General features: G+C 45.2%; 2 protein-coding genes across 3 annotated transcripts; one reads left to right on the top strand and one right to left on the bottom strand.

Moving 5' to 3' along the window:
- The first annotated feature begins 4257 nt into the window (after positions 1 to 4257).
- RELB (RELB proto-oncogene, NF-kB subunit) lies at positions 4258 to 59299 on the top strand. Of its 2 annotated transcripts, XM_077285478.1 has the most exons (12): positions 4312 to 4441; positions 17481 to 17630; positions 17901 to 17936; positions 44067 to 44341; positions 45727 to 45887; positions 46647 to 46738; positions 53533 to 53664; positions 53918 to 54022; positions 54171 to 54386; positions 55216 to 55281; positions 55361 to 55435; positions 58530 to 59298. In XM_077285478.1, the coding sequence occupies exons 4-12, from the start codon at positions 44075 to 44077 to the stop codon at positions 58823 to 58825; spliced, it is 1410 nt and encodes a 469-aa protein (XP_077141593.1). In that variant the 5' UTR covers positions 4312 to 4441; positions 17481 to 17630; positions 17901 to 17936; positions 44067 to 44074; the 3' UTR covers positions 58826 to 59298. The 2 variants fall into 2 exon arrangements, with proteins under 2 accessions (XP_077141592.1, XP_077141593.1); XM_077285477.1 differs by lacking the exon at positions 17481 to 17630 and having other exon boundaries at positions 4258 to 4441; positions 58530 to 59299.
- Positions 59256 to 65625, bottom strand: LOC143805803 (proton-coupled zinc antiporter SLC30A1-like). Its single transcript, XM_077285479.1, has 3 exons — positions 65450 to 65625; positions 62675 to 63058; positions 59256 to 61047 (listed from the first exon to the last, which is right to left on the bottom strand). The coding sequence occupies exons 1-3, from the start codon at positions 65505 to 65507 to the stop codon at positions 60476 to 60478; spliced, it is 1014 nt and encodes a 337-aa protein (XP_077141594.1). The 5' UTR covers positions 65508 to 65625; the 3' UTR covers positions 59256 to 60475.
- Between the last annotated feature and the right edge of the window lie 36366 nt (positions 65626 to 101991).

The following is a 101991-nucleotide window of genomic DNA, read 5'->3' as shown; positions in this document are numbered from 1 at the left end:
ATGTGGGAGACCTTCTGCATTGCCGCCCTGCTGCGGGTACCCCCCTGATGGTTTATGTACGCCACTGCTGTGACGTTGTCCGACTGAATTCGGATTGGGTGACCCGCGAGCAAAATCTGTGAAAGCGTCTCAGGGCAAATCTAATAGCTCGGATCTCCAGAATGTTTATGGGAAGTTTCGACTCCCGAATCGTCCAACGCCCCTAGGCAGTGTGGTGGCGAAACACAGCTCCACAACCGAGGAGACTGGAGTCGGTGGTCACCACCAGCCAATGAATCGGGAGAAAAGACCTTCCCTGATTGAGAGATGATTCCAAAGTCCACCATTTGAGCGCTTGCCTGATCCATGGGGGCAGAGGACATGGCCAATCAAGGGTTAAGGGACTCCTGTCCCAATTGTCCAGTAAAGCTTGTTGTAAAGGACGGAGATGCAGTTGGGCGAAGGGAACCGCTTCCATTGCGGCCACCATCTTCCCCAGGATCTTCATGGCAAACCGAATGGACTGCGGACAAGGGCGAAAGAGCGTCCGGGCTCCCTGCTGAAGCGCTTGGGCTTTGGCCCGAGGAAGTGAAACAAGCCCCTTGGACGTGTCCAGGATCAGGAAAGAAATCCGTCGAGCTGGAACAGGGGAGGACTTGTCCAAGTTGATTAACCAGCCCAGGCACGAAAGGGAATCCAACATAATGCGGATGCTTGCTTCGCAGGCGTGATAAGACGGGCCTTTGATCAGAAGGTCGTCTAAGTATGGCAACACGACCACTCCCCGGGAGTGTAGAATGGCCATGACAGCCGCCATGACCTTTGTGAATACCCTGGGCGCCGTGGCAAGACCGAAGGGTAAGGCCGTGAATTGAAAATGGTCCTCTAGGATGGCGAAGCGAAGGAACCTTTGATGTGGGGGAAAGATTGGGATATGAAGATAAGCATCTTTGATGTCTATTGATGCTAGGAACTCGCCTCTCTCCATCGAGGACATGACCGACCGGAGGGATTCCATCCTGAAGTGCCGGACTTTTACGCACTTGTTTAGGAGCTTCAGGTCCAAAATGGGGCGCACCGTCCTGTCCTTTTTTGGCATGACGAAGAGGTTTGAGTAAAAACCTCTGAATCTCTCGCGTTCCGGAACCGGAACGATGACCCCGTTTTGGCGGAGGGATTCGATGGCGCAGTGAAGAGCGCAAGACTGAGCTCCTGAACTTGGGAGACAAGAGGGAAAAAACGTGCTGGAGGGGAGGCGGAGAATTCTATTTTGTAACCAGAAGACACCAGGTCTCTCACCCATTCGTCGTGGATGACGGAAAGCCAGACGTGTCGAAAAAGAAGCAGGCGTCCGCCTACCTCGGTGGTGTCGACTGGAATTCTCCCCGAGTCATTGTGAAGGAAATCTGGAAGGCCTAGAACCTTTGGTTCTGGGTTGTCTAGGTTTTCCTCGCCAGGACTGATTCGGTCTGTAAGAAGGCCGAGAGTCTCTGTCTGTGCGTGTAGATCGTTCTGATCTGGATGATGCTGTGGAGTTGGACCAGAAAGGGCTACTGCGAAAGGGGCGAAAACGAAAATGCTGTTGGCGCTGAAAAGCAGCTTTTGGTCTGTGTTGAGGGAGGAACTTGCTTTTCTCTCCTGTAGCATCGGAAATAAGTTGGTCCAATTTTTCTCCAAACAGGCGTCCGCTCTGAAAGGGAAGGGAAATCAGAGACTTTTTTGAGGAGGAATCCGCACGCCACTCTCTGAGCCAAATAGTTCTCCTGATGGTGATGGCGTTTGAAGCGGCGGTTGCCGCACAGTCGGCTGCGTCTAATGACGCGTACATCACATAATCTGCAGCCATAGCAATTTGTTTGGCGAGGTCCGCCGCCTCAGACGGAAGAGCCTGGTCCTGAATGGATTTTGCAAGGGCATCTGCCCAGAAAACCATTGCTTTGGCGACCCATGCCGCAGCGAAGGAGGGAGATAGGGAGGAACCTGAGGCTTCATACACTGAGCGCGCCAGAGAATCTAACTGGCGTTCTGTGGGATTTTTGATTGAAGCCCCGTCAGGTACTGATAAAAGCGTTTTGGTAGCCAAACGCGATACTGGAGGATCTACCAGCGGTGGTTCCGTCCAATCTTTGACCAGATCTGCGGAAAAGGGATACTTTGATTCCAGGGCCTTTTTACCTGTAAAGCGTTTATCTGGTCGCTCCCTGTGCCGTTGAACTATCTCTAGGAAATCTGGATGGGAGGCGAACACCTTATGGGGTCGCTTGGTTCTCGTAAAGGAAACTGCATGATCCGGAGCTGAATTAGGGTCATCATTAACCTTTAACACATGATTGACAGCCTCAAAGTGGGAGTCAACAGTTGATCGGAACTCCGGAGAATCCGGGTCCAGGGACGCCTCAGACTCATACTCAGAGTCATGATCGCTTCAAACCCCTGGAGAGGGTGAGCGAGAAGTGGAGCTACCCGAGACTCAATGGCGTGGTGAATGCTCAGGAGAGGTAGTGCAGATCCGTTTTTTGGATGTCCGAACCTCCTTCAGGTGAGAGTGGCCCCTTCTGGCCGATGATTCCCATTATAGAGGGGTCTCTTAACCCAGGAAAACGAACGCCCCGCTCCCCAGAGGGGTCATGAAGGGATTCAATCGCTTTGGCTAGCGAAGCCATGGATTGTGACAGTGACGCAGCCCACTCAGGGGGGCTAGATACACTGGGGTCGGTAGCGGCGGAGGGCTTCTGGGCACATTGGGCATCACAGGCTGCGCAGAGCGGGGAGCTTTGAGGCCGGTGGAGAGAAGCTTGGCAGGTGGTACACGCAGAGAAAAAGGTGGTATGTACCTTAGTGGTCTTTTTAACCCTTGACTGCGACATGTTGTACCCCAATGTAATAAAAAGAGGCTGCTAGTGGAAGCTGAGGGGTAACGCTGCAGGGAAGCACTTAGTGCCGTCTCCTTACCCGGTCCTGTGCCCCGCAATCGGATAGGTGGCGCTGAGTGGGAAAAACCTCCGTGGAGAAAGGAAGCAGGCCGGTGCTGCTTGCTGCAGAAGGAAGATGGCTGCCGAGAGTCTGTGGGTAGTCTCGCAGGGAGCGAGAAGCGCCAGAAGCGTGGGCGGAACCGCAGGAATGATGCGTGAGGTGGGCAGAGCCTTCCGGAGTGCAGCCTACACTAGGCCGAAGCCGGGGACTAAATTTCTGGCTTCGGCCGGCGCGCACCCGCGGACTGCAGGGAAAAGAATCGTGGCTCTCAGGGGAGAATCCTGCTGCTATGGAGCCCTCCAAATACATGTGACTGCCGGAAAAAAAACGACCCCAAAATGAAGGTGCCCGGGGTAGGACGGTGCAGGGTTGGGGGAGCCTCCATCCACCATCCCCATAAAAAGGGGGGTGGAGAGGAACCGTCTGCCTCCTTCCATCATCCGCTCGTTTTCAGTGGTGATGCAGTGGGGGCTGCACGGACGCCACAGTGGAAGAGTGCCTCTGAACAGCCGAGGGTGAGACCTGGTGGGCAGGGCAGATGGCCGGCAATAAGGCCTGGCTACAGAAGAGGATACTGGAGGTGACACTCAAGTGCTCGTCTGTAAGGGCCCGTCGCCCAAAACGGTCAGCTCAGGCAGTGGCATCCCACGTCACAGGAGAGGATACGGAGAGGTAGAACTCCCGTGCTCGCCTGTTGTTGTTTCGGGGAGATCGGAGCCTTGAAAGGTTCCGTCGCTCCCTTCGTCCAGAAAAGAAGTTTTAAAATCCAGCGTGCCTCCTACGGACACTGAGCTTGACCTGGGTCTCTGGAAGCCAGCATGAGGGTGTATACTGCAGGGGAGGAGCTAACTCTTATTGTATCATCTTAGTGTCAGCCTCCTAGTGACAGCAGCATAACACCCATGGTCCTGTGTCCCCCAATGTGGCGAAGGAGAAAAAGTTATTTTTCCCTTCAAAGTGGACGCTGTAAAATCCAAACCTTAAACAACCCCCAAAATTGTGCAATATCCCTTTTCGCCATTGCTTTTTTTTTTTTTAATTTTTCGTATATTAAACTGTGAAAGAATAAAAACCTTTAGCAAGAAACCCAGAGAAAAATAAAAGACGAGTGTGAGGAGTCCGGCCGCCTGTATGAGGCTCAGCCTCCGCCCTCAGTGTACCAGCGCTGCACTCGCTGTCTCTCTATCCCACGTGGTCACAAATACGGGAAGTCACGTGGTCTCCTCACTCAGAGGGGGGAATTCCTGGCTCCGCCTCCTCCTGCCCTTTTCATGACGTCACCGGGAGCCTCCACCAATCAGCGCGTCGGCCACGGCACCGGGGAATTCCAGACTTCGGAGAGGAAGAAATCCGGAGAAGTTTTTTTTTTCCGGTGGAGTTGTCACTTCAGCACTGGGGGCGCCGCGCCCACTGCCCGCAAGTCCCCGCTCTGCAGTGTGCCCACCTGTCACCTGTGCAGCCAGCAGCATGAGGCATCCGGACAGGACAGGTAGGAGTGCGCGCACCACATCGCAGCTTACTGTGTGCTGTGCAGTCAGAGCATGGGTAGCTGTAGAACTACACGTCCCAGCCTGCCCTGACAGCTGCATGATACATGTCACTAATAATGATGGGGGTCACAGTCAGGATTTGGAGGGGTTTTCACCTTTCAGCCAATTAATGTCATTCTTTGTAGAGTGTAAAGTCGTACAATGTCCCCATATACTCTGTGCACCGATTCTTTATGGTTTCCCAGATCTCTGCCCCCCAGGACCCCTCATCGTTGATGTCCTGGTCATGTGATGCCCCCTGGTGCGCACGGCTGACACCTGTCGGAGTCCTGCACCTGCCTGTGATCACATGACCAGGGCTCACCGTCACCTCCTCACCGTAATCAGTCCTATAGGATGGCGGCGAGCAGCGAAGACCACCGGGGACGGATCCAGAAAGTATGGCGTTAAGTCATAGGACTGTTCAGTATATAAAGGATGATGTTCAGCGGCGGAAAAAGAATATCACCGATTCCCTCACATTTTGCCACTTAAAGGGATCTTGGGGCGAGTGCTTCTCAGTGGTGGTTGACTTAAATCATAGGCATCAGCCTCCTGCAAGATATATAGTGGGCTCATTGACGTCCGGAGACTTTTGGGGACGGTTGTGGGTCAAGGAGCCGCTCCACAATACGGAATCTTGGGCACAGACTTTTTCCCGCGCTATGAGACTTTATACTTTGTTCTGGAGGGGTTCGGTTCCCATTAATACAGACGATGGCCATGACGTCAGAACCATTTAATATAGACAATGGCCATGACCGCAGATCCCTTTAATATAGACAATGGTCATGACCGCAGTTTCCATTAATACAGACTATGGCCATGACAGCAGATCCCTTTAATATAGACAATGGCCATGACAGCAGATCCCTTTAATATAGACAATGGCCATGACAGCAGATCTCTTTAATATAGACCATGGCCATGACCGCAGATCCCTTTAATATAGACAATGGTCATGACCGCAGTTTCCATTAATACAGACTATGGCCATGACAGCAGATCCCTTTAACACAGATGATGGCTATGACAGCCGATCCCTTTAATATAGACAATGGTCATGACAGCAGATCCCTTTAATATAGACAATGGCCATGACAGCAGATCCCTTTAATATAGACAATGGCCATGACAGCAGATCCCTTTAATACAGACAATGGTCATGACAGCAGATCCCTTTAGTACAGACAATGGCCATGACAGCAGATCCCTTTAATACAGATGATGGCCCTGACAGCAGCAGAGCCTCCATTGGGCTCCTGTCTTCTCTGTGTGGCCCCAGGCTTGTAGACACACTAGTGACCGGACTGTGGATGCTGTAGGGGTGTACGTACGCTATACCAGGAGCCCAGAGTGCAATCATACCCCGGATATTAGGGCCCGTTGGCCCAAAAGACTTTTATTATTAAAGGCCTGTGACAATTGGGGGCGCTCTTGAACATTTTGCATTAGGGCTTACGAGATTCACGTTACGCCACTGATCACGTATCTGCCAGCACAGACAATGATGTCAGACTGGGGCGCCTAGGACCGTCGGATTAATTCTAGGGGCCCACCATCTCCTGGTTCACATTCCCTTTAAATTTTCTGACATTGTGCATCCAGTAAGGTATAACATACCTCATTCTCCATTCTACAGCAGACATGTGACTCACGGTGAACAACAAAACCTATGAATTTATACTTCCAAATATATAAAAAACTCCCAAAAACATCAATCGATGAATTCACATTTTACCTATCGCCACATAGTCCTAGATTTGCCACAATATAATAATATTGCTTAGTGCATCCCGGGCTATATAGATTGAAGAGGAGACCAAATAATAGTCTGTGCATATATAACGAAATATAGCAAATTTTATTATATATATCAAAATAATACGTAAAATCACATGGACAAGTCAAATACTGTGAGCAAGTACAAAGAAGGCAATCCAAGACAAAACAACAACATCCACCATAGTGGGACTAGTCGGGGGTGCCAATAAGCCAATGGTACTAGAGATGGAACACATGAAAAACCCATAAATATACCTATGGTAAAGTATATAGATAGCTGAGACCAGGGATATCAAATTATATCTACACAAGTGGAGAAACTATACCAACATATCATCATTAATATAGCATAAGTCCCTAACACAATACACAGTGGAACTTGTATAAGCCTATACCTAAGTATAGTCACCAACTTGTGAAAGAGTCACAACTGGTCATAGCATAAACAAATATTCATGTAGTACCTGTGGCCATAGCTAAAGCTGGTGTATCTCCCCTGCTGTCACGCTGGTGGGCACCTCAACGCGCGTTTCGCCACTAAGGCTTCGTCAGGAGGCGTGCTCCTCGGTGACTCTCGGTGGCAGACAGGCGGTAGCATGCGGACCTTAATAGAAACAGGTAGCACACGTGAGAAAAATGGATGCACAAAGGAGGTCTAAGGGGAACTACAACTGCCAGCAGGTCTTGAAAGTCTGCAGATGTCATGGCAATGCTGGGAATTGTAGTTTACCGCCACATCGTGGGGGACAGAGGATTTTCGGTAGGAAAAATCCTGCCGGAAAGTCATCTGCGTTTGCTAGACGAGATAAACGAATATTCAGCATGGTGGTCCCACGGGAACGTGCGGTCCGGCTCCTTTTTTCGGACTTCATTCTAAGGTCTTGTTTGAACCTTGTCCATGTGAAAATAATTTTTGCGTCCTCCGTTCTCTTCCATATAACGGATGAGACTAATATGGGGTCCATCTTGTTTCCGTTTTTGGAACAGATGTAAAACTTTTGCATTCAGTTTTTGTCCCGCTATAAAAAAATGGATATCAATTGGACCCCATAATAATCAATGGGGGGGGGCCCACTGCTTCCGTTTGGGTCACTTATTCCGCCTGTCTGTTCCTAGAATGGACTGTCAGCACAGACACGTAACCTGAGTCTCCTGACAAATGTCTGTCAGCTCCTTCATGTCAGGACGGGTGAACTTGTGTTTTGTGGTTATAACTTCAGTTTGCGTGTGAGAATCGGCAGCTGTTTCTCATTTGTGAGAGAGACGCGTAGCACAGATGTAATGTTACAAGCGGGTGAGAAATATTTGCCCGCGCAGCCATTGTGACACGTGCAGAGACTTGAATGTCCTGTTAGGTATTAGTGATGCTGAAATTGTGGAAAGTTCGTCCTTCGTCTGCTTTGTAGACATATTTAACATTTAAAGGGAACCTGACAGCTGATACATGGTGCCCGATCTACGGCAGCTTGTGTCACACACCGGTTGCCCTTTTCCAGCCAGGTATACACAGGGATAGACCGGTCACTCACTGACACATGGCTGGAATCATGCCGCCAGTATCTGATACATGTTGTCCGTAGGTCAGCTGTCAGGTTCCCTTTAAGGTTATCACCCATCCAAAGGATAAGTGTTAACATGCGGATCAGAGGGATCCGACCACTGGGACCCCCACGAATGCCAAGAACAGGACTTTAAAATACCCCCATCATGACATTCACCCCACCGCTCTCTGTGGAACTGCTGGAGATAGATGACGAGTGCTGAACCTTTTAAAGGGAACCTGTCACCTGAATTTGGCGGGACCAGTTTTGGGTCATATGGGCGGGGTTTTGGGGTGTTTGATTCACCCTTTCCTTACCCGCTGGCTGCACACTGGTCGCAATATTGGATTGAAGTTCATTCTCTGTCCTCCGGAGTACACGCCAGCGCAAGGCAATATTGCCTTGCGCAGGCGTGTACTCCGGAGGACAGAGAATGAACTTCAATCCAATATTGCGGCCAGCATGCAGCCAGCGGGTAAGGAAAGGGTGAATCAAACGCCCCAAAACCCCGCCCATATGACCCAAAACTGGTCCCGCCAAATTCAGGTGACAGGTTCCCTTTAAAGGGGTTGTATTGTTTTTATTCACATGGACCTGGGGTCTATCTGAACCCTAGACCATGCGATCTACCACATAGCACACGGACCCCGTGTTTGGCTATCCATTCCCCACCCGGACGGCACACCGCCTGCACATGCGTTCATGTGAATGTTCTCAGAGTCCCTGTGATGTGTCAGCAAAATTAAAGTTTTACAATAGTGTCCATTAAGGAATAACCGGTGGCTGCTGAGAAGCCCCCAATACAGCGCCTCAAAGCGGGAGGCTGCATCATATGTTTCCATACCAGGTGAATTAGTCAGCCGTACAGAGCAGAGAGGAGACAGACGTGGGGGCTCCTCCATATTGTGTCTCCTGGTCCATCTGGTGAACAGACACCAATAATTCTATAGTCAAGCAAATAAGGCAGCACACTGCAGCGCTGAAACATGCAAACATGAAACATGAAAACTGAACTGCATTACTGCACTAGAAATATGAAAAATGAGAGCGTTTAGTGCATAAAAATGGCCAATTTTATGTGTACCTGGTAGCCACTTTAGGGCATCTCTCTTATACCAGGTCCTACGCTTTCCTTTCCTCGCTGAGAATAAACGTCTCCATGTGAATGGGTACCTGTGAAAACCTCTTCTTAGACTAACATTCTCTCTCTCTCTCTGGAGGGGTACTGGACCTGCTGCAATTAAGACACCTGTGGCTAAGAGGCGGAGTGCTCGGTCAGAAAGCTAAATAATACTTTTCAAAAAACTGACCGTCACTTCCAAACATAGACTAAAGGTACCTTCACACTAAGCGACGCTGCAGCGATACAGACAACGATGCCGATCGCTGCAGCGTCGCTGTTTAGTCGCTGTGTGGTCGCTGGAGAGCTGTCACACAGACGGCTCTCCAGCGACCAACGATGCCGAAGTCCCCTGGTAACCAGGGTAAACATCGAGTTACTAAGCGCAGGGCCGCGCTTAGTAACCCGATGTTTACCCTGGTTACCATTGTAAAAGTAAAAAAAAAAACACATACTCACATTCCGGTGCCCGGCGTCCGCTTCCCTGCACTCCTCCTGCATCCTGTGTCAGCGCCGAACATCTCCGGCATCTCCCACAGAGCAGAGCGGTGACGTCACCGCTCTGCTTTACGGCCGGCACTTACACAGGATGCAGGAGGAGTGCAGGGAAGCGGACGCCGGGCACCGGAATGTGAGTATGTGTTTTTTTTTTTTAACTTTTACAATGGTAACCAGGGTAAACATCGGGTTACTAAGCGCGGCCCTGCGCTTAGTAACCCGATGTTTACCCTGGTTACCAGTGAAGACATCGCTGTATCGGTGTCATACACACCGATTCAGCGATGTCAGCGGGAGATCCAGCGACAAAATAAAGTTCTGGACTTTCAGCAACGACCAGCGATCTCACAGCGGGATCCTGATCGCTGCTGCGTGTCAAACACAACGATATCGCTATCCAGGACGCTGCAACGTCACGGATCGCTATCGTTATCGTTGTAAAGTCGCTTAGTGTGAAGGTACCTTAAGTGTGAACAGGTGCTGAACCTAGAGTCACCAACTCTTACACAGTCAAGCAAATAAGGCAGCAGCACACTGCAGCGCTGAAACATGCAAACATGAAACATAAAAACTGAACTGCATTACTGCACTAGAAATATGAAAAATGAGAGCGTTTAGCGCATAAAAATGGCCAATTTTATGTGTACCTGGTAGCCACTTTAGGGCATCTCTCGTATACCAGGTCCTACGCTTTCCTTTTCTCGCTGAGAATAAACGTCTCCATCTGAATGGGTACCTCCTGTGAAACCTCTTCTTAGACTAACATTCTCTCTCTCTGTGGAGGGGTAATGGACCTGTTGCGATTAAAACACCTGTGGCTAAGAGGCGGCGTGCTCAGTCAGAAGGCTAAAGAATACATTGTAGATGCGTAAAATCCCCACTCACAAGGGCTACGTATGGCTGGGCCCGTGTCTGACACTGTATGGATGGTGACGTAGGTGTTATGGGTGGTCATGTACCAACATGTCCGGTTTATGAAGCCTCTCAATATTTCGGATACACCCACAGTATGAATCTGTGAGGGAGCGTACGTAGTATTTGGCATATTCCTGGCTATTGTTTTTTACCCTCATGTTCCTCGTGAAATTATCCGTGTGACACCATCAGACTCCCTCACTGTCTCACCTCCTTGTTCCATGGATGCAATCAACACCAACCTCGGCTCAACACACTTTTTGTATCGTAGTTATCTGTTGATATCAAATTTGACCCGTGGGGTTTTTTCTCCTCCTTCCAGGTCACTTTCTACATCATAGTGGCCTAGTGATGTCCTAGTATTTTTTCTCCTCCTTCCAGCTCACTTTCTGCATCATAGCGGCTGCCTTATTTGCTTGACTGTATACGAGTTGGTGACTCTAGGTTCAGCACCTGTTCACACTTAGTCTATGTTTGGATGTGACGGTCAGTTTTTTGAAATGTATTCTTTAGCCTTCTGACCGAGCACTCCGCCTCTTAGCCACAGGTGTCTTAATTGCAGCAGGTCCATTACCCCTCCACAGAGAGAGAGAATGTTAGTCTAAGAAGAGGTTTTCACAGGTACCCATTCACATGGAGACGTTTATTTTCAGCGAGGAAAGGAAAGCGTAGGACCTGGTATAAGAGAAATGCCTTAAAGTGGCTACCAGGTACACATAAAATTGGCCATTTTTATGCGCTAAATGCTCTCATTTTTCATATTTCTAGTGCAGTAATGCAGTTTATGTTTCATGTTTGCATATTTCAGCGCTGCAGTGTGCTGCCTTATTTGCTTGACTGTATACGAGTTGGTGACTCTAGGTTCAGCACCTGTTCACACTTAGTCTACACTCACCGGCCACTTTATTAGGTACACCATGCTAGTAACGGGTTGGACCCCTTTTGCCTTCAGAACTGCCTCAATTCTTCGTGGCATAGATTCAACAAGGTGCTGGAAGCATTCCTCAGAGATTTTGGTCCATATTGACATGATGGCATCACACAGTTGCCGCAGATTTGTCGGCTGCACATCCCAAAGATGCTCCATACAAGGCAGGATGGATCCATGCTTTCATGTTGTTTACGCCAAATTCTGACCCTACCATCCGAATGTCGCAGCAGAAATCGAGACTCATCAGACCAAGCAACGTTTTTCCAATCTTCTACTGTCCAATTTCGATGAGCTTGTACAAATTGTAGCCTCAGTTTCCTGTTCTTAGCTGAAAGGAGTGGTACCCGGTGTGGTCTTCTGCTGCTGTAGCCCATCTGCCTCAAAGTTCGACGCACTGTGCGTTCAGAGATGCTCTTAGGCCTACCTTGGTTGTAACGGGTGGCGATTTGAGTCACTGTTGCCTTTCTATCAGCTCGAACCAGTCTGCCCATTCTCCTCTGACCTCTGGCATCAACAAGGCATTTCCGCCCACAGAACTGCCGCTCACTGGATTTTTTTTCTTTTTCGGGCCATTCTCTGTAAACCCTAGAGATGGTTGTGCGTGAAAATCCCAGTAGATCAGCAGTTTCTGAAATACTCAGACCAGCCCTTCTGGCACCAACAACCATGCCACGTTCAAAGGCACTCAAATCACCTTTCTTCCCCATACTGATGCTCGGTTTGAACTGCAGGAGATTGTCTTGACCATGTCTACATGCCTAAATGCACTGAGTTGCCGCCATGTGATTGGCTGATTAGAAATTAAGTGTTAACAAGAAGTTGGACAGGTGTACCTAATAAAGTGGCCAGTGAGTGTATGTTTATGTTTGGATGTGACGGTCAGTTTTTTGAAACCAATAATTCTATAGACGTCTGTTCTCACCATGTCCAGTCTCATGAATGTGGAGGAGCAGTCCTAGGCCACATTCACATGTTCAGTATTTGGTCAGTATTTTACCTCAGTTATTTGTAAGCCAAAATCAGGAGAGGAACAATCAGAGGAAAAGTATAATAGAAACACGTCACCACTTCTGTATTTAACACCATCTCCTGGTTTTGGCTGACAGATACAGAGGTAAAATACTGACCAAATACTCAGCGTGTGAATGTGGCCCTGTACACAGTTCTGGATCTTCCGGGAAGGTGGGGACTGCAAAATGCAGGTCATCGTGAAACAGCCTCAAGCTTCCTTCAGTTTTCATTTTTTTTGCAGTCTTTTCGGGTTGTGAAATACACAGCAAATTTCAGGTTTTTTTTCTTCTTTGCATTCATTTATTTTCTTTTGGTGCTGTTTTTTTTATTCATACCTTTTTTCAATTGGATTTTTTTTTTTTTCAAGCATTGTTCCCCTCGTACAGAGTATGGGAAATGCACTAAAAATGCAAATCCTAGACCAGAAAGTTGAGTAAAAAAAAACATGGAACACTTTGTAAGGCCTCATTCAGACATTGGGGATTTTTTTTCATATGAGAACGAAACATACATTTTTTCATCAGTGTGCTGCATTTGATTTTCTCCCTTTTTTGGTCCATTAATACAATCGACAATCGGTGTTGGCTCCACTTCCTGTAACTATAAAAAAAATTCCAAGCTTCTCCTACTCATTAAATAATAGAAAACTTCCAGCACTTTGGATGACACAGTGCTGTTATCCTTATACTGTCTTTTTTTTATTTTCTGCAGACCCCTTCATTTGAATAGGCGAGCTTGATTCATGACTCGAATCAAAATCAGATGTTTCTCCATTTTTTTTTCAGACGCTTGGCCTACAAAAAAATACGGACATGTTAACAGCCCCACAGACTATAATGTGTATGTTTAATGGATGTCTGAAAGAGTCCTAACACTTTAAAAAAAAAAAATGCTGTTGACTTACAGCTAACATCTGGCTTCAGTATTTTTTGCCAATAAATGCTTAAAATAAAACGAGAAAAAAAATACCGCCTCCCCCCGAAAAAAAAAAAAAGGGAAGCAGTGTTGTGGTCATGGACCAAAATAGAAAACCCTACAATCTTCATACTAAAGGTACCTTCACACTGAACACCTTAACAACGATAACGATAGCGATCCGTGACGTTGCAGCGTCCTGGATAGCGATAGCGTTGTGTTTGACACGCAGCAGCGATCAGGATCCTGCTGTGACATCGTTGGTCGGAGCTAGAAGGCCAGCACCTTATTTCGTCGCTGGATCACCCGCTGACATCGCTGCATCGGCGTGTGTGACGCGGATTCAGCGATGTCTTCACTGGTAACCAGGGTAAACATCAGGTTACTAAGCGCAGGGCCGCGCTTAGTAACCCGATATTTACCCTGGTTACCATTGTAAATGTAAAAAAAAAAAAACACTACATACTTACATTCCGGTGTCTGTCGCGTCCCCCGGAGTCCGCTTCCCTGCACTGTGTCAGCGTCAGCGCCGGCCGGCCGTAAAGCAGAGCACAGCGGTGACGTCACCGCTCTGCTTTAGGGCCGGCGCTGACACAGTGCAGGGAAGCGGACGCCGGGGGACGCGACAGACACCGGAATGTAAATATGTAGTGTTTGTTTTTTTTTACATTTACACTGGTAACCAGGGTAAACATCGGGTTACTAAGCGCGGCCCTGCGCTTAGTAACCCGATGTTTACCCTGGCTACCCGGGGACTTCGGCATCGTTGGTCGCTGGAGAGCTGTCTGTGTGACAGCTCTCCAGCGACCACACAACGACGAAACAGCGACGCTGCAGCGATCGGCAACGTTGTCTATATCGCTGCAGCGTCGCTTAATGTGACGGTACCTTAAGGCTAGAGGCAAATGAGCTTATTTTTTGTCATCCGAGAAAATCGGATCAATTATGCTAATTACACTCTGATCAGTGTATGATCGGAATATGATCAGTGTGTGATCGGAGTGTGATCGGAATATGATCAGTGTGTGATCGGAATATGATCAGTGTGTGGTCGGAATATGATCAGTGTGTGGTCGGAGTGTGATCGGAATATGATCAGTGTGTGGTCGGAGTGTGATCGGAATATGATCAGTGTGTGGTCGGAGTGTGATCGGAATATGATCAGTGTGTGATCGGAATATGATCATGTGTGGTAGGAGTGTGATCAGAATATGATCAGTGTGGTTGGAGTGTGATCGGAATATGATCGGTGTGTGATCAGAGTGTGATCGGAATATGATCGGAGTGTGATCAGAATATGATCAGTGTGGTTGGAGTGTGATCGGAATATGATCGGAGTGTGATCAGAATATGATCAGTGTGTGATCGGAGTGTGATCGGAATATGATCGGAGTGTGATCAGAATATGATCAGTGTGTGGTCGGAGTGTGATCGGAGTGTGATCAGAATATGATCAGTGTGTGGTCGGAGTGTGATCGGAATATGATCGGAGTGTGATCAGAATATGATCAGTGTGTGGTCGGAGTGTGATCGGAATATGATCGGAGTGTGATCAGAATATGTTTAGTGTGTGATAGGAGTGTGATCGGAATATTATCAGAATATGATCAGTGTGTGATCGGAGTGTGATCGGAATATGATCGGAGTGTGATCAGAATATGATCGGAGTGTGATCGGAATATGATCGGAGTGTGATCAGAATATGATCAGTGTGTGGTCGGAGTGTGATCGGAATATGATCGGAGTGTGATTGGATTTTCTTGGATGTGGAGAAGATACAGACATTTTTTTCTCCATCTTCTCCAGTCAGTCTGTTGAAATCAGACTGCACTCAGATCTCCTCTTCCGCTAGTGTCCTTCCCCTTAAGGGTATGTGTACACGCTGCGGATTTTGCTGCGGAACTGCAGCGTTACCGCAGCTGCGGGTCCGCAGCGGTTTCCCATGAGTTTACTGTACAACGTAAACCTATGGGAAACGAAATCCGCAGTGCACATGCTGCGGAAAAAAACGCGGGGAAACGCAGCGGTTTATATTCCGCAGCATGTCAATTCTTTGTGCGGATTCCGCTGCGGGTTTACACCTGATCCAATAGAAAACTGTAGGTGTAAACCCGCAGCGGAAACCGCAATAGAAACCGTGATAAATCCGCAGTAAAAACCACAGCGGTTTTGCTCTGCGGATTTATCAAAACCGCTGCGGAAAATTCCGTAATGGAATCCGCAGCGTGTGCACAAGGCCTTAACCACTGATTGATGATGGTATCTGTAACTATATATGATATTATATTGCTGCTTCCCAGTTAATAAATAATATTGATCAGTTCTTCTAATTCCTCCTTCTTCTTTCTTTTCCAGAATCCAATCAGCCATCTCGAGATTTGTGTGGGGGGGAGGTAGACCCCAGATCGGCCTGGGTACTTTATATAGGCACAAATGCTCAGGGGGCGCGGGTCTTCTGAATTTCAAATGGTATCACAGAGCAGCGCTATTGACACGCATGCTAGACTGGCAGTTCCACAGTTCGGACAAACAATGGGTGGGAATAGAACAAATTAGCTCTACAATTCCACTCCATAACCTCCCCTGGATCAGCCCTAAAAGTAGAGGTCAATTCAGTTCTGAAGCTGACCTCCTTAAAGATACACTAAGGCTATGTGCACACGTTGCAGATTAGGCTTAGGAATTTCTTGTGCGGATTCTGCCTCTCCTGGCAGAAAACGCACCTGCGTTTTTTTGTACGGTTCCGCAGCGTTTTTTGTGTGCGTTTTTGCTGCGGTTTTCTTGCGGATTTGCTGCGGTTTTTAATAATGGAGTGGGTACAAAAACGCTGCAGATTCACAAAAAAGAATTGACATGCTATTTCTTTAAAACCGCAGCGTTTCCGCAGCGGATTTTCCGCAAAGTGTGCACAGCATTTTTTTTTTCATTGATTTACATTGTACTGTAAATCAATTGCGGATCTGCAGCGTTTCTGCACCTCAAAAAACGCTGCGGATCCGCAGCAAATCCGCAGCAAATCCGCAACGTGTGCACATACCCTTAGAGGATGGGATCTGGAGGCCTGCAGAGGCTCTCTGTCCTTAGGCAGTGGACCGCTTACGCCTCTCCTGTTGGGGTCGCTGCCTGCACATGCTGTCTCGTTAACATATGCTCTTTTGAACCCAAATACCAAAGACGAGTTCCCCAAGTATGTGGAGAGGTGGCGGGGTGAGTTGGGAGTTGCTATATCGGAGGCGGTGTGTAGGAAAGCGTTCGTATATTCACATAAATTCTCTATTGCCAGGAAAAGAATTACAAAATTCTCACCAGGTGGTATCGCTGTCCTGATGTCTTACACGCCGCTTTTCCCTCCGTCTCCGATAGGTGCTGGCGTTGTGGAGTAGAGAGAGGTACCATGCTACACATTTGGTGGGGATCTAAGCATATTAAGCCATTTTGGGATTCTGTCTTTTCCGCTTATCAAGCCATTAGCGGTCATTTGGTGACCAACTCCCCCCCAGGTGGCTTTATTATCTAGCCTCCCGGGCTCATTTCGCTTCCAGAAAAAGGGGCTCCTAAGATTCTGCTTAACTGCTGCGCGCACTGTGATCCCGAGACATTGGAAATCCTCCCAATCTCCTAATGTGTCTGAATGGGTCAAGGAGATGACCAGCCTTCAAAGTATGGAGGAACTGTCCGCTGAGGTTAACGGTTCAATGGAGAAATATCTGCAGGTCTGGAGTCCTTGGATTTTGTATATGGACTCTCAGGATTTTCAATCCCTCTTTTCTAAGCCATAAGGAAGATAGATTGAACAATACGGGTTAGACGGACGTCATTATAGGGGTGCAAGTTGCCCCCTTCTATATCAGACTCCATGGTTCCTCCCCCTCCCCTCCCTATTCCTCTTCTTAGTCTCATTCTTTCCTTTCGTGTTTATACCATTATTACTTGGAGTGACCTAGCTCCTCTTGTTTGGGTCGCTCTCTTTCAGCGGATACCTCATATGTATCACCAAAGGTCCTACAGTCTCCCTGGATAGGGGATACCCACAACCGCCATGGATTTTTTTTTTCCTTTTCAGATTTTGTCAGACTTGATTGAAAATGACTTTTGACCTGAAAGTTAGACTATTTCGGGATTTGTTGGTTACAGGTCTTGATATACAGTTGTAAATGAGATTTCTTTTTGTACTCCATACTTTTTATGTTGCTGAATCCTTTGTTACTTGTTTGTTTTGAAGTTCTTTTCAATAAAAACCAGATTAAACATAAATAATATTGATGAGTAAATTGACTCTTAAGGTACCGCCTATCTGACCAGAGGATCCATCAATTTGACATTAGAGATAAGTGGTTGTCAGACACGTCTGGAATCAGCATTACCTAACCTGGATGGAATTTTGCTGCATCGGCGACGATCCTCTACCAGGTCTCTTGGTCGTTAGATTACAGGTATTCTTGTCGGGATTGGTGAGATCTATCAGAAATGTAATATCTGTGACCCTCGGAGCAGCCTCTTCTTACGCATGATCATATCATAACTTCCTGACTCTCGGACGTCATTTTGTAATACCCCATTGCGGTTCATGTGTTTCCACCTAGATGTATCCGTCAGGCCTCTAATTCCAGTTTCTGGAACCGGGACATAGATGTAGGGATTTATTTTCTGCACATTATTGGTTCCAGTCAATATTAATTGCTAATATTCTCCTTACATTTCAGGTTCTAATGGTCTTTCCCAACAAACCCCAACACTAGGTAAGTGCCCGATGGCTTATATAATCCTGTATGTAGAGTGGTTTGCAAAAGTATTCCCCCCCTTGGCTTTTCACCTATTTTGTTAAATTACCACCTGTGTTTAAATATTTTTGCAATTCGATTTGTGTGTGATGCATCAGCACTAAGGCAATGGGCACACGTTGCGGATTAGGCTTAGGAATTTTTGGTGCGGATTCTGCATCTCTTGGCAGAAAACGCGGGTGCGGATTTGACGCGTTTTTTGTGCGGATTTACTGCAGATTTTTTTGCAGATTTACTGCGTTTTTTACCCTTGCCGATTTCTATTATGGAATGGGTACAAAAACGCTGCAGATCCGCAAAAAAGAAGTGACATGCTACTTCTATTAACACCTTAATCCCATATGACGTACTATTCCGTCGAGGTGGGGTGGGCCTTAATTCCCACCGACAGGATAGTACATCATAGCGATCGGCCGCGCTCACGGGGGGGAGCGCGGCCGATCGCGGCCGGGTGTCAGCTGACTATCGCAGCTGACATCCGGCACTATGTGCCAGGAGCGGTCACAGACCGCCCCCGGCACATTAACCCCCGGCACACTGCGATCAAACATGATCGCAGTGTTCCAGCGGTATAGGGAAGCATCGTGCAGGGAGGGGGCTCCCTGCGGGCTTCCCTGAGACCCCCGGAGCAACGCGATGTGATCGCGTTGCTCCGAGCGTCTCTTACCTCCTATCCCTGCAGGCCCTGGATCCAAAATGGCTGTGGGGCTGCATCCGGGTCCTGCAGGGATTACTTCCGGGTCCAGAGCAGGCGCTGGTAAGCCTGCAGCGCTCTAAGTCAGATCGCTGATCTGACAGAGTGCTGTGCAAACTCCCCTGGGACAAAGTAAAAAAGTAAAAAAAAAAATTCCACGTGTAAAAAAAAAAAATCCTAAATAAAGAGAAAAATATTTTTTCCCATTAATACATTTCTTTATCTAAATAAAAAAAAACAATAAAAGTACACATATTTAGTATCGCCGCATCCGTAAACGACCCAACCTATAAAACTGTCCCACTCGTTAACCCCTTCAGTGAACACCGTAAGAAAAAAAAAAACGAGCCAAAAAACAACGCTTTATTATCATACCGCTGAACAAAAAGTGGAATAACACGCGATCAAAAAGACGGATATAAATAACCATGGTACCGCTGAAAACGTCATCTTGTCCCGCAAAAAAACGAGCTGCCATACAGCATCATAAGCAAAAAAATAAAAAAGTTATAGTCCTCAGAATAAAGCGATGCCAAAATAATTATTTTTTCTATAAAATAGCTTTTATCGTATAAAAGCGCCAAAACATAAAAAAATGATATAAATGAGATATCGCTGTAATCGTACTGACCCGACGAATAAAACTGCTTTATCAATTTTACCAAACGTGGAACGGTATAAACGCCTCCCCCAAAAGAAATTCATGAATAGCTGTTTTTTGGTCATTCTGCCTCACAAAAATTGGAATAAAAAGCGATCAAAAAATGTCATGTGCCCGAAAATGTTACCAATAAAAACGTCAACTCGTCCCGCAAAAAACGAGACCTCACATGACTCTGTGGACCAAAATACGGAAAAATTATAGGTCTCAAAATGTGGAGACGCAAAAACTTTTTTGCTATAAAAAGCGTCTTTTAGTATGTGACAGCTGCCAATCATAAAAATCCGATATAAAAAACGCTATAAAAGTAAATCAAACCCCCCTTCATCACCCCCTTAGTTAGGGGAAAAATAATAAAATAAAAAAAATGTATTTATTTCCATTTTCCCGTTAGGATTAGGGCTAGGGTTAGGGCTAGGGTTAGGGCTAGGGTTAGGGTTAGGGTTGGGGCTAGGGTTGGAGCTAAAGTTAGGGTTAGGGTTGGGGCTAAAGTTAGGGTTAGGGTTGGGGCTAAAGTTAGGGTTAGGTTTGGGGCTAAAATGAGGGTTAGGGTTGGGGCTAAAGTTAGGGTTAGGGTTGGGGCTAAAGTTAGGGTTAGGGTTTGGATTACATTTACGGTTGGGATTAGGGTTGGGATTAGAGTTAGGGGTGTGTCAGGGTTAGGGGTGTGGTTAGGGTTACCGTTGGGATTAGGGTTAGGGGTGTGTTTGGATTAGGGTTTCAGGTAGAATTGGGGAGCTTCCACTGTTCAGGCACATCAGGGGCTCTCCAAACGCGACATGGCGTCCCATCTCAATTCCAGCCAATTCTGCGTTGAAAAAGTAAAACAGTGCTCATTCCCTTCCGAGCTCTCCCGTGCGCCCAAACAGGGGTTTACCCCAACATATGGGGTATTAGCGTACTCGGGACAAATTGGACAACAACTTTTGGGGTCCAAGTTCTCTTGTTATCCTTGGGAAAATAAAAATTTGGGGGGCTAAAAATAATTTTTGTGGGAAAAAAAAGATTTTTTTTATTTTCACGGCTCTGTGTTGTAAACTGTAGTGAAACACTTGGGGGTTCAAAGTTCTCACAACACATCTAGATAAGTTCCTTGGGAGGTCTAGTTTCCAATATGGGGTCACGTGTGGGTTTTTACTGCTTGGGTACATCAGGGGCTCTACAAATGCAACGTGACCCCTGCAGACCAATCCATCTAAGTCTGCATTCCAAATGGTGCTCCTTCCCTTCCGAGCTCTGCCATGCGCCCAAACAGTGGTTCCCCCCCACATATGGGGTATCAGCATACTCAGAACAAATTGGACAACAACTTTTGGGGTCCAATTTCTCCTGTTACCCTTGGGAAAATACAAAACTGGGGGCTAATAAATAATTTTTGTGAAAAAAAAAAAATAATAATTTTTATTTTCATGGCTCTGCGTTATAAACTGTAGTGAAACACTTGGGGGTTCGAAGCTCTCAAAACACATCTAGATAAGTTCCTTAGGGGGTCTAATTTCCAAAATGGTGTCACTTGTGGGGGGTTTTAATGTTTAGGCACATCAGGGGCTCTCCAAACGCAACATGGTGTCCCATCTCAATTCCAGTCAATTTTGCATTGAAAAGTCAAACGGCGCTCCTTCCCTTCCAAGCTCTGCCATGCGCCTAAACAGACATTTACCCCCACATATGGGGTATCGTCGTACTCAGGACAAATTACACAACAACTTTTGTAGTCTAATTTCTTCTCTTACCCTTGGGAAAATAAAAAATTGGGGGCGAAAAGATCATTTTTGTGAAAAAATATGATTTTTTTATTTTTACGGCTCTGCATTATAAACTTCTGTGAAGCACTTGTTGGGTCAAAGTGCTCACCACACATCTAGATTAGTTCCTTAATGGGTCTACTTTCCAAAATGGTGTCACTTGTGGGGGGTTTCAATGTTTAGGCACATCAGGGGCTCTCGAAACGCAACATGGCGTCCCATCTCAATTCCAGTCAATTTTGCATTGAAAAGTCAAATGGCGCTCCTCCCCTTCCAAGCTCTGCCATGCGCCCAAACAATGGTTTACCCCCACATATGGGGTATCAGCGTACTCAGGACAAATTGTACAACAACTTTTGGGGTCCAGTTTCTCCTGTTACCCTTGGTAAAATAAAACAAATTGGACTGAAATAAATTGTGTGAAAAAAAGTTAAATGTTCATTTTTATTTAAACATTCCAAAAATTCCTGTGAAACACCTGAAGGGTTAATAAACTTCTTGAATGTGGTTTTGAGCACCTTGAGGGGTGCAGTTTTTAGAATGGTGTCACACTTGGTTATTTTCTATCATATAGACCCCTCAAAATGACTTCAAATGAGATGTGGTCCCTAAAAAAAAATGGTGTTGTAAAAATGAGAAATTGCTGGTCAACTTTTAACCCTTATAACTCCCTAACAAAAAAAATTTTGGTTCCAAAATTGTGCTGATGTAAAGTAGACATGTGGGAAATGTTACTTATTAAGTATTTTGCGTGACATATCTCTGTGATTTAAGGGCATAAAAATTCAAAGTTGGAAAATTGCGAAATTTTCAAAATTTTCGCCAAATTTCCATTTTTTTCAAAAATAAACGCAAGTTATATCGAATAAATTTTACCACTATCATGAAGTACAATATGTCACGAGAAAACGATGTCAGAATCGCCAAGATCCATTGAAGCGTTCCAGAGTTATAACCTCATAAAGGGACAGTAGTCAGAATTGTAAAAATTGGCCCGGTCATTAACGTGCAAACCACCCTTGGGGCTTAAGGGGTTAACCCGCAGCGTTTCAGCACGGAATTTACCACACCATGTGCACAGCGTTTTTTTTTTTCTGATTGATTTACATTGTACTGTAAATCACTTGCGGTTCTGCAGCATTTCTGCACCGCAAAAAATGCTGCAGATCCGCAGGAAGTCCACAACGTGTGCACCAAATGGAAAGAGCACAGTACCACAACAAACCTGCCAAGAGTGGGCCGCCCAGCAAAAGACTCAGTCCGGGCAAGGAGGGCATTAATCAGAGAGGGAACACAGAGACCAAAGCTAACCCTGAAGGAGCTGCAGAGTTCCCAAGCAGAGACTGGAGTGTCTGTCCATACAACCACAATAAGCCATACACTCCATAGAGGTGGCCTTTATGGAAGAGTGGGCAGAAGAAAGCCTTTACTTACAATTGTAAGGTTCGTTTTAAGTTTGTTAAAAAAAACGTTGGAAACTCCTCAGATGTGTAGAGGGAGACGCTGTGGTCAGATGAGACCAAAACTGAACTTTTTTGCCACCAAGGTAAATGCTATGTGTGACACCAACCCAATACAGCTCATCACCCAAAGACCACGATCCCCACAGCGAAACATGGTGGTGGCAACATCATACAGTGGAGATGTTTTTCAGCAGCAGGGACAGGGAAAATGGTCCAAGCCAAGGGGAAGATGGATGGTGCTAAATACAGGGATGTTCTTGAGCAAAACCTGTTTCAGTCTGTCAGTGATTTGAGACTGGGACAGAGGTTCACCTTCCAACAAGACAATGACCCAAAGCATACTGCTAAAGCAACACTAGTGGTTTAAGGGGAAACGTGTAAATGTTTTGGAGTGGCCAAGTAACAGGCCAGACCTTAGTCCAATTGAGATTCTGTGGTCAGACTTGAAGATTTCTGTTCACCAGAGGAAACATCTAACTTGAAAGAGCTGGACCAGTTTTTGCCTTGAGGAATGGAGAAAAATCTCAGTGGAAAGATGTGGAAAGCTCAGAGACTCATCAAAAGCGACTTGCAGCTGTAATTGCCTCAAAAAGAGGCTCTAAAAATACTGACTTTAGGTGGTGAATAACTATGCACACTGAGGTTTTCAGTTATTTTGTCCTATTTGTTGTTTACTTCACAAAAAAAGAAAACCAAACATTCACATTTGTAGGTGTGATCAATACATGAACTCACGCTAACCCTCAGAAAAAAATAGTTGTGAGGTAGCAACATGCCAAGAGGGTGTGCATATTTTGGAAAGCCACTGTACCTATGTACCGTAAACATCTCTCCTGACATGGTTTGGAAGACATTGTCTTTGGTTTGTGCCACAGGTGCCCAATCTGTAGTACAGGTTAGCTGGAAGGTGTCTCTGGTGGGTACTTAGGACATTTCGAGTCTGTTCACATCATTTTCATACATTTGTGAGGATCTACTTTTTTGTGTGTGTGCTTTTTTTCAACAGGAAAGACAAATTGAGACCGTGTTAATTTGGTGTCCTATTGAACAGCAGTATCCTGTGCAATGAAATTTTATGATAGCATTAATCTATCAGATTAGTGGAGGGTCCTACTTTTGGAATCCCCAAGATCAACTGAGATAAGGCTTGATTTCTTTGGAAGGGGCCCAGCTCAATACTTTCTGTAGTGGCCATAATTGGTACTGCGGCTCTCTCACCTGTACATGCATAGAACAGTGGCAGACATGTTGGGAAATTAGGGAAAAGGTGGTTTCTGCATCTATAGGGCTGTTAGAATACTGAAAAGCAAACATAAGATTCCCCTATAAAAATGATAAATTTATTAGATATTGTGAATAATATGGGGGAATTTAGTGGAAGCTTACAATACTCCTTCAGCATTTGTAGCTGTAACAGGACACCGGGCACAGCAGGTGGTCCAGGACCACCAGCTAGTATCCAGGCTCATACAGGTTGACCACCTGTGGAGTTCACTCTGTGTGACTGCTTCATTCAAACTTCTTCCAGTCAGGTAGGATTTTCCCTTCCCCCATGACAGCACACCTGAGAGAGGGATCCGCCCAGACAGGATAGGAAACCTACTGAAATTAAAGGGTGGTACCTTTCCCTCGCTTCAGTTGGGTTTCCTGTCCTGATGGGAGCCCTGGTGCTGAATCACGGCATTTTTTTTGCTGGAAGATTTCCACTGACCCACTCCTGTCCTAGCACTGAAAGAGCAGGCAGGGCGCTTGTATGCTGGCCTTCAGGATGGTGGAAGCGCCGTTCGTAGATCCTGTGGGCTCTTGCGCACGTCTGGGCGTCGGTCCAGCACAGTCCGGGGTCCTGAGGCACTTCTGTGGTATGCCATGCTGCTCTCTCCCCCTCTGCCGGCTGCCCTTCCGGTGACTTCTGGGTGCGCGGCTGGCGTTGCGCGCAAGGCACGCTGGGAATGGGCGTGCCTGCGCGACGTCAGAGCTGCGTGCCAGATCCAAGATGGCGGCGCCCATGGCTCGAACGCCGGCTGCAATACAGGAGTTCCTGGCGGGGGGGGGGGGGGAGGTGCATACCGGATACCGGAAAAGAGGCGGTGAGCATTACGGATCACTCTTTAAAGGGTGAAGTATCCACAGAGATATCGCTCACTTCTATAGAGCTCTCCAATATGGAGGATTGTATGCAGCAGCAGCAGCCATTACAGCAGCAGCAAGAGCCCTTATCAGGTGTTGTACCTGCTCACCAGCATACGAAGAGGAGTAGCCGCTCGATTGGAAGGAGCAGCAGTCTCCCTGACCGGAAGTCACAGGACTCCTCAGCTTCTAGGAGGGACGTTGTCCGTGCTCCTATTCAGCCTCAGAATCCGGTACCCTTCATGGTCAGCGGGTGGTGAGTGATCTACGTGAATGTCACCCTGGTGGTAATGGGGTACATTTTCTGTTTACTTGGCAGGCGCCGAGGAAGGCTAGTACCAAGTCAAAGAACAAGGAATGTGCCCTCTGTAGAACTCCGTTAGCAGTCCAGTGGCAGAAAAATCTCTGCGTGGATTGTATCCAAAAGACTATCCAGGAAGAAACCCCTGACTTTGCCTCTAGCCTTAGGGCCATAATTAGAGCACAGGTAGAAGGCTCTTTAAAATCAGTCCTTAAAAAGAAGGGTAGTAAGGTTTGGGTTCTATTTCAGATTCCGACGTCTCTCATTCTGGCGAGGAATATCAGGAAGAACCCTTATCTCCCTTCCCCTCCTCTTCCATATCCTCTGGCTCCTCTTCAGATAGCAATGTTGGGGGCCGTCCATGCTTTCTAACTGAGAACACGGATAAATTAATAAAGGCCGTCAGATCCTCAATGGGCCTAAAAGATGAGAAAGCGACTAAATCCTTAGAGGACTTTATGTTTGGAGGTTTGGAGGAGAAAAGGAAGCGTACATTCCCAGTTAACGCTAAAGTAAAAGCCCTTATAGAAAAGGAGTGGAAGACGCCTGAGAAATCGGGTAGTCTCCCCTCAGCTTCTAAAAGACGTTACCCGTTCAAGAAGAAAGATTCGGTGATGTGGGATAAGGTTCCTAAAATTGATGGTGCGGTAGCTAGGTCATCTAAAAAGTCATCCCTTCCCTTAGAGGACTCTGGCATATTAAGGGACCCCTTGGACAAAAAGGCGGATGGGTTCTTAAGACACACCTGGGAGGTAACCACAGGGGGTTTAAAACTGGCAATAGCTGGAACTTGTGTTGCCCGCTCCCTTATAGTCTGGCTACAACAGATAGAGGATCAACTGAAATCTAAAGCGCCAAGGGAAGAGATCCTAGCTAATATGACAATGGTTAAAGGAGCGGCAGCCTTTAAGGTACCTTCACACTGAACGATATCGCTAGCGATCCGTGACGTTGCAGCGTCCTGGCTAGTGATATCGTTGAGTTTGACAGGCAGCAGCGATCAGGATCCTGCTGTGCCATCGTTGGTCGGAGCAGAAAGGCCAGAACTTTATTTCGTCGCTGGATCTCCCGTAGACATCGCTGAATCGGCGTGTGTGACGCTGATTCAGCGATGTCTTCACTGGTAACCAGGGTAAACATCGGGTTACTAAGCGCAGGGCCGCGCTTAGTAACCCGATGTTTACCCTGGTTACCAGCGTAAACGTAAAAAAAGCCAAACACTACATACTTACATTCCGGTGTCTGTCCCCCGGCGCTGTGCTTCTCTGCACTGTGTAAGCGCCGGCCGGCCGGAAAGCAGAGCACAGCGGTGACGTCACCGCTGTGCTTTCCGGCTGGCGCTTACACAGTGCAGAGAAGCACAGCGCCGGGGGACGCGACAGACACCGGAATGTAAGTATGTAGTGTTTCGGTTTTTTTACGTTTACGCTGGTAACCAGGGTAAACATCGGGTTACTAAGCGTGGCCCTGCGCTTAGTAACCCGATGTTTACCCTGGTTACCAGGGGACTTCGCATAGTTGGTCGCTGGAGAGCTGTCTGTGTGACAGCTCTCCAGCGACCACACAGCGACGCTGCAGCGATCGGGATCGTTGTCTAGATCGCTGCAGCGTCGCTAAATGTGATGGTACCTTTATAGCAGATTCCTCAGCAGACTCCGTAAGGCTAGCGGCTAGGGCAGCAAGCTTATCCAATGCAGCTAGACGCGCTCTATGGTTGAAGGGGTGCCCGGGCGACATGCCTTCAAAGAATAGACTTTGTTCCATACCGTGTGACGGCCATTTCCTCTTTGGTCAGAAGCTGGAGGACATTTTAGAAAAAGCAGGGGATATAAAAAAGGGTTTTCCTCGCTTTCCGGTGGATATTAGAAGACCTTATTTTCGGAGAGGAAAATTTAGTAGAGGTCGCCCCCCGGGAGATAGAAGGAATTGGGACTCCAGAGACAGAAAAGGATCTGGATACATGTTTAAGGGTCCCTCTACATCAGCAAAAAAGCCCTCCCAATGACGCCAGGTCAGAGGTAGGGGGAAGACTCTCATACTTTTTCCCCGCGGGTAAATATCTCCCCCAGTCGTTGGGCACTGAATGTCATCAAAGACGGCCTAAAAATAGACTTTATTTATCCTCCGCGACAGACTTTTGTTTTGACATCCCAAAGAAAATCCCCGGAAGAACAGCTAGCCTTGGAAGCGGAGGTATTGGAACTAGTGTTAAAACAGGTTCTGGTAGAAGTCCCTGGAGAAGAGGAAGGAAAAGGTTTTTATTCCCCTCTTTTTTTAATACGAATACCAGACGGATCACTAAGGACTATTGTCAACTTAAGAAAACTCAATCAGTCAGTAGTAAATTGCTCCTTCAAAATGGAGTCGGTAAATACAGCGATAAATCTTTTGTTCCCAAACTGCTTCATGGCGGCTATAGATTTAAAGGATGCTTACTACCACGTCCCAATCCATCGGGACTACCAAAAATTTCTAAGAGTAGCAGTTTATGTCCAAGGACGACTCAGGCACTACCAGTACGGTGCCCTCCCATTCGGCCTGTCTATAGCGCCAAGAATATTCACCAAATTAATGTCAGAAGTCATGTCCTTCCTCCGTTCTCGAGACTTAAGGTACCTTCACACTAAGTGACGCTGCAGCGATACAGACAACGATGCCGATCGCTGCAGCGTCGCTGTTTAGTCGTTGTGTGGTCGCTGGAGAACTGTCACACAGATGGCTCTCCAGTGACGAACTATGCCGAAGTCCCCTGGTAGGGGGCCGCGCTTAGTAACCCGATGTTTACCCTGGTTACCATTGTAAAAGTAAAAAAAAAAACACATACTCACATTCCGGTGCCCGGCGTCCGCTTCCCTGCACTCCTCCTGCAACATCTTCGGCATCTCCCACAGAGCAGAGCGGTGATGTCACCAGAGCGGTGACCAGAGCTTTACGGACGGCACTTACACAGGATGCAGGAGGAGTGCAGGGAAGCGGACGCCGGGCACCGGAATGTGAGTATGTGTTTTGTTTTTTTACTTTTACAATGGTAACCAGGGTAAACATCGGGTTACTAAGCGCGGCCCTGCGCTTAGTAACCCGATGTTTACCCTGGTTACCAGTGAAGACATCGCTGGATCGGTGTCACACACACCGATTCAGCGATGTCAGCGGGAGATCCAGCGACGAAATAAAGTTCTGGACTTTCAGCAACGACCAGCGATCTCAGAGCGGGATCCTGATCGCTGCTGCATGTCAAACACAACGATATCGCTATCCAGGACGCTGCAACGTCACGGATCGCTATCGTTATAAAGTCGCTTAGTGTGAAGGTACCTTCAGTTATAGTCCCATACCTAGACGACTTCCTTATAATAGGGAATTCGGCAGTACACTGTCTAGCACAAATAGAAGAGGTGACAGCAACACTAGAGGTGTTGGATTGGAAAATAAATTTCACCAAATCAAGGTTGACGCCAGAGGTGGTTCAGTCCTTTCTGGGCTTAGTTCTGGACTCCAGGCGTCAGCTTTGTCTCCTACCAGAAAACAAACTGGTCAAAATACAAAGTCTCGTGGAGTTAGCAATACAACACCCTGTAATGACACTAAGGAAGGCGATGTCCCTGTTAGGTTCACTGACATCCTGTATACCCGCTGTTAAATGGGTGCAATTTCACCTAAGACAATTACAGTGGGAGGTCCTGTCAACACAAAAGTTGTTAAAAGGGCGTTTAGAGGGGAAACTACACCTTTCAGTGAGTGTAAGGGATTCCCTAAAATGGTGGGCAGTAAGAAATCATTTGGCGTCGCGGGTCCAGTGGATAACTCCGATAGAGTATGTGATCACGACAGATGCAAGCAGTACAGGATGGGGTGCTCATTTAGGAACCCTCTCGATACAGGGATCCTGGTCCCGACTGGAATCACATCAGACGTCCAATGTAAGAGAATTATGGGCTGTAGAGAGAGCTGTAAAACATTTCCTCCCTGTCCTTCAGGGTCACCATACCAGAATCATGTCGGACAATTATGCATTGGTAGCTTATATCAACCACCAAGGTGGAACGAGATTCCTTTCCCTTATGAAGTCAGCGTCTGTCCTCCTACAGTTAGCAGAGCATCACCTACTATCCCTCTCTGCTCTTCACATAAAGGGGGTCGAAAATACGAAGGCGGACTACCTAAGTCGCAAAATGCTACAATAGGGAGAATGGTCATTGAATCCCCGGGTGTTTCAACAGATAGTGCAGGCCCGGGGCATACCTGTAATAGACTTATTTTCCACTCTTCACAACAGAAAAGTGGAGAGTTTCTGCTCGTTAGACCCGAGAGAGAAACCATTTGCGGTAGATGCCCTTCAAATTCCATGGAAATTCAGTCTCGCTTATGTATTTCCACCGATAGCAATGATTCCAGTAGTAGTAAGAAAGATCAGAATGGAGCAGGCGAGAGTAATTCTGATTGCTCCATTTTGTCCGAAAAGACCTTGGTTTTCCCTCCTGAGACAGATGTCAGTAACCGATCCATGGATTCTACCAGAGATGCCGGATCTACTTACCGAGGGACCAATATGCCACTCTCAGGTGAAGGGCTTCCTTGCAGCCTGGAATTTGAGAGGGCATTACTGAGTCGGCAGGGGTTTTCACCAGGGCTAGTCTCCACCTTGTTGAAAAGTAGAAAACCGATCACGTCAAGAATTTATGGTAGAACATGGAAGAGGTTTCTAGATTTTTTGGGACAACCTTTGGGGGATGAGGCTCCTGTGGGTGCTATTTTAGAGTTTCTACAAGAGGGTTTACAACTAGGGTTGGCAACCAATACACTCAAAGTGCAAGTGTCGGCGTTAGGGGCCTTATATAATTGTAATCTAGCCTCCAATAGGTGGGTGTCCTGCTTTTTAAAATCATGTAGTAGACAAGAATCATCAGTAAAACTCCTCACTCTTAAAACAGTGCTTCTGGTAGCTTTGACATCAGCCCTTAGGGTGAGTGACTCACAAGCCTTATCTATTTCCCCTCCTTAGACACAAATATTTGAGGACAGGGTGGTTCTGAGACCAGATACGGCGTATCTACCTAAGGTAGTGCTTAAATTCCATAGGAGTCAGGAAATTGTATTACCCTCTTTTTGTGATAATCCTAGGAACCCAGGGGAAGAAAAGTTTCATACACTGGATGTAAGAAGGTCCATGTTACAATACCTATCCTTGACCAGTCAGTGGAGAAAGGATCAGTCCCTATTTGTAGCTTTCCAGGGTAGCAGGAAGGGATATGGGGTATCCAAAAGTACTATTGCTAGATGGATTAGGGAGGCTATTACCTTATCCTATGCTGCATGTGGCGGCCCAATCCCTGAAGGCATCAAGGCTCACTCTACCAGAGCTGTGGCTACTTCCTGGGCAGAAAAAGCAGAGGTATCGATTGATCAGATTTGTAAGGCCGCTACCTGGTCCTCACCGTCTACCTTCTTTAAACACTACCGACTGGATCTATACTCCTCGACTGACCTTACCTTTGGTAGAAGGGTGCTTCAAGCGGTGATCTCTCCCTAAGGTGTTTCTTTCTCCAAAAAATCTCTCAGGTGTGCTGTCATGGGGGAAGGGAAAACACCAAGGTTACTTACCGGTAGCCGGTTTTTCTGGAGCCCATGACGGCACCTGTATATTCCCCCCCTTTTTTCACCCTTTGGTGCACACGTTTAGCTGGGTGTTTTTTGTTATTAATATAATGTGGTGGTAGTTTGCCATGTGAACTAACCAGGGGGCCTCTCATGCTCTGAAAACCAACTGAAGCGAGGGAGAGGTACCGCCCTTTTATTTCAGTAGGTTTCCTGTCCTGACTGGGCGGATCCCTCTCTCAGGTGTGCTGTCATGGTCTCCGGAAAACACGGCTACCGGTAAGTAACCTTGGTGTTTCATAAGGAGAATATGGAGTCTTCGTAGTCCTAGGCACACACATTTTAGAAATCTCTGGAATGGGCTGAAAGCATTCTAGGGTCTTGATCCGTTCAAGCACCCCAGGGTGGGCCAAAAATAACCTCTATTCATATATTCAATTAGGCCATGTATAGGAAGATTGGTACTTATCAGAGAATGTATTGAGTGGGTGCCTCAATGTGTTTCCCCATCTGGTGATTTGATATAGATAACACATGTCAGTTCATAATATTCAGTTTAGTGTGTCAGACACATGCTGGGAGATGAGGGAAAGGGTAGTTCCTGCACCTATAGTGCTGGTAGAATACTGAAGTATAAGAATTGGTCACTTAAAAAGAGTAGATGGAAAGTTACAAAGCATAGGAATCAGGGCAGTTCTTGAACATATTAGACTCGTATGTGCACTTAAAGCAGTTTTAACTTGTTGGGGTTGATGAAGATTATGTTTTACTACAGGTTTTGTGTGGAGGGTGAAGTACCCTCTAAATCTGATGGCTGCATCTGGAATCAGTCCATCGTTTGTTAAGACAGACCCTAACTCCAGGCCAAGCTTCTATAATCCATTGTTCTGTACTGCACATCATTCATGAACGACTAGTGTAAAGATTACCTTTCCCAGAATGCAATTCACCACATCCCTCAAGTCCTTCATGCAAAAAATGCGGTGGCATACTATGGGTGGCAATCCACCAATTTAATCCTATAGTCTTCTGCGTTGGGGGACAATATGCCATAAGATCTTCATGTCCATGACCAGCTTTGGTTGGCATCTTATGTTATTGAACAGGGTGCCCCACCTATGCCACTGCAAAAACAACCCCCTGGCTAATTTTGTAGGTCTGAAATAGCTGGAGCGGAGAGCCCGGCCATAAGAGACTAGAACCATAGAATGTTAGAGTTGGAAGGGACCTACAGGGTCACCGTGTCCAACCCCCTCCTCAATGCAGGATTCACTGGACCATCTCAGACAGATGTCTGTCCAGCCTCTGTTTGAAGACTTGCATTGAAGGAGAACTCACCACCTCTCGTGGCAGCCTGTTCCACTCATTCCAAACTGTCAAAAAGACCTGCTGATGACGGGCAGATGACTTGTAATGGACGGCCATGGCGGAAAGGTTTAGCTGTGTGATAATGGAGGAATCAAAACATAACAACCTGTTGGGAAAGCAATAGTGTATATTTCCTAAATTAGCCGGGGAGTTACCCTCCGAGGACAGGAAAGTCTGAGCCAAAAATGATTGCACCACAAAAAGAAATGAAATCCTCATTCTGTAGCCGGCAGAGACATTCAGAGCAGAAGTATTCGCTAGATTGTGGTGTTAGAAGGGTTCAATACTAATGGCCATTCAGTATCAGATCAGTGGAGTTCCCAGTCTTGGCAACGGCACAATCATCTGATTGCTCCGGCTTTGGTACATCAGATTTGGCACAGCTCCATACATTGGTACTGCAGATATGGCACAGCTCCATACATTGGTACTGCAGATATGGCACAGCTCCTTACATTGGTACTGCAGATATGGCATAGCCTCATACACTGGTACTGCAGATATGGCACAGCCTCATACATAGTTATATCGGATATGGCACAGCCTCATACATTGGTACTGCAGATATGGCACAGCTCCATACATTTCTTATTGCAGATATGGCACAGCCTCATACATTGGTACTGCAGATATGGCACAGCTCCACACATTGGTACTGCAGATATGGCACAGCTCCATGCATTGGTACTGCAGATATGGCACAGCTCCATACATTTCTTATTGCAGATATGGCACAGCCTCATACATTGGTACTGCAGATATGGCACAGCTCCACACATTGGTACTGCAGATATGGCACAGCTCCTTACATTGGTACTGCAGATATGGCATAGCCTCATACACTGGTACTGCAGATATGGCACAGCCTCATACATAGTTATATCGGATATGGCACAGCCTCATACATTGGTACTGCAGATATGGCACAGCTCCATACATTTCTTATTGCAGATATGGCACAGCCTCATACATTGGTACTGCAGATATGGCACAGCTCCACACATTGGTACTGCAGATATGGCACAGCTCCACACATTGGTACTGCAGATATGGCACAGCTCCATACATTGGTACTGCAGATATGGCACAGCTCCATACATTGTTATATCGGATATGGCAAAGCCTCATACATTGGTACTGCAGATATGGCACAGCTCCAAACACTGTTATGTTGGATATGACACAGCTCCATACATTGTTATATCAAATATGGCACAGCTCCATACATTGGTACTGCAGATATGGCACAGCTGCATACATTGTTATATTGGATATGGCACAGCTCCATACATTGTTATATTGGATATGGCACAGCTCCATACATTGTTATATCGGATATGGCACAGCTCCATACATTGGTACTGCAGATATGGCACAGTCTCATACATTGATATTGCAGATATGGCACAGCCTCATACATTGGTACTGCAGATATGGCACAGCCTCATACATTGGTACGGCAGATATGGCACAGCTCCATACATTGGTACTGCAGATATGGCACAGCCTCATACATTGGTACTGCAGATATGGCGCAGCTCCATACATTGGTACTGCAGATATGGCACAGCTCCATACGTTGTTATATCGGATGTGGCACAGCTCCATACATTGGTACTGCAGATATGGCACAGCCTCATACATAGTTATACCGGATATGGCACAGCTTCCATACATTGGTACTGCAGATATGGCACAGCTTCATACATTGTTATATCGGATATGGCACAGCCTCATACATTGGTACTGCAGATATGGCACAGCTCCATACATTGGTACTGCAGATATGGCACAGCTCCATACATTGGTACTGCAGATATGGCACAGCCCCATACATTGGTACTGCAGATATGGCACAGCTCCATACATTGGCACTGCAGTTATGGCACAGCTCCATACATTGTTATATCGGATATGGCACAGCCTCATACATTGGTACTGCAGATATGGCACAGCTCCATACATTGGTACTGCAGATATGGCACAGCTCCATACATTGGTACTGCAGATATGGCACAGCCTCATACATTGGTACTGCAGATATGGCACAGCTCCATACATTGGTACTGCAGATATGGCACAGCTCCATACATTGGTACTGCAGATATGGCACAGCCCCATACATTGGTACTGCAGATATGGCACAGCCTCATACATTGGTACTGCAGATATGGCACAGCTCCATACATTGTTATATCGGATATGGCACAGCCTCATACATAGTTATATCGGATATGGCACGGCCTCATACATTGGTACTGCAGATATGGCACAGCTCCATACATTGGTACTGCAGATATGGCACAGCTCCATACATTGGTACTGCAGATATGGCACAGCCCCATACATTGGTACTGCAGATATGGCACAGCCTCATACATTGGTACTGCAGATATGGCACAGCTCCATACATTGTTATATCGGATATGGCACAGCTCCATACATTGGTACTGCAGATATGGCACAGCTCCATACATTGGTACTGCAGATATGGCACAGCTCCATACATTGTTATATCGGATATGGCACAGCCTCATACATTGGTACTGCAGATATGGCACAGCTCCATACATTGTTATATCGGATATGGCACAGCCTCATACATTGGTACTGCAGATATGGCACAGCTCCATACATTGTTATATCGGATATGGCACAGCTCCATACATTGTTATATCAGATATGGCACAGCCCTTATACATTGGTACTGCAGATATGGCACAGCCTCATACATTGGTACTTCAGATATGGCACAGCTCCATACATTGGTACTGCAGATATGGCACAGCCTCATACATTGGTACTGCAGATATGGCACAGCTCCATACATTGTTATATCAGATATGGCACAGCTCCATACATTGGTACTGCAGATATGGCACAGCCTCATACATTGGTATTGCAGATATGGCACAGCCTCATACATTGGTACTGCAGATATGGCACAGCTCCATACATTGTTATATCGGATATGGCACAGCCTCATACATAGTTATATCGGATATGGCACGGCCTCATACATTGGTACTGCAGATATGGCACAGCTCCATACATTGTTATATCAGATATGGCACAGCTCCATACATTGGTACTGCAGATATGGCACAGCCTCATACATTGGTATTGCAGATATGGCACAGCCTCATACATTGGTACTGCAGATATGGCACAGCTCCATACATTGTTATATCGGATATGGCACAGCCTCATACATAGTTATATCGGATATGGCACGGCCTCATACATTGGTACTGCAGATATGGCACAGCTCCATACATTGGTACTGCAGATATGGCACAGCTCCATACATTGGTACTGCAGATATGGCACAGCTCCATACATTGGTACTGCAGATATGGCACAGCTCCATACATTGTTATATCGGATATGGCACAGCTCCATACATTGTTATATCAGATATGGCACAGCCCTTATACATTGGTACTGCAGATATGGCACAGCCTCATACATTGGTACTTCAGATATGGCACAGCTCCATACATTGGTACTGCAGATATGGCACAGCCTCATACATTGGTACTGCAGATATGGCACAGCTCCATACATTGTTATATCAGATATGGCACAGCTCCATACATTGGTACTGCAGATATGGCACAGCTCCATACATTGGTACTGCAGATATGGCACAGCCTCATACATTGGTATTGCAGATATGGCACAGCCTCATACATTGGTACTGCAGATATGGCACAGCTCCATACATTGGTACTGCAGATATGGCACAGCCTCATACATTGGTACTGCAGATATGGCACAGCTCCATACATTGTTATATCAGCTATGGCACAGCTCCATACATTGGTACTGCAGATATGGCACAGCCTCATACATTGGTATTGCAGATATGGCACAGCCTCATACATTGGTACTGCAGATATGGCACAGCTCCATACATTGGTACTGCAGATATGGCAAAGCCTCATACATTGGTATTGCAGATATGGCACAGCCTCATACATTGGTACTGCAGATATGGCACAGCTCCATACATTGGTACTGCAGATATGGCACAGCCTCATACATTGGTACTGCAGATATGGCACAGCTCCATACATTGGTACTGCAGATATGGCACAGCCTCATACATTGGTACTGCAGATATGGCACAGCTCCTTACATTGTTATATCAGATATGGCACAGCTCCATACATTGGTACTGCAGATATGGCACAGCCTCATACATTGGTACTGCAGATATGGCACAGCTCCATACATTGTTATATCGGATATGGCACAGCTCCATACATTGGTACTGCAGATATGGCACAGCCTCATACATTGGTACTGCAGATATGGCACAGCTCCATACATTGGTACTGCAGATATGGCACAGCTCCATACATTGGTACTGCAGATATGGCACAGCCCCATACATTGGTACTGCAGATATGGCACAGCCTCATACATTGGTACTGCAGATATGGCACAGCTCCATACATTGTTATATCGGATATGGCACAGCCTCATACATAGTTATATCGGATATGGCACGGCCTCATACATTGGTACTGCAGATATGGCACAGCTCCATACATTGGTACTGCAGATATGGCACAGCTCCATACATTGGTATTGCAGATATGGCACAGCTCCATACATTGGTACTGCAGATATGGCACAGCTTCATACATTGTTATATCGGATATGGCACAGCCTCATACATTGGTACTGCAGATATGGCACAGCTCCATACATTGTTATATCGGATATGGCACAGCTCCATACATTGTTATATCAGATATGGCACAGCCCTTATACATTGGTACTGCAGATATGGCACAGCCTCATACATTGGTACTTCAGATATGGCACAGCTCCATACATTGGTACTGCAGATATGGCACAGCCTCATACATTGGTACTGCAGATATGGCACAGCTCCATACATTGTTATATCAGATATGGCACAGCTCCATACATTGGTACTGCAGATATGGCACAGCCTCATACATTGGTATTGCAGATATGGCACAGCCTCATACATTGGTACTGCAGATATGGCACAGCTCCATACATTGTTATATCGGATATGGCACAGCCTCATACATAGTTATATCGGATATGGCACGGCCTCATACATTGGTACTGCAGATATGGCACAGCTCCATACATTGGTACTGCAGATATGGCACAGCTCCATACATTGGTACTGCAGATATGGCACAGCTCCATACATTGGTACTGCAGATATGGCACAGCTCCATACATTGTTATATCAGATATGGCACAGCTCCATACATTGGTACTGCAGATATGGCACAGCTCCATACATTGGTACTGCAGATATGGCACAGCTCCATACATTGGTACTGCAGATATGGCACAGCTCCATACATTGTTATATCGGATATGGCACAGCTCCATACATTGTTATGTTGGATATGGCACAGCTCCATACATTGTTATATCAGATATGGCACAGCCCTTATACATTGGTACTGCAGATATGGCACAGCCTCATACATTGGTACTTCAGATATGGCACAGCTCCATACATTGGTACTGCAGATATGGCACAGCCTCATACATTGGTACTGCAGATATGGCACAGCTCCATACATTGTTATATCAGATATGGCACAGCTCCATACATTGGTACTGCAGATATGGCACAGCTCCATACATTGGTACTGCAGATATGGCACAGCCTCATACATTGGTACTGCAGATATGGCACAGCTCCATACATTGTTATATCAGCTATGGCACAGCTCCATACATTGGTACTGCAGATATGGCACAGCCTCATACATTGGTACTGCAGATATGGCACAGCTCCATACATTGTTATATCAGATATGGCACAGCTCCATACATTGGTACTGCAGATATGGCACAGCCTCATACATTGGTATTGCAGATATGGCACAGCCTCATACATTGGTACTGCAGATATGGCACAGCTCCATACATTGGTACTGCAGATATGGCACAGCCTCATACATTGGTACTGCAGATATGGCACAGCTCCATACATTGGTACTGCAGATATGGCACAGCCTCATACATTGGTACTGCAGATATGGCACAGCTCCTTACATTGTTATATCAGATATGGCACAGCTCCATACATTGGTACTGCAGATATGGCACAGCCTCATACATTGGTACTGCAGATATGGCACAGCTCCATACATTGTTATATCGGATATGGCACAGCTCCATACATTGGTACTGCAGATATGGCACAGCCTCATACATTGGTACTGCAGATATGGCACAGCTCCATACATTGTTATATCGGATATGGCACAGCTCCATACATTGGTACTGCAGATATGGCACAGCCTCATACATTGGTACTGCAGATATGGCACAGCTCCATACATTGTTATATCGGATATGGCACAGCTCCATACATTGGTACTGCAGATATGGCACAGCCTCATACATTGGTACTGCAGATATGGCATACCGTTGAATGGACACCACTGTTGTGGCACTTGGGGACATTGAGCCTTTGCTCTCCTTAGAACTGATTTCTGGGGGTCCCAGGAAGGCGAAAACCTTTATTTTTACAATCCTTAACATTTTTTTGTGTGACTTTTTTTGTCTTTTTGATTTTTGTGACGTTCTTGTCTCAGAACCTTGTAGGTGATGTAGCAGCGGCGTACCCTGATCTTTAGCAGCATGACTTGTCATGGCACAAGTCGTTACGTAGGTCCAACCTTGGGGTATGTGCACACTGAGTCTTTTTGCTGAAATTTTGGAGAAGAAACTGAGCAAAAACTCCCAAGTTTTTGCGGACGATTTGCAGCTCAACTTATGCTCCAAAAACTCCTCAAAGAACTCCATGTAAACAGGCCATTCAGGGTTTGTGGATGCGACAGCTCTTCAACGTCGGCATACGCTCATTGTTTTTGGAGCCGAAGACGTTTTAGGAAAACACTGGTAAATGTTTTTCCCGAAACGTCTTTTATGAACTCTTTTTGAACGTCTTTTTTTTTTTTTTTTTCTACAGTCTAAACAAAAAATGGTGTCGGTTTCCGCCTGGGGCGGACTGTTTACTTCTAGTAGCCACTTCACGGCTTTCAAATTTAATGGAAATGACAAAAGACGGAACGTGTGCACGGCGAGTTGTTTTGACATTGCTGTCCATGTGTTAACTCTTTTTGTAGTGATTTTTTTAGCGCTTTTATACAGATGGGTTCCAGATGAAAACTGCTTGAAAAAGGCGCCATGTACACATACCCTTACCATGGCGGCCGCCAAGAGCGACCTACAGTCAGTGCCATTATAAACCATCTGCTTCCAGGTGTCTTTGTTTTGGCCATCACTTTTGAGTTTAGAGTTGGAAAGGAACTTTTCCCACTATTCCAATTCTACCTGATATATGTTTCAAAAATGGGAAAAAATTTAATAAAAATTAGGCATCTCTTCTGCGCTCAGTCACTCGTTTCAGTTCTGCTCTCTGGAGCCTTTCTCCAGCCTTATGTCATATACGATAAGTGAAGATCCACGTCGCTGTGGGCACCTGAACTTCAGGGGTACTTTCCTACTTTCCAGAGAGTTACTCCGTGTCACAAGCTCCTGTTACATAATTAAGGGGATTTCTGCACTTACCGTCTCAGCATCATAGATCTTCTTCGTATGCTCTTGACTTGTAGCATAGTTAGGTAAGGCCAGAAAGGGGATTTTCTGTACATGGGAACTGGCAAAGGTCCTGGAAATTTGGAAGATGAACCCACCGACATATTGATTGTGCGACAGCAAATGTTTCATTATTGGTTTTCGGTGTGATGCGTCTCGTGGTTTCCCCGGAGAACTCCTCTATCTCCTATCTGCAGGACAAGTGATAACTTATGGGGTCCGGCCGCTGAAACCTACACCGATTTGCATACCAGGGCACTTTTATCCCCATTAGAATACAATGCATAGTGGTAAAAAGTTCCCCATCAGGGATAAAAAATTTCCGTTCTGCCAATCGGTGCAGATCTAACTGATCATTAAATTTTTCAGCAATTCTTGAGATAATGAAACTTTTCTTGTTTGTCTTTGGAAACCGACCACCGCTACTAGACAGTAGTACCTGTGCAGTGCGTACAAGTTGTTTTCTATTGAGCTTGTAAGCATTGTTTTGATGCTGGCCAGGATCGCTGAAGTGCACCAATATCTCCTAATCGATGCTGGCCATGATCGCTGGAGCGCACCATTACCTCCTAATCAATGCTGGCCAGGATTGCTGGAGTGCACCATTACCTCCTAATTGATGCTGGCCATGATCGCTGGAGTGCACCAATACCTCCTAATCGATGCTGGCCAGGATTGCTGGAGTGCACCATTACCTCCTAATGGATGCTGGCCAGGATTGCTGGAGTGCACAATTACCTCCTAATCGATGCTGGCCAGAATCGCTGGAATGCATCAATACCTCCTAATCGATGCTGGCCAGGATCGCTGGAGTGCACCAATACCTCCTAATCGATGCTGGCCATGATTGCTGGAGTGCACCAATACCTCCTAATCGATGTTGGCCAGAATCGCTGGAGTGCACCATTACCTCCTACTGGATGCTGATCAGAATCGCTGGAGTCCACTGTTAACTCCTACTCGATGCTGGTCAGGATCGCTGGAGTGCACACTTACCTCCTACTCGATGATGACCAGGGTCGCTGGACTGCACCAATACCTCCTAATCGATGCTCATGACTACTTGCTCATGTATACTTGCTCATGACTAATAGTTAACACTAGAGATGACAAAGAAAGGATTCGGAAGGATCTAGATAAGCTTGAACAATGGGCAGCGACTAATAGAATGGTATTTAACAGGGAGAAATGTAAGATTCTACATCTGGGCAAGAAAAATAAAAATTACATCTATAGAATGGGAGGAATAGAACTAAGCAACAGCACTTGTGAGAAAGACTTAGGTCTACTAATAGATCACAGACTGCACATGAGTCAACAGTGTGATGCAGCAGCAAAAAAGGCAACACATTTTATAGGATGTATTAAGAGAAGCATAGAGTCTAGATCACATGATGTCATTATCCCTCTCTACTCCTCCTTGGTCAGGCCTCATCTGGAATACTGTGTCCAGTTTTGGACACCACATTTTAAAAACGACATTGAAAAACTGGAGCAAGTTGCTACCAGGATTTGGAGCAGACTGCAAAGTATGTCCTATGAGGAACGGTTAAAGGATCTGAGAATGTTTGGCTTGAAAAAAGGAAGGCTATGAGGAGATTAATAGCCATCTACAAATATTTAAAGGGCTGTCACAGTGTAGAGGGATCATCATTATTCTCATTTGTACATGGAAACACGAGAAACAATGGAATGAAACTGAAAGGTAGAAGATACAGATTAGATATTAGAAAAAACTTTTTCACAGTGAGGGTGATCAATGAGTGGAACAGGCGGCCACGAGAGGTGGTGAGTTCTCCTTCAATGGAAGTCTTCAAACAGAGGCTGGACAGACATCTGTCTGAGATGGGTTAGTGAATCCTGCATTGAGCAGGGGGTTGGCCACGATGACCCTGGAGGTCCCTTCCAACTCTAACATTCTAGGATTCTATGATTCATTGATATAGCTCCGGAGCCACTGATCTCATATGTCATTGATTTAATTTATGATGAGCTGAGAGGGCTGGAGATTCAGCAGAAACACTCACTCCTGTGATAAATCGGGCAGGGAAATGTGTTAACTCAGAAAGTAGCAGATGCGATCCCCACTGTCATCTGTATACTTTCTTATCATAAGTAACTTAATGTTTCCTTCCCTGGCCAGACACTGTGGCATTTGCTGACCATGAACTGGAGCAGCTCTACATGGTCAGGCACAGCTATCCCACAGCACATAGAAGAGGCATATTTATAAGATTTTCTCGGCACAGGAACATTTTTTAAACGCATCAAATTATGGAACTTATTTTTATTCCAAGAACTATTGATTAAAATGTACTTTGTTCGTGGGACAACCCCTTTACAGTTAAAGGGGTTGTACATATTAGGCTGATTTATTATCTATTTTATCGGAAACTTCACCGCACCTGACCACAGTTTGTATGTGGTATTGCAGTTCAGCTCCACTTAAGTGACTGAAGCTTTGCTGCAATACCACAGACAACCTGAGAACAGGTGTGGCACTGTAGTATAACATTGTAGAAAAATACATATGGCAGCATATCAAGTTGATAGTCCCTTGTATATAATTGATGGTGGCTATATCAAGTTAATGGACGGGCTGCATTCCTTATGTGTTAGTGAAACCTCCATTTTCAGAATTGGCACCCTTCTAGTGACACACATCATCTCAATTACTAGGTTACGACGAGGTAAAAGCCATATGAGTCCTGGAAATATCACAGTCCCTAGAAAGGCGATCCTGACTCAGTGGAAAAAGTAAAACAGTCATCACTTTTCCAGAGATGACAGATGCAGTCAGACGTGTGCGGTTCTGGAATAGAGTCAGAATAAAGGGGAATTCTCATCTTTTCGGAGGAGGATACCAGTTAATGAGTTTTTTTTTTTTTATCAAGAAATCCTTGCAAATTATGTATCACTCTCAGTTCTCACTTTTACAAAAAGGGAATAGAAAGTAAAGAAAAGGGGTATTCCCAATCCAAAATGTCATGCCATATCAACAAGATATGCCATAAACGCCACCTCGGGGACCTTGACCTCCACTGAAGCCGTGGCCGCTTGCATTGTTCATTCCATAATTCCCATAGACTTCAGTGGAGAAGGCCTCACTCATTTATGGCCGCCTTTCCATCGAATTATATCCATACACACCAAAAAGTTGAGTAACTTTTTCAATCCAATGCATTACTTGTACTGTTCCTGATTTATGCTGTAATTTACCCAGAGCTGCATGCATAGAGCTGCATCGCTATTGAAAACTGTTGAAAAAATAAGATCCCCTTATACCTAGATGAACCCCTGTTACTTGATAGGTGGTGCTATAAAGAGTTGGATATAGAGAATGCAAAGGACTCTGGTGTGAGCTAGCATGCTGTGCTGGGAGATTTCATCTGTAGAGTGAGCAGAAGTATGAATGCAGCTCTGTAGTACAATACAGGATAGATCTATCATCATGTTAGGCTGGGTCTAAAGCTCAGGTTCTAAGTCCAAATATTGCTGCATGCTGCAAAGTGCAATTGATTGGTGGTCACAAAAAATCCCAACTGTTTCTGACTTTCTGCCACTTACTTTTTGCTGTCCCAGTACTTTGCAGATTCCCCATTCACTTGCATACTATGCTCACTGTATAATGAGGGGTGACTGTTACCGCTCCCAGGACCGCCCCGATGACTGAAAGCAAGCGGCTGCAGGGAGAACATAAGTCCATTTTCTTCCTGCAGCCGCTGCTCTAGTAAAGCAGGGATGATTTTAACACTATTAACCTGCAGAATAATCCTCTATCTACAGGTAAAGAGCGTTTCCCGACATGACACGATTCCCTTAAAAGGGGTTTCCAGGACAGTAGCTGGTCAGTGAAGGTGTAACAGCAGGCACCCCACCCACCGATCAGCTGTTATCAGCTTTGGCAACAGCTGAATGGACGCAATGTGTGGAGCTAGGACACCATGGCTCTGTACATTCTGTAGTGGCGGTTCCCAGGTACTGTAGCTGAGCCCCCATTGCTGTGAGTGTTGATCTGCAGTACCCAGTATTGAGCCCTACACAGCTCCATTCACTGCTCACTTCTGCCCGCTGTTAACAACTATAACAACCTTATGAATGAAATAATGAATGAAATAATCTGTGATTACATGACATCGGGATGCTGATGGTCGATGCACCGCCGTGCACTACCTGTCGGTGCACCGCCGTGCACTACCTGTCGGTGCATCGCCGTGCACTACCTGTCGGTGCACCGCCGTGCACTACCTGTCGGTGCACCGCCGTGCACTACCTGTCGGTGCACCGCCGTGCACTACCTGTCGCTGCCTTGTCTGATTGTGCTGGCGAGGGTGAAGCTGTGTGTGACCTGGGCTTTGTGAGTCATAAGTTGTTACACGCAGGCAAGAAATGTTTTTGAGCTGTGAAAAGTGAGAGAAAATGGGATTCCCCAAGCAACGCACCAAGTAGTGTGATCACACCTCTGAGCCTGTCGTGTGTTATGGCATCACATGCATTTCTTTTTTGTCCATTTTTTATAGAAGAAGTAATGGATTTCATCGATAGTGAATCCAGACCCAGGTGGTCGTTTGAATCCATCCTCCGCACAGTCACTGTCTCCTCCTCGACACCCCCAGTGGAACCTGTCACCCCAAATTGGGTCCAATGCCCGAATACTCCTGAACCAAAATTAATTATTGAGGAGCAGCCGAAACAGCGAGGAATGCGGTTCCGGTACCAGTGCGAGGGGAGGTCGGCGGGCAGTATCCTCGGAGAAAACAGCACCGAAAACACCAAGACACTCCCTGCTATTACCGTAAGGACAGTCTTGCTGTATTTTTAGACATATTTTCCATTGCTGACTAAAAATGCTCTAGTGAAAAATTATTATTACTAATAATAATTATATATTTTTTTATTGCATTTTACTGAAATTAAACGCTGCGTTTTTTTGTTGTTGTTGTTTTCTGGCTTTTTTTTTTTCTTTTTACAGTACCAACAAAAGGTAAAAATCTCATGCAGGCGCTTGTTTTTTGTTTTTTTTTCCTGTCTGGATTGGAAAATGCTGTGGTTTTGAAATCTGCAGCCTGTCCAGTCTTTCAGCGTTTGCAATGAGAAAGTGCAAAAAAAAAATGCTGCAGAAACTCGCATCCGTGTGTTTGTGCAGCATTTTTGGTGAATAAAACTAGCTTTATTAAACATGTAACGTAGACAAAGGTTACCTGTTAACTACACTAGCAACTGTAATGGCTACTGTCATTCAGCAACTTCCTGCCCCCAGTTATTGAAGGAAGAGCAGCTCTGCAGCACAAACTTCTGCTTTTAACAAGTGAAAATGTATGCAGAATCAGGTGAGGATAATTATTTCTGAAACCTATTAAGTTTCTAATTCTAAGGGGTTGTCCCATTATTTTCAGCAGGACTGCTCCTCTCCTCAGCTACCTGGGGGGAGTCAGTTTGTTCTGCATAATTGACGGTTTGGACCCCAAACTGTTTTCCCACCCCTAACTGTGCTATATGTGGCAGCTTAGCATCGGAGGAGCGGAGAAGAACTGAAGCTTTCGGGATTAGGAGCTAACGATGAACACTAGCGGCGTCAAAACAGAGTAGTGCAGCGCTTACAAGCTCCATAGAAAAGACCTTGTAAGTGCTGCACATGTGAGCCATAAGCAATAAATTAAAATAAACAAACTCAGTTTTTAAGAACCGAGATGAATTTTAACAACAAGTGAATTGAAAATGTGCTCATATTTATAAGCAATTTTACCAAAATTACAACCCTTTAAATAAGGGGTACAGTGTGACACGACATCATGTCTGCCTTAGCGCATGTGCATGAGCCGATGATGATGTCATTATGTGACATCATCAAAAAGCAACCTCAGTAGTCATGTCTGGATAAGGGTGAGGGGGAAGAGGAATGGATGGAGCGTCACAGTGTGGAGACTTCTGAGGACAGATTTAGTCCTCTGTGTAATTACCCCAGCGGTGGTTGGCGGTCGTTTACAGCTGGCACAGTCCTTCGTCTCCCGCACGTTGTATTGTTGAGGTGGTTGCCATGTGCAGGTTTGGTTTCTATTTCTTGGGTACACGGTTACGCTGTTTATCGTGCTGTAATTATATTTACTGCTGGCACTCCTGTGGAAAGCACCTGAGATTCCTTCACCTTCCCGTCACCTTTCTGGTATTGTTACCTCTTAGCTTTTAAACTGCGAAGGAATTCATGGCGTTGAAGTCAAGGTCTGCCTTGTTTGGAAAGACCCCCCTTATCGGATCCACCCGCACGGACTGGTGGGCAAGGACTGCCGTGACGGTATATGTGAGATTACGCTGCATCCTGACGAAGGACAAAATAAGCATAGGTGAGTGAAGACCAGGAGGGGGCCACATAATAATGATATGACCGTCTGAGCAACGTACCCATACTTTATACTGTACAGGTAACTGAGAAGAAGACTATGGTTCAGCTCAATGAAAGGGATTCTGCTGCCATTATTAAAACTTAAAATCTGGGTATTATTGGCTTAAAAATTACATACTGAGTCATACTTACCTGATTTTACCCTTTGAGGACCCAGCACAGGCTGCTCTGGACCAGCAGTCATAATGTTGCTGTTCTTCTGTCACAAGCCTGTGATTGGCTGCAGCACTCATGTGACGACATGCTCTGCTAGCCACATGACTGCTGCAGCCAATCATAGGCCTCATCAGTCTTGTTACAGAAGAACGGTGATGTCATGGCTTCCCGTTTGGTCACAGAGCACTGGACTGGCCTCAGCTGGATCCCCGGGAGTGAGTATATGGTACCTCAATTTGTTATTTTTAAGCCCATATTAAAGTTTTTTTTATTAAGACCAGACTATTTTTTTAACTGCTTTATAGAATTTTAAATCATGAATGGACAATCCCTTTAAGTGACAAAAAAAACATCCCAACTGCCACCAATAACCCCCAAATACAAATTTCTTCTCCATTTCCTCTGTAGCAGGAGATACCAAGTAATCGGGGATGTGAGTGCTTGGGATAGTGTTACCTATAAAGCCCTCGATACATTGATATTTATTATTTGCACGATATGGTTGAATCCCAACGACAGTTTGTTTTTTTATTTTATCTTCCAGCTTTAGTAATCTGGGTATCCAGTGTGTCCGCAAGAAGGAAATTGAGACGTCCGTCAAGAGAAGACTGAATTTGGGCATAGATCCATACAATGGTGAGTACTGACTGCCGAGTCTGGACTGAATGCAGAGTGTGTCTGTATGTATATATATATATATATATATATATATATATATATATATATATATATATACACTCACCAGCCACTTTATTAGGTACACCTGTCCAACTTCTTGTTAACACTTAATTTCTAATCAGCCAATCACATGGCGGCAACTCAGTGCATTTAGGCATGTAGACATGGTCAAGACAATCTCCTGCAGTTCAAACCGAGCATCAGTATGGGGAAGAAAGGTGATTTGAGTGCCTTTGAACATGGCATGGTTGTTGGTGCCAGAAGGGCTGGTCTGAGTATTTCAGAAACTGCTGATCTACTGGGATTTTCACGCACAACCATCTCTAGGGTTTACAGAGAATGGTCCGAAAAAGAAAAAAAATCCAGTGAGCGGCAGTTCTGTGGGCGGAAATGCCTTGTTGATGCCAGAGGTCAGAGGAGAATGGGCAGACTGGTTCGAGCTGATAGAAAGGCAACAGTGACTCAAATCGCCACCCGTTACAACCAAGGTAGGCCTAAGAGCATCTCTGAACGCACAGTGCGTCGAACTTTGAGGCAGATGGGCTACAGCAGCAGAAGACCACACCGGGTACCACTCCTTTCAGCTAAGAACAGGAAACTGAGGCTACAATTTGTACAAGCTCATCGAAATTGGACAGTAGAAGATTGGAAAAACGTTGCTTGGTCTGATGAGTCTCGATTTCTGCTGCGACATTCGGATGGTAGGGTCAGAATTTGGCGTAAACAACATGAAAGCATGGATCCATCCTGCCTTGTATGGAGCATCTTTGGGATGTGCAGCCGACAAATCTGCGGCAACTGTGTGATGCCATCATGTCAATATGGACCAAAATCTCTGAGGAATGCTTCCAGCACCTTGTTGAATCTATGCCACGAAGAATTGAGGCAGTTCTGAAGGCAAAAGGGGGTCCAACCCGTTACTAGCATGGTGTACCTAATAAAGTGGCCGGTGAGTGTATATATATATATATATATATATATATATATATATGTATGTGTATATATATATATATATATATATATATATATATATATATATATATATATACTAGATGGTGGCCCGATTCTAACGCATCGGGTATTCTAGAATATGTATAGTAGTATACAGCACAGCCCATGCAGTATGTAACACAGCCCACGTAGTATATAACACAGCCCACGTAGTATATAACACAACCCAAGTAGTATATAACACAGTCCACGTAGTATATAACACAGCCACGTAGTATATAGCACAGCCCACGTAGTATATAGCACAGCTACGTAGTATACTGCACAGCCACGTAGTATATTGCACAGCCCCGTAGTATATAGCACATCCCACGTAGTATATAGCACAGCTACGTAGTTTATTGCACAGCCACGTAGTATATTGCACAGCCACTTAGTATATAGGACAGCTACATAGTATTTTGCCCAGCCACGTAGTATATTGCCCAGCCACGTAGTATATTGCCCAACCACGTAGTATATTGCCCAACCACGTAGTATATTGCCCAGCCACGTAGTATATTGCCCAGCCCACGCACTGTATAACACAGGCCACACAGTATATAACACAGCCCACACAGTATGTAACACAGCCCACGTAGTATATAGCAATGTGGGCACCATATCCCTGTTAAAAAAATAATTAAAATAAAAAATAGTTATATACTCACCTGCCGTCAGCCACTGGATCCAGCCCAGGCATAGGCAGCATCAATAGTAAAAAGTTGGTCACAAAGGGTTAATAGCAGCGTTAACAGACTGTGTTATGCCGCGGTGTAGCGTAGTCCATTTAACGGACTGCTAAACTGCTATGGGGGCACTGACTGGAGGGGAGTAGGGAATGGCGAATTTGCTGCTGGAATGTGCCTGTCGCTGATTGGTCGCGGTCGGCAGCGACCAATCAGCGACGCGGGATTTCCATTACAGACAAACAGATGGAAGTACTCCTTAGACGATTAGATAGATAGATAGATAGATAGATAGATAGATAGATAGATAGATAGATAGATAGATAGATAGATAGATAGGTAGATATATATAAAGTATGTAGATATATATATACAGTACAGACCAAAATTTTGGACACACCTTTTCATTTAAAGATTTTTCTGTATTTTCATGACTATGAAAATTGTAAATTCACACTGAAGGCATCAAAACTATGAATTAACACATGTGGAATTATATACTTAACAAAAAAGTGTGAAAAAACTGAAAATATGTTTTATATTCTAGGTTCTTCAAAGTAGCCACCTTTTGCTTTGATCACTGCTTTGCACACTCTTGGCATTCACTTGATGAGCTTCAAGAGGTAGTCACCGGGAATGGTTTTCACTTCACAGGTGTGCCCTGTCAGGTTTAATAAGTGGGATTTCTTGCCTTATAAATGGGGTTGGGACCATCAGTTGTGTTGTGCAGAAGTCTGGTGGATACACAGCTGATAGTCCAACTGAATAGACTGTTAGAATTTGTATTATGGCAAGAAAAAAGCAGCTAAGTAAAGAAAAATGAGTGGCCATCATTACTTTAAGAGATGAAGGTCAGTCGGTCCGAAAAATTGGTCAAATTTTGAAAGTGTCCCCAAGTGCAGTGGCAAAAACCATCAAGAGCTACAAAGAAACTGGCTCACATGAGGACCACCGCAGGAGAGGAAGACCAAGAGTCACCTCTGCTTCTGAGGATAAGTTTACCCGAGTCACCAGCCTCAGAAATCGCAGGTTAACAGCAGCTCAGATTAGAGACCAGGTCAATGCCACACAGAGTTCTAGCAGCAGACACAACTCTACAACAACTGTTAAGAGGAGTGTTGTGAATTCTGCTCTTGGGCTCCCTCCGGTGGTTGTTGGTGGTAGTGCAGTTGTCTTGGGGTTGTAATCCGGGCAGGTGTTTCTGCTGATTGCAGCTCTATTAGGTATTTAGGTGTGCAGGATCCATGAGTCCATGCCAGTTGTCCATTGTACTTGGAGGGATTGCATCTCTCTCTGGCCCCTCATGCCCTGCTGCCAATTCAGCTAAGATAAGTGTCTGGTTTTTTGTCTCTGTGCACACATGCAGTGTGCTTTGCAATTCAGTACAATTCATTGTGTTTTTGTCGTCCAGCTTAGACTTTGTTTGGATTTTTCAGTCATGCTGGATTCTCAGGAGATGCAGATATACTTTCTATGTCTTTAGTTAGATGTAGAATATTTGTATTATCTGCTGTGGATATTTTTAGGATTTTAATACTGACCGCTTAGAATTCTGTCCTATCCTTTTCTATTTAGCTAGAAGTGCCTCTTTTGCTAAATCCTGTTTTTCTGCCTGCGTGTGTTTTTCCTCTTATACTCACAGTCAATATTTGTGGGGGGATGCCTATCCTTTGGGGTTCTGCTCTGAGGCAAGATAGAATTCCCATTTCCATCTATAGGGGTATTTAGTCCTCCGGCTGTGTCGAGGTGTCTAGGACTTGTTAGATACATCCCACGGCTACTTCTAGTTGCGGTGTTAGTTTAGGGTTTGCGGTCAGTACAGGTACCACCTACTCCTGAGAAAGTCTCTCATGCGGCTCCAAGGTCACCGGATCATAACAGAGGAGACTTTGTGCAGCATGCCTTCATGGTAAAATAGCTGCTAGGAAACCACTGCTGGAAATCTGTGCTTTGGTCTGATGAGTCCAAATTTGAGATCTTTGGTTCCAGCCACCGTGTCTATGTGCGCGGATGGACTCTACATGCTTGGTTCCCACTGTGAAGCATGGAGGAGGAGGTGTGATGGTGTAGGGGTGCTTTGTTGGTGTTTTTATTCACTGTTGGGGATTTATTAAAAACTGAAGGCATACTGAACCAGCATGGCTACCACAGCATCTTGCAGCGGCATGCTATTTCATCCGCTTTGCATTTAGTTGGACCATCATTTATTTTTCAACAGGACAATGACCCCAAACACCTCCAAGCTGTGTAAGGGCTATTTGACCAAGAAGGAGAGTGATGGGGTGCTACGCCAGATGACCTGGCCTCCACAGTCACCAGACCTGAACCCAATCAAGATGGTTTGGGGTGAGCTGGACCGCAGAGTGAAGACAAAAGAGCCCTTCCTTACAGCGGAGGTTGGCACCCTAGCTTAAACGCAAATTGGCGCCCCTGCTCACCGACGGCTTACCCTAAATGCATCCTGCTGTTCCCTATAAAGGTGCAAAGTGCAGACGGTAAAAAATCTTTAATTGACAAAACATTTGTGCCGCGGTGATTGGAAGGACTAGGGAGAAAAAAAAGGGGGGAGGTGAACCCGATGAAGTGATCAACACTAGATAACAACCTGCTTAACATCAGGAGCCCTACAAAGACGGTAACACTCAAATCACAACAAAAAAATCAAAACGATAAAAACCGGATAAATCTGAACATGATTCAGTGATGGGGGGTGGCACGATAAAGCCTAATATAGTCCTCCCTCTACTCACCCTAATCAAACCGTCCCTACCTGACTGCGGAGGTTGGCACCCTAAATAAATATTTACAATGTGGCGCCCCCGCTCTCGTCGACTTGCCCTCACTTTCCCTTAGAATTATCCCTCTCTACTCTCAAGCAAGAAAAAAGGATAGAAGAGCAAGAAGGAAAAACCAAAAAGTGAGGGAAATAAATTTAGTGGGTGATAGGGACGGATCAGGATCCCACAAACAAATGATGGTGCATTCAGGGATTATATCCCTAATAATATCTATTGTATATCATACCAGCAAGGCAGAAGATATAGTATGCTCAAATGATCAACCGAAGAGACCAGTGTCATACTCATGGACGATTCACTGTCCTTTGTTCACCTCCCCCCTTTTTTCTCCCTACTCCTTCCAATCACCACTGCACAATTGTTTTGTCAATTAAAGATTTTTTCCGTCTGCACTCTGCACCTTTATAGGGAACAGCAGGGTGCATTTAGGGTAAAGGCCCCGTCTCACATAGCGAGATCGCTGCTGAGTCACAAGTTTTGTGACGCAACAGCGACCTCAGTAGCGATCTCGCTATGTGTGACACGTACCAGCGATCAGGCCCCTGCTGCGAGATCGCTGGTCCTGTCGGAATGGCCTGGACCTTTTTTTGGTCGTTGAGGTCCCGCTGACATCGCTGAATCGGTGTGTGTGACACCGATCCAGCGATGTCTTCACTGGTAACCAGGGTAAACATCGGGTTACTAAGCGCAGGGCCGCGCTTAGTAACCCGATGTTTACCCTGGTTACCAGCGTAAATGTAAAAAAAAACAAACAGTACATACTCACCATCTGATGTCCGTCAGGTCCCTTGCCGTCTGCTTCCTGCTCTGACTGAGATCCGGCCGTACAGTGAGAGCGCAGCACAGCAGTGACGTCACCGCTGCGCTCTGCTCTCACTGTACGGCGGCTCAGTCAGAGCGGGAAGCAGACGGCAAGGGACCTGACGGACATCAGATGGTGAGTATGTACTGTTTGTTTTTTTTGGTAACCAGGGTAAACATCGGGTTACTAAGCGCGGCCCTGCGCTTAGTAACCCGATGTTTACCCTGGTTACCCGGGTGCTGCAGGGGGACTTCGGCATCGTTGAAGACAGTTTCAACGATGCCGAAGTCGTTCCCCTGATCGCTGGTCGCTGGAGAGAGCTGTCTGTGTGACAGCTCCCCAGCGACCACACAGCGACTTACCAACGATCACGGCCAGGTCGTATCGCTGGTCGTGATCATTGGTAAATCGCTATGTGAGACGGGGCCTTAAGCCGTCGGTGAGCAGGGGTGCCAATTTGTGTTCAAGCTAGGGTGCCAACCTCCACTGTAAGAAAGGGTGTATTAGGGTCCGTTAGGGCCTTATAGGGATTTGCATATGTAGGAGCACCAAATCATAAGTTTGTGCAGGCCCGATGCCTTTAAGTGTTGTTTGTCGTTTTGTATTTAATAAAGATAATACATTTTAGGTATTAGTTTATGTGAGCTTGATTTGAATTCTATACCTGTGTGTCCAGTTTATGGTTTATGAAGACAAAAGGGCCAACAAGTGCTAAGCATCTCTGGGAACTCCTTCAAGATTGTTGGAAGACCATTTCCGGTGACTACCTCTTGAAGCTCATCAAGAGAATGCCAAGAGTGTGCAAAGCAGTCATCAAAGCAAAAGGTGGCTACTTTAAAGAACCTAGATTATAAGACATAATTTCAGATGTTTCACACCTTTTTGTTAAGTATATAATTGCACATGTGTTAATTCATAGTTTTGATGCCTTCAGTGTGAATTTACAATTTTCATATTCATGAAAATACAGAAAAATCTTTAAATTAGAAGGTGTGTCCAAACTTTTGGTCTGTACTGTGTATATATATATATATGTATATATATATATATATATATATATATATATATATATATATATATATATATATATATATATATACTCTATAGTTAGTGACAAGTATCATGACTTCTGCTTGCTTTTTCTCCCCTATAGCGTCTATATATTCTCTAGTGAGTGACAAGTATCAAGGCTACTGCTTGCTGTTTCTCCCCTATAGCGTTTATATACTCTATAGTGAGTGACAAGTATCATGGCTTCTGCTTGCTGTTTCTCCCCTATTACGTTTATATACTCTATAGTGAGTGACAAGTATCAAGGCTTCTGCTTGCTGTTTCTCCCCTATAGCGTTTATATACTCTATAGTGAGTGACAAGTATCATGGCTTCTGCTTGCTGTTTCTCCCCTATAGCGTTTATATATTCTCTAGTGAGTGACAAGTATCATGGCTTCTGCTTGCTTTTTTCCCCCCATAGCTGGAATGTGGCGGCACCATGAGGAGGTGGATCTGAATGTTGTCAGGTTATGCTTCCAGGCTTGGTATACTACTCCATCTGGACAGCGAATGTCTATTGGCCCAGTGCTGTCAGAGTCGGTGTATGATAAAAGTAAGTATCCTGATAATTAAAGGGTTATTTCCCATCTTCATATATGGGTACTTTGGGATAGAGCCTGTAAACACAAGACATTCTGCAAACACAAGAAATTCTGCAATTTACCGCTTATTAAAATTTTCCGCAGGTGTGGTCACATGGAGACTCGAGGTCCATTGTTCTTGTGATTGGTAGAGGGGGGTCCTTGCATTTGGACCCTCCTGCATTGTCTTGTGTCGGAGCTAATATCTTCTGTCCATTTTCACAGAATCCACTAACACTTCGGAGCTGAAGATCTGCCGGATGAATAAAGATCACGGCCGTTGTGACGGCGGAGAGGAGCTGTATATCCTGTGTGACAAAGTGCAGAAAGGTGAGAGATCTGCACGTGTGATCCCAGGAGATCCATAGCTTGTCAGTGTCTTCATGACATATGCAGTATAATACCCTGATCAGATCAGTAAATGTTGAGCAGACTATCCTGCTTGTATGTTACCTTGACATTTGGTGCCTTCTTCCAGAGGATATAAAGGTTATGTTCTCGGAAGGGGAATGGCAAGCTTGTGCCGATTTCTCGCAAGCCGATGTCCACAGGCAGATCGCCATCGTCCTGAAGACGCCTCCATATCATGATCTGCACATCAAGAACCCGACTCCTGTGCAAGTATGTCTACAGAGGATCGGAGACGGGATCCGCAGCGAGGCAGTGATCTTCACCTACATGCCGCGACCAATCAGTGAGTAATTACAATTCCATTCTTTCATAACAGGATATTCTTGAGGATCACATGTAGCGCAAAATGCTATAGATTTTTCTTCCCGAATTTGCAAGCGGAAAGTCTGCGTCGGCAGCAAATCGGATTAAATAAATAATATTGGCCTGTAGATTGACATGACATGGACACTGACGGATTATAAATCTGCAGCTTGTCAATTTGTGTTGTGTATTGGTGACAGGTTTGTTGCCTATTTTTTTTTCCATCAGTTGAACAAAAAAGTGAAAATCCACAACCATGGAGGTATGTTGGGGATTTTGACTTCCTCGTTTGTTGCCTATTTCCCGCAATTCTGCCGCAAAAGAATAAAATATGGACGGATCCGCTCCAAAATCTGCATCCTTGTTATGTAGATTTGCCAGTGTGGATTTTCCTGCTGATTGCAGATTTTCTGCAGGAATTTTTCCTACAGTATTTCCAATACATGCATATTGCACCCCGGGAAATGTGAGGAAGGCTAGAAGAGAACTAATCTGTCATTTCATAACTTTATTAATCCCAGACTAAAATTCACTCGAGTTTGTCACGTCGACAGCACGGCAGCCAATCGCTGGACTCAGTGCCGTCTACTCGGTCGGTGCTGTTGAGCTCACCGATTGACTGCAGCGCTGACTACCTGACATCAGCGCTGCAGACAATAACACTCGGTGATCAGCGGAGACCCAGCACTGGACCCGGGGAGGGTGAGTAAAGGACGTTCTGCTTATTGTGTGGGTTTCAGAAAAAATCCTTTAACTCTCCAATTCAGATCGTTCACGCATCTCCTCATAGTTACTAATCTTTTCTCCAGATGCCTATGGATTAGGCGGAAAGCGACAACGGCTCTCGTCACCCTTTGAGGACATTAACGGGCCAGGTATGTATAACTGTAGGGGATTTATCCACAAGGCGACAATCCGGGAAGTGACTGAATTGTCCGAATTTTCTGTTTGCAGATCCACATGGGATCGAGAGTAAAAGAAATCAGCAATTCAGACCTGACTACAGGGAACACTGCAACCCCATGGCAGGTACGCCCTGCCGTCTAGGCACGTAATAATGATTATTGCTGGTAAAATTACTCTTCTCGGTCTGACCATACTCATACATGTCAACAAAGTCAAAGATCAGTGTGACGTGCCCCAAGGCCATTACCATCTAAACACAATGCCATACCTTACACAGAGTCATAAAGTGCCCATGTACTGCATTGGGAAACTGCCCGGGGTGCGCTGTATTCTGGAAATATAAATATTGCATCTAGTGACTACAGAAGGCCATCTTTCAGAGCAACCACCCCTCACTTTATTCTCATGCTCGCGCTACAAGTGTAGAGTTCTGCAAAATACTGTCATCGGGCAGTATAGCTAGAAATATATCAGGGAAGGTCTTCCCAAATACTAAAATTAAAATACACCCCCCCCCCCCCATACACAATAGAAAGCTCTTATTTCAAGCATAAAATAAATCCCTGTTGTCAAGATGTCAAGAAACCTTTCCAACAAGGGAGGACAGTGTAGCAATATCACACACAAACGTTCCATGTCCCAGCAGTCGGACCCTTCCCCAGTGATCAGGAAGTTATCTCCTATTCTATAGAAAGGGGATTACTTGAAAACACCCCTTTAAGCCATTCCATCTACATGGAAAGTTTGCGTGTGATATTGCTTCAGAGATGGGTTTTTGATTTGCACTGTCCTCCCTTGTTGGAAAGGTTTCTTGACAATATGATGATTCTTGCAATCTGCTGCGGAGGGATGAGAATAGTTTATTGGGATATTCCTCTCTCTTTCCCCTATTAATTCAATATTCAAACAGCAGTAAGGTCGGACATGCGTTCCCCATGCAAAAATCAAATAATTGCTGCAGCTTACGGCTACGACGTGACCGCCTCCTCTAGGCCTTACCTTAAAGTCTGCGCAAATGGGCCTAGAGCACATTTATTACATGCACTCGCACTGCCACCTAGGGGTTAAAGAAAAGAAGTGTTCGGCAGATAATGGAATATTTTTGGAACGCTTAGATCTTTATTAGAAAGTCGTTCTACGTTTGTGATGTGATTATTCGGATTGATAAGATCTTATTTCTGCCAGGTGTTGTGCATTATAGTTTGTCATGTGGCATTTGTTATTAGGGCTTATCAGGCGGGGGTGACACCTGCCATTTGGATTGAAGGACTGTTTCAGTTAATGGGGGCACAAATGGGTTCTAGACTCTTAGTAATACACAAGGAATCAGGTTCTAGGTTTAATACATTCGCCCTCAACATCACTAGTAGTTAAAAATGCAAAGTGTTCTTAAATATAAGCAACTTAGCTATTCACTTGTTACCAAAAATCCTCTCCATTCTCAAGGTTACCATATAGGTTACCGGCTACTTCTGCAGCCTTTCAGCGGTGGCCAATCATGACCACTGTTCTTTTCTACAGAGCTTGTAAGCGCTGATCTAATGCTGGCTGGATCACTGAAGCATAGGTATAGCATTGCTTCTGTACTTGTCCGATGCTGCAGAAACAAAGCTACATCTGCATGCAGAGCTCACTTTGTAGCAAAAAGGAACCGGGTAGGAAGAGGAGCGGTGCGCTCCTGCACATGAAATCATAAGACAACCCCTTTTAAAATAAAAAATGTAGTGAAAAGTTGAAATTTTTTGTACTTGCAGCCACCACTAGAGGGAGCTGAGTAGGTTAGTTTTGTAATTGAGTTCAAGTGAGACTGTGTACATCCATCACATGACCTAAGGGACCCTATTGACCGACAATAGGGGTCCTTCAGCTTCCTTCATGGCATCCGTCATGCCACCAGAAAAAATAGCACTGCCTGCCTCTCTGTGCAAATACGACAAAAGCTGCAATGGAATTGGACCTCCAGTACAAATGTGAACTGAGCTTAAAGTACACTTTTTCTTACATTTTATTAGTGCTTCCTCCAATTTCTGCTGCTTCAAGGATTCTGAAACAGTTTTTCTTTTTCTTCTGTGTCCCTCCGTTCCGGAAATATATCAAATTTCCCTTCAAGCAAACTGGGCGTATACTACAGAACTTCTCTGGGGGCGTGTGCTTTTTCTCTTCTCATGCTGGCCAATCAAAACAGCTGCACTGGGCTGCACCCAGAGAAGTTCTGTGGTACACGCCTAGTAGGCCAAAGGGAAAATTTGCACCTTTATTTCCGAGGGGCACAACTTTGGAATGGAGGGGCACAAAAGAAAAAGAAAAACTGATCTAGATTCAGTGGAGCAGCGGCTACTGGAGGAGATGCGGAGAGTAGATTAAAAAAATTCAGTGAAAGGTCCCCTTTAAGGAGTTATTTCAGATCGGTTTTCTAGATCTCTGGGGACCCCAACTTTTTATTTAATCAAATAGATTTTTATTGATTTATAAAATGCAATAAACATTTAACAATAACACATGTGTTTTTTCAATTCCACCCCCAACATTAACCCCCCTTTACCCATCCCACCCCCCCTTCATCCCCATCCCTCCCCCCTTTCCCACTTAGACAGCTCACGTCCTTCTTTTAACATGTCTTGTAGCATTATATACTTTAGTATAATATAATGTCCTTCACTATGAATTTATATACCATTATTTTATAGACGGAACCTCCTCAGGCCTATTTTATCTTAATCTGCTCCTAACCCAATTCCAACCAAGGCGTCCACAATTTGTCATACAGAACCATTTTCCCTCTTTTCTGATATACTCCCTTTTCTAAGGCTATGACCTTCCCCGCATACTTGATGTATTCTCCCCTTGAGGGAGGCTCCTCCTTCATCCAATTTCTTGCTATGACCTTCTGAGCCACGTATAGCAGTCTAGCGATTGCTATTTTCAATGTGTTATCTACAATTATCTCATCCACATATCCCAGCACGCACACCACTGGTTCCCTTGGAATTACACATCTATATGCCCCTTCTATCCGGCTGAGAACCACTGACCCCAACTTTAAAGCCCCCACGGATTTGCAAATTTTTCAAATAGGTGATAACTATAAATGTTGTGAATAACATTTTAATGTAGTGATCTTCACCCAGGTAAGGCCAATATAACTGTATGGATTATAGCAGAATGTATTAAATATTTTTAGTAATTATATTTTATCCATTTTCATTCTATCTTTAAGATTTTTTTCCCATTCATGAACCCTTCTCTAACATCGATTACATGGCTGTGAACCTGATGGCCAGCGATGAACCTACTCTCCAAGAACCTTTTCTTGAAGATTCCCCTACCAACTTCAATGCCATGATGCCATGGATTCATGAATTAACAGATTCACTCAATTTTGAAAATTTAGCGCACGCTCAGGTCGACACTGCAACAGCCAGCTTGGTGGGTGACAGCCTTGCCCTCACAGGCGAGCATGGACAACATTATGCCGATATTGCTTACCCGGAGGACCCAATGGATAGGTGCTGACCTCTCGGAAGTCAGTCATTTTTCATGAATGGACTTTATTTTAAAACCCCAATAAAATCCAATCTGAGGTATTCTGAACGGAGGAAGGAGCATTGGTCAACCTTGGGTTTGTCTTGGAAGATGATAGTTTTTCTTTTTTAATCGTAATGTAAATATACAAGGTAATGGTGTATCCACTTACATTACAGCATTAACGTCCCACCACAGCTCTCCACCACGCAAGAAAAATAGATGATTTATTGGACTTGGCGAGTATAAACCACCGTACAATGCTGGGATCGTGGTGACGGAGGATGGTGGTGATGCACTTTATTCATTTACCCTACGCTATCTAACAATATGGCTGCAAAGTGGTTTTGTGTTGGGAAATGGGGTTTTATATCGGAAATCTTGTAAGTAGTGATTGAAAATTTTTAAGAAAAGCCGCAGTCAATGCACTAAGTTTTAATGTAGATATTAAAAATCATATTTTTAAAAAAAACATTTTGGGTTACATGCCTGTGGTCTGAGGGTCGTCAATGGAAAGCTACGAGGGGTGAAGATCGCTCTACAGCCATTGTTATGGTTGGTTATTAGAGTTGAGCAAAACAATTTACAGGACACTGGTGCGGTGGCCACGCCGGTAGTCCGTGGCCGCCAGATTAAAGCACCACAAACTTCCTGTGGCCTCAACTGTCCTTTTTCTGATTAGTAGACCATGTGGGGTCATGCCACAATGTAATAAACTAAAAAGTACTAGTCAGTAGAGGCGCTGGGGATACCGAAGGTAGTGGGTTCACAGGGTCCTCGTCTGGTGGTCATGGATTACCGATGTGGCCATCAGACCGGAACCTTGCAACATTGTTACATTGCGATTCTGCATAATGTCGCAGGGACCTACTAATCATAAGAGGTGCCGGCAATGTCGAATGTAGTAGGTTCACAGGGTCTTGGTCTGATCGCCATGGACTACTGATGTGGCCATCAGATCAGAGCCTTGCAACATTACATTGCAACTCCTCATTATGCCGCAGGGACCTTATAATCAGAAGAGGCTCCAGGGATGCCGAATGTAGTAGGTTCACAGGGTCTTGGTCTGATGGCCATGGATTTCTGATGTGGCCATCAGATCGAAGCCTTGCAACATTATATTGTAACTCCTCATAATGTCAGAGTGACCTACTAATCAGAAGAGGCATCGGGGATGCCGAATGTAGTAGGTTCACAGGGTCTTGGTCTGATGGCCGTAGACTACCGATGTAACCATCAGACCAGAGCTTTGCAACATCATTAAATTGCAACTCCGCATAATTTCACAGGGAACTACTAATCAGAAGAGGCTTCGGTAATGCCGAATGTAGTAGGTTCACAGGGTCCTGGTCTGATGGTCATGGACCATTAATGTGGCCATCAGACCAGAGCCTTGCAACATAATTACATTGCGACTCTGCATAATGTCACAGGGACCTACTTATCAGAAGAGGTGCTGGGGATACCGCAGATAGTAGAAGCTTTGTGGGGCTTTTTTGTCCATAGACTACTGATGTGGCAGCTGACCCAGTGTCTTGCGAATCTTTATGCTCAACTCTATTGGTTATGGGTTAAAGTTTTTCACATTTGATAAGTTTCCACAATTGTCCATTACCGAGTGGTGAATCTCATCCATTGTCTTCAGGTGCAGACGTTGGCCAAGACCAAGTCATTACTTAACGTATGTGGAGAGCAGCAGCAGGAGTGGTGGGCACAAGCCGGTCCACAAGACAAAGCGCATGTTCCTGGGCTACCAAACTCCGGTTGTATGGTCAGCTCTCTTATGCCATGTCGCTTAAAAAGTACTTTGGCCTGGGCTAAAATGATCTTGTATTCCTCCATCCCGGAACAATGAACATGGAGAGATGCCACGCTATGGTCTGGGGCAAGGGACCATATATGAAGCTCATGATGTCCATTATTGCCGCAGATTGAATCCAGATTTTGCTTTAGACTTTGTAATTTAGCAGAGGGAGGCACAGCTTGGAGGAGAAGGCAGCCATTCTGAACGATGTCGGAGTAGGCTGAAGCAATCATGATTGCTATAGACACCAAGGAGAGAGCGGGATCCAGGTAGTGCACGGCCGGGTGACTGAGCAGGTGAAGCAGCAAGCTGCTGGCTAGGAGGAGCGATGATGGAGCGAGGGAACAGAGCATGCGCAGGACCCGATACCACCGAGGCTGATATGGCTGCAGTCCCGCTAAGCACAGACCTGGGAAGATGGGAAAAGAGGAAATACAGTCACATGGCTGAACGTGAGCAAGCGACAACACAGACAACTACATGTAATGCTCCTGGGCGCAATATACAGGGCCCTATCTAATTTATAATGCTGCTGGGCTATTATGTGGTGGACTGGCATTTAGGCCCGCCTGATAAAGACACCATGTGCACATATCCTTATGCCCTGATTTAGAAAACAGACATAAAACAGTGTGAACAGTTGCAACGCAAAGGTTGCGCGAGAATTTGACAACTTTTGGAGTTTTCACTCCAGTTTCGGGCACCTCCACCAAAAATGAATGGAGGTGGGGAGTACACAGGGCGGGACATGGGGGTGTCTACACCCCTTCCATCAAATTTATCAAAACAGGCAGTGGTTCTTGCACAAGAAATGCTACTCCAGTCCCTGACTAGAGTAACATTTCTAGCGAGGCGCACACCACTGCTGAGCAGTGCTGAATTCATTAATGGATATGCATTAGTGAAGAGCGAACATGCTCGGATAAGGTGTTATCTGAGCATGCTCAGGTGCTGAGTGTCTTCGGCGTGCTCGAAAAATATGTTTGAGTCCCTGCGGCTGCGTATCTCAGTGCTGTTCGACAGCTGCAACACATGCAGGGATTGTCTGTTAGGAAATCTCCTTGTATGTTTCGGCTGTCGAACAGCACCGACACATGCAGCCACGGGGACTCACACATATCACTCGAGCACGCCGAAGTCACTGCTGGCACCCGAGCATGAGAACACCTTATCCAAGCACGTTCACTCATCACTAATATGATGAGTTTGGTGCATTTTATTACTGCATGCCTTTTACTAAGACTGGCGTAAGAAACACCATTTTTCATGAATCGGAACCTTAATTTTTTGGACAGGCACTTACTAGAGTACTAGGCTATGTTCACACACAGGTTTTTGAGGTTCTGTTCATTTCTATGGGAAATCCACCAGATTTCACTCAACAAAATGTGTATATATATACAATTTATTACACACATAGATATGCATTTTGTTGTGTGAAATCTAATGACAGATCCGCTTATACACTAATTGGTTTTGTCTTTTTGAATATATTTATTTATATATTTAAATAAATAAATATATATATATTTTTTTAATAATTCTTGGACCTGATGAGGCTGATGCACTTACTTTGATAATCCATGGCAGAATGGCTGGTAGAGCTTAGCTTTGTTTACTTTATTATGTTTTGGGTTACACAACTATTTGGATTTTCAAAGTAAGTCCACCGGTGTCATCAGGGCTAAGAGATCTTTTTACATAATGTCTATACTGTGTGTACGTATCTGGTCATCTAATATCTCAAAGCTTCATTGTTGCTCCGTCAACTACAAATAAAGGCCCCCCCATACAGATTAGGCTAAAGTTGGTCACACTGGATGATAGGGGCAGGATCGGCCGGCAGTCCAATGTGCATGGGGACCACCCGACTGTTCCTCGACAGATGATTTAAAGGGAGGAAACTCGGGAGCACAACCGAGCCAAGAGTGCATGTGTTGGGGGAAAAAGGGGAGCGCTATCTGATGTGTATGGGGGGCTATATTGCACCAAGGTACTGTACCCACCCAATTACCCTACCCTAGCACCAATCTTACCTTGAAAAGCTCCAGTAACAGCCATGTAAATGACATTGAACAGCAGACCGAGGACTCCAGCCACAAAGATGAGCGCCGGACGGTGAGAGTGGTGCGGATTGACGAGATGTCCAAGTGACCCTAGAGTGAGAGACAGACAAAGGGAGGAAAGAAAGAGCGGGGAGAGTAGCGAGAAGAGAGTGGGGAGCCGGACCTTGGCATGTGGGGGCAAGGAGGGTAAGTGAGTAAGGATGAGACCGGGACACAGAGCAATGACGATAGAGAGGGTGTGAGCGGAGTCCGCCAGCGTCAGCAGGGAATCTGAGAGCCTGCTAAGTACAATCTGCGCTATAAAGACAGCGAGCGAGACTGCAAAGAGCAGAAGGTGCGACACCATGGCGGCAGCTGCGCCGAAAGTGGTGGAAATATGAGGAGGAAGGGTTAAAAAGAAAAAATAAATAGTCATAAAAAAAGACTGACATCAAATACAACATTAAGTGGTACGATTCATCCTACATGTGCTAAGAAAATCACACGGCGATCAGCGCATCACATAGACATGGCTGATCAGGTCTTACTCAGTCACAAGTCACTTGGAAAGGAAATTCCTTCTGTGCCAACCACTGAAATTTATTGCTCTGTTCCTAGTTAAAGAGGTTCTTCAGCAGCTAAACTTATTTATACACGTGTCCAAGCTGCTGCAGAAAGCATAATGCGCTCATCAGGCACTACAGATCTTTCACCGATAGGGTATTTGATATTTTTTAGGCAATGTTGGACAGAAGTCTCCCTCCTGGGCGACACTTTTTTTTTAGTCTGTGTGCAAAACAGATCAATTTAATGATGTGGTTCAGACTAGAACATTTTTCACACGGACCAATTCTCTGTTCGGACGAAAAAAAAAAAATTCTGGATGCTTTTTCATTCACTCATTTGAACCCAGCCATCGGCTTAATTCACACATCAGTGACGGCACACTGTCACATTAGGGTGAAATTTATTAAAGTTTTTTTTTTGCAGCAAGAAAAGTAGCAGAATTTGGCACAAACATTGGTGACTTTGACAGCCTGAGACGTTCTCTGCATTTCTCAAAAGTGGAAGCGGTCAGTTATGAATCACTGATTTTTAAAGTCACAAAAAAAAAATCAAAAACTCCAAATAAGCCGGGAGTGGGGTAAAAATTGGGGCAATGTTTTTATAGACAAGTGTAGTATCTTAATATGCACCACATTTATCAAACCTTGTGCAATACTTTTATACATTGCAAATAACAGCAACACAGTCACTAGCAAAAGTGAACTCATTACGAGATACATTTGGTGCATCGCTCAACAACCGGGCACCACCAGAGGCTGGTACACATTTTGGTTGTAATTGACACCAATTTGTGACCAAAGAGAGAGGGTTTAGAGAGACAATTCGGAGAGACAGAGGGTTCAGAGAGAGAGACAGAGGGTTTGGAGAGAGAGAGTTCAGAGTGGGAGAGAGGGAGGGTTTGGAGAGAGTTCAAAAATGGAGAGGGTTCGGAGATAGAGTTTGTAAAGAGAAGTAGAGAGAGTTCAGAGAGAGGGTACAGAAAGAGGGTTCGGAGAGAGGGTTTGGAGAGAGTTTCGAGAGAGAGACGGTTCAAAGAGAGGGTTTGGAGAAAGTTCGGAGAGGGTTCGAAGAGAGAGGGTTTGGAGAGAGTTCGAAGAGAGAGGTTTCGTGGAGAGAGACGGTTCGGAGAGAGGGTTCAGATAGAGAGTTTGGAGAGAGCAAAAGTTTAGAGAGAAAGTTAAGATTGAGAGAGTGACTTTGAAGAGAGATCTTTGCCCCCCCCCCCCCCCCCCCCCCGGCTCTTTCTATGACCATTTTACATCACCAAAGTTCGGGTATTCATGATTTCTATGGCGTTCGGGTTCAAGTTCGGGTAGAGTTCTGGCACTTAAACCAAACTCTGGACTAAAGTTGGCTTGACGGCCACGTATCCGCTCATGCCTACGCCACACACTTTTCTAAAAGTTGACAGAGTGGCGTAAAAAAAAAAATCAAACGTAAAATATTTGCACAACTTAAGAGTTACATAAAACGTGTGCAATATTTTCATGCAGTTTTACGAATTCTGAACTGTGCTCTATGGGGCCATTCATATGTCCGGGTATTTCTTTGCTTGGACCGTTGGCCTGCACCAAAACAAGACGGAGGCCTGTGCTATTCTGGCCAGATTTACAGAAAGAATTTGTGTACACAAACGAATTGATTAAAAAATAAAAATGAATGGACAACATGCGATTCCATCAGTCTGATGTACATTTTCACTGACTGATTGCTTGCGTTTTCCCGCCTGGTCCTGCTAATGACTGGTACACGGCTTTTTGAGGGAAGGCTAATGGGCAACGTTTTTCCAAGTTGGTGTGAGGAGGCTTACAAGCCATGCAATGCTCCTCTGGAGTATATTTGATTGAAGGAACAGGTACCTGGAAGCAACAGAATCCAGAATACTGCAACTTTGGAGAAAAACATCAGAATTCAATCAGTGCTTTACTAATCACTGCAAAACCTGCTGCAACTAGTAGTACTACAACGGGCAGAGAATGGCTGGTTGCTAGGATCTCTGTAAAAAAAGGAATGAAAGGACATGTGAGCACATTCCTGAGTCTGGCAATGCTGGAGGGGCAGTGTGAGGGGAGACAAGCGGGCTTTACAGCAGCAGCTGATGCCTTCTTCTCATTGCTGTCACGTCTGTCTCTTTCCTCCATGCATTGCTGTCTCCAGGGTTGCGGAGAATCACCTGTCCCATTACTTGCATTCTCTTACCTTTCTCGCCTTCCTCCAGTGTCGGCCTCTTTCTTGCGTCCGCGGTGCCCCCCTCCATGTATCATGTGCTGGTCACACTCCCCCCTTGGTGCGATGTCTCTGGGTCGCTGTCAGCGGGGTTCCTCCACCCCTCACCTCTTGAGTCTTTCCTCCCAGCTGTTGCCGACCATGTGCCTGGTTCCCTCCTCTCCATTAGTTGTTTTATTAATCATATGTCCCCTCTTTAAGCCCCTTTCTCCCACCTCCCCCTCCCAGTTCATGCAATCTCTTCTCGCTCAGCTGACACCAGCCTAACAATGGCCATTTATATACACTAATAGGAAGAAAAAAAATATCCAATGGCCCGGTGCCCAAAGATAAAATGAACCCTATCCCCTCATACTAGCAATAAAGTTTCATTCCCTGTGTCTGCATGATAAATTACCAGGAGTTGCGCCTTATCGACCTTCGGCTGTTCTAAGTGCAGGGATTTCTGTCCGTCAGCGCTTCTTAGCAGTCATTGTATTGTACACAGCAAATATAAAGTGAAGATCTGCTAAAAGGGGACATATCAACTCATGGGGAAACCCGATAAAGTTAAAGAAGACCAAATATTAATTTTTTTCTCAAATATATACAATTTGAAAAATTAAAGCATTTCCTTACCAATTTGGTGATAAAAACGCTGGCCCTTTAAGAGGAGATTGCTGTCTCACTATTTGACAGCTGTGTGAGACTTCCTGTTTGTGAGTTGAGAGATACCACTATGAGGAGGGGGGAGCCTGGCAGAAAGTAGCATGTAAACTGCAGAGTCGGTTTGCTTTATGCTGAATGCTGTTCTACAGAGGATAAAAAAATGTCTACACACTGCTGTTAATATGCCAGGATTTTGCCATGTAAAAAAAAATCATACCTAGAATAATTTCAGAACTTTTTCCACCTTTAATTCATCGACATAAGCTGTATAATGCATTTGAAAAATAAACAAATCTTTTCAGGTGGAAAAGGAATAAAAAAGAACAAAATAATGTGGTTACATAAATAGGCACACCCTTATACTAATACTTTGTTGAAGTGCCCTTTGAATTTCTGGTAGCATTCAGTCTGTTTGGGTCGGAGTCTATCAGCACGGCATATCTAGGACTGGCAATCTTTGCCCACTTTTCCTTGCAGTAGGAAGTCAAGTTGTGAGGACATCTGTGTACAGCGCCTTCTTGAGGTCCATCACAGATTTTCATTTTGATTCAGGTCTGCGCTCTGGCTGGGCCATTAAAAAAATGTGATCTTCTGGTGAAGCCATTCTTTTGTTGATTTGGAGGTTGATTGGGGTCATTGTCCTGCTGAAATTCCTCTAATATCTCTAGTATCTTCAGCTCTTTACTGAAGATTTTGATGTAAAATTGACTGATTTTTGGAACTGTTCTCAAGTCTTCCACCTTGACTAAAGCCCCAGTTCCAGCTGCTAAAAAGCAGCCTAAAATCATAAAACTCTCCACCATGCATCACTGTGGGTATGGTGTTCTTTTGGTGATGTGTAATTCTGCCTTTGCAATTGGTTGGAATTATGTCCAAAAAGTTCAGCCTTGGTCTCATCGGACCATAACGTTTTCCAACATGCTTTTGGCAAACTTAATGAAGGTTTTGGCAAAATGTAGCCAGGCTTGGATGTTAATGTTTGTAAGAAAAGTCTTCAGTCTTGCCACCCTACCCCAAAGGTCAGACATATGAAGAATACGTGAGGTTGTTGTCAAATGCAGTACACAACGAGGAATTGTGAGAAATTCCTGCAGCACCTCTACTGTTTTTGTAGGCCTCTTGGGAGCCTCCCAGACCAATGTCCAATTCTAGGCAATCTCACTGCTGTGTCAAATTTAAGCCACTTTTTGATGTCTTCACAATGTTTCATGGTATATCTAATGCCTTGGAAAAAAAATTGTACCCATCTTCTTACTGACAGTTTTGCCCAACGAGATTCCTTTGCTGTGTTGTAAGCTGTTTTCCGACCATGGCTTTTTTTTTTAAATGCAACTAATAAAATGTCATTAAAATCCTCCTAGAACAGCGAATAATTCTATGGTGTTAATCAGAATAACAATAAATGATAGTAGTCAGTGCACAGCTGCCATGCAACATGACGGTAAATGTGATTGGCTAATTCTGAACACAACCACATACTCAATTAGAAAAGGGTGTTCACACTTATGCAACCACATTATTTTAGTTGTGTTACTTTTATTTTTCCCCTAACAATGATTTGTCTTTTTCTCAATGGATTTGTACAGATTATGGGCGACATTAAAAGTGGAAAATTTTTTGAAACTATTCTTCTTTTGGCATGATTTTTTTTACATGACATAAACCTGATATTTGAACTGGGGCATGTAGACTTTTTATATCCACTGTATCTGTGGCAAAATTACATTGATTCCTGTAGATTATGGAGTTGGTGCAGGAGAAGAATAAGAGCAGCTATACAGGTAAACGCTACAGCGTTTGCTGGTTGGTTTGGCTGCTGTTGTTTCTGTGCAGGATATAGTAAGATACTCAGCTTAGCCCTTTAGAAGCAGCTCTGTCCTCGTATTAGCAGATGAATCCTTTATAAACAGGTAAGTCCTCGTCCTATGTGTTTTGTAAACCAGCTAAAGGAAATCTGATTACATATATGATAAATAGCAATATTAAGTCTCAAGTAAAGTTTAGACTCCTGGTTGAAAGGAATAAACTTTTAGCCTGATTTGTGTCTCTCTGATTCACTGCTCATTGGGGATAAATTTGTGAAATTAATCACCTTAATTGTAAATCTGTTTAGGAGAATTAAAAAAAAAAAAAAAAAGTATTTGATTTTACTACTATAATCAATGGACAAACGACTTGACAAAACAGGTGAATTTATGAGTCCCCCCTATATCCCTCAGAACAAATAGGTCCTTTTGTTAAAGGGGTTATCCACCTTTGGGAGAATTATTTAACTTATATGTATTAAGGTCTATAATATTTTTTCCTATTGGGTTTCATTAAAAGTTTGGCACCCTTTGCCTTCTCCAGCCTCTGTGGTGCTCCGTCTAATGCTGGCTGTAGAATGGGTTAACTGAGAATCCGTCAGTCAGTGTACTATGATGGTCTCACCGGGAGAGTGTAACTCTTTTATCTGCAGTTTTTCTAATTTATGACCACAGACCACATTGAAAAAAGTTGGATTTTTAATTACAAACTGAATTGGAAAACTGATTTTTAGACCCACATTGGTGCATTTAAGTTAAAAAATGTACCCAAGGGTGGACAACCCCTTTTATTGTTATGAAAATATAAGAAATTTGCCATTTATAGGAAACATGGTCCCTGGATGGACCCCTTTTTTGTCTCGACTCTAGGTTTTACTATAGGGCAGTAGATCTGCTAATTTTCTCAGGTTGATTAGGCAAAGTGGATCACGCACATCCATTCAAGTGTAGGGGTGCGAGTAAAACATCGGACTGCACTCGGATGTCATCCAAGTGCAGTCTGATTTACAGGGCTACAGACAATGAAGAAGATGGAAAAATTAATCTCTCCATCTTCTTGACACCTGTGCTTTTGATTCTTTCATGAGAGACAATCAGATCACAGTAATCTGACACTTGCTTCAAACTCTGGTCAGACCCAGTGTGTCTCCAGTCTAAGTTCCTCCAGTGCACATAAGCTATATATTTTTCCCCGCTGAGTTTTTCCATAAAGAGAAACCACAGCCTATTACAGTTCCAGAAAAGTGGGATGTGATTTTTTAAAGATGCAAAAAATTCACCTGAGGTACAATTTTGATGTATGTCCATTTCTATTGTGCGGTAAACAGGAGGTTTTTCCTAAATATGCTAGTATTATTTAAAATGACTGCCCGAAAAGAGACAAAAAATGCAGTGGAAATAACACGATAAAAACACAGGAAATGTGCGCTAAAAATAGTAAACACAATTATCTCATTGGTGCAGAAATGTCGCTGAAAATCAGAAGCATCAAAAATGCACCAAATCTGCAACATAGGAAATGGCTACCAATGTGAGACATGTAGATCAGGAGATAAAACAAAACCACATAGGGCCACATTTATGTACAGGTGCCACAGAGACTGCTATCCATGTGGTTGTCTTCCAGATACACCTGGTGGACGCTCCCGACCAATACCTATAAGCACAAAAAATAGGAGCAATAAGTCCTATTGTATAAGAAAATGTAAATATTATTAATCAATACAAACAAAACATTATAGACTAGGATCAGGTAGTGACGGCTACCAATGTCCAGACATTCTGATTATATACTTTGTAGTCAGTAAAGTGCTTAGTGCAAAATTACGTATTTATGAGGGAATACATATTACAGGCCAAATATTCCAGAGATCATTGTAAATGCGCGCTTGATCAATTTTGCCTAATACCCCTCCCATTCAGCATTGCTTACCCATAGTATATCAGAGTCTGGACACGTGCCACGCCAACACCGACGCGCGTTTCGCCTTTCTTTCTCAAGGTGCGGTAGTGTGTCATGCATAAGGCCACATATAAATACCCAAATCTCCAGGTGTCCGTAATGCCGGCGCATGTATCCGTACGTACATGCCAGGTATTACATCACTTCCGGCAGGGCATGCCAATGAAGCGTGTCAGACGGGCTCGTCATAATGACGTTGCTGACACGCATACATCACCACCCAGCGCCATCAGGGATGTCCCGGATCACGTAGTCTGCAGACATGCACACATCGGACCACTGAGAGAATAGAACAGGTACGTATACCCGCTGTTCATCAAATATAGCAAAGTGCATACACAATAAAAGTGACGTTAGTGCACTGAATGTAAACGTCAAAAATCGCTGCATCATATAAGTAATAATAGAGGCATATTTAGGTGCAAGTGCAATTAAAAATCCACATATTACCCATTATATTAATATACACTATACACATATATAAATATTAAATAGGATGATAAACATTAATAGTGACATATAATTATAAAACTTTGCATAATCAGTGTCCAAGAATTAACACTCATAGCTCAAATGTTGGAGATACAGGTATCACATGATTGGCCCAAAATGATCTCTATCACTTCACACATCACAATGATATAAGTACTTGATCACTAAAGATCTAACAGATTAAACAAAATACAATAAAAAATAAATGGAAGCAAAAAAGACAAAATATACAAAAACACGACACAGAAAATCGGGGATTCAAATTCATAAATATGAACTAAAGCTCAACTGCTCACTGAGACCTGCGATCCACCTGCATTCTCTCTGAGCAAGCACACGCTTTGTGTCACCCCCCTTATGCCAGCATGAATCCTATCAATCCCCCAGGGCTGGAAGCCAGCTGGATTGCATTTATGTTTGAGGCGAAAATGCTTGGGAATTGATTTCAAAATATTCACATCTTCCACATCGTGAGCAGCCTCAATGTCCCTAACGTGTTCGCGAATGCGGATACGCAATTCGCTTGTCGTTAGTCCAAGATGTACGAGACCGCATGGGCACACCGCATAGTACACTACATGTGTGGTGTTGCAGGTAATATGGTCTCTGATTTTATATTCCTTGAGGCCGTTCGACGATGTGAAAGATGTAGCATACCTAAGATTTCTGCAAGCCAGACAATCTCCACATAGGAAGAACCAATTCTTGGTGTACCAGCCCCAAAGGGACTAGAAATTTTTGCAACATAATGACTTTTAACCAGCATATCTTTCAAATTGTTGCTCCTTCTTGTCATCAGGGGGTGTTGTGGAAGGCACCTTTTCTAAATAGGGTCTGCTTTGAGGATTGACCAGTGTCGACTAAGTATTGATCTCATCAGATCCCACCTATGATTATAGGTGGATATATATATCTTAATTCTCCCTCTTTTGATCAGAAATAAAATCCATAGAAATATGCGTCCAGGGCCTCTCAGGGACCGGCAATGGCAAAAGCAACCCACTAGCACGGGAACAACAAGGCTTGGCCCGCGCACAAGTCCCACAGGACTGCACAAAAGAACGCACATCACGTGACAACGAAGGCCACAAAAAGGACCTACCAACCAAATCTCTGGTACCAAAAATACCAGGATGACCAGCCAACACAGAACAGTGAACCTCAGAAATCACTCTACTAGTCCATCTGTCAGGAACAAACAATTTCCCCACAGGACAGCGGTCAGGTCTATCAGCCTGAAATTCCTGAAGAACCCGCCGTAAATCAGGGGAAATGGCAGAAAGGACCACCCCTTCTTTCAGAATGCCGACCGGTTCAAGGACCTCAGGAGAATCAGGCAAAAAACTCCTAGAAAGGGCATCAGCCTTAATATTCTTAGAACCCGGAAGATACGAAACCACGAAATCAAAACTGGAAAAAAACAAGGACCATCGAGCCTGTCTAGGACTCAGCCGTTTGGCAGACTCGAGGTAAATCAAATTCTTATGATCGGTCAGGACCACAATACGGTGCTTAGCTCCCTCAAGCCAATGTCGCCACTCAAACGCCCACTTCATAGCCAACAACTCCCAATTGCCGACATCATAATTGCGTTCAGCAGGCGAAAACTTGCGGGAGAAGAAGGCACACGGTTTCATCAAGGAACCAACAGAATCCCTCTGAGACAAAACGGCCCCTGCCCCAATCTCAGAAGCATCAATCTCAACCTGAAACGGAAGAGAAACATCTGGTTGGCGCAACACCAGAGCAGAAGTAAATCGGCGTTTAAGCTCCTGAAAGGCAGAGACAGCCGCAGAGGTCCAATTCGCCACATCAGCGCCTTTTTTCGTCAAATCAGTCAAGGGTTTAACCACGCTGGAGAAGTTAGCAATGAACCGGCGATAAAAATTTGCAAAACCCCAAAATTTCTGAAGGCTCTTCACGGATGTGGGTTGAATCCAATCATGAATGGCCTGAACCTTAACCGGATCCATCTCCATAGATGAGGGAGAAAAAATAAAGCCCAAAAAAGAAACCTTCTGCACCCCAAAGAGACACTTAGACCCCTTCACAAACAAAGCATTGTCACGAAGGATCTGAAATACCATCCTGACCTGTTCCACATGAGACTTCCAATCATCGGAAAAAATCTAAATATCGTCCAAATATACAATCAAGAATTTATCAATATACGTCTGGAAGATATGCATGAAGGATTGAAAAAACAGATGGAGCGTTAGTGAGCTCGAATGGCATCACAAGGTATTCAAAATGGCCTTCGGGCGTATTAAACGCAGTTTTCCATTCATCACCCTGCTTAATACGAACCAAATTATATGCCCCCCGAAGGTCAATCTTCGTAAACCAACTAGCCCCCTTAATCCTAGCAAACACATCGGAAAGCAAAGGTAAAGGGTATTGAAACTTGACCGTGATCTTATTCAAGAGGCGATAATCAATACAAGGTCTCAAGGAGCCATCCTTCTTAGCAACAACAAAAAAAACCTGCTCCCAACGGTGAAGAAGATGGCCGAATATGCCCTTTCTCCAAAGACTCCTTAACATAACTCCGCATGGCGGTATGTTCAGGCACAGACAGGTTGAAAAGTCGGCCCTTAGGAAACTTACTGCCTGGAATCAAGTCAATAGCACAATCACAGTCCCTGTGCGGTGGAAGGGAACTGGACTTGGGCTCATCGAATACATCCTGAAAATCAGACAAAAACTCTGGAATTTCAGAAGAGGAAGAAGAGGAGATTGACATCAAAGGAACATCATTATGAACCCCCTGACAACCACAACTAGTCAAAGACATAGATTTCCAATCCAACACAGGATTATGTACCTGCAACCACGGAAAACCCAGCACGATAACATCATGCAAATTATGCAACACCAGAAATCGACAATCTTCCTGATGGGCTGGCACCATGTGCATGGTCACCTGTGTCCAAAACTGGGGCTTATTTTTAGCCAAAGGTGTAGCATCAATCCCCCTTAAAAGAATAGGGTTCTGCAAAGGCTGCAAGGAAAAACCACAACGCCTGGCAAACTCAAAATCCATTAAGTTCAAGGCGGCGCCTGAATCCACAAACGCCATGACAGAAAATGATGACAATGAGCAGATCAAGGACACCGATAACAGAAATTTAGGTTGTACAGTACTGATAGTAAATGAACTAGCGATCCTTTTTGTTCGCTTAGGGCAGACTGAAATGACATGAGAAGCGTCGCCACAATAATAACACAACCTATTCTGACGTCTGAATCCTTGTCGTTCCGTTCTAGACAAAATCCTATCACACTGCATTGGCTCAGGACTTTGCTCTAAGGATGACGCCACAGCGCGCACAGTTTGACCCTCCCGCAAGCGCCGATCAATCTGAATGGCCAGAGACATAGAATCACTCAGACTGGAAGGCGTGGGAAACCCCACCATAACATCTTTAACGGATTCAGAAAGACCCTTTCTGAAAATTGCCGCCAAAGCACCATCATTCCATTTAGTCAACACAGACCATTTTCTGAATTTCTGACAATACAATTCTGCCGCCTCTTGACCCTGAGACAGGGCCAACAAGGTTTTCTCCGCTTCATCCACAGAATTCGGTTCATCATATAATAATCCTAAAGCCTGAAAAAAGGAATCTACATTAAGCAAGGCCGGATTCCCAGATTCCAGGGAAAATGCCCAATCCTGTGGATCGCTACGCAGCAGGGAGATGACAATTTTAACTTGCTGAATGGAATCACCGGAGGATCGCGGTCTCAGAGCAAAAAACAGTTTACAATTGTTTTTAAAACCCAAAAATTTGGACCTATCACCAAAAAACAAATCAGGAGTAGGAATCTTCGGCTCTAAAGCAGGAGTCTGAACAATATAATCAGAAATACCCTGTACCCTAGCAGCAAGCTGGTCTACACGAGAAGCTAATTCCTGTACATCCATGCTGGCACAAGACTCCTCAGCCACCCATAAATAAAGAGGGAAGAAAAGACAAAACAGACTGCAGAAAAAAAAATGGCTCAACACCTTTCTTCCCTTCTTCTGAGATGCATTTAACTCATTATGGGCCAGTTGTACTGTTATGATCTGGTGACCTTGGAGCCGCATGAAAACTTTCTCTGGAGTCGGTGAACCTGTACTGACCGCAAATCCTGAACTAACACCGCAACTAGAAGTAGCCGTGGGGTGTGCCTAACAAACCCTAGACACCTCGACACAGCCGGAGGACTAAATACCCCTATAGATGGAAATAGGAATGCTATCTTGCCTCAGAGCAGACCCCCAAAGGATAGGCAGCCCCCCACGAATAATGACTGTGAGTAGGAGAAGAATAGACACACGCAGGTAGAAAACAGGATTTAGCAAAAGAGGCCACTCTAGCTAAATAGGAAAGGATAGGACAGATTACTAGGCAGTCAGTAATAAAACCCTTCCAAAAATATCCACAGCAGATAATACAAAAAGTTCCACAATCTAACTAAAGACATGGAATGTATATCTGCCACTCCAGAGAATCCAGCAAGACTGAGAAAATACTGACAAAGTCTAAGCTGGACAAGAAAACACAAAGAAGAGCACTGAATTGTGAAGCACACAGCATGTGTGCCACAGGAAAAAAAAACAGACACTTTGCTGATTTGGCAGAAAGGCAGGAGGAACCAGGCAGAGGTCCAACACCTCCCAACAACAATTGACAACTGGCAAGGACTAATGAATCCTGCACACCTAAATACCCCAGTCAGAACTGCAATCAGCAGACACACCTGACCAGGACTGCAACCCAGGGACATCTGCATTACCACCTACTACCACTGGAGGGAACCCAAAAGCAGAATTCACAACACTTCTGGATCCTCTGGGCCAGGGTGCGAACCTGCCTGCGTCAGGAGCTCTTTCACCCGACGGACCGCGGGGTCACTGTCCTGAGTCTCTGCCCATCCATGGTGGGGCAGGGGATTCAGCGTGGCATCCTGCTTGTTCCTGCGCCTGTTCCTCACATGATGGGAATACTGAGTAGCCTTGGGACGATGGAAAGCTGGCAACTCTATTTCTTCGAGTGCTTCCGAGTCCTCTCCCGTTTCTGGCAAGTTGGGCATCCTGGACAACGCATCGGCATTCGCATTCTTGTGCCCTGCCCGGTACTTGATGGTGAAATCATAATTGGACAACCGGGCCATCCACCGCTGCTCCAAGTCACCGAGTTTCCCACTGTGTCAGTGGATTGTTGGCCGTGAAGACGGTGAATTTTGCTGAGGCCAGGTAGTGCTTGAACCTCTCCATCACTGCCCAAACGATGGCGAGGAACTCCAGCTTAAAGGAACTGTAGTTGTCGGGGTTCCTTTCAGTGGGACGAAGTTTCCTGCTGGCGTAAGCAATTACCCTCTCTTTGCCTTTCTGGACCTGGGACAATACGGCTCCCAGTCCCATGTTGCTGGCATCCGTATACAGCACAAACGGTTGGTCATATTCAGGGTAGGCCAGCACCTCTTCTCCCGTCAGCGCCAACTTCAAACAAGTGAAGGATCCTTCCAGGCTGTCATTCCAGTCAAATGAGGTATTATTTCCCTTGGTTTTCTTGGATTGGCCCACCAAAAGGTCTTGCAATGGCGCGGCTTTCTTGGTGAAGTCTTTGATGAATCTCCTGTAGTAGCCTACCAACCCGAGGAACTGCCGGACTTCATGGAGGTTGCTGGGCTTCGGCCAGTCTCTGATCATAGTGACCTTGTCAGGGTCTGGGGCACTCACCACATGGCCCAGGTACTGCACTTTAGGCTTTAATAGAAGATATTTGGACGGTTTTACCTTTAGGCCAAAGTTGGACAGAGCTTCGAACACCTCTGCCAGGTGCTTCAGGTGGTCCTCATAGGTTTTGGAGAAGACGATGACATCATCCAAGTACAGCAGGACAGTTTCGAAATTCTTGTGTCCAAGGCAGCACTCCATCATCCTCTGGAACGTTCCTGGGGTGTTGCACAGTCCGAATGGCATGTAGTTGAATTCACAGAGACCCATCGGTGTGGTGAAGGCCGTCTTTTCCTTGTCCGCCTCTGCTACGGGAACCTGCCAGTACCCACTGGTGAGATCCAAGGTAGAGAAGTAGTTAGCAGATTTTAAAGCAGCTAAGGACTCTTCTATTCTGGGCAGTGGGTATGCATCTTTATGTGTAATGCGGTTTATCTGCCTATAATCAACATACATCCTCATCGTGCCATCCTTCTTTCTGACGAGGACTAATGGAGCTGCCCAGGGGCTACAACTGTCTCTAACTACCCCAGCCTCCTTCATCTCTCGCAACATGTCTTTGGCACACTGATAATGAGCTGGGGGTACAGGACGGTATCTCTCTCTTTAATGGGTGGATGATCTCCTGTGGGGATATGATGTTGAATCCCTTTTACCTGCCCAAAATCTAGGGGGTGCTTGCTGAATACCCACTGATATTCATGAACCACCCTGTAAGACCCTTGTTTTTGGTGTGATGGGGTAGAGTCAGTGCCTATGTGCAATTTCTGACACCAATCTTCCATTTGTCCTGCAGAGCCATTGTCCTCCACCTGGTTGGACGGAACCAAGGGTTCTGTCGCCTGTATCACATTATTATCAACAGCAAACAATTTGGCAAGTGTGGCATATTTGGTTAGGTGGACCTCTTCCTCTCCACAGTTAAGGACACGTACGAGCACCCTCCCCTTGCGGACTTCAACCACCCCTCTGGCTGTCAGGAGGGTGGGCCTACAGTCTGAATACGCAGGTTCTACCAGGGCTTGATAGTCTTTACCTCTGAGGCCTATTGCTGCCCGACACCATATTAACATTTCGCTCCTGGGGGGTATTGCAATGGGGATTGAATCACTCACGGTGACACGGCCAATCTGAGCTCGGATTTCTTTCTGCAAGGCACGCTGTTCACTGTAACCAGCTGTTTCTGCCACATGCTGTAACAAGACAATAACCTCTGCAAGACAATTTTCTATGACATTAGTACCAAAGGTCATCATAGCGTTACATTCACGTCGGTCAATATCAACAATCACAATTCCTTGGGCTTTCAATTCTCCCCGTCCCACTTTAATGGTGACCTCTTTGTACCCCACTTGTGGCAATGGCTGACCGTTACTGTCTATTATGGTGAAATCATCATGAGGGCCACAAGTAATGTTGGTGTCCTCCCAATATCGTTTATAAAGGATGTAAGGCATAGTTGTCACCTGAGAACCGGTGTCCAACAGAGCGTTCATGGGAATACCGTCGATCACAATGGGGAGAACAGGTCGTCCTCCAATGTCTTGGCTCACCAGTTTGGCAGGCCTGGTCATCCTACTCCTGGGGGTTGGCCCTCTGCTCCAGGGGTTGCTCGTTTAAATGACAGTACCTTGCAATGTGGCCCACCTGGTTGCATCGGCGGCAGATGGGTCGTCCGTCCTGATGAAAGCGATCGTCGTCTCTGCCTCTGGTCGGCGGGATCCTCCTCTGTCGTCGCCAGGGAACATCCTCCGGTCTGGAAGCCAGCTTGATCTTCTCCTTGGGGGCCTCCTGTAGTGACTGCACGGTCTGCGCTAAGGCAGCAACGCTCTTGGTCAGCTCCTGCATCTGGAGGCGTAGTCCTGCAGGGGAATCGTCTTCCAGGATCTGGGCATTCGGCCTCGGCGGAAACTTGAGGATCTGGCGCTACCTCCTGGTGGTACGTGAGGGCTTGACGCCTAGGAAGTACTGTACGGCTGGGCTGTCGCTCCTGTACCACTTGGATGGCCTTGTCTTTAAATTGCGCAAAGGTCAGGTCAGGATTCTGCATGGCCAGGAGGTGTAGTTGGGCCCTTTGGTGACTGCACAGGAGCCCCTCGATGAACCGCTCCTTTAAGAGTTTATCCTCATCTTGCATGCTGTTTGGATCATCCTGCTTGATTGCCCGCAGTGCCTCCTGGAGATTAAGGGCATAGTCCCGTAAGCTATCCTGCGGCCTCTGCTTGCACCCATAGAACATCAATTTAATTTCTGTAGCGGTGCGGGTGTCAAAGGTGGTTTTAAGTTTTGCAAAGACCTGCTGCGCAGTTCTCTTATCTGCAGCGGGCCAGGACTTCACTTCTCTCAGATCCGCTCCAAACAGTTGGCCCGTTACCATGTGAACTTTCTGAGGCTCTGTCAGGGGATAAAACTCAAGCAGGCAGCAGATCCCTTCTTTCAAGTCAGTTAATGTATGCGATTCTCCAGAGTAACGAGGGAGCCAGGCTGCTCCAGGTATGTATGGCATGGAGAAGGGCATTATGGCCGCTGTAGCCGTGGCAGTGTCCGGCTGGCTGATGGGAGCGGCAAGCTCTGCGGGACCCGGCGGCGGTACAAGGTCTGCGGCTGTGACCGCCGCTACTTCCCCTCCCGGTTCGGACATGGCCACTCCTCCCCTCTGCTAACCTGGTGGAAGTCGGGGTTCCTCTCCGGAATCGGCACTTTGCAGCGTCTCTCCTGGCGGCTCTGCTGCACGGCGTCTCCACTTCCGGCTTTCCAGGCAGCATCACGGTACCGGTCTTCTTGCTTCGCGCTCTTTTCGGCTGGCTCCGCCCACGAAGCTATGGCTCCTCCCTTCGCGCTCCACACGGCGCGGCAATGGCGGATTTTGGCGGCAATTTGCAACACACGGTCTTTAAGCAGTTCACATACAGTTCTGGCACAGTTCTTAGGCACACATGACTGGATTTTTCAGGCTTAAGTAGATCCTGTTCATGACACCAAAATGGAACGCCCCCAGAGTAGGGCAATGGGGTACTCGGCACCGGGTCCTACGGTTCGGGGGATGTCATGGTGGCTGACCCGGTCCGTGGCCCTCAGGGGTGTCCAGTAAAAGAGTTTATATATGGGCAAGGTGCAGCAAAGAACGAGGAGACAGGTTTGCAGTCTTTTACCTTGTTTACTGAAGACTTCAGGTGGTATCCTCAGCCCGGAGCGCCAGATGACAGGGCAGGCAGAGTCCGGCCGGTCTGAAGGCAAATCCAGAGTCCCCTTATCCAGGTGGAAATCAGTAGCCTCCTACTAGCGCCTGTGTGTTGTAGTACCTCCCTGCTGAGCTTCCCGGTAAGGTCCTCACAACTCTTGTAGATGTTCTAGATGTTATTTCTTCCTCTCTGTCCCCCAGATGGTATGGATAGGACAAACCCGTATGACTGATGGCCTGAGGCTTTTTATAGGGACCCTAGAGACGCCCCGGCCCCCGCAAGTTGCCACTGTGTCTTCTTAGGTATTAAGGTCGGGCAGCCAACTTGGAATTGACTGTCCTGCCGGTATCTGGAGCAAGGCTTGGAGACAGTTACTCCCTCAGTGTTTCTGGCTACCGGCTTCTCCACCTCAGAAAGGAGCAGCTTGTTCCTGGCTGATCTCCCTCTGGTATTCCTCTCCTGTGCTCTGCTTTCCTGCACACTCTCTGCAGTATGTTCACCTTTTAGTATCTTTTCCCAGGAGTTGCAGCACTTCATGCCAGCAGAGCTCCTCTCCTTCTTCCTGCCTGACAGGAACTAAACTCTGAACCCCTTTTCCCTCCAGATCAGGATGTTAAATAGGGGAGTTCACCTTAAACAGGCTTAGAGCTCCCCCTTCTGATCTGGAGTGTGAACATGTTGTATGTGTGTGATACCTGAATGTGGTTGTCTTTCATTGCCTTCAGATATGACATCACTTCTCCCCTGAAAGGATAATGACATCACTGCGACGACCAGGACACTGGGGTGCCACACATGGACCAGTAGGCATGGCCAGGGACGTTACGTGTCCATCACGGCGCACTGGGTTAATGTGGTGGATGCAGGGTCCACTGGGGACAGCCATAGTGGGACAGTTCTGCCTAGCCCATGGTCTAGGAAACAATTGGCTGTAGGCGTTCGCCACCCCTCCTCCTCCTCCTCGAGAAGCGAAAGCTCGTCCACAGCGCGCAGTCGCACGACCACTCCATCCGCAGCTGCCAGTGTTGCACACGAGGTGTCCCATTATCGAACAGCTAGTGGTAAGCCATACCTCCCAACTTTTGAAGACGGGAAAGAGGGACAAAGTTTGCGGCGCGCTTTGCGTGCCGCTGCAAATTTTAGGCCACGCCTCTGACCACACCCATTCGTAATTAGTCACACCCATATCCACGTCCCAACCACACCCATTTAGCACTGCCGATCACACTGTTTCATATACAATAATTATAAACAAAAAAATATGCCCACACAGTGCTCCATACTGTATAATGGCCACACATGATGCTGCATACTGTATAATGACTGCACATGTTGCTGCATACTGTATAATGACTGCACATGATGCGCATACTGTATAATGACCGCACATGATGCTGCATACTCTATAATGGCCACACATGATGCTCCATACTGTATAATGAACACACATGATGCTGCATACTGTATAATGACCGCACATGATGCTCCATACTGTATAATGGCCACACATGATGCTGCATACTGTATAATGGCCACACATGATGCTGCATACTGTATAATGACCGCACATGATGCTGCATACTGTTTAATGACCGCACATGATGCTGCATACTGTATAATGACCGCACATGATGCTGCATACTGTATAATGACCGCACATGATGCTCCATACTGTATAATGACCGCACATGATGCTCCATACTGTATACTGGCTGCACATGATGCTCCATATTGTATAATGACTGCACATGATGCTCCATACTGTATACTGGCTGCACATGATGCTCCATAGTGTATAATGACTGCACATGATGCTCCATACTGTATAATGACTGCACATGATGCTTCATACTGTATACTGGCTGCACATGATGCTCCATACTGTATAATGACTGCACATGATGCTCCATACTGTATAATGACTGCACATGATGCTCCATACTGTATGACTGCACATGATGCTCCATACTGTATAATGACTGCACATGATGCTCCATACTGTATAATGGCTGCACATGATGCTCCATACTGTATAATGGCTGCACATGATGCTCCATACTGTATAATGACTGCACATGATGCTCCATACTGTATAATGGCTGCACATGATGCTCCATACTGTATAATGACCGCACATGATGCTCCATACTGTATACTGGCTGCACATGATGCTCCATACTGTATAATCACTGCACATGATGCTCCATACTGTATAATGGCTGCACATGATGCTCCATACTGTATAATGGCTGCACATGATGCTCCATACTGTATAATGGCTGCACATGATGCTCCATACTGTATAATGGCTGCACATGATGCTCCATACTGTATAATGGCTGCACATGATGCTCCATACTGTATAATGACCGCACATGATGCTCCATACTGTATACTGGCTGCACATGATGCTCCATACTGTATAATGACTGCACATGATGCTCCATACTGTATAATGACTGCACATGATGCTCCATACTGTATACTGGCTGCACATGATGCTCCATACTGTATACTGGCTGCACATGATGCTCCATACTGTATACTGGCTGCACATGATGCTCCATACTGTATAATGGCCACAGTTCTCCATACTGTATAATGACACACAGGCACGCAGCTCACACACACGCACACAGCTCACACACACGGCTCACACACACGCAGCACACACACAGCTCACACACATGCAGCCCACACACATGCAGCATCACACACACACACACACACACACACACACACACAGCATCACACACACACACACACACACACACACACGCAGTATCACACACACACGCAGCATCATAAACGCAGCTCACAAACACATGCAGCTTTGACACAAATGCATCACACACGCAGCCATCACACACACACGTAGCCATCACACACACACACGCAGCCATCACACACACACGCAGCCATCACACACACACAGAGCCATCACACACACACGCAGCCATCACACACACACACACGCAGCCATCACACACACACACACGCAGCCATCACACACACACGCAGCCATCACACACACACATGCAGCCATCACACACACACGCAGCCATCACACACACACACACGCAGCCATCACATACACACCAGATACCTCATACACACGACACACATGCAGCATCTCACACACACACATGCAGCATCACACACATGCATCACACACATACACACACATGCAGCAACACACACATGCAGCATCACACACACATGCAGCATCACACACACATGCAGCATCACACACACACACATGCAGCATCTCACACACACACACACACACATGCAGCATCACACACACACACACATGCATCATCACACACACACATGCAGCATAACACACACATCACACAATCTCCTCTGTGGTGCAGGGGCGGCTGATCTGTCCATGTGCAGCTCTTCAGTTTCTCCTGCTAACAGCTCTGCACTGTCCCGGCACCTCCCCAGTCTCTCCTCTGCCGGGATAGCAGCTAAGAGCAGGAGAAGCCGGAGCTCCGTGCACACACAGGAGGTAGTGAGTCGCTGACCTTTCATCTTGCTTGCTGCTGGCTCTCTCCCTCAGCGTGGCAGCGCTGCACAGGGGGCGGGAGGGGGCGGGGGGGCATTGTTCGGTCGGGAGGAGACCCAGCTTTTATTAAAAAAAAAAAGAAAAACAGCCACAAACCTAAGTTACTCTGGTGCCGCCCCCTGCATTGTCCCCGCCCTAGGCGTAGTGCGGGACATTAGTTGTCCCGTAGACGTAGTGCGGGACAACTAATGTCCCGCCCGGGATCCCGGGGCTGACTGTCAAAATCAGGACAGTCCCGCGGGATCCGGGATGGTTGGGAGGTATGGGAAAGCGTCAGCAGGCTGTGTTACAAATGAAGTGTTTGGGCGATAACAGACACACCGCAGAAGCACTGGCTGAGTATTTGCAGCAAGAAACTCAGTCATGGCTGCGCAGTGTACATCTTGAGGCAGGCAAGATAGTCAGTGATAACGGAAGGAATTTTATGGCTGCCATAGCCCTTTCAGAACTGAAACACATACCTTGCCTGGCTCACACCTTGAACCTGGTGGTGCAGTGCTTAAAAATTATCTGGGGTTACCAGCCCTGCTCCTGAAGGTGCGAAGACTTTGCTCGCACATCCGCCGGTCGCCCGTACACTCCAGCCGTATGCTGAACCATCAGCGATCGCTGAATCTTCCCCAGAACCGCCTAATAATTGACGTTGCAACAAGGTAGAACTCCACACTGCACATGCTTCAGACAGAGGCTGTGTGAACAGAGGCATGCTGTAATTTATTTGTGGGAGGATACACATACACGGGCAGGCACTTGGATGGCAGACATGGAGTTGTCTGGTGTGCAATGGTCGAAGCTACAAGACCTCTGTCAAGTCCTTCAGTGTTTTGAGGAATGCACACGGCTGGTAAGTGCAGACGACACCATCATAAGCATGAGCATCCCACTAATGCGTCTGCTGATGCAAAGTTTGACGCACATTAAGGAGCAGGCGTCTGCAGCTGAAGAGGAGTGAAGCCTTGATGACAGCCATTGTCAGCTCTGGGAACTCTCCTGGACGAGGTGGCGGATGAAGAGGAGGAGGAGGATGATGGGGATGAATATTTATGGGAGGAGGATGCTTCTCAGGGGGCAATAGAAACTGGTGGCATTGCAAGGTCAGGTACAGGGTTTTTGCGGGACACAAGTGATGTTGATTTGCAAGAAAGTGCTCCACAACCCAGCACAAGCAGTGAATTGACACCTGGAACATTCGCCCACATGGCTCAGTATGCCTTGCGTATCCTAAAAAGGGACCCCCGCATTATCAAAATGATGACCGATGACAATTACTGGTTGGCCTGCCTCCTGGATCCACGATATAAAGGAAAATTACAAAATATCATGCCACATGAGAACCTTGAGCAAATATTGGCTACCAAACAAGCAACTCTTGTAGACCGTTTGGTTCAGGCATTCCCAGCACACAGCGGCGGTGATGGATCTCACACGAGCCGTAGTGGGCAACATGGCAGAGGTGCTAGAGGTGCACAAATCCGAAGTGGCGTTGGACAGAGGGGTTTTATGACCAGGTTGTGGAGTGATTTCGCAACGACCGCTGACACGACAGGTACTGCTTCATTGATTCAGTGACAGGAGACAGCATTTTTCCAGTATGGTTACGAACTACTTTTCCGCCCTTATCGATGTTCTCCCTCACAGGTCATTCCCCTTTGATTACTGGGCATCTAAAATAGACACCTGGCCTGAATTGGCAGAATATGCATTACAGGAGCTCACATGCCCTGCTGCTAGTGTGCTATCAGAAAGAGTATTCAGTGCTGCTGGTTCAATACTGACCGAAAAAAGGACACGTCTGGCTACCCGAAATGTTGATGATCTAACCTTCATTAAAATGAACCAATCATGGATTTCAAATTATTTGGCCCCACCTTCCCCTGCTGACACATAGCTTGCCTGAAAAATGTCTTGCTTTTGGCCTCCTCTTACTGACTTCTCCAATTCCTCCATTTGCAGCTACTGAATGTCGACCATAGGCCATTTTTATACCTCTCTAAATGGGCTGACTCCCCCCACAGGGCCGTGTTCACCACCTGGCGCAAGCACCCGTGCAAGTGCCGTTTGCCTGGACAGGTGGGTGTGCCCACTCTTGGGTGACGGCACTGGCACAGGGTCCCTCATAGTACAATGAAGTGTCTCTGACGGTGGTGGTGCACAACCAACGTCAGACACACCGTCGTAATATGAGGGGCCCTGTGCCAGTACCGCCACCCACGAGAGTGTTCCCCCCCAGCTCGAACAGTGCTCTACCACTTGCAATACTTACCTCTCCCTGCTCCACCACTGTGTAGTCTGTGCTGTTAAATCCTTCAATGGCACTGCCAATACAAATTTGTTGAAATGATAGATGATAGTTAAAATATACAGGGGCCCTGGCCTCCATTTAGACCAGTTAATACTTTGCGCCTACTACCACTATCTGCTACTCAGCAGAGGAGCCCACCCCTGTACCTAGCTATGGCACCTGTTTATTTATGAAAAAAATTTTGGCAGACATTTAGCCTACTTACTTATTTGGGCCTACTCACTGTGTCAGCCTCTCCTTACAATTGTCCCCTGGTGAACAAAGCAATGCCACCAGTTTAGTCCTGTTACCAATTTTGAACTGCTTTAGCCTACTTACTTATTTGGGCCTACTCACTGTGTCAGCCTCTCCTTACAATTGTCCTCCGCTGAACAAAGCAACGCCGGCAGTTTAGTCCTGTTACCAATTTTGAACTGCTTTTAGCCTACTTACTTATTTGGGCCTACTCACTGTGTCAGCCTCTCCTTACAATTGTCCTCCGCTGAACAAAGCAATGCCGCCAGTTTAGTCCTGTTACCAATTTTGAACTGCTTTTAGCCAACTTGCTTATTTGGGCCTACTCACTGTGTCAGCCACTCCTTACAATTGTCCTCCGCTGAACAAAGAAACGCCGGCAGTTTAGTCCTGTTACCAATTTTGAACTGCTTTTAGCCTACTTACTTATTTGGGCCTACTCACTGTGTCAGCCTCTCCTTACAGTTGTCCTCCGCTGAACAAAGCAATGCCGCCTGGTTAGTCCTGTTACCATTTTTGAACTGCATTTAGCCTACTTACTTATTTGGGCCTACTCACTGTGTCAGCCATTCCTTACAATTGTCCTCTGCTGAACAAAGCAACGCCGGCAGTTTAGTCCTGTTACCAATTTTGAACTGCTTTTAGCCTACTTACTTATTTGGGCCTACTCACTGTATCAGCCTCTCCTTAAAATTGTCCTCTGCTGAACAAAGCAATGCCGCCAGTTTAGTCCTGTTACCATTTTTGAACTGCATTTAGCCTACTTACTTATTTGGGCCTACTCACTGTGTCAGCCACTCCTTACAATTGTCCTCCGCTGAACAAAGCAATGCCGCCAGTTTAGTTCTGTTACCAATTTTGAACTGCTTTTAGCCAACTTGCTTATTTGGGCCTACTCACTGTGTCACTCACTCCTTATAATTGTCCTCCGCTGAACAAAGCAATGCCGGGCGTTTAATCCTGTTACCAATTTTGAACTGCATTTAGCCCACTTTATTATTTGGGCCTACTAACTGTGTCAGCCTCTCCTTACAGTTGTCCTCCGCTGAACAAAGCAATGCCGCCTGTTTAGTCCTGTTACCAATTTTGAACTGCATTTAGCCCACTTTATTATTTGGGCCTATATCTGTGTTTCCTCCTCATCCTGCCCATTACCAAGCCACTGCTAGATGAGTCTGCTGGTACATTGACCCAGACCACTACATTCCTCTTGCACTCTACACAGCCAGAATCTGACCCTGCTGAAAGTCAGGTTCCCCTTCCCGCATACTATACCACCTTACATGGGGACAAAGATGAAGGTGCAGATGAAAGTGCAGGTTCCTTCATCAGGTGGGGGGGATACTCGTTGGTGACGTCACTGGCACAGGGACCCTCATAGTACACAAAAGTGTCTCTGCTGGTGGGAGGCGCCACCTGCCGTCAAACACACCGCCGCACTATGAGGGGCCCTGTGCCAGTGCCAACGAGTGGGCCCCCCCTGCTTGCTCAGGATCACAGCACTTGCAAAGTTGAAATACTTACCTCTCCCTGCTCCACCACCGTGATGTATTCCGCGTTTTCTGGGCCCACGAAAAACTTGAGCCAGCCCTACCCCCCCCCCACAACTTTAGCCAAATGACCCCCAGTTTTCAATGCCTAACTATTATTATAAAGTAAATTAAGATTGACAAGCTTCAGTAATAAGAATTGATGTTTTTGGCATTAAAAAGGGCACTGTAGGTGTTTTCCTGTCCTCCACTCTCTGCCGACTTTGATTCCCCATTGACTTGCATTGGGTTTCGTGTTTCAGTCGGCCCCCGACTTTACGCAATAATCGGCCGATTTCACCCAACCCGACTTTTGACAAAGTCGGGTTTCGCGAAACCCGATTCGATCCTAAAAAAGTAGAAGTCGCTCAACTCTACTCACCAGGACTGAGAGGAGATGACATGACAGTTCTCTTCTGCCATTGAATTGACAAAACAAGGCATCAGTATTAAAATAAAAGCAAAAATCAGGAGTGTATCCTGCTGAGAGAAAAACTATACGGACTCCCTCACACGACTCGACTCGACTTGACTCGACTCTAGGTTTTACTATAGGGCAGTAGATCTGCTAATTTTCTCAGGTTGATTAGGCAAAGTGGATCACGCACATCCATTCAAGTGTAGGGGTGCGAGTAAAACATCGGACTGCACTCGGATGTCATCCAAGTGCAGTCCGATTTACAGTGCTACAGACAATGGAGAAGATGGAAAAATTAATCTCTCCATCTTCTTGACACCTGTGCTGTGATTCTTTCACGAGAGAGAATCGGATCACAGTAATCTGACACTCGCTTCAAACTCTGGTCAGACCCAGTGTGTCCCTGGTCTAAGTTCCTCCAGTGCACATAAGCTATATATTTTTCCCCACTGAGTTTTTCCATGAAGAGAAACGACAGCCTACTACAATTCTAGAAAAGTGGGATGAGATTTTTTGAAGATGCAAAAAATTCACCTGGGGTACAATTTTGATGTATGTCCTTTTCTATTGTGCGGTAAACAGGAGGTTTTTCCTAAATATGCTAGTATTATTTAAAATGACTGCCCGAAAGGAGACAAAAAATGCAGTGGAAATAACACGATAAAAACATGGGACATGTGCACTAAAATAGTAAACACAATTATCTCATTGGTGCAGAAATGTTGCTGAAAATCAGACGCATCAAAATGCACCAAATTTGCAACATAGGATAATATCTACCAATGTGAGACATGTAGATGAGGAGAGCAGACATTACATGTCTCACATTGGTAATGCCTCCTTTCAGTTAAAATAAGCTCTGGAGGCAGAGACTTAAGCTCTATGTCCGGCCCATAGATCTTAACAGGTCATTTACATATTACGACAAATGTGGATTTCTCTGGAATAAGACATCAGATCGCAGATATCAAGGTGTCATCTTATTCAGCTTCCTATGACCTACATGTCCATATAGACGGCTTAGGAGGGTTGATCCTATTGACAGATTCCCTTTAAAAGCTTGTGCAGACAAGCGTATTATACGGACACTAGTGTGCCAATGTAAGTAAATGACTGGTGGTCTGCGTGGAAAAAAAAAATTGTGTCATGGACTATTTTGGTCCATTTTGTGTCTCGATGTGTGGGCCAAGGAATCCTCCTCTGTTCTTCACCAAGGCCAGTCTGACCCTGTGTGGACCCTTCCTGGAGGTGAAAAGGTCCTTTTTCACCAGAGTATTTTTATACAATGCACTACTCACAAAAAGGGATATTTGCTTTCAGGTGAAATTTATGGAAAATTTATATAAAAAGATCCCGCTACAGTGATATTTTATCATGACAGTCGGGCTTCTAATTAGAAGCAGCAATGGTGATTTCCTCATCTCTACAATTTATTAAAACACCAGCCAACAACAGCAGTGGATATACCCCCAAAAGATGTCAGTGTCTCAAAAACGTGACCTGTGTGCTTGAGCATCAATTACAGCTGACAACGACGTCTTCTGCTGGTCACAAGTGGCGTTACTGTCTGCTGAGGCATGGCGTCCCACTCTTCTTGAAGGGCACGGAGCGCCCGCTAGGGCCTAGGGGATAGTCGGGCCGGGTCCAGTGGTCGTTAAAGGGGTAGTCACGGTGGCAGTGACCCGGTCTGTGGCCCTGGGCGTCCAAGTTAAAGGGACTGTCTTTAAAGGGGTTGTTTTGAATAAAGAATGTTCGTGATGCCACCTGTGGTATTCAATCAGGGGTGACCGACGCTGCTTAAAGGGGTCCACTGGGAATGATGGCATGGCAGCAGGGATGGTATGGCTTCCCACAGGTGAAGCTTGATCCCCAGGGCTCCCGGTGAAGTGGGTAAAGATGAGAGATGGTGCAGTGCCAGAAAGAATGAGAGAACACAAGGTTGCAGTCTCTTTACCTTTTATTGGTGGTATACAGCCGCAGTCCAGGGTATGGATCACAGGTGATGGTGAGGCCTGGGCAGCCTGGAAACGATTAGGAATCCCCTTAGCCAGGTGGGATTGGTAGCCTTCCGTATTGCGCTGTAATGTGCGTCCCTTGCTGCCTGTGTCTTCTCTCCATCTGTCCTAGGACAGTACCCGCATGGCAGGCAACGCGAGTCTTTTTACAGGTCTTTACTTGTGGCGACTCCGGGCTCTGTATGCTGCTGTGCCTTTGGGTGTAGTTGTGGACAAGCGACTTTTAATCTCCTGCCCCCTGGTTTCTGCTGTGGGGCATACAGTCCCATACAGACTTGTACTCCCAGTGTCCGTTTCCTGCGCTTCAGCGTGGAGGGAGCCCAGTCGCAGCTCCCCTTCAGCTCCTCACTTCTCCTTTGCTCCTTGACACTCGCTACAAACTAATCTAACTCCTCCTCCAAGCCAGAACATATATAGGGAAGTTCCCCTGAAACTGGATCTAGAGCTCCCCCTTCTGGCCTGGAGTCAGAACATGTTGCATGTATGTGCTACCTGTTAAACGGATCCTCCTCGCTTCCAGGCATGGCATCCCCCTCCCCGAGTGTAAGGCAATACCACTGTGGTACCCGAACCTCTGGGGTGCCACAGGTGTCCCTCAAGTCATTGAGGTTCTGGGGTACAGAGTTATAAGCCTCTACACATCCACTCACCTCATCCCATAGGTTTTCTATGGGATTCAGGTATGTAGAAAGTGCAGCCGCTCCATGTGAGGTCCCCCAGTCTCCTGCAGCCGTTCCCTAATGATGAGACCTCGATGAGCCTTGCTACAAAGGCAAATAAAATGGGATGCATTAAAAGAGGTATAGATGCTCATGAGGAGAACATAATTTTACCTCTATACAAGTCACTAGTTCGACCACACTTAGAATACTGTGCACAGTTCTGGTCTCCGGTGTATAAGAAAGACATAGCTGAACTAGAGCGGGTGCAGAGAAGAGCGACCAAGGTTATTAGAGCACTGGGGGGTCTGCAATACCAAGATAGGTTATTACACTTGGGGCTATTTAGTTTGGAAAAACGAAGGCTAAGTGGTGATCTTATTTTAATGTATAAATATATGAGGGGACAGAACAAAGACCTTTCTGATGATCTTTTTACTCATAGACCTGAGACAGGGACGAAGGGGCATCCTCTACGTCTGGAGGAAAGAAGGTTTAAGCATAATAACAGACGCAGATTCTTTACTGTAAGAGCAGTGAGCCTATGGAACTCTCTGCCGTATGATGTTGTAATGAGTGATTCATTACTTAAATTCCAGAGGGGACTGGATGCCTTTCTTGAAAAGTATAATGTTACAGGGTATATATACTAGATTACTTGATAGGGCGTTGATCCAGGGAACTAGTCTGATTGCCGTTTGTGGAGTCGGCAAGGAATTTTTTTCCCCAATGTGGAGCTTTTCTTTGCCACATTTTTTTTTTTGCCTTCCTCTGGATCAACATGTTAGCCACAGTGTTCCCCAACTCCAGTCCTCCAGTGCCCAAGTGTAATAACCTATCTTGGTATTGCAGACCCCCCAGTCCTCTAATAACCTTGGTCGCTCTTCTCTGCACCCGCTCCAGTTCAGCTATGTCTTTCTTATACACCGGAGACCAGAACTGTGCACAGTATTCTAAGTGTGGTCGAACTAGTGACTTGTATAGAGGTAAAATTATGTTCTCCTCATGAGCATCTATGCCTCTTTTAATACATCCCATTATTTTATTTGCCTTTGTAGCAGCTGCCTGACACTGGCCACTGAATATGAGTTTGTCATCCACCCATACACCCAGGTCTTTTTCATTGACGGTTTTGCCCACAGTTTTAGAATTAAGCACATAGTTTGGCACTGCTAGACCTAATATTAACCAACAGGCCAGACCGCATATCAAATATAAGGGTTGGGGGTCACTTGGGGAATAGTGATGATCACAAAATAATAAGTTTTCATGTAACCTTTAATAAGATGGGTAGTAGGGGGGTGACAAGGACACTAAACTTCAGGAGGGCAAATTTCCAACGGATGAGAGAGGATCTTGGTGCAATTAACTGGGACGATATCCTGAGACACAAAAATACACAAAGAAAATGGGAGACGTTTATTAGCATCCTGGATAGGACCTGTGCACAGTATATACCGTATGGGAATAAACATACTAGAAATAGGAGGAAACCAATATGGCTAAATAGAGCTGTAAGGGGCGCAATAAGGGACAAAAAGAAAGCATTTAGAGAATTAAAGGAAGTAGGTAGTGAGGAGGCATTAAATAAATACAGAAAATTAAATAAATTCTGTAAAAAGCAAATCAAGGCAGCAAAGATTGAGACAGAGAGACTCATTGCCAGAGAGAGTAAAAATAATCCCAAAATATTCTTTAACTATATAAATAGTAAGAAACTAAAAAATGATAGTGTTGGCCCCCTTAAAAATAGTCTGGGTGAAATGGTGGATGAGGATGAGGAAAAAGCCAATCTGCTAAATGACTTTTTTTCATCAGTATTTACAAAAGAAAATCCCATGGCAGACAAAATGACTAGTGATAAAAATTCCCAATTAAATGTCAACTGCTTAACCCAGCAGGAAGTACAGCGGCGTCTAAAAATAACTAAAATTGACAAATCTCCGGGCCCGGATGGGATACACCCCCGAGTACTGCAGGAATTAAGTACAGTCATTGATAGACCATTATTTTTAATCTTTAAAGACTCCATAATAACAGGGTCTGTACCACAGGACTGGCGTATAGCAAATGTGGTGCCAATATTCAAAAAAGGGGCAAAAACTGAACTCGGTAATTATAGGCCAGTAAGCTTAACCTCTACTGTGGGTAAAATCCTGGAGGGCATTCTAAGAGATGCTATGCTGGAGTATCTGAAGAGGAATAACCTCATGACCCAGTATCAGCACGGGTTTACTAGGGACCGTTCATGTCAGACTAATTTGATCAGCTTCTATGAAGAGGTAAGTTCCGGACTGGACCAAGGGAACCCAGTGGACGTAGTATATATGGACTTTTCCAAAGCTTTTGATACGGTGCCACACAAAAGGTTGTTACATAAAATGAGAGTAATGGGGATAGGGGAAAATATGTGTAAGTGGGTTGAGAGCTGGCTCAGGGATAGGAAACAAAGGGTGGTTATTAATGGAGCACACTCGGACTGGGTCACGGATAGCAGTGGGGTACCACAGGGGTCAGTATTGGGCCCTCTTCTTTTTAACATATTTATTAATGACCTTGTAGGGGGCATTCAGAGTAGAATTTCAATATTTGCAGATGACACTAAACTCTGCAGGGTAATCAATACAGGGGAGGACAATTTTATATTACAGGATGATTTATGTAAACTAGAAGCTTGGGCTGATAAATGGCAAATGAGCTTTAATGGGGATAAATGTAAGGTCATGCACTTGGGTAGAAGTAATAAGATGTATAACTATGTGCTTAATTCTAAAACTCTGGGCAAAACCGTCAATGAAAAAGACCTGGGTGTATGGGTGGATGACAAACTCATATTCAGTGGCCAGTGTCAGGCAGCTGCTACAAAGGCAAATAAAATAATGGGATGTATTAAAAGAGGCATAGATGCTCATGAGGAGAACATAATTTTACCTCTATACAAGTCACTAGTTCGACCACACTTAGAATACTGTGCACAGTTCTGGTCTCCGGTGTATAAGAAAGACATAGCTGAACTGGAGCGGGTGCAGAGGAGAGCGACCAAGGTTATTAGAGGACTGGGGGGTCTGCAATACCAAGATAGGTTATTACACTTGGGGCTATTTAGTTTGGAAAAACGAAGACTAAGGGGTGATCTTATTTTAATGTATAGATATATGAGGGGACAGTACAAAGACTTTTCTGATGATCTTTTTAATCATAGACCTGAGACAGGGACAAGGGGGCATCCTCTACGTCTGGAGGAAAGAAGGTTTAAGCATAATAACAGACGCGGATTCTTTACTGTAAGAGCAGTGAGACTATGGAACTCTCTGCCGTATGATGTTGTAATGAGTGATTCATTAATTAAATTTAAGAGGGGACTGGATACCTTTCTGGAAAAGTATAATGTTACAGGGTATATACACTAGATTCCTTGATAAGGCGTTGATCCAGGGAACTAGTCTGATTGCCGTATGTGGAGTCGGGAAGGAATTTTTTTCCCCATGGTGGAGTTACTCTTTGCCACATGGGGTTTTTTTGCCTTCCCCTGGATCAACATGTTAGGGCATGTTAGGTTAGGCTATGGGTTGAACTAGATGGACTTACAGTCTTCCTTCAACCTTAATAACTATGTAACTATGTAAGAGCCACCAACAGGTCATGTTTTCAGGATTTCCTTAGTATTGCACAGGTGATGGAATTCTTGCCTTTCCAGGTAATGCAATTATCACATGGGCAATACTAAGGAAATCCTGAAAACATGAGCCGTTAGTGGCTCTTGAGGACCGGAGTTGGGGAACACTGTGTTAGGTTAGGCTATGGATTGAACTAGATCAGTGTTTCTTAACTCCGGTCCTCAAGACCCACCAACAGGTAAAGTTTTCAGGATCTCTTAGTATTTCACCGGTGATAATTTCATCACCTGCTTCAGCATTAACTCCATCACCTATGGAAATCCTGAAACATGGCCTGTTGGTGGGTCTTGAGGACTGGAGTTGAGAAACACTGAACTAGATGGTGTTAAAGTCTTCCTTCAACCTTAATAACTATGTTACTATGAAGATGATATTAGACCGGTGTTGTTCGTGTAGGTTACGAGACTGGATTATGTTCTTCAAGTAGAAGGGACTTGTCACAGAGTGTAGAGCAGTTCTGTATGGACCTGACACACCTGCCTACACTGTAACATCACCAAAGGCTCGTCTCCCTGATGTCTCCAACAACGTTGGCGGCCATAATTTCTGCTCAGTGTGATTCGGTTTTCTTCAGTGAGCAGCACTGAGGTCCCCTGGTCCCTCATCCAGCGTAGATGACGCCTGGGCCTGGTGACGCAGTCAGGTACCCTTACAGGTCATCTAGCACACAGACTTCACTGATGTAAATGGTTTTGAATGGTCTGACGTGACACTTGGGAACCTCCCGCCTCCCTTACATGTGCCTGGAGTTGTGCACATTCATCATCCGGTTCTGAAGGACATTTTTCACAATGAAGTCATCATCAGTGTGGGATGTGGCCAAAGGACCCTTCCAGTCTCTGTATCTCTATTGCTTCTTGCTGATGATTCTGACACGTTGAACTCAGCGACCACTTCTATCTCAAAACATCTTGCCTGAGCCTCACAATGGCAGGGTACTGCGGATCAATTGCTAGGTGTCGTCTTAGTCTCATGATGTCAAAACGTAGACAGCCTGATGAGGAGGAGGACTGATTAATACCAATTCTACTTGAACCTCGAAATGTATTGGCTGATTCATGGATCAAACACCTCTTGTGAATTTTACCATTAAGCTCCTTGTTAGAGAACAAGTTGTGCAGAAAGTCCTGACACATTGTACAGTTGGACATGTGCACTCAGAAGCTTCCAGACCTTCACCTGAAAAGGTTAGCGGACATTTTAGGTTCAGCCTGAAATTTCATCTGAAAGACAAATATCCCTACCTTATTATGAGTAGTGTATAATGCCCCTTCCTGTAATAATTCTGTGGCTACATTTTATAAATGAAGTTGTGCATTGCGAGGATTAATGTGCCCCCAACTGTGAGATTATCGGGGTATTTCATGTCACCTTGGAGCTTTGTGCTCGTGGTATTAGAAGCACTTATACTCCTGCTAGATTTAATGATTTACTATAGCAGCATAATGCAGACATTGCTGTAACATTACAGCAGAGTTGTAGAGTCGATAAAAAAAAGTTCTCAAACTTTATGTACATGATGAGTAAACCGCTACAGTTGGCTGTAGAAAATATTGCTCTCTCCTTAAAGGGAATCTCCACCTTTAATCATTATAGACTGTATAAGTCCATATTATTCTGTGCTGATTAATATATCTATGAAATACCAAATCCACTGCAAGACCTTCAACTTAAAAGATAATGTTCTGAATCCTAGTAGTCACCACTAGGGGGAGCTCACTGCATTCTGTGTTATTATTGAGTCTGAAGCTCCCTCTAGTGGTAAATGATGGTAGGTCTTTGCAGGGGTTTTGGAACAAAGAATCAGAGAAGAAAAAAACAAAACTCTAAAAACGCTAAAGATGTATAAAGAAATTATTAACCAATTTAAATAAAAAAGAAACTGCCCACATTTATGATACTTCTAGGATATTTTTTCTAGCGGCAGGGTGCCAGTAAGGATGGAAATGCATGGCGATGGGAAGTGGCTGTAAATGACCAACTGCAACACTAATTCATGGTCTGGTATAAAATCCCCATCCCTAGTAGCAATAATCCTGACTAGGAGCCAAATAGAGCTCCTGAGGATGCTGAATTATTGTCTCTCAACTTCCCCAGAAGCCAGAATGGAGTCGGTCCGTGCGACACACCCTGAACGCCTTTCTTTTTTTTTTTTACATAAAATCCATAAGTCTATGTGCACACGGAATCTTTTTGCTAAGGTTTCAGAGCAGAAAGTGGCTATGTGTACAAAGGGTTTTTCCAGGCGTCTTTGGAGCAGAAGCCCAACGGAAACTCACCAAATTCCTGCTGAAAAATGCAAAACTCCTCAAAAACTGAGTTTCTGCTCAGTTTCCTCTCCAAAAATTCAGCACACAGACTCCATGTGCACACAGCCACTGAACAGAAACTGACTTTTTTGAGATTTGGAGGACTTGAAGAGTTTCTGCTCAGATTGTAATTCAAACTCGAAGGCTATGTCCCCACAGAGGTTTTTTTTTTTTTAAGAAGGTTTTGGAGCAGAATGCCTCTAAATCTTCTTTAAAAACGCAAAATTCCTCAACAACTTGGAGGCTTTGCTCAGTTTCTGCTCTAAATTAAACACAGTATACCCTTATTTTATCCACAAATTTAAATTTATAAAATGTATATCAGAAATAAAATTCAGAATAAGTCGGTAATTAAGGTGTATTGTGAAAGCAACAGTGAGAAACCACTGTAGTGAAGAAACCAAATACCGAACACCATAGAACAAGAAATCACCAGATAGTCTTAAAGCTCAGGAATCTTTAAAATATGCCTTTATTTATAAGAATGGCCATTCTTATAAATAAAGGCATATTTTAAAGATTCCTGAGCTTTAAGACTATCTGGTGATTTCTTGTTCTATGGTGGTTCGGTATTCAGTTTCTGCTCTGTAAACTCTGCAAAATAGGTCCGTGCACATAACAGGGATTAGAAGTGGATCCCTTATATGTGGTCCCTGTCAAAGGAACCCAATAACATGGACACACACAGGACCAACAATAATTAGAAGGCTTAGGGGACTCTTCGCTGGTGGAAGAATGCGACTAGATGGCAGTAGGAAAAAGGAATCGGTGCCATTACTAATTGAGGCAATTATCAAATTCTTTCCTCAGGGTCATGTTTTCACTTTTTTCGTCGGTTTCTGCTTTCATTAATTGTCCAATTCTTCACCATAGGTCGGCGCTTTTTAAAGAGTTTCCAAAAGAGTTGGCAAATACCCCAAATGCCCCCAAAACGTCCTGGTAGGTTTTTTTTTGTGTTTTATGACAAAGTGCTCCATCAGGTACTGTGCCGTACACAATAACATTAAAAATCTTGAGAACAGAGAGGATTTTTTTTTGTTATCAAGTAAATGGCAAAGTTGGTTGTTTTTACCATCAGTTTGCCCATTTTGTTTTCATATAATAACATATAATAACTATTTGTTAGGCCTCAGGCACATCAGACATCTACATACTAGTTTTCGACCCTGGAAGCACTGAAAACACATCCAGTATGACGCCGTACATGACCTCGTATCACGAGTACGGATGAATAAGAAGCGATGTGTGTGAGAATAGGACAAAGCCTACACTGGTGTACCAGCACAATGTACAAAAGATTCGAGATCAAAAGTTTAAAGGGAATTTATCAGCAGGATTTCACCCCCCCCAAACATTTTATATGTACAAATAATGTATGCTAGACAAGTCCAGCCATACCTTTACACGGCCGGTCCGTTCCTCCATTAGTGAGAAATCAGTGCTTGAATGGATATGCAAAAGAGGCTGAAGAGCTATGGTAGATCTGAAGCCCCTGTCACTCCAGCTCTATTCCCTCGCACAGTGTTGCTTCCTCCTCATGCTTGACAGACAGCCTCTATGCTATGTGACTTCAGGCAAAGGAGCCATCAGTCAAGCAGGAGAAGACAACAGTAGACTGTGAGGCCTCGCGGGCAGGGTCCTCTCTCCTTCTGTACTTGTGTGTGCCTTGTTTTGCTCATGTTGTATATTTGCCCCTTTCACGTGTAAAGTGCCATGGAATAAATGGAGCTATAAAAATGAATAATAATAATTTGGACTTCTTTTTAAAGAGAACCTATCGGCAGGTGAAACATAACCAGTTTTTTTATTTTATTCCCACTGTGCCCGAGTGCTTCAAATACTGTTTTATTTAAATCCGCCATATGGTTCCAGAAAGTCATTTTTATTTATTGATAAATATTATTGTCTTTACAAGGGGGCGTGTCTTTAGGCTGCTCTGCATTAATTACCCTGTGAGCCACACCCTTTTGGTAAAGACCATAAAATTAGCACTAGATAAAAAGGTCCATATCTCTTGAATCGTAGATTTACAAAAGGCGGAATACTAAGTGGACCAATGGGAATAAAATAAATGGAAGAGGCGACAGGTCTTCTTTAAGGCCACATTCACACATTATGTGTTGCCATCCGAAAGAAATGGAACTATTTTTTTCTTTTATCAAAGTATCAGTTAGAACTGACGTATAAAGTTTGTCTTCAGCATGTCATCCATGATTCCCCATAGACTTTAATGTCCGACTAATCTGCAAAACAGAGATCTGCTCTGAGAATCGGATGTTTTTCTAAAACTTAACTGTATGGATCACAAACTCTATGGGTCAATAAACGAAGAAAATGATATTTCAGGATGTTGGCCCTCCTCAGTGCAAAGTACGAGAACTGATTTGTCTGTATGGTAACTCTAGGGTGTGAGCTCTAGATAAACCCTAATGCTAAGTCCTCTTTCTCTGAAGAGGCTATTTGCATGTTTAATTTCCCAAAGGAGCATTGCATGGCCTATAAGTCTCCTTACACTCTCATGTCACTATCCAAAAGGACAGACGTTACCCCTTAGGCCCATCAGAGATCTCTAATACAGCCAAATCAGATCTCTCACTTTGCACTAAGGAGGGGCAAAACCCTGAAACAGGTGTCTTTAAATAGAGATACTGGTTTGGCATTTATCCCAAGTCATGTGGCAAGACTCATTAAAAAGGGTGAATAATCAATATCGATTTTATGATTGCTAATTCCATTAGGTGGCGCTAGAATTCAGGTCCTTTTCCTCTCTGAAGAGGTGATTTGCATATTTAATTTCCCAGAAGAGCATTGCATGGCCTATAAGTCTCCTTAGGCTAGCACGTCACACTCCACGAGATGCTACCCCTTTGACCTGATAATAAAAAAGAAAAAGAGAGTATCAGGATGTGTCACGCTCATGCCCTAAGAAAAATGAGCTGCATCTTCCGCCAAAGTTTGCAAGCGACAATGGATATATGCAGCATCAGATAGAACCGTGTGATTGATGAGATGCGACTGGCCCTTTAAGCCTCCCCATAAACAAGGAAACCAAGCTGTAATCAATAGCTGAATCCTAATGAAGTCAAGGTAAACTGCAACCAAGCAGCTACCCTTAATGAAATAACATACGAGATAAGTATTAGCCAAGAGCTCTCCGTACCGCAGCATCATTAGGTCTCATTGATTAAAGATTGATCTCAGCGAAGACCTAATCACCTGAAATAATAGGCACTAGCTCCCGCTCCATGGAGCAGATGCTGGGTTTACATGCTCCACGGTGACCCTCCGATGCTGCTGTATGCTGGTCACAAGCCAGCAGGGACTATTTCCCACGGGTTTCCTCCTTCCAGTATATTACCAGGCTGCTTAGATCACTTAACAATTTCCACGCAAGTGGCCCCAATTCGCCAAGACTGGCATTCTGTACTCCAGTCTTGATGAAGGGTGCACTTATTAATGAAATTGGCACATCGTTCAGCTTCCATGTGCCACTGCAAGAAATGTACTCTATAACAAGTCACATTTAACAGTTGAAAAAAAAAAAATTGACACATTTCAGTTTTACACTGGAATTCTGACAAAAATTAATAAACTGGCCCCATTGAACCAGTAGGCCAAAAAAAAAAGGAGGCCAATAGACTAAATGAACATTGCAATGAAAATGTATCCCGCCAGTCAGCGGCAGTCCTCTATCTATGGATCATCATTCCCATCGGTCGATGTTGGACACATGACTTGAGGACAGGGGTGGGCGACCACACGGACAAGCAGACCACCGTCTGCAGGGACAAGCATGCATCCAATGCATTTGTGTCCCATATAGTTTGGGTAGAATACACGGCCACCTAGATTAAAAAGTTTCTGCGCCTCCACTCAACTTCTTCAAAGAATCATTCAGGTATCCATTTTCGGATCATGGCTTCCATATATATAGGTGGATCCTATGAGCTCTGTATACAGGTTAATGCAGTGTGCGCCCTCTAGTGGTGGCCGATAACAGACAATATAGCATCAGCCAAGTAATGGAAAAAGCTGACGTCCTAGGATGACGGTCCACCATAAGAATTACACCAATCCAGCTCTGGGTAGAATAGAGAAGCAATGAGACGTATAAGAAATCAGTTTATTTGACAATAGGAAGAAAACCCTTTTAAAACACAGCACGTAATTGTAGGGTGTATATAAGGGGTGACCATATAGGTAAGAAGAGGTGTGCAAAGCAACATGTAGTGTTCAGATAACGGGGGATGGGCTGTATTGCACATCGTTTTTGGTTTGCATTACTCAGATCGCACCTTTGAGGATCATTTTATTTAGCGTTTCCAATGTCGGCTAGTAATAAAAGGAGATGGCTAAAAACAGACGAACGTGTGCTTTCTTTAATAGAGTCGTACACACAGGCTTTGCATAAATATTATCGATTCTTTACAATAAATTAGGAATAAAATTACTAGTGTAAACATGCCAGCTTCTTCCATGTACCGGACCATTACACTGGATGGAAGCCGCCATTGTCAGTCCATGCTCGGGTGGATGGCGCCTGTACAGGGTCTAGTACAGGGTAATGGCAGAGAAGACGGGGCCAGAGGCTTAGGAACAGTGCAAGGAAATGGCGGCTTCCACCGAACACAGGCAACACCTATTCCTTGAGGGTTCACTTCTGGCAGGAGGGGACTTTATTTATTTAACAAAATAACCTTAAAATATCTACATCCAGAAAAATGGATGGAAACTGGACATTGTCAGTGGCAGGAGGCTGTTTAAATGAATATTTTACCTTAAAAAAACCCCAACAAGTAATCTGGATCGTGCAGTAATAGCCCCCCATTACATTGTCATTTCCCAGGGTCCTAATGGGGCTGCATCCGTTCTCCTGTCTTTGCAAAAATAGGACTCTCATCCCAGGAGCGATAAACTTCCAATCAGAAACCTATCCCAAAAATGAAAGGTTTCCTGACTTTTCAGTACTGGGATCACTTCTCCAGTGTGAAGAGATGGCTCTTTGTGTGTCCAGCCATAAAAAGAGATATTCCGATCTTTAGAAGTTCTTCTACTCTTAGGATAGGGAATAAACTTGCCGACCGGTGGGAGGTTGAATACCGGGACCCCGACTGATGCCAATCGGCCCTCTCTGAATGGAGTGATGGTCTGCACAACGCCACTCCTGCTCTATGGAAATGCCACCCGAGCACTGTAGTCTGCCATCAACAGCAGTCCCATAGAGCGGAGACGTGTACACCAGGCCACCACTCCATTCAGACAGGGCCGCGCGGAGTCCCGTCCTTGGCATCCGTCAGGGTCCTTGTGGTCAGAACCCCCCTAATCAGATAGACAACAACGCTTTAAAAGTCCAGGTACAAGATTAGGAAAAAATAAAATGGGATGCTTCCTTTCAGAAACAGCAGTGCTTGAGTTGTGATTGGTATTGCAGATCACCCCCAACTGACTTTAAAGGGTTACTCCCATCTTCATAGATTTGCAGACAGATGTAAGATATTGAGACACTTTAGTTTACAGCTTAATTACCTGGGAAACCGACCACCGCTGCTGTGTAACTTATAACCAATATACTGAAGCTGGCAGGGACTAAGCTGTAATGGTGCACTCCAACGATCCTGGCCAGTTGCCCAACAGTGCTTACAAGATCAATAGGAAAGAGCTTGTAAGCACAGAGCATGTTCTGCAGTATAGCAGCAGTGGTTGATTTCCAGTCTCCAAAAAAAAAACCAAAAGTATTAATATCTCAAGAATGACTGAGTACATTCCAAAATTGCTTGTATTTAATAGAATAACCCTTTGATGGAGATGATTTACAATGCCAGACACAAGTGGCGCCATTTCTTAAACACCCAGGTTATAATCCCACAAACATATCTCTTCACAGGAGAAGTAATAAATGTATAAATTGCTGGGAATCCCACCCGAGAATGGAGGGTCCCAATGTTCCCTGTGTAACTGGAACAGTACTGAGCATGTGTGT

Source organism: Ranitomeya variabilis, chromosome 2 (assembly GCF_051348905.1).
Source record: "Ranitomeya variabilis isolate aRanVar5 chromosome 2, aRanVar5.hap1, whole genome shotgun sequence".
Lineage (NCBI taxonomy): Eukaryota > Metazoa > Chordata > Amphibia > Anura > Dendrobatidae > Ranitomeya > Ranitomeya variabilis.
This window is presented reverse-complemented; position numbering and strand designations above follow the sequence as displayed.

What these genes read in the sequence shown, in the direction of transcription:
- RELB (XM_077285477.1), top strand. Translation starts at nt 4,420, where the DNA reads ATGAGGCATCCGGACAGGACAG. An exon ending in CTACATGCCGCGACCAATCA is followed by an intron (nt 54,387 to 55,215) that starts GTGAGTAATTAC and finishes TCTTTTCTCCAG; the next exon opens with ATGCCTATGGATTAGGCGGA. An exon ending in TGAGGACATTAACGGGCCAG is followed by an intron (nt 55,282 to 55,360) that starts GTATGTATAACT and finishes TTCTGTTTGCAG; the next exon opens with ATCCACATGGGATCGAGAGT.
- LOC143805803 (XM_077285479.1), bottom strand. Translation starts at nt 65,507, where the DNA reads ATGGAGGGGGGCACCGCGGACGCAAGAAAGAGGCCGACACTGGAGGAA. An exon ending in ACTGGAGGAAGGCGAGAAAG is followed by an intron (nt 63,059 to 65,449) that starts GTAAGAGAATGC and finishes CTTTCGGCGCAG; the next exon opens with CTGCCGCCATGGTGTCGCAC. An exon ending in TGTTACTGGAGCTTTTCAAG is followed by an intron (nt 61,048 to 62,674) that starts GTAAGATTGGTG and finishes CCATCTTCCCAG; the next exon opens with GTCTGTGCTTAGCGGGACTG.